The sequence below is a fragment of the Ranitomeya variabilis genome, chromosome 2 (assembly GCF_051348905.1).
Source record: "Ranitomeya variabilis isolate aRanVar5 chromosome 2, aRanVar5.hap1, whole genome shotgun sequence".
Taxonomy (NCBI): Eukaryota; Metazoa; Chordata; class Amphibia; order Anura; family Dendrobatidae; genus Ranitomeya; species Ranitomeya variabilis.
In genome coordinates, this window is record NC_135233.1 from 656,045,028 (window position 1) to 656,189,206 (window position 144,179).

Sequence of the window (144,179 nt, forward strand, 5' to 3'; positions counted from 1 at the left end):
TCCGCGGTAAAAACCGCAATGTGTGCACATGGCCTCATTGTTCCACTGCGGTTTCTGCATTACAAATACTGACCAAATACTGAACATGTGAACGAGACCTAATAGTTTAATTCACCAAAACCATTGCAGCGAAAAATGCCATTTAAATATCTGCAGCTTTTTTATTCTTTCATTGCTTTCTACGGGTGAAAACACACTGAAAGAAGTGACAAGCTACAGATTTAAAAAGCGCTACAGTTCAGAAATTCAGTCAGAAAAAAAAAAAGCGCCTGCAGGAGATTTTGGAAATCTCATATGTTTTGCTGGCACTTTAACCCCTTCACCCCCGGAGCTTTTTCCATTTTTTCGTTTTCGTTTTTCGCTCCCCTCCTTCCCAGAGCCATAACTTTTTTATTTTTCTGTCAATATGGCCATGTGAGGGCTTATTTTTTGCGGGACGAGATGTACTTTTGAAAGATATCATTGGTTTTACCATGCCATGTAACAGAAAACGGGAACAAAATTCCAAGTGTGATGAAATTGCAAAAAAAGTGCAATCACACACTTGTTTTTTGTTTGGCTTTTTTTGCTAGGTTCACCAAATGCTAAAACTAACCTGCCATTATGATTCCCCAGGTTATTACGAGTTCATAGACACCTAACATGTCTAGGTTATTTTTTATCTAAGTGGTGAAAAAAAATTCCAAAGTTTGCTAAAAAAAAAATAAAAAAAAACCCATAGCGTCTCCAATTTTTGTGATCTGGGGTCAGGTGAGGGCTTATTTTTTGCGTGCCGAGCTGGCGTTTTTAATTATACTATTTTGGTGTAGATATGTTCTTTTGATCGCCCATTATTGCATTTTAATGCAATGTCGCGGCGACCAAAGAAATGTAATTTTGGCGTTTTGATTTTTTCCTCGCTACGCCATTTAGCGGTCAGGTTAATCCTTTGTTTTTATTGATAGATCGAGCGATTCTGAACGCGGCAATACCAAATATGTGTATGTTTGATTTTTTTTTTATTGTTTTATTTTGATTGGGGCGAAAGGGGGGTGATTTGAACTTTTATATATTTTTTATTTTTTTATATTTTTAAACTTTTTTTTAAAATTTTGGCATGCTTCAATAGCCTCCATAGGAGGCTAGAAGCATGCACAACTCGATCGGCTCTGCTACATACAGTAGAGGTGAAGTACAGATCACCTCTATGTAGCAGAAATGCAGGTGTACTTTGAACGCCGACCACAGGGTGGCGCTCAAAGCAATCGGCCATCAACAACCATAGAGGTCTCAAGGAGACCTGTGGTTGTTATGGCAATGCACTGCTGACCCCCGATCATGTGACGGGGGTCAGCGGTGCGAGTTAAATGTCGCTTGATGGCGGCATTTAACTAGTTAATGGGCGCGGGCGGATCACGATTCCGCTCGCGCTCATTGCGCGCACATGTCAGCTGTACAAAACAGCTGACATGTCGCAGCTTTGAGGTGAGCGCATCGCCGGAGCCCACCTCAAAGCAGGGGATCTGCCAGCTGACGTACTATTCTGTCAACTAGCAGAAAGGGGTTAAAAGTAGCTTTTGGCCGTGTTCATATGCAGAATTTTTGCAGCTTTTTCTTCTGCAAATAAGAAGTTTACGGCATAAGCAAAAACTGATATTTTCAGAAATCTCCTGCACACCCTTTTATTTTCTCCTGACTGAATTTCACAACTGCAGCGTTTTTTAAATCTGCAGCATGTCACTTCTTTCAGCAATTTTATTTCACCTGCAGAAAGCAATGAAAAAGTTTAAAAAGAGCTGCAAATGTCACAACATTGTTTTTCGCTGCGTTTTTGGTGAATGAAACTAACTTTATTAAACATGTACTGTAGAAAAAATGCAAACTGTAAAAACAACAAAAGCTCTAAGGGTATGTGACCACAGTCAGTAAACGCTGCGGCTCAGCTGCTGTGTACTTGTACAGCGTCCAACCCGCAGCGGCCAGATGTTACAGCATAGTGGATGGGATTTCAAGAAATTCCATAACAACTATGCGTGCACCGGCACCAGCTCCGCACCCGCAGAAATGGACATGCAGCGCGTCTCTCCAGACCGCAGCATGTCAATTTATCTTGCGTAGATGCGAGTCTCTGCAAGAGAAATCTCACCCGTGCAATGTATAGGACGCGGTGATTCCGCACAGTCTAATGAACACATGCGGAATCACCTGTGTTCAAAAGATGGCAGCATTTTGGATGCAGCACATGTCCGCTGCGTTCAAAGGGCTGCCATTTCTGGATTGTCTGCATATACCCTAAAAAATGGGTGTTTTGAAAGCAGTGTTTTTACTGCTAAGAGAGCAGGCTTTGACTGCAAAAAAAAATAAAAATGCACCAAAAACGCTGATTCCTATGCACACTTATACTATATATGTGTATGGTTTACCCTTAATATTTCACATGGGAATTCATTTATTTCTAGATCATAAATACCCTAATTAAGCAGACAATATTCCTGTTTTATGTCATCCAGAGAGCAGTAACAGGAGGTCACCCTGTCAGATTACAAGCAGTGATTTAGTCAGAGTCCATGCTAGTAGCTGCTGTATGTGACTGTGAAACCTGATCCTACAGCAATCAGCACAGAGCTCCGGGACCACAGTCAAGGGTGGTTTGCAAGAGACACTCCGGGACTACAGAGCAATGCACAGCATTATTCACTGTTGTGCACCCTTTGGGCACTTCATAAAGGGGCAGCAGACGCAGGGGGCCCCCCTTTGTAGGTGGGGGCCCCAGGCGTGTGCCTGCCTCAAACGCCGGCCCTGCCTACGAGTGTGTGGTGCACTGCTTCTATTGTGCTCCATGCACGAGTATAGCATTCTAATTAATATTTTTTCACTAGCTAAATGTGAAACAGTGTGCTGTATCCCACCTTGTCATTCAGTGCTGTGGTGATATGAAACTGTCTGCAAACCTAAGGCATTTTAAAAAATATATAATTTTTTCTGTTGCTAAATGTGGAACGGCCTGCTGTATCCCACAGTGTCATTTTGTTGTGGTGACATGAACCTGTCTGCAGACCTAAGGTATATTAAATAAAAATTATAATTTTTCAGTTGCAAAAAGTTAGACAACCCCCCGTATCACACTTTGTCATTTGGCTGGGTTGAAATTAAGCTGTAAAGGCATGATCCAGAGGCCACAAAAAATCATCTGATCCTAATGTAATACAGTAGGGGACCTGACTTTAAAATAGTTTGTAGCATCTAGTGTGTTATAGAGCCTGATACAGAGGCCACAACAAAAATCTTCTGCTCCTAGTGTCATACAGTAAGGGACCTGACTTTAAAATAGTTTGTAGCAGGCGGTGTGGCCTGGATCTCTAACAGGGGGACATGTGTCCTTGCAGCTCTCACTTCCAGGCCCTGTAATCTGCTGACATTGCTTTCCATCTGTGACCAACAAACTCTCCTGGTGCCCCTAGACGCCCGGGGCGAAGTGTACCATCACCAGAAGGCCGCAGAACGGAGAGGTGAGAAAGATACTGAGATCTTCTTTAGCCCCTCCCCCTCCACTCTTGGTGCATGAGGCCAGCTCCATCTTGATAAGCTGCTGCTTGAAGCCTTAGGGTATGTGCACACGTCCGGATTTCTTGCAGAAATTTCCTGAAGAAAACCGGAAATTTTCTGCAAGAAATCCGCATTTTTTTTTTTTGCGTTTTTTTTAGCATTCTGCAAGCGTAATTAGCTTGCAGAATGCTAAAGTTTTCCAAGCGATCTGTAGCATCACTTGGAAAACTGACTGACAGGTTGGTCACACTTGTCAAACATACTGTTTGACAAGTGTGACCAACTTTTTACTATAGATGCAGCTTATGCAGCATCTATAGTAAAAGATAGAATGTTTAAAAATAATAAAAAAAATAAAAAAAATGGTTATACTCACCCAGACATCTCATCAGCGGCGTCCGTTCCTCTTCCTATAGCTGGTGTGTGCGCGCAGGACCTTCCATGACGTCGCGGTCATGTGAGCGGTCACGTGAGCGGTCACATGACCGCTCACGACCAATCACAAGACAGTGACGTCATCGGCAGGTCCTTCACCGCACAGCAGCTATAGGAACCGAAGCGGCAGCATGCAGCGGTGAGGCGGGAAGACATCGAGGGTGAGTATAGGACTATTTTTTATTTTAATTCTTTTTTTTTTACCAATTATATGGTGCCCAGTGCGTGGAGGAGAGTCTCCTCTCCTCCACCCTGGGTACCAACCGCACATAATCTGCTTACTTCCCGCATGGTGTGCACAGCCCCGTGCGGGAAGTAAGCAGATCAATGGACTCCTAGGTGTGCGGAATCCTCGCAATTCCGCATTTTTAATGAACATGTTGCTTTTTTTTCCGCGATGCGATTTTTTCGCGGAAAAAATCGCAACATTTGCACAAAAAATGCGGAATACACTGTAAATAATAGGAGGCATATGTTAGCATTTTTTTCGCGTTTTTATCACGTTTTTATAGCAAAAAAAACGCTAAAAATCCTGAACGTGTGCACATGGCCTTAGGGTATGTGTCCACGGGCCAGATTACATCCGGATTAGCTGTGGATTGAACACCTGCGTACAACCACAGCGTTCAACCCGCAGCGTCCAGATGTTACAGCATAGTGGAGGGTATTTTCTGAAATCCCGTCTCCACTATGCGTGCGAACATTCATCCGGCGGCCCTGCGTTTACGGACATGCGGCGCGTCTTTTTTAGAATGCAGCATGTCTGTTTACCTTGCGGCGACGCTCCGTCACCTCAAGGTAAATAACAGGGTCCTATGTATAGGGTGCGGAGTTTCCGGATGTGTGCAATGAACACATCTGGAATCACCACGCATACAGAAGGGGGCGGCGCTTTGGGCGGAGCGGGTTCTCTGCTCCGTCCAAAGTGCCGTCAATCTGGACAGTGGACACGCACCCTAAGGGTATGTTTCCATGGTCAGCGCCATCCGGGCACCCGCAGCACCTGAGACACCAGCAGGGCAGCGGGCAGCAGCGTCAGACACCCGCAGCAGGATCGCTGGACACCGGAGACACCCGTAGAGCACTAGACACCAGGAGCACTGCTGAACACCCCTTCATCCCAGCCTGCGGCCTGCAGCATCACCCCACTCCTGCCTCCTCCAGTAGCGACCTTGGGTCCCCGCTTCACCGCAGCCACCACCCCGGTAAGCAATAAGACGCATGGATTATAAGAAGCACCACTATTTTATTAAAAAAAGTTTTTATACTATTTTTCTCCTCAAAATTTGGGGTGCGTCTTATAATCTGGAGTGTCTTATAAAGCGAAAATTACGGTACTTGTCGCAGGCATGTGATCTGATTATACATACCTAAAAATTGCTTTTATGGACAAGTGGCGATCTTCATAAAAGGCACTTTCTAATGCTATAATGGTGAAATCTCATAAAGAGCACGTAAAAAAACACAGCTTCAGCCCTCTACCAAGACAAAAAGTGAAATGGAAAAATTCCTAAAACGGAAACCGCCAACAACCTGTACTCCATCTAAAGTGCCACAACCGAATCCTGTCATGGGTGAACAGATAGATGACTTGGATTCAAGTGATGATGACTCAGGCAGTGATTACACACAGATGCAATCTGGTCAGATCTCAAGATCCTTCCTCAGAAATTCATTGGCACAAGCGATGAAACCGTTGATCACTGAAATCACTGGCATGCGAGCTGATTTGCAACACATCGGCAACAGAGTAGAATCCCTTTAGTCAACCAGGCCACATTTGTGGATCACTCTAATAATATGAAAGAACAGCTTTCTTTCCACCGAGCCCAGCTGAACAATGCCCTCCTTGCTATAGAGGACCAAGAAAACAGGAGCCGCAGGAAAAATATCAGAATAAAAGGTATCCCTGAAAGCCTGTCATCTGATATACTTGAAAAAGTGTCCAAAGAAATATTCACACTGGTACTACTACAGGAGAGATGTGAACAAATCATTATAGAAAGGGTACATAGATCCCTCAAGCCCAAGCCAAAGACCTCAGACCCTCCTATGGATGTCATCTGCAGCCTATTGAATTTTTTAGATACCTTGCCTATTTTGACTGGCTCTTGTGACTGCAAAACCATCACCTACGAAGAGGCGTCTATTCAGCTTTACCAGGATCTTGCACCATCGACATTCACAAAACGTCGAAAAATAAGACCTCTTCTGGAAGTAGGTCCAACAAGATCTTATATAAGCTGTTATTTCCCTTCGGATTGATGATACATGGCGGGGGAAAACAAGTCATCGTTCGTGTTCCGGAGGATCTTTCAAAGGTGTGGGAGACCTTCAACATTTCCCCGGTGGAGGTGCCTTCCTGGTTGCCCTGAAGAGTGGTAACCAGTTAAAAAGCACGCTTCCCCCAAACAAGGGAAACATGGGTCCAGGAAGAGCTTCCTCCCTGAGACACAGTGCACACCCCTTGGATATATTTCTTTTTTGGCCCTGTGACAGGCCCTGACTTGACGAAGTCTGGGTGAGGTTTTGGTAAGGGCTACAAGATATCTACACCCCCCTTTTTTTTCTCCTAATGCAACCTTCATGCTCCCAATAGCAATCAAATTGGATGGCTTATTAAAATCCTACATACCCTCTGCTTATTTTCTGAAGGCCTACTTATTGTAGGGGAGACCTCAATATCCCACTTAATCCACAAGCAGATACCTCATCTGGCAAATCTTCTATCTCCCCAAAAAACTTAACAAAACTATACCTTAATTTGCAATCCCTTAATTTAATAGACCCATGGAGAACTCTGTACCCTTCGACCAAGGATTTCACCTTTTTGTCTCCCCCACACGCTAGCTATCACAGACTTGACTATCTCCTGACGCCATGCCCAAACCTTCAACTTGTTAAATCAGCAAATATCGATGTCATCTCAATTTTAGACCATGCCCCAATATTTTTCGAAATTATCACATCCCTGCCTCACCCCCTCCAGTCTTGGACCTTAAACGAAACGCTCTTAGATTTTACAGCCCACATTACTAAGCTTTCCAATTCTCTCAGTCTTTTTTTCCAAGAACACTCTCATTCGGGCCCATCACAGCCTATGGTATGGGAGGTTCATAAGGATGTTAGGAGAGGAGAATTTGTGGCATTGGCCTCACACTTAAAGAAGAAACGATCGAGATAAATTATTTCTATCCTTCATCAAATTAACTCATTTGAAACCCTGCATAAACGATCATTAGCAACCGAGGTACAAGAGGAACTAATTAAGCTTTGACAAGCCCTTAGAGATTTATTAAATATCCAGTCAGCCAAGATTTATATGAAAAGCCACCAGAAGTTTTATCTTCATGGCAATAAAGGCAGCAAACTTATGACCTCACTACTAAAGAAATGCAATGATAAAACCTTCATAAAGCAAATTAACGCCACTGATGGCTCAACAGCCATTGAGACTGACAATATTGCCAAAGAGTTTAACAATTTCTATGAACGGCTATATAATCTTGGCACATCAATTGATACTTTAGATCCAACTGCAGCTTCAGAAAAGATTTCCTCATTCCTTGACTCTTTACAATTACCTAAGCTCCCCCCAGAAGATCACTCCATACTAACAGCTCCTGTTACTGCTCAGGAGATACTAGAAACTTTATCGACTATCCCTAATGGAAAAGCCCCTGGCCCCGACAGACTTCCTATCTCATACTACAAAAAATTGATGACGCTGTTTAATTATTATTTAGCTGGACATCCTTTGCCTAAACAATCCTTAGAAGCCTTCATCTCTCTCCTCCCAAAAGACGGGAAAGATCCTAATCCTAATTCATTCTATCTTCGGCATTGAATCCTGCATATAGCTATATATGTTAGTCATCTTATTATGCATTTGTGTTTATAGATATTTAACTCACTTTTGCTTGTCCCTATGTAGAGAGATCACATAACTTTTTCAAAGGGGTTTATGATCCATGCAGACCTGGACATTTGTTTATCTGATCACTACATTTATTGTGTCCTGCTGTCTCAACTGAGTTAGATTGATTGGTAACAAGAGGGGGAGAAACACCCTTTTCCAAAAAAAAAAAAAAAAAATGAGATCTAAGAGCTAGCCTTCTATAAATGTGGACATAACTTGGGGATGCATTCATGCAGGGGTGCATTCGTGCACTATTATTCGTGTACTTTTTTTCAAAGTATATATTTTTTTCTAAGTATGACGCAGTTATAACATGGCAGTTAGACAGGGCAGGAGACAGGTAAGACAATCTAAACCTACTCCCTATTCACTTGAAACAGAACAAATACACATCATATGTATCTGTATAATCTATATCCTGGCTGCTGCATTCATTCACCGCCCTTGCATAAACTCTTTAAACTCCATCCATATCGGCCCCTCTGTCCTTGCCTCTCCTATGTATAGCACTCATGCTCTGTTCACATTGCTTAACAGCGCAGATCCATTCAGTCCCACCATCCAACACAAAAGACGCTCTCACAAATCACTTAACCATCTGCTCACTCTTTCTATCCTCCTTCTCCTAGTCGCTGGAGACATCTCTCCAAACCCCGGCCCCCCATGTTATAGCCAGTCAAACCTCCCAACTGCTACACCCAGAAACCCCTCTAACCTTATTAATATTCCATGCATGCCTTCTGTCTCTTTCAATTGTGCTCTTTGGAATTCTCGCTATGTGTGTAATAAACTCTCCTTCACCCATGATTACTTTCTTTCTAAGGCTCTTAATCTCCTGGCTCTTACTGAAACCTGGATCCAGCAGTCAGACACAACCGCTGCTGCTGCTCTCTCCTATGGTGGACTACACTTTTCTCATACCCCAAGATCAGACAACAGAGCAGGTGGAGGTGTTGGGCTGCTCCTTTCACCCAAATGTACCTTCCAAGTTATCCCCCAAGTACCCTCACTTGTATTCCCTTCCTTTGAGGTCCATGCTGTCAGACTCTACGTCCCCTTCTCCATGCGAGTGGCGGTGGTGTATCATCCTCCTGGCCCCTCTCATCAGTTCCTGGATCACTTTGCCACCTGGCTTCCACACTTTCTCTCCTGTGACACCCCCACCCTTATCATGGGTGATTTCAACATCCCCATTGCTTCTCCCCTTTCCCCGTCTGCTTCTCACCTTTTATCTCTAACCTCCTCTTTCGGCCTCTCGCAGCATACTAACTCTCCAACGCATGAAGATGGAAACTCCCTTGACTTGGTCTTCTCCCGACTTTGCTCAGTGGATGATTTCACAAACACCCCTCTCCCGCTCTCTGACCACAACCTTCTTTCATTCTCTATCAAGAACTGCCATCCCGCTCAGGTCACCCCCACTTTGCACACTTATAGAAACATACAGGCCATTAACACCCAGAAACTTATGAAGAACTTGCAGTCCTCATTGGCCCCAATCTCCTCCATCTCATGTCCTGATTCTGCTCTGAACCATTACAATGAAACCCTGCAAAGTGCCCTGGATGAAGCTGCTCCTCCTATACATAGAGCAACTCGACACAGACGGCGACAACCGTGGCACACGCTGCAAACACGCTTCCTGCAGCGATGCTCCAGGTGCGCCGAACGTCTGTGGAGAAAATCTAATCTACCTGAAGATTTCATCCATTATAAGTTCATGCTAAAAACATACAACTCTGCCCTTCACCTCTCCAAACAAACCTATTTCAACACCCTCATCACCTCACAGCAAATAACCCTAAACGTCTCTTCGACACTTTCCAGTCCCTACTCAACCCAAGAGAGCAGGCCCCAACCACAGATCTCCGCGCTGACGATCTGGCCAATTACTTCAAAGAAAAAATTGACCACATTCGACAGGAAATCATCTCCCAATCTCTTCATACCAGGCACTGTCCTCCCTCCCCCACTGCATCTAGTTCACTCTCTGACTTTGAACCAGTTACTGAAGAAGTAAGCAGGCTCCTTGCATCTTCTCGCCCGACCACTTGCACCAGTGACCCCATTCCATCACATCTCCTCCAGTCCCTTTCCCCGGCTGTCACCTCTCACATAACAAAAATATTCAACCTTTCCCTCACTTCCGGTATTTTTCCCTCCTCATTTAAGCATGCCATCATACATCCATTACTTTAAAAACCCTCCCTCGACCAAAACTGTGCCGCTAATTATAGACCTGTCTCTAATCTTCCCTTCATCTCTAAACTCCTGGAATGCCTGGTCCACTCCCGTCTTACCTGCTATCTCTCAGATAACTCTCTTCTCGACCCTCTTCAATCTGGCTTCCGCTCTTTACACTCTACTGAAACTGCCCTCACTAAAGTCTCTAATGACCTACTAACAGCTAAATCTAATGGTCACTACTCCATGCTAATTCTATTGGATCTTTCCGCAGCATTCGACACTGTGGATCATCAGCTCCTCCTCACTATGCTCCGCTCTATCGGCATCAAGGACACCGTTCTCTCTTGGTTCTCCTCCTATCTCTCTGACCGATCCTTCACTGTATGTTTTGCTGGTTCCTCCTCCTCTCACCTTCCCCTTACTGTTGGGGTTCCTCAAGGATCAGTCCTAGGCCCCCTCCTCTTCTCTTTGTATACTGCCCCTATTGGACAAACAAATCAGTAGATTTGGGTTCCAGTACCATCTCTATGCTGACGACACCCAATTATACACCTCTTATCCTGCTTTCACTCCGACCTTCTTAGAAAACACCAGTGATTGTCTTACCGCTGTCTCTAACATCATGTCCTCCCTCTATCTGAAACTGAACCTGTCAAAAACTGAACTCCTCCTGTTCTCTCCCTCTACTAACCTACCTTTGCCTGACATTGCCATCTCCGTGTGCGGTTCAATCATTACTCCAAAGCAACATGCCCGCTGCCTTGGGGTCATCCTTGATTCCGAGCTTTCATTCACCCCCCACATCCGATCACTGGCTCGCTCTTCTTATCTGCATCTCAAAAACATTTCTAGAATTCGCCCTTTCCTTACTTTCGACTCTGCAAAAACTCTTACTGTTTCTCTTATTCATTCCCGTCTGGACTATTGTAACTCTCTACTAATCGGCCTCCCTCTTACCAAACTCTCCTCGCTCCAATCTGTCCTGAATGCTGCTGCCAGAATCATATTCCTCACCAACCGTTACACCGATGCCTCTACCTTGTGCCAGTCATTACACTGGCTACCCATCCACTCCAGAATCCAGTACAAAACTACTACCCTCATCCACAAAGCACTCCAATGGCTCAGCACCACCCTACATCTCCTCTCTGGTCTCAGTCTACCACCCTACCCGTGCCCTCCGCTCCGCTAATGACCTCAGGTTAGCATCCTCAATAATCAGAACCTCCCACTCCCGTCTCCCAGACTTTACAAGTGCTGCGCCGATTCTTTGGAATGCACTACCTGGGTTAATACGATTAATCCCCAATCCCCACAGTTTTAAGCGTGCCCTAAAAACGCATTTGTTCAGACTGGCCTACCGCCTCAACGCATTAACCTAACTATCCCTGTGTGGCCTATTATAAAATAGAAAAAAAAACCAAAACACATAGTCAGGTTCCATGCATCGTGTTCTCATACACTTTATGCAGTTAATAGCACTCTGTGTCTGTACTGCTACATACTTAGGCTGTTAACTGGTTCATTCAGCTTTACATGAACACCCGAGCCTTACACTATGGCTGGTCCAAATAACTAAAGCAATTGTTACCATCCACCTCTCGTGTCTCCCCTTTTCCTCATAGTTTGTAAGCTTGCGAGCAGGGCCCTCATTCCTCCTGGTATCTATTTTGAACTGTGATTTCTGTTATGCTGTAATGTCTATTGTCTGTACAAGTCCCCTCTATAAGTTGTAAAGCGCTGCGGAATATGTTGGCGCTATATAAATAAAAATTATTATTATTATTATTATAATCTCTGTGCCAGTTACAGACCAATTTCTTTGCTTAATGCTGATACTAAGCTGTGGGCCAAAATTCTGGCTAGGATACTTGGCGATGTCCTCCCAAAGTTAATCCATACAGACCAGGCCGGGTTTGTGAGGGGCAGGGAGGGCAGGGACAATTCGGCGAAGATCATTCAATCTATAGATTTTGCCTCAACCAGGGGTATCCCGCTGGCCCTGTTGTCCACTGATGCCGAGAAGACGTTCGACAGGGTCAGCTGGAGATTTATGGAAAGGGTACTAGAGAAATTAGGTTTTACGCCTCAGTTTGTTTCTGCAATATTCTCCCTGTACTCCTAACCCACGGCTAGGGTGAGAGTTAATGGCACTCTGTCCCAGAGCTTTAGTATTAACAATGGTACTAGACAGGGGTGTCCATTGTCGCCCTCTTTATTCACCCTGACCATAGAGACACTCATTCAAAAGGTCAGACAAGAGGAATCCATCAAAGGTCTAAGGATTGGGAGCACAGAGATGAAAATGTTAGCTTTTGCAGACGATTTATTATATCTCACAACCAATTCGCTCTTAGCCTTTCCAACAATACTTAGCATATTAAATCAATTTGGCCATATATCCAATTTTAAAATCAATCCTACCAAATCTGAAGCCCTCAATATAACCATACTGAGTTCCCATATAGCCATCCTCCGCAAACATTCACCCTTTAACTGGCCCAAGCAATCATTAAAATACTTGGGAGTATTTATCACTAAAGACCCTAGACGTTTATACCAAGGTGGAAACATTAACAAAATCTTAAGATTTGCCTACCCTCTCCTGAATGGGGCGTATTAATGTATTGAAAGCCTATATACCACCCATAATTCTCAATACTATGAGCATGATCCCCATAAACATACCCCAAACCTTTTTTAAATCTTTATGGCTCTTAATAATCCGATTCATATGGAAACAGAAAAAAGATAAATTACCATTTAAATTTCTCTCATACCCGAATTCTTCGGGAGGCCTGGGAGTCCCGGACCCTCACATCTGTTGCAAAGCTATACTCTTGGGTAGATGGTTGAGAATAGATTTAATTGGGAGAAGGGAAGTCCAGATGATCTAGATTTGGCTTTATTCGGTGCTAAAGGGATACCATATCTAAGGTCCCGAGCAAAACCCCCTGAGGCCTTTAAATTACATGAAACTCTCACAACTACCCTCCAAAATAGACACCTAATGATTGATGAACTTCCGATTACTTCTTTCTATCTGCACTGTCGCCCATTGGCTCCATACCATATCTCCTTGATCCCAATTTTAATGATCCCTATAATCTTTGGTCCACACTACCTATGGAAAACTTAAACTGTTTCTATGATAACTATATTCTGAAGGATAACAACTGGCCTCGAAATGCCCTTGCTCAACCCAAAAACTTTCTCCAGCAACAACACATTAGATGGACACTTTGTCAATTTAGACAACAATACCCATCTAAATCTAGCTGGTCCTAGTTGGATATGCTGACTAAATTGCCACCTCCAAGACTAAAGATTATCTTCTGTCTATATTGCCATCTTATCACCCCTTCTTTCACACTTAAACCTTCCTTCATTTACTCCTGGGACTCGGAATTCAATATCAGTTTCTCTGAGGAACAAATTTCCAAAATCTTACTTAATGCACAAGGGTTCTCTAGGTGTATCCTACTCCAGGAAAACTCCTATAAAATTCTAACTAGATGGCATAAGACACTAGCCAAACTTTATCATATAGGCCTATCAGAAACTGGTGCTTGCTTGAGATGTCATACACATATGGGTCACCACACCCACATCTTTTGGGACTGCTCAGTGCTTAGTGGCTTTTGGTTGGATATTAATTGAGAACTTAAAAAATTACAGCTCCTTACTTCTGATCTACAGGCTTTAGAAGCTCTTTTGTCATGCCCGTCCAAAAGCTTTAAATCATTGAAGCATGGCCTTCTCCCTTTACTATTTTGTGCAGCAAAACACTTAATCGCTCTGCACTGGAAGGATGAGTCCCCTCCCACTTTCCAGGAAAGGAACCCAACCTAACCAATGTTTTTCAACTCCCCCCACTCCTTCCCTATCTTCTCCTTTTCCCCATGACCCCCCCTCCCCTTGCTTCCCAACCCACCCCCCTTTTTCTCTTATCGTCGGTTCAACTAAATGCTGATTTGTAATAGGTAACTATTTTGTAACTAGATGGTCGCCCGATTCTATTGCATCGGGTATTCTAGAATATGCATGTCCACGTAGTATAGTGCACAGCCCACGTAGTATATTGCCCAGCCACGTAGTATATTGCACAGCCCAAGTACTATATTGCATCGCCCACGTACTATATTGCCCAGCCACGTAGTATATAGCCCAGCCACGTAGTATATTGCCCAGTTACGTAGTATATTGCCCAGTGACGTAGTATACAGCACAGAGCCACGTAGTATATTGCCCAGCCACGTAGTATATTGCCCAGCTACGTAGTATATTGCTCAGCCACGTATATCACAGGTTAAAAAATAAAAAATAAACATATACTCACCTTCCGAGGGCCTTTTGTAGTTCTGTCACCTGCGGTGCAGGCGGCAGCTTCCGGTCCCAGGGTGTGATGACGTCGCGGTCACATGACCGTGATGTCATGGCAGGTCCTTCTCGCATACCATCCTTGCCACCGGAACCTGCCGCTTGCATGGAGCGGTCACCGGAGCGTTGCGAGGAGCGGGAAAGGCGGCGGAAGGTGAGTATATAATAATTTTTTATTTTTTTAAATTATTTTTAACATTAGATGTTTTTACTATTGACGCTGCATAGGCAGCATCAATAGTAAAAACTTGGTCACACAGGGTTAATAGCGGAGGTAATGGAGTGAGTTACCCGCGGCATAACGCGGTCCGTTACCGCTGGCATTAACCCTGTGTGAGCGGTGACTGCGGGGAGTATGGAGCGGGCGCCGGGCACTGACTGCAGGGGAGTAGGGAGGGACTAATTGGACTGTGGCCGTCGCTGATTGGTCCCGGCAGCCATGACAGGCAACTGGCGAGACCAATCAGCGCCTTGGATTCCATGACAGACAGAGGCCGCGACCAATGAATATCTGTGACAGACAGGCAGGACAGACAGATGGAAGTGACCCTTCGACAATTATATAGTAGACTGTTTGTACTATTTTCCCTGATACACCGTACTTAAAGAATTTAAAAAAAAAATAGTTTGTAGCATCTAGCGTGTTATAGAGGCCTGATCCATATGCCACAAAAAATTCTTCTGTTCCTAGTGTTATACAGTAGGAGTCCTGACTTTTAAATAGATTGTTGCATCTAGTGTGCTATATAGGCCGGATCCATAGGCCACAAGAAAAAATTCTTCTGTTCCTAGTGTCATACAGTAGGGGACTTGACTTTACAATATTTTAACGGGGGGGGGGGGGGATGAGGGAGGACACCAAAAAAAACAATCTTAAAGTCCATATGTAAAAATACAAATCTCTTTATTGGTCACATAAACAAGCATGGCTAGGCATGGGTAAAAAGTGGACAAACATACAGCCATGCAGTGCAGAGGGCAGGTGAGACCATGAGTACATATATTACTGTAGTTAAACAATCAAATATGTAGCTATTTTAGTCATCATAGGTACGATCCACTGTGTGGATTTGTCATGATTATATACCGTAGTATCAAGAAACAAGGGTATAGACTGCATATAAGTGTCAGGACAGCAACACAGAGCATACTAAGTAGGATAACAGATATTTAAGTAATACACTTTTAAATCTGAGATCTAGAAATATGTAACATGTGCTCTGGTCGCTTATTACCTGGCAGAGTTTAGCAGCAGGGTCTCTTATGGTCCACCCACCTGTCCCAATGCATGTTTCGGAACACTAATTCTTCAGGGGTAATACCTAGTGTCACCAAAGTCGGGTTTAAAAAGGTAAAAACCGGAAGTGAATTGAGAAAGGAATCCCGGAAGTGACGATGCGCTGCTATGGTAACCGCCAAGACTGTTGGCACATTCATCACACAGCTGCCGATGCCAGAAATATGTGGGGCCCCACGTGATCCGGTGCCTGGTGCATCGTGACTACGAAAGCCAGCAGAGGTGACAGGGCAGCACATGCGCGATGGCCGCAAATGTCGAGGTCATTTTGAATGCTGGCAAACTTAGAACTAGGTGGGCTGAAGAGCCAGCGTATAAATATAAATTTACGGAGCAGAATATCAAAATGGAACAGGAGTAATGGTAAGATATCAATAATACAAAACATGATATACACAATTTTAGATTTAAATTACAGAGAGGACAATGACATGACAATACTAATCAACTCAATAGGCAGACAGCTATATTGACAATTGCATGAATGATCACCAGATCAACGTTACATGTTAATATAGAGGATGCATGTACAGACCCATCCAATGGTTTGGATGGGCAAACACAACCTCTCACACGTGACAGCGCAGCATGAACTCATATACGCACAGAACTGTCACACATGACAAGATGTAATGTATCACAATGGTGCGGGAGGTCAAATATAGATATAGTGCAATAAAAGTATATTTTATATCTTTTTTATTTCTTGAGTCCTTTGAGAACATACTTAGGCAAGTGCCAGTGATACATTAAAATTGCACTACTATGTAAACCATAACAGTGACAACCACATCACAGAAAAAAACAGTACATAGGTGTATAAACAGGTATAACTATAACTAAATAAAAAATAGAATTATTCTTACCGTTAATTCGGTTTCTAGGAGCCTTCCACGACAGCCTCAGGAGGTTGTCTCCATACCCTAATGGGGGACAGGAAGCACAAGAGGTTAAAAAGCCCCTCCCACCTCCCATTAACCAGTGACTTACAACTGAACCCATAGCACCGGTTACCTTTTAGGTTCTCAGAAAAATATCCAAGAACATCGGGAGGGAATTAACGCTGTCGTGGAAGGCTTCTAGAAACCAAATTAAAGGTAAGAATAATTCTATTTTCTCTAGTTGCCTTCCACGACAGCCTCAGGAGGAATGCCAACCAATTCTGTATTTAGGGAGGGACCACAGCCTGGAGAACTTTCCGGCCAAAGGCTAGATCCCGGTTGGACCAGAAGTCCAATCTATAATGTTTAATGAATGTGTGTAGAGACGACCATGTTGCAGCCCTGCAAATCTGCTCCGTGGATGCACCAGCCCTTTCAGCCCAGGAGACGGAGGTAGATCTGGTGGAATGAGCCTTTAGACCTGCAGGTACCGCGACATTCTGAGCTAAATATGCTTCAGTTATGGCTTTCTTTATCCAGTTGGCAATAGTACTCTTCGCTACTTTTTTGCCTTTGTTTCGGCCAGATAAATGAACGAAGAGATTTTGGTCAATTCTGAAAGCTTTAGTTTATTCCAAATAGTGTAAAACTATACGACGTACATCCAAAGTATGGAATTGATGTTCTTCCGGATTTGTGGGATTGTGACAGAACGATGGAAGGACTATATCTCCTGTGATCGGTGAAACTCTGACACCACCTTTGTAAGAAAACATGGATCAGGTGGGAACACAATCGAATCATCCCTTATGCTGAGATAAGGTTCTCTGATTGAAAGGGCTTGTATTTCCCCCACTCGTCTTGCAGTGGATATGGCAACTAAGAAGGCGGTCTTGCAGGACAGCAGCTGCGAGGAACAAGAGGATAGTGGCTCAAATGGAGGAGCCGTAAGGCCCTTTAGGACTATGTTTAAGTCCCATGATGGCACAAAGATTTGTTGCTTTGGATGATGTCTTGATGCTGAGACAAAAAACCTTTTTATCCAACGATGACCTGCCAGGTCTTGATCAAAGACAGAACTCAAGGCTGATACTTGAACTTTTAATGTACTCTATTTTAACCCCAATTCCAGCCCTTTTTGTAAAAAGTCTAATATTTGTGAGATATTAGGGTGGAAAGGGTCAGGATTGCAAGGGTGACACCACGAGGAGAACCTTTTCCAAATTTTGCTATATATAGCGTTGGTGACAGGTTTCCTGGATTTTTGTAAAGTGGAGATCACCAATTCTGAGAGCCCTTTAGCTCTTAGCACCTGGGCTTCAATAGCCAGGCTGCCAGTTTGAATTTTTGGGGGTTCGGATGATGAAAGAGACCCTGCAGGAGAAGATCGTCTGACGTTTGTAGAAAGACTGGACCATCCACTTGTAATTTCCTGATGAGGTAGTACCAGCTCCTCTTCGGCCATGCTGGAGCTACCAGGATAGTCTGGACCTGATCGTCTCGGATCTTCTGAAGGGTCTTTGCAAGCAACGGTATTGGAGGAAATAGGTATGCTAACGGGAACCTCCATGTATGGGCAAAAGCGTATACTCCCTGAGAATGGTCTCTGGGGTTTAGAGAGAAATAAGTCTCGACCTGTGCATTCTGACTTGAAGTTAACAGATCTATGTCGGGAAGGCCCCATCTGTTCGTCAACATCCTGAAAACGTCTGTCTTCAGGCTCCATTCTCCTGGTTGTAAGTCGTGACGACTTAGGAGATCTGCTTGAACATTCACCGACCCTTTGAGGTGTATTGCTGATAATGAGAGGAGATGCTTTTCTGCCCAGCAAAAAATTCTGTTTGACAACTCTCAGGTAATTGAATTTTGGACTCCCTTGGGGTTTGAGATGCGCTACAGTCGTTATATTGTCCGAGTACACTCTGAAATGTTGACCTACAATTAGACTGTTGGCGGCTAGAAGGGCCCTCTCCACTGCCATCAATTCTCTGAGGTTGGAAGAACTGGAGCTTTCTTTGTGATTCCAGTGACCCTGGAATGGGACTTGTGACAACGGCACCCCAGCCCCTTCGACTGGCATCTGTTGTTACTGTCACCAGTGGAGACTGTACCCAGTCCACGCCCTTGAGAAGGTTTGTTTGGATCACCCACCAGGCTAAGGAGGCTTTTACCTTCCCTGGAGTGTATACTCTTCTGTTTAGAAAGTTTGGATTTCTATTCCAGTTTTCCAGAATGTGTGCCTGCAGAACTCTGGAATGGGCCTGAGCCCACTGGACTGATTGTATGCAGGCCGTCATCGACCCTAGAAGAGACATTGCTGTCTGCAGAGTAGGGGACCTTTGTTTTTTGAAATCTAGGACGTTGGATACCAATTTCTTCCGGTGATCTTCTGGTAAGAAAGACTTTTGGTTCCCGGAGTCCAACAGGACCCCCAAAAATTTTATCATCTTTGAAGGCAAAAGATGAGATTTCTTTAGATTGGGTATCCAACCCAAGAGTTGTAGGATGTTCAGAGTTCTGGCAACTCTCTGATTGAGAATTTCTGCAGAAGGACCAATGATTAGAAGGTCGTCCAAGTAGGGCACTATGGCGACACTTGGCTTCTGATGTGAGATACAGTTTCCGCCATGATTCTGGAGAAAACCCTGGGGGCCGAGGAGATCCCGAAGGGAAGAACATTGTATTGAAAATGTAGAATCTTGTGATTCAGCCGAACCGCAAATCTCAGATACTTCCTGCGAGAAGGATGTATCGGGATATGAAAATAGGCATCCTTGAGATCTATTGTTGCCATGTGAGAATGTGGAGCTATTAGAGGGATGGCAGATTTTACTGACTCCATTTTGAATTTGCGGTAAGTGATGTATTGATTGAGAGCTTTTAGGTTTATTATGATCCGGGCTTGTCCGGAGGGCTTCTTTACCATGAATATACGGGAATAATGCCCCCCTTCCCTGCTCGTTTACTGGGACCATAGAAATTGCTCTCGAAGCCATCAGGTCTTGTAATCCTGACATCAGCAATTTTTGAGCCTCCCGAGATGATGGGGAGGTGACTCTTAAGATCCTGGGAGGGGGGGCTTCGAACTCTATAAAAAGACCCTGCTGAATAACACTTAAGACCCAGGGGCTATTGGAGATATTCCGCCAATTGTGAATGAAGTTCGAGAGCCTCCCCCCTACTGGATCGGAGTCATTGTTTCTCTTGTTGTGACTGCTGGGGGATAAGGATATTTTTGGGTTTCCCCTTAGCATAGCTCCATCTACCGGTTTTTCCTTTGCCCTTAGCCTGGGAGGGCTGAGACTGGGAGGGCTGAAAAAAACGCTTCCTTGGGGGTCTCTGCTCAGGAAGAGTCTTTTTCCTGTCCGTGGCTTTTTCCAGGATATCATCTAATGAAGGCCCGAAAACAGTCTCCTTTAAAGGGAATGGAGCATAATTTTATTTTTGAAGTCACATCTGCACTCCACATCTTAACCCAGAGCGCTCTTCTGGCTGAATTTGTCTGGACCAAGGATCTGGCGGCTACACGGATAGATTCCATGGAGGTGTCTGCAAGAAAACCCGTTGCTCCATGTAAAATAGGCAAGGAGTCCAGTAAATCATCTCTCGGAGTTCCCTGAGAGATGTGGTTTTCTAATTCTTCCATCCAGCGGAAGAGAGACCTGGCCACACAGGTAGATGCAATATTAAACCTGAGAGCCGAAGTGGAGGTTTCCCAGGATTTCTTAAGTAGGCTTTCAATCTTCCTATCTAGAAGATCTTTTAACTGGGAGGAGTCTTCGAACGGCAGGGCAGTCTTTTTAGCCACCTGAACATCTATTTTTGGGATGTTCCATTTAATTGAATCCTCATCCAGAGGAAACCTGTGCTTAAAGTCTGATGGGGTGGTTAGCCGTTTCTCTGGAAGTTCCCACTCATTATTGATCATATCAATGATACTCTTATGTACAGGAAATCCAGTCTGTTTACCAGTGTGAATGCCAAATAACTCGTCCTGTATAGTTTGAGGAACGGGTTCCTCTTTAAGACCCATAGTATTTCTCACCGCAGACACCAACTCCTCAATATGCTCAGAAGAGAAAAGGTACTTTCTAATTTCAGGAGTTTTCTGAGGTAGGACGTCTTCCCATTTAACTGAGGATGACGTATATGAGCAGTCAGAATCTGAATCAGAGTATTCCTGGATTTTTCTTTTCTTGGGAAGCGATGGACCAGGTGAGGTTGTTGGTGGTGGCGGCGGCGGCGGGGGAGGGGCAAATGTGGCCATAGAGGTTTGAACCTCTTGCCTAACCAAGGAACGTATCTCTTCAATTAGTGAAGGATGTTCAGCCCGGATTATTTTGTCCGTACAGGGTTGGCACATTGTTTTCTCCCATTTTAAGAGTAATTTTTCATTACATGTAGCGCATTTGCGCTTAGAGTTGGATTTAGGCTTGTCTCCCTGAAATGAGAGAGGGAGCAGTATAAGAATGTATACTAAAAACCACCCTTAAATGGGACCCATCCCTGCCACACTTACTGGGGCCTGGGGAGCGCTGGGCTCTGCAGCTGCAGGGCAAGACGTATCCATCTGAGCAGGCTTACCTGAGAGACGTCTTCTGCAGCTTTATATAGAAAATAAAAGCTGCCACAGCGCCTGGCAATTAGCCATCCCCTCCCCCTCCGCAGTCCCAGACAGGCGTGCGAGGATGCAGCGTGCCCCACATGCCGTTCAGAGGTGCGGAATTCCGGAAGTACCAGCGCTCCTGTACAGGAGAGCCCGACCCGGAAGTGAAGCGCCAAAGCACCACGTGACTTCCGGGTCGCCGAACAGCGTGCACAGGAGGGGGAAACACCGGAGAGCTCAGGGAGGCCTCCGGGAGGGAATCGCTGGTCCGCTTTACCCCCGCAAGGGGACGCAGGAGGACCAGGACAGCGGTCCCAGAATCCAAGGAGACTGGAGCAGAAAGCGGAGGAGGAAGCCCAGGGCCCGACCACCACTGCCCGGCAAAAGTTTACAGGTACCACTGCCAGAGCCGGCCACGCAGCGTACCAGGAACCTCTCCATGCCCCATGGGGAACAGGAAAGACACTGGTTAATGGGAGGTGGGAGGGGCTTTTTAACCTCTTGTGCTTCCTGTCCCCCATTAGGGTATGGAGACAACCTCCTGAGGCTGTCGTGGAAGGCAACTAGAGAAATATATGATATAGTATCAACATGCAATGTGATGCACTAGAAGAAAATCGTAGCTGATAATGAGGACAACGGTTGGATATTTCATGCATAGAAGGACAGTCCAAAATAGATTCCTGGTCCGCTGTAAGAAAACGACCATATAATGGATTCATTATGTCAGGGTTTGGTACCTTCATGTCTGTGAAGGATCTGCACATATTTGCGAGGTCATTGTTGTTCAGGAGTAATTTTTTAATGATTATTTATACAAAATTGTTTCCCACAGAAGAGGAACAAGTTGCACTGAGAACGATGGAAGATTTGGCCATCGAACCATAGTACGAATGATGGAGGTAAGATACCTCGCTCTATTCGTCTGCGCTCCAGTAGGTTCCCTCCCCTTTCTTCATGTTACAACAGTGACCTTTTTGTCCAGGTGGAATTCCACTCTGCACATGTTGCAGTGACTGTGGCAGCAGCAACGAGCCCTGATGCAGTACGTCATGTCGTATAGCCAGGGCCAACGCAGTAGGGACGTGGTGCATATCGCGTTTACAGAGCGAGCACAGATTAAGAAAGTCTGCATTGTTTCAAAATGGCTAAGATGGTTAGCGCTGAGGACGCCTTCATCAGCATCACTATTCCGGTCATCTACATGCTGGAGCAGACTTTAAAGAACCTGCGGGAGGAGATCCCAGAAGAAGAGGAGGAAGTAGAGGAGTTTGCGGAAGGGATAACATTGTCTCTAAGTTCCAAACTGTCGTGCCAAGGGAAGGTGGATTACTCCGATCGAGGGGGCTGGTGATAAGACAAACTGTTATCAAAGGTGCAAGATCCGAGGAACAAATGATGGGCGAGCAACTGTCAGATGAAGAGGATAATCCTCCCCTCTGTGTTGTTCGTGGTTGGTGGGAGAGGATGGAGGAAACCAGCTTCATTGTTACCCAGCCACTAACACAGCATGGGCTTGGACCTCATGGTAGAGCTCGACATATGAGTACCTTCTTGCTGCACTATCTGCAACATCATCCCCATATACAACCCATGGCAAAAATTATGTAAATCACTGGCCTTGGAGGATGTTCATTCAGTTGTTTAATTTTGTAGAAAAAAAAGCAGATCACAGACATGGCACAAAACTAAAGTAATTTCAAATGGTAACTTTCTGGCTTTAAGAAACACTAATAGAAATCAAGAACAAAAAATGTGGTAGTCAGTAATGGTTTCTTTTTTTAACCAAGCATAGGGTAAAAATTATGGAGTCACTCAATTATGAGGGAAAAAAATTATGGAATCATGAAAAACAAACAAAAAAAACACTCCAACACATCACTAGTATTTTGTTGCACCACCTTTGGCTTTTATAACAGCTTGCAGTCTCTGAGGCATGGACTTAATGAGTGCCAAACAGTACTCTTCATCAATCTGGCTCTAACTTCCTCTGATTTCTGTTGCCAGATCAGCTTTGCAGGTTGGAGCCTTGTCATGGACCATTTTCTTCAACTTCCACCAAGGATTTTTAATTGGATTGAGATCCGGACTATTTGCAGGCCATGACATTGACCTTATGTCTTTTTTCAAGGAATGTTTACACAGTTTTTGCTCTATGGCAGTATCATCTTGAGAAAAGATTTCATCATCCCCAAACATCCTTTCAATTGATGGGATAAGAAAAGTGTCCAAAATATCAACATAAACTTTTGCATTTATTGAAGATGTAATGACAGCCATCTCCCCAGTGCCTTTAGGCTACTTTCACACTTGCGTCGGTATGGGGCCGTCGCTAAGCGTCGCACGTTGTGAAAATTCAGCACAACGTGGGCAGCGGATGCAGCTTTTCCCAGCATTCGCTGCCCATTCTAAAGTCCCGGGGAGGAGGGGGCGGTGTTCCGGCCGCGCATGCCCAGAAGGAAATGGCGGACCCGACGTACGAAAAAACGTGACGCATCCAGTGCACGACAGATGCGACGTATGGCCATACGTCGCAATCCGTCGGCAATACAAGTCTATGGGAAAAAAACGCACCCTGCGGGCACATTTGCAGGATGCGTTTTTTTCCCAAAACGACGCATTGCGATGGACGCCAAACGACGCAAGTGTGAAAGAGGCCTTACCTGACATGCAGCCCCATATCATCAATGACAGTGGAAATTTGCACGTTCTCTTCAGGCAGTCATCTTTATAAATCTCATTGGAACGGCACCAAACAAAACTTCCAGCATCATCACCTTGCCCAATGCAAATTCGTGATTCATCACTGAATATGACTTTCATCCAGTCATCCACAGTCCACTCACTGCAAGTTATTTACAATTCCAATGTGACTTCCTTTCAGTCATGGAGATTTCTTATCCATTCCTGTAAATTATGCTACCTATTGCTCCACAAGGAGAATTCGGTTGTAAGTTCTGACCAAATCTTTCTTCCACAAGATGGTCTCTGCTTTACACATCAATCCTATGTAGTCTTCCATAGTGTATTGTACAAAGTGACGAAAAAATAGCAGGAAACAGATTTCCTTGAATATACAAATGTCTTTATTAAGGATATTCACTGTATGATTTTGCTTGACACCATAAAATGATTAAGTGCATTGAAAAAGCAAAAATAAATCAGTTTGGTTATTTAGCTTTTAAGATTTTAGATAAACCGTTTCATGGTTTGCCATATCCAACTAATGGTGAAAAACTTACATTGGAATATGGGCTGTCATTGCATGTTCCTGAGGAATAGGGACACCCATTTATATTACAGGGTTGGCGATATGGCATTTTCCTCACACTGGAGAATGTCAATACCCTCAACAATGCAACATGACCAAATTGGTTTCTGAAAATCGATCATGAAATCAAATCATATTTGACCAAACTATTAATATATGAAACAAAAAAATACGCACGTGTGAAAAAAAAATCTGGATTCCAAATAACTGCAAATTAAGTTAAAGCTATTGTTTTAGACATCATACCAATACTATTTTCCAGTTTTAAAAATCCATGGCATAAAAAGCACTTGAACTTTAATCTATTTTAAATACCCTAACATTCCTCAAAAATCTGTACTCCAATAATGAAATCTGATATTTTGATTAAAACTTATAAATAGAACCTTTTCATAAATCAGATGCTTTATAATGAATATAAATCAAACATTTCTTAAAATATATATTTTAAAGAATTATATTTATGGTTAGGTAAGACTGTAACAGGCTCAAGTGACACAAATGTGTTGAGAAACCATCAACAGTTCTTGAAAAAATGTCCTTAAAATGAAAGTTTTTTTATGTTTTTCATTTTAAACTCTCATACAAGTGAGCAGACTGCAGAGAAGAAAATGCAGTATAAATAATGGCTTGGTTGTAGTGTTTAGAGGCCTCTGTCAACCATGGCCATTAGAAGAGTGTTTCCCCGTGTATTCCTTCTAGGTGTACAGCAGATCAGTCTCTCTTGAGGTGCTCCTACAATCACTTAAGAGGATTTAAAGCTGGCAGCTTAGAAATCAGTTGGATGCAGGAAATCCAATCGGAAAAATTGAATCCCGACAAATACTGGAGAATTCACATTCATGAGATATTTCCTGTTTCTTGGGGTGGCTCCTTTGTATCGGTGCTGTCGAGTATTAAAGGAACAAACAGATGGGAGTCCTTGAAATCACTGGCTTGCAGAAGCCACCTGTAAAATAAAATATCAATAATAATCAAAACATGTTATGAGCACGTTTATTTCATTAGAATGCCGTTTTCTCCCCTCTTTGCATTGTTGCAATTTGAGAGTCAGAACACTTTTTTTTTTTATTCACATAGCAGTATGACAGCTTGTTTTTATTGAAAGAATGAATTGTATATGTTAGTAGCACAATGTTCGAATTCATATATGTAATTTATCCATTAACTTTATAAAAATAAACTATTTATGGCATTCACTGTGCAGTACAAAAAAAACCAAAAACATTTTATTCTATGGTCATCATAACTGTAGCTATGCCAATTACATAAAATACACCTACTAGTACTTTTCATCATATACCAATGCTGGGAAAGTACAGGCAAGAGTAATTTGCTATGTGTGCCTTCTAATGCACACTATTACAAAAGTGCACAAATGCATTCATTCAGATGTGAAAACCTGACTTGTCGGATTTGGCCAGGCTCTAACAGATCAAGTAATCCCCAGGGTTCACTATAGATATAATACAGATAAAGGGCAGATTAGGGCACAAAAGTAAAAGAAAAATACTTATGAGAACATATCCTCAATAACTGCCTTAACACGTTTCCCCATGCGGTTCGTCAAGAGGTCGATATAAGGTAGCCCGCCTTTGATTAATACACAAGCCCACAACAGTTAGAAACACACTCTGTGCTAATAGGTGTAGAATGTAACAGACCTATATTGTCAACAAGCCCATATTGCACATCCACGTGCGTAAAAAAGCCCCTGGAGGCATCTCATACAAGATGACAGCGCTCCCAGCGCCATACCACTGAGCATGCGTGAAAAAAACTGTGCTGATGACTGGAAGATAGTAAATGAGTTTCACGCTGGAACGCACCACTGATGAGCCGCAACGGATATTATATGTATGCTTAGAAGTATGCCTGTGCCTTCCAATGCTGGAACGCACGCTAGTAGCGACAAGGTAATCCCAAAACTAGGACCTGCATTCTAAGGCTACGTTCACACGGTGCGGTTTTTGGTGCGGATCCGCAGCGGAATTGCAGCTGCGGATCCGCATCCTTTTTCCATGTAGGTTACAGTACAATGTAACCCAATGGAAAACAAAACCCGCTGTGCCGACGATCCTTTTTTCCCCAGGAAAATCCGCGCGGATTTGCCTGCGGAAAAAAGAAGTACCATGTCTATTCTTTCTGCGGATTCCGCTGCGGGTTTCCAGCAGCACCAATAGGAAACTGCAGTTGGAAACCCGCAGTGGAATCCGCAGTAGAAAAAGGACACAAATCCGCAGAAAAAAAAAGCACCGCGGTTTTCACTGCGGATTTTCCAAAAAAGGACATGAAAAATCCGCAGAGAAAAAAGGATCGTGTGAACGTAGCCTAATGCTGGAAAGCACAACCATATACAAACAGGTCTCGTAGTGGATAGGACAAAAAACTAAATAGATAAAGGTTTTTTTTATAATGATACACTTGCATTATTGCAATATATCTAAAAAGGAGAAAAGGGAGAGTGTGATACAGGGAAAAGAAATGGTGGGTAATATAAAGATCAGAATCATATACACGCTAAAGATTCGGATAGCAGCAATAATAAATATATGTGATACAGGATCCTTAAATTCAGGGTACCTAGTAGCAAGACGAGTATTGTTAAAAGGATAAAGTTCAGAAGTGTCATAAAAAGTAGGCAAAGGAAAGTTGTTCACTCAGGCCTTTTTTGAAGTCAGTGAATTCAATCTAAAAGATCTACGGTACTCACTCTCCTATGAATGCATTTATTGTGTTTTTCCCCTTAACCCCCTCGTATTGGGTTTTACTACCTCAATGGCACAAAAGGAGCTATATCTTTGGACTCACCATGGTGAACACTATTTAGGTCTGGCTAATGGGAGTGTTTTGACCAAGACGAATTTCACCCAATGCTTACCAACCATTCTTCTAAATTCCCTCTTAGTCTTACCTATATAATTGAGGGGAGAGGTGCATGTAGCCATGTAAAGTAGACAAGTGGTCTTGCAATTGGCAAAGTCTCTAAGGAAAAAGATTGTACCTGTGGAGGCACTAGAAAATGTCTTGTGTGGGTTCATCCATCTTCACACACAACAATCCCCACATCGCAAGAAATCAGACCTTTCTATCAAGCCAGGTCCCCATTGATGACTGTTTCTTACATAGCGTGTGTACCAGACGATCCTTGACCGAGTGCCCCAAACTGAATTTAATGGTCATAACTGGTGAGATAGCATCTTTAAGATCCCTTTAGTGGTTCTAGGCACCTGTAAATTTTAGGGATGGCATAAAATGTAGGTATTGTGTGAAAAGTGGATGAGAGAAAATTGTATTCTTTCGTGAAGATGAGATATTCATCCCGTGCCCTTATCATAATATCAAGGAGACACTCAATGTAATGGACTATGGGATTCCAACAATAGTATGTCATAAGTGTATCTCTTTGAAATCAGACATTGTCAGGTACTTCGGATAGTCCATAAGTACAAGGATACCACCTTTGTTGGAAGGTTTTAGGATTGTATCAAATATATCTACACTCGGCATATCACTTTGAGAGGGCATTTTTCTACTTTTGTTTTTGAGATTTGTAAATGTACCTAATCCTCTTTCTCCCCGAGTAATCCCAACAAGCCCTCCAAATTATTATCTCTGAAGCCTAATTTATGACATAGCTCCCTGTTATTATATTTGAATAACTTTCTCCGACCTCTGGAGCCCTGTCATTTGTCTATAGGGTCTACCTCTATTCTTGAATCTACCCCCCCCCCCCCAAGCCCCTTTAGTTTGAATGTCTCTATTGCAGAACGTTTATCAATCTAAATACCCACATGAAATGTATCATAATTAGTAGGATCTTTAGGTGTTGTCTAGTCTGTGGGGCAATGAATTTTGTGTTCAACAAATCACAATTTACATCAGTAAAGATACTGAACAAATCATATATCGTATTTGGATGAATGAATTATTCAAGTGTTCCCTAAAAAAAAATTTTGAGTGGTATATATGGTATTGGCAAACACCATGACAATTTGTTTTATGACAGGTAGGTAGCATATATTAGTGTCGTTTTAGATATCTTCAGAATAGGTTTATATGTGTAGGCTCACATGGCCAAGAACATTATTTCTGGCCATTGGATAATGCACCCTACATTTTCCCCTCTACAGACTCTCCCTGGTTTTCAGTTATTTCTGCCTTAGAAAGATAAGACTAGCTGCCACAAGGTCTTCAATATATAGTACACAGAAAATATGCAATAAAGCCTACTGAATATGATACAATTGTGCCATATAGTAACACACATCAGTGAACTAGTAGTACAAATAATGTCCAAAGGCATCTGAACCAGCACCCAATGGTCAAACTAAAGAATGTGAACTTAAAGATATATCACCAAATATCTAGTTTTATAAAAAAAAAATGTAATGATGTATAGGTGTTTACTTATTATACAGATATGGACTTTGAAAGCAGTCGGTATCTAAAAACCTTTGATTTATGTACTCATTTTTCAATAGAAGTGTGCTGCCATCTTTTGGATAGCATGGCTCATCAATGATCCGTTTGCCCCACGCATGCTTCTAAAGCGCAAGCAGAGAGACCAGAAGGGTGCTGTGGAGTGACGCAATGCCACTAGATCTGTCGGGAAATGGCAGCTACTTTTCACCAAAAGTCGTATTAGCAAATAATATACATTTCTTTTCTTGTGGTATTAACAGCCTTTTCAGTGATTTGTAAATTACTTATATTTATAATATGGCTTATGTTTTGCCAATAAACTATTAAAATAAAAAATGAGTGGAGTAATTTTTTTGTGATAAGTACTCAAAAATCATTTGCTTACTTTGGTTCTTTCAATGGGTAGAATATCTTGAGAAGTTCAAGCACAACTGCAGCTCCTATCACCCCAGCAATAAGGACCTGTGCAATATTCACCAGGATAGGATACAGCCGCGACCAGATAAGGCACAATTTGTCTCTTAGTTCATCTGCAAATTCGCACATTACCTAGAATGGAAAAAAAAAGTAAAGTAAGATTCCCAAACAATTTGGGTTTCAATCTTTGACTGCAACCTGTGGTATAATTCCTCTGGTAACTTGATTCTTCATGTCGACATCATTATGGAAATACTAAATGTATATCGTGCGTGTGTATATATATATATATATATATATATATATATATATATATATATATATATATATATATATATATATATATATATATATATATATATATATATATATATATATATATATATATATATATATATATATACACATACATACATACATATACACACACACACACACACACACAGTGCCTACAAGTAGTATTCAACCCCCTGCAGATTTAGCAGGTATACACATACACATTTGGAATTAACTCGGCATTGTGCCATTTGGACTGTAGATCAGCCTGGAAGTGTGAGATGCACTGCAGCAATAAAGAATGTTATTTCTTTGTTTATTTTTTTTTTTAAATTGTGAAAAGTTTTATCAGAGGGTCATTTATTATTCAACCCCTCAACCCCCCAGAATTCTGTTTGGTTCCCCTAAAGTATTAAGAAGTAGTTCAGCCACAAAGAACAATGAGCTTCACATGTTTGGATTAATTATCTCTTTTTCCAGCCTTTTCTGACTATTTAAGACCCTCCCCAAACTTGTGAACAGCACTCAAACATGGTCAACATGGGAAAGACAAAGGAGCATTCCAAGGCCATCAGAGACAAGATCGTGGAGGGTCACAAGGCTGGCAAGGGGTACAAAACCCTTTCCAAGGAGTTGGGCCTACCTGTCTCCACTGTTGGGAGCATCATCCGGAAGTGGAAGGCTTATGGAACTACTGTTAGCCTTCCACGGCCTGGACAGCCTTTGAAAGTTTCCTCCCGTGCCGAGGCCAGGCTTGTCCGAAGAGTCAAGGCTAACCCAAGGACAACAAGGAAAGAGCTCCGGGAAGATCTCATGGCAGTGGGGACATTGGTTTCAGTCAATACCATAAGTAACGTACTCCACCGCAATGGTCTCCGTTCCAGACGAGCCCGTAAGGTACCTTTACTTTCAAAGCGTCATGTCAAGGCTCATCTACAGTTTGCTCATGATCACTTGGAGGACTCTGAGACTGAATGGTTCAAGGTTCTCTGGTCTGATGAGACCAAGATCGAGATCTTTGGTGCCAACCACACACGTGACGTTTGGAGACTGGATGGCACTGCATACGACCCCAAGAATACCATCCCTACAGTCAAGCATGGTGGTGGCAGCATCATGCTGTGGGGCTGTTTCTCAGCCAAGGGGCCTGGCCATCTGGTCCGCATCCATGGGAAGATGGATAGCACGGCCTACCTGGAGATTTTGGCCAAGAACCTCCGCTCCTCCATCAAGGATCTTAAGATGGGTTATCATTTCATCTTCCAACAAGACAACGACCCAAAGCACACAGCCAAGAAAACCAAGGCCTGGTTCAAGAGGCAAAAAATCAAGGTGTTGCAGTGGCCTAGTCAGTCTCCTGACCTTAACCCAATTGAAAACTTGTGGAAGGAGATCAAGATTAAAGTCCACATGAGACCCAAAGAACCTAGATAACTAGGAGAAGATCTGCATGGAGGAGTGGGCCAAGATAACTCCAGAGACCTGTGCCGGCCTGATCAGGTCTTATAAAAGACGATTATTAGCTGTAATTGCAAACAAAGGTTATTCCACAAAATATTAAACCTAGGGGCTGAATAATAATTGACCCACACTTTTATGTTTAAAATTTATAAAAATTTAACTGAGCAACAAAACTTTTTGGTTTGTAAGATTTATGCATCTGTTAATAAATCCTGCTCTTGTTTGAAGTTTGAAGGCTCTAACTTATTTGCATCTTATTAAACCTGCTAAATCTGCAGGGGGTTGAATACTACTTTTAGGATAGATATATATATATATATATATATATATATATATATATATATATATATATATATACATACATATACATATACATACATATATATATATATATATATATATATATATATATACTCACCGGCCACTTTATTAGGTACACCTGTCCAACTTCTTGTTAACACTTAATTTCTAATCAGCCAATCACATGGCGGCAACTCAGTGCATTTAGGCATGTAGACATGGTCAAGACAATCTCCTGCAGTTCAAACCGAGCATCAGTATGGGGAAGAAAGGTGATTTGAGTGCCTTTGAACGTGGCATGGTTTTTGGTGCCAGAAGGGCTGGTCTGAGTATTTCAGAAACTGCTGATCTACTGGGATTTTCACGCACAACCATCTCTAGGGTTTACAGAGAATGGTCCGAAAAAGAAAAAAAATCCAGTGAGCGGCAGTTCTGTGGGCGGAAATGCCTTGTTGATGCCAGAGGTCAGAGGAGAATGGGCAGACTGGTTCGAGCTGATAGAAAGGCAACAGTGACTCAAATCGCCACCCGTTACAACCAAGGTAGGCCTAAGAGCATCTCTGAACGCACAGTGCGTCGAACTTTGAGGCAGATGGGCTACAGCAGCAGAAGACCACACCGGGTACCACTCCTTTCAGCTAAGAACAGAAAACTGAGGCTACAATTTGTACAAGCTCATCGAAATTGGACAGTAGAAGATTGGAAAAACGTTGCTTGGTCTGAGGAGTCTCGATTTCTGCTGCGACATTCGGATGGTAGGGTCAGAATTTGGCGTAAACAACATGAAAGCATGGATCCATCCTGCCTTGTATGGAGCATCTTTGGGATGTGCAGCCGACAAATCTGCGGCAACTGTGTGATGCCATCATGTCAATATGGACCAAAATCTCTGAGGAATGCTTCCAGCACCTTGTTGAATCTATGCCACGAAGAATTGAGGCAGTTCTGAAGGCAAAAGGGGGTCCAACCCGTTACTAGCATGGTGTACCTAATAAAGTGGCCGGTGAGTGTATATACATACATGTATATATATATATATATATATATATATATATATATATATATATATATATATATATATATATATATATATATATATATATATATATATATATATATATATATATATATATACATATACACACACACACACACACACACACACGGTTTATAGTTGATTTCTTTAGGCAAGCACGCCTCTGAGGTGCTGACCCTTTTACAAGGAATCTATACACCAATTACACAGGGAGTACAATTAAAATAAAAAGCCAACAAAATGGTATTAACGAAAGCTTCACCTCATTATGCAAAAACAAGCCCTCAAAAAGGCCGCATGCTACTGCGTGCATGGCTGCCAGCATCTACTTACAGCCAAAGCTAACAGACAATACTCTGTACTCATCCTTCTAGACCTGTCCTCTGCTTTCGACACAATTTACCACTGCCTACTACTACAGATCCTCTCCTCCTTTGACATCAAAGACCTCGCCTTATCCTGGATCTCCTCATACCTTTCTAACCGCACATTCAGTGTCTCCCTCACTACCTCCTCATCCCACCCTCTCTCTGTTGGATTCCCCCAAGGCTTTGTTCTAGAACCCCTATTCTTCTCAATCTATACACTTGGCCTGGTACAACTCAAAGTCCCATGGATTCCAGTACCACCTTTATGCTGATGACACTCAGATCTACATTTCTGGCCCAGACGTCACCTCTCTGTTGCCCAGAATCCCGAAGTGTCTATCAGCCATATCCTCATTCTTCTTCTCTCGCTTCCTCAATCTCAATGTGGACAAATCTGAAATCCTCATCTTTCCTCCATCTCATAGATCTTCCTTACCTGGCCTATCTATCGCAAATAATGACATCACGCTTTCCCCCGTACCATAAGTTCGCTGCCTCAAAGTAACCCTTGACTCTGTCCTGTCTTTCAAACTGCACATCCAAGCTCTTTCCACCTCCTGTCACCTCCAGCTCAAAAATATCTCCAGAATCTGTCCTTTCCTCAACCGTCAATCTACTAAAATGCTTGTGCATGCCCTCATCATTTTCGCCTTGACTACTGAAACATCCTTTTCTGTGGCCTCCCTCCCAACACCCTTGCACCTCTTCAGTCCATCCTTAACTCTGCTGCAGGACTAATTCATCTCTCTCCTCGCTACTCCTCCGCTTCCCCCCTCTGAAAATCTCATCACGGGCTCCCATTCCCTCAGCGTATCCAGTTCAAATTACTAATACTAACCTACAAAGCCATCCATAACCTGTCTCCCCCATATATCTCTGAACTAATCTCCCGATATCTTCCCTCACATAATCTCCAGTCCTCACAAGACCTCCTTCTTTCCTCCACCCTTATTTGCTCCTCACCCAACCGCCCCCAAGACTTCTCCCGAATTTCCCCTATCCTCTGGAATGCTTTGCCCCAGCACGTCCGAGTATCAACAACATTCGGATCCTTCAGACGGAACCTGAAACCAACCTCTTCAGGAAAGCCTACAGCCTGCACTGACCCCACTGCCTCCTCACCACTACCGAGCTACCGCCTCACCAACACTGGAGCTCCTGCAACCCTTAATCTATTGCCTTCTTAACCACCATCCTGTAGAATGTAAAGGTACCGTCACACTAAGCAACGTCGCCAGCGATCTGTGACGTTGCAGCGTCCTAGGGAGCGAGATCGCTGTATTTGACACGCAGCAGCGATCAGAATCCCGCTGTGAAATTGCTGGTCGCTGCTAGAAGGTCTGCACATTATTTGGTCGCTAGGTCGCCGTGTATCGCCGTGTTTGACGGCAAAAGCAACCATACCAGCGATATTTTACACTGGTAACCAGGGTAAACATCGGGTTACTAAGCGCAGGGCCGCGCTTAGTAACCCGATGTTTACCCTGGTTACCAGCGTAAAATGTAAAAAAAAACAAACAGTACATACTCACATGCTTCCCCCGGCGTCCGCTTCCCACACTGACTGAGCGCCGCAAATTGAAAGTGAAAGCACAGCACAGCGGTGACGTCACCGCTGTGCCCTGCTACTGCCGGCGCTCAGTCATTACAGGAAGCGGACGCCGGGGGACGCATGTAAGTATGTACTGTTTGTTTTTTTTACATTTTACGCTGGTAACCAGGGTAAACATCGGGTTACTAAGCGCGGCCCTGCGCTTAGCAACCCGATGTTTACCCTGGTTACCCGGGGACCTCGGCATCGTTGGTCGCTGGAGAGCTGTCTGTGTGACAGCTCTCCAGCGACCACACAGCGACGCTGCAGCGATCGGCATTGCTGTCGCTATCGCTGCAGCGTCGCTTAGTGTGACGGTACCCTAAGCCAGCAAGGGCAGGGTCCCCGCCCCTCTGTATCAGCCTTTAATTGTTAGTTTGCTTACTGTGAGTGATATCTTTAATTTGTATGCAACCCCTTCTTGTGTACAGCACCATGGAATCAATGGTGCTATATAAATAAATAATAATCTATGGACTTGTCTCCCATTGATTACATCTGGGCAATCACTTGTTGGTAATTGCAAAGGTAGCCGCCAGCAGCAGATCTTGATGATTTGTGTGCCAAAAGTGCATTTAGTGTGGCCGAACAGTCCTCAACCATTAATAACTTCAATGATAGCAATGAATGTGTGTAAGTGTGCGGATTTCTGTGTGTGATGCTCATTCTGCATACTGAACATTAAAATTGAACATTTATTTTTTATTTTTTCATAATTTGCATCAACACGTCTATCCAACCTGTGATTTTCATAATTACACAACTTTTCCTTCTTTTAGTTGTAACTTCAATGTTGAGTAGTATAACAAAATCCAACGTAGGCCAAAAAACACACTTATGCTCTACTGGATGAATGACAGGTTTATTTATATATAGAGCTAAAGTTTACTAGTACATAGCCAATCAGACACTGCAAAGTCGGTACATAGAGCAAGAGCAAGACATCTCATACATCATGTCACCGTCCTTCAGACGGAACCTGAAAACCCATCTCTTCAAGAAAGCCTACAGCCTGCAATTACCATTCTGCCGCCTCGCCATCGCCAGAGCAGCCGCCTCACCACCGCCAGAGCTGCTGTACCTCCGACCTTCTGTCTCTTCCCCACTATCCCATAGAATGTAAGTCCGCAAGGACAGGGTCCGCTCCCCTCTGTACCAGTCTGTCACTGTAAACTTGTTTACTGTAAACGATATCTATAACTCTGTATGTAACCCCTTCTCATGTACAGCACCATGGAATTAATGGTGCTATATAAATAAATAATAATAATGTCACCTTATAAGAAGAGGCTGGAATAACGGCTCTGATTGGAGTTTCTGGGAGTTTGCCAGGAAAAGGCTCCTCATCAACTGTAGTGTTCTGTCCAATGCTGTATTCTCTGGTCGTCTGTTGTGGAACACTATCCCCTGCTGTATCAGAAAGCAAAAGCCAATTGTAGTTTTCACCTTTAAAACTGAAATATTTCACCTGCTAATCAGTTACCATGCACAGACTTTTCCATTTTTGCTAACCGCTCACATTTACATATTTCAGATCATTCAACCAATTTTAATGAAGATAAGGACTTATTCAAAGGTTACATCTAACATATGAAAAAGTAAATCTCCCCACGCCCACTTCGCCCCCAAAACCTAGTAACTGGTGGCAGTATCAACAGCAATAAAATATTGTCGTTAACATGTGAAGGAACTTTGTTTGGCCGCTTCCAATGCAATGAGAACACAAGGTCACATGCTGACTAACAGGGTTTTCTGATAAAGCGCTCGTTCCATCAATTATGATGATTTGTTCAGGTCCTCCAGAAGCAAAGCAGCAGCACACCAAACTATCAATATGTTGCTATGATGTTTTTATGGTGGAATGCAGTATTAAGTGTACACCACATGTAATGGGACTCATGCCTTCCACTTTTGACTAAATAGTCCATAGAATATTATCCTAAAAGCCGTGGGAGAAGTTTATCTAAATGTTTTTTGGCAAGTATGAGACAAGCCTCTGTTTTTTTCCGGTCAGTAACGGCTTATAACCAACCTGTGAATGCTATATTCTTATATTTAACCATGCAAACAGTGGCATGTAAAAGAATGGGCATCCTTGGCCAAAATTACTGCTATTGTGAACAGTTACATAAGTTCAAGATGAAATGATCTCTAAAAAGGCTATAGTTAAAGAGGATATATTTCATTTGTATAGGCACAAAAAATATGCAAATGTTTGGGCACCCTTGGAGATTTATCTGCTCAAATAACTTTGACAAAGGTTTCAGATCTTAATTAGCCTGCTAGGGTTATGGCTTGCTCACCATCATTGTTAGGAAAGGCCAGGTGGTGTATATTTCCCAAAAAGAGCAGCCATGAGTTCTTCTAAGCATCTGCCTAGCACTCTGAAAATGAAAACGGTGCAGGCCCACAAAGCAAGAGAAGGCTATAAGAAGATGGCAAAGAGTTTTCAAGTTGTCCTTTCCTCGGTTCGAAATGTAATTAAGAAAATGGCAGTTAACAGAAATAGTAGAAGTCAAGATAAGATCTGGAAGACCAAGCAAAATTTCAGTGAGAACTGCTCATAGGATTGCTAGAGGCAATCAGAACCCTCGCTTGACTGCAAAAGACTCCGGGTACTTTGGTTTCCACCCACATTCCAAGGACATACCGATAGGGAATTTAGATTGTGAGCCCCATCAGGGACAGCGATGATAATGTCTGCATAGCCCTGTGGAATTAATGGCGCTATATAAGTGAGAAATAAAAAGCCGTCTACCAGGAAACTTTAAAGCACTTCATGCATTTTGGAGATGGAAATTTCATTCTGCAGCAAGACTTGGCTCCTTGTCCACACTGCCAAAGGTACCGTACTAGTTTAAAAAAACAACAGTATCACTGTGCTTGATTGACCAGCAAACTCGCCTGACCTCAGCCCCATAGAGAATCTATGCGGTATTGTCTCATCTTCCGCTTGACACCAGACCCAACTATGCAGAAAAGCTGAAGGCTGCTATAAAAAGCAACCTAGGCTTCCATAACACCTCAGCAGTGCCACAGGCTGATCGCCTCCATGCCACGCCGCATTGATGCAGTTATTGATGCAAAAGGAGCCCGACCAAGTATTGAGTGCATTAAATGAACATACATTTCAGCAAGCCAACATTTCGGATTTTAAAATCATTTTTCAAGCTGGTCTTATAAAAGTATTCTACTTTACTGAGATAATGACTTTTGGGTTTTCATTGGCTGTAAGCCATAATCATCAACATTAACAGAAATAAACACTTGAAATAGATCACTCTGTTTGTAATGACTCTATATAATATACGAGTTTCACTTTTTGTATTGAAGAACTGAAATAAAATAACTTTTTAATGATATTCCAATTTAGTGAGAAGCATTTGTATGTGTAACTTTAGGTCTTTTAGACAACATTTCATCTTCAACCTCTTAACGGATCACAGTAATAGTAATTTTGACCAGGGGTGAGCACATTTTACATGCCACTGTATTAAGGCCTGCAGTTTCTCGGAAGCTCCTGTGTTTTTGCTTTATATTTAACCTAATGAGTCAACAATTTTCTCTCGGTGGAATTCTGGTAAGCCAGATACTCCTGAGAAGGATCTCCAATGTTCCAAGTTTTCTCTCTTTATGGAAAACAGGTTTCACTGTAGTTTGCTGGAGTCCCAGAGCCATAGTAATGGCTTTCTAACCCCTTTTTAGAATAGTAGATTTCATGTATTTGAACCTCTTTAGAACGTGGCATCATGTGCAGATTTTGAGACTGTTTTCACATATGTCCTTGAGGCTGAACAGCATTTTTCCTTCCTTAAACTTCTTTTAGTAAGCTATGCATGACCTAAAAACCTGTTTAGATATACAAATAAAGCGAGAATCTAAGAAATCTTACCCGATTCCGGGATGTTTGGAAAGGTAAATAAGACATCATTGTCCCAAGGAATGGAGAAGAGCTGCGAATCCTCAAGTTTCAATGTTGAAGTTGAATACCAAAAAATTTCCATACGTCTATTAACTATCAATTCCATTTCCGCTACTTGACTTTCATTAACCTATTAACAATAGTGGACAATGATAATTATGTAGAGAAAAATCCTTTCTATTCAATGGACACTGACCACTTATTAAAAAGAACCTTATTTATAGAAGATTCTAGCATAGAAATTGCAGCGTTCTCAAGTGCATGTTATTACCAGGATACATTTCAGTATATGGTGAAGTTAAAAGATACTTTATATATATATATATATTAAACTTAATTAAATACGTAATATTAAACTCCTTAAGCTGGTTTCTTACATCTGACATTCACAGCCAAAGTAGGAACGGCAAGGTGCAGACTGGCTGCAGATCATAGTGAATATCAGACATTTAAAACCAGCCTTAGTGAAGAAACACAGACCAAAGCGTGCGCTTTTTTTTTTTTTTTTTTTTTAACCCCAGCTATAGAGTTACAATACATCCACATGCCTCATAAGCCAAAAGGAAAAAACTCAAGGTTTTGTTTTGGAACAGAGAAATTAAATGCACATGGAAAAGTGATCGCTTATAAAAGGAACACAAACTGAAGGAGAAGGGCTCATTGACTAATAAATCCTTCAGGTTTTCGCTGTTTTAATCGGAACAAACCGTGCTGCCTGCTGAACATATTCATTCATACACAAAAAAAAATAAAAAGCCCCAAATATAGTAAAATGGGGCCTTGCGCCTTCAGTTAGCACCTGCTTTGTAAAGGAACCTTTTCTCTATTCCTAAAACAAAACTTAAAACCAAGGTGTGAACACAGCTAGATTTTTCCATGTGCTGTCCATTTTTTCTTTCTGTTAAGACTTAAAGGGTTTGTCCAGTACTAGGACAACCCTTTCTTGATCAAAATGATCGGCCCAGATAAAACCTATACTCCCCTTCCGTGCCGGCGCCGTTCCTGTGGTGTTGGCACACGGTCTCCCGAGGCTCATGTGAGATTGGGTGCTGTTGTCAAGTCTCACAACAATCAGCGCTGACATCACTGTCCTCATCTCCTGTCAAACTGAGCAGGAAGAGGAAGTCTCAGATCAGCTGCAACCTGGACTTCCTCTTTATGTTCTATTTGACTGAAGGCGGGGCCAGCAACGTCAGCGTCACGTGTCACAACAACCGTGAACGTGAGCCCCGGGAGAGACGGAATGCTGACACAGCGGGAACGGTGCCAGCATGAGAGGAAAGTATAAGTTTATTATTTTATGGGGGTCAAGCAAAGGGTACGAGAAGAAGTTGTCCAAGTAGTGGACAACTTCTTTAAAGCAGGGCTGTGGAGTCTGCGTCCATTTTGGAGGTGTCGGAGCAAGTAAAAAATAGATTAAATCCTACTCCTAAAATTTATAATAAATTGAGCACAGTAGTTCAATGCTCTAAATGTTTTCATAATAATTTGGGAAATGAATAAAATGTATTATAAATGTCTGTCGGCTTTTAGCCGAGATAAATCTGTGCTGCACTTTATGTACATGCTCCGTAGCGAGGCCGTGCTGTGGAGTCGGAGTTGTGGAGACAGAGTTGGAGTCTGAGTCGGAAGTCAGGGAAATTGAGTAGTTGGAAGTTGGAGTCTTGGCTTACCGACTCCACAGCCCTTTAAAGAAGCACTCACATCAAAATTTTTATCCTTGATATATTGCAATCACCATATTATATAGTACTGTATACTTACAATTTTGCCCGTCTACCCAGTTTATTGTTCTCTTTTCCATTAGGTCTATGGCATCTCATGATTAAAAACAGACTAGCTGAATCCTTCTAAGCTCTAAACTGCAAAAGTCCTAGGCAGGGGGGTAAGAGAGGAGCAACTAAGTCAGGAGTTGAAGAGGGGAATTATTTTTACAGGGAAAAGAGAATTCCTGTTCTGCATAGAGGAGAAAAAATGCACTGGGTAGAACGGCAAAATGAGCAATGAGTACACCGTGCTATATAATATGATGATTGCAATATATTAAGAGGATAAAAACTGTGATGGGAGGAGGAGTGCTTCTTAACCTAAGGAAGACCCCAGTCAAGGGTCAGGCAAAATAATGCATAATGAACAATTTGCTATAGTGCAGCTGGAGCTGTACCTATAATCCCTGCACCCAAATAAGAGATAACATTTATCATTATATGAAAAGGAGCTCTAAACTCGCACACTGAAACAGTAATTAAAATGTGCAATACACAGTCTCTGTTACATCGATAATATATAGCTTGCAACGTGTCTGTATAATAGAGCTCACCAGACTACTATACATAAAGTATATACATAATGTGGTTTTCCAATCAACAAAGTTCATTTTAATCAATAGATCTTGGAATAAAAACATGTTCCGCAATTCCTCTGCTGAGAATCTTATAAATTTGCCCTTGTCTGCCCTTATTCATACACTCAGGTCAACTCTGACACGTGGTAAGGTTTTTAATATCAGACAGCGTAGGACTGTCCAGATAAGGGGCACTTTGTCACGGTGGGATGGCTTATATGCTATTTTAGATAAAAAATGCTATTACTAAGAACCCGGTGTTATTTAAATGCACTTTTGCTTTTTACTTACCGTAGTTACAGAAGGATTTTTGCTCATTTTGTTTCTTGTAGGTTCTGTACGCTTTACGGCCAGTGTGAACATGCGTTTATGTGCTACATGTATACCAACTTAATCAAAGCTCAATTTTTGTGTTTTATTCCATGTTCCTGTACGGTCAGACACAGCCATTACACAGTACAGTGCAGGGGCACATTTATAAGATTATCTCAGCACAGGAACATTTTATTTTTTAAGCACATCCAATTGTGGAAATTATTATTATTCCAAGATCTATTGATTAAAATCAACTGTAAAATTAAGTTTGTTAGTGTCTCCCCCTTCGATGTGGGCTACAGCGCTGAACCCACATCTTTCCCCACACGTCAGCTGTTTTGAACAGCTGACGTGTGCCCGGAACAGCTGTGGGTGGAATCGTGGCTATTAACCCTTTAAATGCCGCTGTCAAACTCTTGACAGCGGCATTTAACGCTCGCTTCCGGCCATTGAGCCGTAAATCTGCCCATCGGTAACCCCAGTCATGTGATCACAGGTCACCGATGGGTTGGCATGAAAACCAGAGGCCTCCTACGGCCCTCTATGGCTGTCATTGCCAGCATGCTATGAGCGCCACCCGATGGTCGACGCTAATAGCAAGTCGGCAATTCTGCTACATGCAGGTGATCTGATCATCGCCTGTATGCAGCGGAGCTGATCGGCTTATGACAGCTTTAAGTCTCCCATGGAGACTATTGAAGAATGAAAAAAGTTAAAAAAGTGTTTTTAAAAATATATTAAAAAAAGATGTAAACATACAAATCACCCCCCTTTCGCCCCATTCAAAATAAAATATATATAAAATAAAAAACAAAAAACTTTACAGATACACATATTTGGTATCGCCGCGATCAGAATCGCCCGATCAAAAAAAAAAAAAGGATTAACTTTCTAAACGGCGTAGTAAGGAAAAAAAATTAAACTTCAGAATTACGTTTTTCTGGTCGCCGCAACATTGCATTAAAATGCAATAACGTGCGATCAAGAGAACGTATCTGCACCAAAATGGTATCAATGAAAACGCCAGCTCGGCACACATAAAATAAGCCCTCACCCAACCCGAGATCACAAAAAACGGAGATGCTAAGGGTCTCGGAATATGACGCATTTTCTTTTTAAACAAACTTTGGATTTTTTTTTCAATCACTTAAAAAAAAAATATATACATGTGTGTCTGAACTAATAATGACCTGGAGAATCATAATGGCAGGTCAGTTTTAGCATTTGGTGAACATTGCAAAAAAAAAAAAAAATTAAAAATCCAAAAATACCGTTGTGGAATTGCAGGTTTTTTTTTTTGCAATTTCACCGCATTTGGAATTTTGGTTCCCGTTTTTGAGTACACAATATGGTAAAACCAATGGTGTCGTTCAAAAGTACAACTTGTTCCGCAAAAAACAAGCCCTCACATGGCCATATTGACGGAAAAATAATCTTATGGCTCTGGGTAGGAGGGGAGCAAAAAACTAACGCAAAAACGAAAAAGGGTTCTGTCTTGAAGGGGTTAAGAATTCACCTCGCAGGATAGTATAAAAAGGTATAGACTCTGGATTGATCATTTTATATTATTTACCCTAATTAGATACTAGTTAGTATTGAATGGGATTGGTATAGATCTGAATACAAGATAAAAGGCAGACTGAATTTTATCTTTTCACTGTGAATTTTGCCCCATAAACTCATTTATAAAATCTGAACACAGACCTTTCGGATGCACAGTACCTATACCCTCTTTTTTTCTATGAAGACTTCCACTTTTTCTCAATGGAATATAAGAAAACTAGTCTGAAAACCACTCCAAAGACCCAAAAATGACTAACCTACAGTCTTTTTATTGCAATACTGCCTTTATTTTATTGCTACTACAGTCTGCCCATACTATACCGCATTGTTGGGTCATGAACACGCATACAGGTTTGAAAAAGATCCAGTAAGTCTGAAATGTTTCCTTTTAATAACTATACCCTAATGAAGATTAAAAGAGAATTAAAGGGGTTGTCCCCTTTCACATAATTCCAGTCCTGAGGAGCAGTTTGTTTGGCCCAGGAGTGAGTCTGCGATGCTGCTCCCGGTATCTGATATGTCGACAGCCATTGTGAGCTTCATGGCTTTGAGTGGGATTTTCCGCCTACATGGGCAGAGGCACTGAGCTCATCGATTGGCTGTCATGCTGCAGCAAACACCAGATATTGGCAGCAGTGCTGGAGACTCAGCAGTCGCCCCAATTAGGGGGACTAAAGCGCTGCGTTTTTTCACAATACTCTGGACTAGGGTTGAGCGAAACGGATCGTTCATTTTCAAAAGTCGCCGACTTTTGGCAAAGTCGGGTTTCGTGACACCCGACCCGACTCCAGCGTCCAGCGTGGGATCGGCCACGTGGTCGGTGATCTTGGCGCCAAAGTCGCGTTTTGTATGACGCCTTCCCTGCCATTTTTTCAGGGAGGGGGGGGAGAGGGGGGGAGAGGGGGGGGAGAGGGGGAGAGAGGGGGAGAGAGGGGGAGAGGGGGAGAGGGGGAGAGGGGGGGAGAGGGGGAGAGGGGGGGAGAGGGGGGGAGAGGGGGGGAGAGGGGGGGAGAGGGGGGGAGAGGGGGGGAGAGGGGGGGGAGGGGGGGAGAGGGGGGGAGAGGGGGGGGAGGGGGGGAGAGGGGGGGAGAGGGGGGGGAGAGGGGGGGGAGAGGGGGGGAGAGGGGGGGGAGAGGGGGGGGAGAGGGGGGGAGAGGGGGGGAGAGGGGGGGAGAGAGGGGGGAGAGAGGGGGGGAGAGAGGGGGAGATATTAAAGGGCACCTGTCACCCCGTTTTTTCCGTATGAGATAAAAATACTGTTAAATAGGGCCTTAGCTGTGCATTACAACAGTGTATTTTGTGGACCCCGATTCCCCACCTATGCTGCCAATATACGTTACCAAAGTAGCCGTTTTCGCCTGTCAATCAGGCTGGTCTGGTCAAAAGGGCGTGGTGTCTTGCTTAGTTTTCCGTTGGTGGCGTCGTGGTGTGCGCATGTCCAAGGTCCCGAATCCACTGCACAGGGGAGTGAAAAGAGCGCGATGTGTGCTATTTCATTGGTGATCGGTGGGGGCGGCCATCTTCCTTTGGCCGCGCGTGTGCAGAAGCAGCGCTCTGCTGGCCGCGGCTTCAGGAAAATGGCCGTGGGATGCCGCGCGTGCGCAGATGGAGATCGCGGCGGCCATTTTCCTGAAGCCGAGATGCGAATTCTGCTTCAGGAAAATGACCGCCGCGATCTCCATCTGCGCACGTGCGGCATCCCACGGCCATTTTCCTGAAGCCGCGGGCAGCAGAGCGCTCCATCTGCGCACGCGCGGCCAAAGGAAGATGGCCGCCCCCACCGATCAACAGGGAAATAACGCACATCGCGCTGTTTTAACTCCCCTGTGCAGTGGATTCCGGACCTTGGGCATGCGCAAACCACTACGCCACCAACGGAAAACTAAGCAAGATCTGGGGGAAGACACCACGCCCTTTTGACCAGACCAGCCTGATTGACAGGCGAAAACGGCTACTTTGGTAACGTACTTTGGCAGCATAGGTGGGGAATAGGGGTCCACAAAATACACTGTTGTAATGCACAGCTCAGGCCCTATTTAACAGTATTTTTATCTCATACGGAAAAAACGGGGTGACAGGTGCGCTTTAAGTAAATGTAAAAAATAATCCACATTGACTTGCATTGGATTTCGTGTTCCGGTCCGAAACCCGACTTTACAGTAGAATTGGCCGATTTCACGCGATCTGACTTTCGAGAAGGTCGGGTTTCACAAAACCCAACTCGATCCTAAAAAAGCAAAAGTCGCTCAACCCTACTCTGGACTTGTGTATTGGCATTTTACAAAAAAGGACAACCCCTTTAGCATTTTTCACCTATTCATAGCATAGGTGGTAAGAGTCTGACTGCTGGGTGGTGAGGGCCACTACTGATGGGAACAACCAAACATGAGAACCAGAATCCTCTGTCTCCCTTACAAATGAAGGTGTTCACACCCCAATTCTGTGACAACCATTAACCCATCTGTGTCTGAAGGCATTTTGTGGAGTTATTGAAGAGTTCAATTAAAGTATGTTTAATATATTTGCGGTTTTTGTTCTATGCGTTTCGAAGTTACAAACACAGGTGGCTGTTTCCTGAAGAAGTGCTTGTAACCTCGAGACACGCAAATATATTTATTAAATATACACTTGCATTGACATCTTCAATAGCTCAGCAGGGCGGAGGATCTCCACAAATTTTCTTCCAACACATATCTGATGGTTATCCTGTGACAGTGTTCACTTGGTCAGACTGCCTGAACTCAGCTCCTATGTCAGCACTCACTCTGAGCAAATGAATGCTATCAATCAGAAGCTGGGGAGGTCTATAAAATACAAATTGAGGGGACGTAGCATGTCCTCATTTAAGGCCACAGTCCTCCTTAATGACTTGTACTACATCCCATCCCACTTCATCCCAAACCTCACCACAGTGTTCATCATAACCCTAACGCATCTCTTCAACCTATCACTAACAACTGGTGCTTTCCCCTCAAGCTTTAAACATGCTTTAATCACGCCTATCCTCAAAAAGCCCTCTCGCGACTCATCCTCTGCATCTAGCTATCACCCCATATCACTTCTCCCATATGCCTTAAAACTACTGGAACAACGCATCCATCTTGAACTGTCCTCCCACCTCTCTTCCTGCTCCCTATTCGACCGCTTTCAATCTGGTTTCTGGTCGCATCACTCCACTGAAACTGCCCTATCTAAAGTCACCCATGACTTATTAACTGCCAAAGCCAAGCGACACTACTCTGTCCTCCTCTTCCTCCTAGACCTGTCCTCTGCCTTTGACACAGTGGACCATTCCCTACTATTACAGACCCTCTCACCTCTTGGCATCACTGACTTGGCCCTATATTGGATTTCGTTGTACCTAACAGACCGGACATTCAGCGTCTCCCACTCACACACCACCTCCTCACCGCGCACCATCTGTTGGAGTCCCACAAGGTTCAGTCCTAGGGCCTCTGCTCTTCTCCATCTTTACCTTTGGCCTCGGACAGCTCATAGAGTCCCATGGCTTTCAGTATCATCTCTATGCCGACGACACACAGATCTACATCTCTGGCCCAGATATAACCTCCTTAATAACCAGAATCCCACAATGTCTCTCTGCTATATCATCCTTCTCATCTTTCCCCCATCTCACTCGACTCCCCCAACGGACCTATCCATTACAGTAAATGGCTGCCCACTCTCCCCAGTCACACAAGCTCGCTGCCTCAGGGTAATCCTTGATACTAATCTCTCCTTCAAACTACACATCCAAGCCCTTTCCACTTCCTGACGACATCAACTCAAAAATACTTCCCGAATCTGTACATTCCTAAACCAAGAATCTGCAAAAACCCTAGTCCATGCACTCATCATCTCCCGCCTTGACAACTGCAACCTCCTGCTCTCTGGCATCCCCACTAACACTTTCCCACCCCTACAATCTATTCTAAACTCTGCTGCCCGACTAATCCACCTGTGTCCCGCTATTCCCCAGCCTCTCCCCTCTGTCAATCCCTGCACTGGCTCCCCATTACCCAATGACTCCAGTTCAAAACCCTAACCATGACATACAAAAGCCATCTGCAGTCTGTGTCCTCCATACATCTGTGACCTTGTCTCCTGGTACTTATCTGCACGCAACCTCCGATCCTCACAAGATCTCCTTGTATACTCTCCTATTCCCAGAATCGCATGCAAGATTTTTCTCGTGCATCACCCCATACACATCAGACTCTCGCCTTCCGTGGAAACCTTCAAAAAGAACCTGAAGACCTACCTCTTCAAACAAGCCTACAACCTGCAGTAACCACTGATCGACCAAACCACTGCACGACCAGCTCTACCCTCACCTATTGTATCCTCACCCATCCCTTGTAGATTGAGAGCCCTCGCGGGCAGGGTCCTCTCTCCTCAGGTACCAGTCGTGACTTGTATCGACTAAGATTATTATACTTGTTTTTTATTATGTATACCCCTCACATGTAAAGCGCCATGAAATAAATAGCGCTATAATAATAATAATAATAATAATTTTTAGAAACACTCAATCCCAAGGATACAGTCTCACCACTTCTCATGATAAACGTTCTGTGAACATATTTGGCTTTAGGATGTGCTTACCTTATTACCACCAATAGCGATTACCTCCTGCTGAACGGTTATGTGTGTTCTACTGTAGTTCATAGGGGTGTGGAGGACAAGCAGACGCACGCTGACCAACCCATTATGTGTCATTTTCTGTGGCTCACCAGAGGGCTTGTAATCCTCTGCAACAAGAAAAAGATGCATTCTGATTAAATACTAAGGACAGGAAATGTTAGTGACTTAGGCTACTTTCACACTAGCGTCGTGCACTGCACGTCGCTAAGCGTCGTTTTGTAGAAAAAAACGCATCCTGCAAAAGTGCTTGCAGGATGCGGTTTTTCTCCAAAGACTAGCATTAGCGACGCAGTGCGACGCATTGCCACACGTCGCAACTGTCGTGCGACGGTTGCGTCGGTCCGTCGCCACCAAAAAAACATTGCATGTAACGTTTTTTGGTGCGTCGAGAGAGTCTTTTCCTACCGCGCATGCGTGGCCGGAACTCCGCCCCCTCCTCCCCGCACATCACAATGGGGCAGCGGATGCGTTGAAAAACAGCATCCTTTGCCCCCGTTGTGCGCCGCTTTCACTGCTTGCGTCGGTACGTCGCCTCAAAGACAAACTGACAGGTAACTCATAACGTAATGGATGCACAACAAGGTTTACTGTATTTTTCTTACTATAAAAATCATTATTTGGCAAGAAAAATAAAATCTTGCTAAAAATGTGGGAATAGTATTGTCCAGCGCAAACTTCCTCTCTGAACTGGTAAAAAAAATGTCCTTAATTGTGAGAGGTTAAAACATGGATACAGGGGAGCGGGTCATGCAGTAAACGATGGCTGTTTTGCGCCTGTGTAGTGCTTCAATGGATCCAAGTATCATACCAAGGCAAGTGCCACCTCCTCACCTTCCTTGCTGGATCCTGTAACTTGTGAAGCCTTTATCTCCTTATTGCACTTTATTTACTCATGGGAATATTGACCCTTTCATTTATTGATATTGCCCCTCTGCTTATTTACACCAGGCAAGTTTTAATCAGTAGGAAATATATTTTTCCTTATTTTTTGATATGTAAATCTTAGGTGTTTCTTAAAGTAAATTTAATGCATCCCATAAAACAGAAAAATATGGTAATTACAAGGGTTGATTGAATAGCTTAGGATAAGTGCTTATCTGAACAGCTACAGCGCATACCGAATAGCTGCATCGGTTACCTGGAGCGCTCCCGATAATCAGCCGTTTGGCGCTGAACTGTATGTGTCCCACCAGTGTGACAGTCAACACATACATGGAGAGCCTGTGTGTTGTGAGGCTGTGTGCACACGTCAGGATTTCTTGCAGAAATTTCCTGACAAAAAACGGACATTCCTGCCAGAAATTCACATGCATTTTTTGCACGATTTTTACGCGTTTTTCCCAATGCATTAAATAGTGTGAAAAAGGGAAATTAGACCTACCGGTAATTCGGTTTCCAGGTAGTCCCTCAGGACAGCACCATGGAGGACGTCCTTCCTTGACCTATAGCGGGACAGGATCACAGAGAAATTAAAAAGGACCATCCCACCTCCACCCTCCAGTGTTCTTTCAAAGTACCACCGAAGGATGGAAATAAATGGTCTAAACGTGCCCTTACAAACGTGTGTAACCACCATTAAACCGCTTCATCTTAATTTTGAGCCATGGTGACCCAAAGGACGAACGATCTGCCGGTAGATTAATCCCGAGCAATCGTAAAAAAAAACAGAAACATAAGGGAGGGAACTATGGGTGCTGTCCTGAGGGACTACCTGGAAACCGAATTACCGGTAGGTCTAATTTCCCTTTTTCCATTACGTCCCTCAGGACAGCACAATGGAGAATACCAAAGCAACCCAGGGTGGGTACAGAAGCCAAGGAATCAAAGTCCCAGGCAAAAACCAGACTAAATATATAAAGGATCTGAAAGATCAGAAAAACCATAGATATCTAAAGAGATCCGCAAAGAAAATCACCGTAGTGAGTGCCTGGTATACATCTATAATGGCCAATTTCAGTATGAATGTGGTAAATGAAATAAGCATCAGGAGCAGAGAGTGAGATACACCCATTGTACTCCAATACCAATAATGAACCACAGCAAGTTATTTATTGTTATAGATACTTCTAGATATCGCAGCCCCAGAATAGGGTTAGAGAACCTTATTGCCCAGCAAAATATGGTGACAGTCACAGCCACCACACAATGAGGACTGTACCGACCAATAATAAGCTGCATGTGCTTATAACAGGACTGTTCCTTCATTGGTCCTTCTGGGCTCAGGTTAAGCCTTGGTTACAGACCAGCTTACTGTACTATAAGGAGACCTGCAGAACAGAGGCCCTGGACTGCAGAAAGATCAAACCAGTAACAGTTAGTACATGGATAATGGCAGAGCATTGGGATGTACGCACATAACTCATCCAGGAGATCACGTCTATTCCAAATCCTTAGATGTCTAACCCCAAGAAGGGTTATATATTATTGAAACTAAGGAATACACCATCCGGCAGGTAATATCTCCTGCCATTACCAATGTCGGGCTTCTCATTAGAAGCGCTGAAAGAGAAACGTGGATCATCACTCCTGTTTTACTGATGTTAGACACAGGGTGCCCGGACTCAATCAATGACGGTGGTGGTGGTAGTGCTAGTAAAAATCTTCCGACACTTGAAATTATTCGAAACTGCATTTATACGAGTCATTATTCCAGACATTATAAGTATGTCAACTTATTTGTCCATATATGCATATTACGCACATACATATCCCAAGAGGCAATCTTCTCAGGAATCTTTATACACCCAGACTGCCATTGTGGGAGTAACCATATTCCATGGCTAGAGAAAAAGTAGGTTTCTTCCTCATCACAGAGGGAGATTATCTACTGTGAAGCAGTGAGACTATGGGGTCTTAACAGTAAGAGCCCTGGATACAGTTTCATTTATCTTAGGAGCCGTGACTGCTGTAGAGCCGCGAGTATGGGATCCTCTGCCACACGACACAGTGCTGCTGCTTCGCCACAAGGTACAAAAGGCAGTGCTGATGTCCCTGGTAAACAAAACGCAACAGACTTATGGGACAAGAATCTGTCTGATTGCCGAATGTGGAGTTTGGGAAGGATTAATAATAATAATAACAACTACAAAAAAACTTTTATTTATATAATAATTAAAGCAAAATAAAAACCACCCTGCTCCTGAGAGCTTACAATCTACAATGAGGTGGGGGAGATACAACGTACAGGTGTGTATCAACAATGTTTTATTTATAATGATGGTCCAGCCATCTTCAGGGGGTGGGGATAGATGGATATAGTGAATGGGCTACACACACACACACACACACACACACACACAAACATAAAATGACTGATTAGGGAACGTGAAAGGCCGCTCTGAACGAATGTGTTTTGAGAGTGCCCCTAAAACTATGCAAATTGTAGATGGTCCTAATATCTTAGGGCAAAGCATTCCGAGGCGGAAGGAATCCTTTCTTTCAACTCATGGGATTTTCTGCACCCAAGACAGTAGTATGTCCTTTTATAGGATGTACCAAAATAACGTATGTCATCTTTTAAAGCTAATTATGTAATAGAGTTGCCTTTAGCACTCAAAGTAGAACCTACCTGAGAGATCTGTTCCAAACAGAAGAAATGCAGATTTTACTAAGCCAATTCAAGCATATCTGTTTGCTTGACTAAGCCCTGTTGTAAAGAATGAAGTAACAGAACCTGGATCTGGGTCCAAAACACAAGGACTCCATATCCAGAGTTGAGGCCCAAGACAAAAATGTGAAGTGGTAGGCCCATGATACAATGTGCGGCCACACAACAAGGCACCAGACAGAAGGTCTGACCCAGTGGCTCACAGCCAGAGGCGAAAAAGGCACCAAGCCCGACACACTAATGATACCCCCTGAGGCAAAGGACACCGAAACCCTATGATGCAATATGATGCATATAGGAACTATGAAGCAACATAATGTCCAAAGGCACTATTAATTAATCTGATTCAATACGATGCAATATGATGCACATAGGAATAATGAAGCAGTATGATGCATCAAGTAACTATGAAGCGCTATGGTGCATATAGGAACAATGAAGCACTCTGATGCATATAGAGACTATGAAGCAATACGATGCATGAAGTAACTATGAAGCACTATGGTGCATAGAGGAACAATGAAGCACTCTGATGCATATAGGAGCTATGAAGTAAAATGCTGTAATATAATGCACAAAGGCAATATGAAGCGCTATGTTGCATATAGGAACCTTGAAGCATTATGATGCATAAAGGCAATATGAGCACTATGATGCATATAGGAACCATAAAGCAATATGATGCATAAAGGCAATATGAAGCACTATGATGCATATAGGAACAATGAAGCACTATGATGCATATAGGAACCATGAAGCAATATGATGCAATATGATACATGAAGTCACTATGAAGCGCTATGATGCATAAAGGAACCATGAAGCAATATGATGCACAAAGGCAATATGAAGCACTATGATGCATATAGGAACAATGAAGCACTATGATGCATATAGGAACCATGAAGCAATACGATGCAATATGATTCATGAAGCAACTTATGAAGCGCTATGATGCATATAGGAACTATGAAGCAATATGATGCACAAAACCAATATGAAACCGTATGCCGTATGATGCCACAGAGGCACTCAATATGATGCATAGAGGCACTATGATGCAGTATCATGTACAGAGGCACGCAATATGATGCATAAAGCAGTAAGATGCGGTATTATGCACGGAGGCACTCAATATGATGCATAGAGGAACTATGATGCAGTATTATGCATGGAGGCACTCAATATGATGCATAGAAGCAGTATGACTTACACTTTTAAGCAAAAGAGCCACCTATCAGAGTTCCAGATAAATCTCCACTCTGAACAGTACATCTCATTTGTCAGACTGACTCCACCCGAAGGGGCTAATTAATGAGCAGCAGCTGGAGGGCAGTCTTCATGGAGACAATGTGCTGAATTAACACCTTGTGTCCTCCTCTGGATGGAGTAGTTAAGCTGCAAAGAAAAGTGAAACACTTGCTTACTGAACCAGAAAATGGAAAGCATGCTTCCAAAAAGTCACTCTGAAGCCCAATCATAAGGCTCTGTACAGACAAGACCTGCAACTAACTGAAGTCCAGTCATGAGATGTAGCCTGGACATATGGCCCTACCATAGCCTAGAGGTCCAAGGCCTAGCTGCAAATGGGTTCCAGATACAGCTTTGGCACAAAGGCATGAGACTAGAGTCGGCCCAGAGGCCCAGGCCATCAATGCAACATTAAACCATGCACTCACCTGTGCTGGCTCCATACCTGCTAGAAGACAGGGGGAGCTGGTAACGCCGAGAGCCTACCGTGGAAGGAAGCGGCATCCCGTCAGAATGCTGCATTACTCAATGTGCCCCCTTCCGTGTTCCATCGTGGAATACACGCCGATCCTATGTGCCGGCGCCCCTTTCTGACGTCACCGGAAGCGCAATGGCCTTCTCCACCACAAGACTTTCGGAAGTAGCGGTGTTTTGCCAGTCGGGGTCCGAGCCGAGAGCCCCCACCGGGAGGAAGCGGCTCTACCCAGGAGCCCGTCCGCTCGACTGGTCTCTGGGGCTGAGGGACTCCCCACCGGGGAGTTTCCACTCTGGGCTACTTGACAGGGGGAAGGATTGGACCTGCCGCACGATCCCCCTAAGCCCATTGCACAGGCTGACTGTTGGCTGAGGAACCTCTCAAAGAGGAGTCGGCCACGGTCCGTCTGACCAGGAAAAGGGAAGGTTGAGACCCCCAAACTCTGAGTCCATCTGGTACAGCACTGATAGCTGATGGACCTCTACCCAGTGAGGTGTCGGCCATGGACCACTTGACAGGGGGAAGAGAAGAATCCACAAGCTATCTTCGCTCTAGGAGCAACCTCTCATACATCCGTCCCTGTAGGGACAGGAAAAACACTGGAGGGTGGAGGTGGGAGGGTCCTTTTAACCTCTCTATGATCCTGTCCCGCTATAGGTCAAGGAAGGACGTCCTCCATGGTGCTGTCCTGAGGGACGTAGTGGAAAAAAAATAAATAAATAAATAAATAAATTAAAAAAAAACAAAAAACAAAAAAATCGGCAAAATTAATGAAAATGCTGCTTTTTTTTACCGCGAAGCGTTTTTTTCGCGGAAAAAAACAAATCTTGTGCACAAAAATTGCAGAATGTATTCTAAATGATAAAAACGCATACATATGCATCCTATCGTGAAAAAGGCGAAAATTCCTGAACATGTGCACATACCCTGACTGTCACAGAGCAACGACACATGCAGCGGCGCCAAACAGCTGATAATCGGGAGGGCTTCAGGTATCCGGGTTCCCGATGCAGCCATTTGGTAAGCACTATAGCTATTCAGATAAGGACTTATCCGAACCTATCCTTAAAAGGAACAGGTCACCAACAAAAACGCTATTAACCTGCAAATATGTGGTTAGTCTGCAGGTTAATAAAGTTACTAACCTGCCCAGTGCCCACAATTAGCCAAGCGCTGTGGGGAGAAAATTAACTGTATTTTCCCTGGCTGTGTTCGGTTCAGTCACAGCTCTGAGTATACAGCGGCGGCTATAACCGCTCTTCCGGCCCTGACTGACAGCCGGCCGCAGTGTAGTGTTAGTCAGGGACGGGGGAAGCAGTTACAGTGGCAGCTTTGCATACTCAGAGCGGTGACTGAACCAGCGCTGGCATTGCCCCCATCACTGAAACAGAATGCTGCCAGGGAGAATTACCGTAAGTTTATTTTCTCCCCACAGCGTTCGGCTACATGTGGGCACCAGGCAGGTGAGTAACACTATTAACCTGCAGATTAACCCCATATGTGCAGGTTAATAGTGTTTTTTGCTGGTGACAGATTCACTTTAAAAGGGACTCTGTCAGCACATAATGACTGTTCCCACAAAGTACAGGCACTTGATGTTTCACTGTGGGGCCAATCATTTAAATACATCTTCCCACATGTTAGTTTTCCCATCTTCAAGTCCCCTCTTCTTTGATTGATATCTCTGGCTTCATAGAGCCAGAGAAGGATGGAGATAGATGGAAACCAAGCAGGTGGGAAGGTGTTTATAAATGACTAGATGGTGGCCCGATTCTAACGCATCGGGTATTCTAGACTATGTATGTAGTTTATTTATGAAGCTTTCAGAATAATGCAATTTATACACAGGATTCGGCCGGCCGGGCGTGACCAATTAGCGAAGCGTGGTTCAAATTATGCGCCAATTCGCGGCCGGACTGCGCCAGTCTGCGAACAATCAGTGAAGCCAGGGCCTGCTCCAGGTTTTTTTGAGGGCCCCGGGCGAAAGAGTCTCAGTGGGCCCCCCTCCTTAACACATACCTCAATTCATGATGCATAGATAGAGCAGAGAAATATGGCACAGCCAAGTAGCATACAGCCCACGTAGTATATAACACAGCCCATGTAGTAAATAGCACAGCCTACGTAGTATATTGCCCAGCCACGTGGTATATTGCCCAGCCACATAATATATTGCACAGCCACATAATATATTGCACAGCCACATAATATATTGCACAGCCACATAATATATTGCACAGCCACGTAGTATATTGCACAGCCACGTAGTATATTGCACAGCCACGTAGTATATTGCACAGCCACGTAGTATATTGCACAGCCACGTAGTATATTGCACAGCCACGTAGTATATTGCACAGCCACGTACAGGGTGGATTGATTTAAATCACGCCGATTTAAATCATGATTTAAATCACGATTTAAATCAAAAGATTTTTTTCTATTTAAATCGGATCGATTTAAATCATGATTTTAATCATGATTTAAATCACTGATTTAAATCAAAAGGTTTTTTTTCAATATAAATCACGATTAAAATGAGAAGTGAGAGCAGTGCGCATGTGCGCCCATAGTTACACGGACGAAACTAGGGGCAACGATCTAACGCCAGGGTGAGGGGGGGACCCCAAAGTAAGTAAAAATCTTTTTTGTTTTACTATATGGCAATAGGTAGGTGTTTAAAAGCAGCATGTCTTAATTGTATAAACTATTAATAGCCTCCACATTTTGTTCAAACTGCCCCTTTAATTCCACACTTCTAGCTTGGTTTCACTTTTGGTTTAGTTTCTTTTTCCATTCAGTTGACATGCCCAAACTTGTTGGATAGTCAGCATCCTACAGAAACCTCTGGAAGAGCATGGCATTGTGAATGTTACACATATACAGCCTTTATTCTACTGAGTTAAACAACTGAGCTTTATCTCATGATGGAAGAACCTTTGGATGGTAAAATATTTTCCTCAAAAAGCAGTTTATTGAAAAAAATCCGATTTAAATCAAAAAAATCCGATTTAAATCAAAAAAATCCGATTTTTTTGATTTTTTTAAAAAAACATTGATTTTTATCCACCCTGGCCACGTAGTATATGGCACAGAGACATAGTATATAACACAGACCATGTAGTATAGAGCACAGCGATGTAGTATATTGCCCAGCCACGTAATATATACCACAGAGACGTAGTATAAAACACAGCCCACGCAGTATATAACAGCCCACGCAGTATATAACAGCCCACGCAGTATATAACAGCCCACGCAGTATATAACAGCCCACGTAGTACAGTATATTGCCCAGCCACGTAATATATTGCACAGCCACGTAATATATTGCACAGCCCATGCAGTATATCAGGCATGTCAAACACGCGGCCCTTTACAGGCATATCTGCGGCCCGCACAAAAGTCTCAAACTTTGTCTAAACACAAATAGGCTGAGCCGCAGATGCTCAAAACTTCACGATCAGCACTTCCGGCTCTTCATTCATTGGCCCATATCCCTGCATATGACCTCCTTACGTGATCAGCTGCTGAGAGGCGCTGACCGCCGCTGGCACTTCCGCATCAGGGAAGCGCCAGCAGCGGCTGACGTCATTGAGCGTGTGACAGGCTGCTTCAGTTCATTCGTCGTCACTCACGGTCGTTGCGCCGCAGCGCCGGTGACTCGTCGTCACTGTCTCACTCGCTGACTGCTGTTACAATACGTGTGTGACATTAGCTGCTGTGTGCGGCCCTCGCAACAACCTCTTGTTACTCATGTGGCCCTCGGGGTACCCAGAGTTTGACATGCCTGCAGTATATAACACAGCAATGTGGGCACCGTATCCCTGTTAAAAAAAAAAAAAAAAAAAAAAAGAATTAAAATAAAAAATAGTTATATATTCACCTTCCGTCGGCCCCTGGATCCAGCCCAGGCATTTACCGATACTCCTCGTGACGCTCCGGTCCCAACAATGCATTGCGGTCTCGCGAGATGATGACGTAGCGGTCTCACAAGACCGCTACGTCATCATCTCGCGACACCGCAATGCATGGACAGGAGCGTCGCAAGGAGCAGCGGGAAAGGCGACGGAAGGTGAGAATATAATGATTTTTTATTTTATTATTTTTAACATTAGATCTTTTTACTATTGAGGCTGCATAGGCAGCCTCAATAGTAAAAAGTTGGTCACACAGGGTTAATAGCAGCGTTAACGGACTGTGTAATGCAGCCATTAACCCTGTGTGAGCACTGACTGGAGGGGGCACTGAGAGTAGGAAGGGGCGAATTCGTGGCCGGACTGCGCCCGTCGCTGATCGGTAGTGGCCGCAAGGCCACGACCAATCAGCGACACGTGATTTCCGTGACAGACAGACAGACGGAAGTGCCCCTTAGACGAATATATATATATATATATATATATATTTATTATATATATATATTATAGATTGGCCCTGCAGGGAAGGACCGGGCACCTGTACTGTGCTGGGACAATCATTTTGTGCTGACAAGACTCCCTTTAAGAAAAATTTTGAGTTGTAAGAGAGATTGTATAAAATAGTTTACAGTCACTGCCTACGACTTCTGCATTTTGCCTTTAATCCCTTCTTAAAACACTTGAAGTACATGTATTTCACACATCAGGTGCTGCTACATGGAGCAGGCTCAGATACCGAGCCTGCTACATATAGTCAGAACCTGACTTTAAGAGTATGTGCACAAGGTCAGTAATCGGCAGCACTCTGGACGCAGCACATGTCCGCTCTGTCCAAAGTGCTGCCGGCTTTTGAACGCAGGTGATTCCGCATGTGTTCATTGAACCGTGCAGATTCACCGCGTCTAATACAGAGACTGAGCATCTCCACAAGATAAATAGATATGCAGCGGTCTGGAAAGACGCGCTGCATGTATGTCTCCGCATGGAAGCTGGAGGATTCCGTGCACGCATAGTGAGCAGAGTATTTCTTGAAATCCCACCCACTATGCTGTAACAGCTGGACGCTGCGGATGTACACAGTGTCCAACCTGCAGCATTTACTGACCGTGTGCACATACTTAACAGCAATGAAAGCTAGGCCTGATGGCTGCTGTTTAATCCCTTAGATACTGCTGTCAGTTTGGACACCAAATTACGCCCCATATTCACAGGCCATCAATGCTGCATCCATCTTTGTACTCCAATGAAGGTCATCCATGGGCTAAAGTATTGCAATTTATAGTGTGAAAAACTTAGATCACAAAAAAGATATGAAAACACAAACTTCAAAAAGTTTAACCCCTTCCCACAAAAGCCTATTTTCACCTTCCTGACCAGGCCAAATTTTTTTTAGTTTTGAGCAGTGTCACTTTATGAGAACTCGAATGCTTCAACGGATAACACTGATTCTGATAAAAAAAAAGCAAACTGACATTTTCTTAAAAATTCGCAATTTTCAAAGTTTGAATTTTTATGCCTTTAAACCAGATTGAAAATCTTCCTTCAGGGAATTTGTCTGAATCACATATTTCAGAGATTCTGATGGGATCCCAGATTAAGTGTTCCTTGTAGAGTACGGGATCAATATGAACCAAGCCTTATACTGGTCTTTGGGAGGCCGATAAACAAATCAACAGCAGTTCAGGAATTTGTTAATAGAGTCATGCGAGGACTTGTTTATTTGGGGAAGGCACATGAACAAAGAACAACAATTCAGAAATTGTTTTTTGGAGTTGTTTCCCCCATGCCATTCCCAGTGTGTTAAAAGTGATAAAGATGACTTGATTACAAGTAGATTACAGAAATACCACATTCCTAATTTTTTATTTTTTTTTACACTTTGCTGCTTTTACACAAATAAATACTTAGAAAAAAATGTTTTTACCTTGCTATATTCCAAGAGCTATAGCTTTTTATTTTTCCACTAATGGAGCTGAATGGGGGTTTGTTTTTTTGCGACATTTTCAGAGATATAATTTCTATTTACATACTACTTTTTGATCGCGTTTTATTACATTTTTGTTTGGCTGTACGATGAAAAAAATATAATTTTTTCCTTTATATTTCTTTTACAGTGTTCACTTTAGGTGTTAAATAGTGTGACAATTTTACAAAAAGGGTCGTTCTCAACGTAAGGATAGCAAACATGTACTGTACTTTTTATTTAAAAATTTTTTTTTACATAAAAATGTGTATTTATGGGCGCACATAAATATCTGATGAATCCCCCACTGACTAAGAGCTGGTTAGGGTATAAATTGAAAAATTCTCTTTCCAAAGACCTGACTCTCCATTAACTGGGGTGGAAGTTACATCAGTTATTAATACATCAATAATAATACAAAAAAAAAAAAAAAAAGCATGGTCAAATATAGTTTACTGTATAAACAATGGCAATAGATCCGTTATCGGCCTCTGTATGGTGCTTTTTTGTGTACCTATTGAATTATATAGGCAGGTCTAATCTGAAATACAAAATCGGACTAGCACATAATGCAATTTTTTTTCTGCAGACAACTGATCAGTTTAGAAAATCATTCATGTGAACGTACCAATTCACTAATACTGATCCGTGTGCTGTGTTTTCACCATTGACAGTGCTAGGTCCGAAACTATTTACATGCGATCACTGCCTGGTTGCCCAGACCCACTGAACCATTATACCATAGATTAGCGAGTTCCAAGGATGAAATACATTTTGTTCTGTGATCTTTCCAGTTTACAAAACTCATACTGACGACATAGACAACTTACTGATGTCCATAGTGCAGGTTATTCGAGAAACGCCTCTGTTTACAGGAAAACCATTTAGATTTATTTTTCCGCTTCTACAGTCAATATTGGAGCTGACCTAAATGGGACAGAGAAACTATTACAGCCCAAAACATTATATATAAAGGAAGATGCCAGCTGCAATGAACAGACAGTGAAAGCGAAGCTATCCCATCACAGTCAAAGTCAAAACTTAAGACTGACACAAACTTTGGTTTTCACAAAGTTTGCTGTTTATGTGTGTTTTTTTTTAGATCTCAGTCAGATGTTTCTATGGTTATTGAAGTACAATTATAAGTGTTTCAGAAGTTTTTGGATATTGGTCGGACGCCTCTCACAGCCAAACCATATTTCACACATTGCACTGACGGGGGGCAACACCCCAAAACACAGTGTCTGCAAACTGAGATTCTGGTTTGGCCATTATCCTAAGTCATGTGAGAAGGCTCGTTAAAGGGTCGACATTGACTTGTAGGATTGCTAACTTCCAATAGGTGGCACTACAGTTCTAGTTCTCTTCCTCTCTGAACAGACAATTAGCATAAGTTTTTTATAAAATTTTATTAACAAATCCATCAAGTTTATGTTAAGACTCAATATTTACAGTATTGACACATACTTTTCAAGACTTCTGCAATCCAACCTGGATATCAGCATCTGGGCAGCACGGTGGCTCAGTGGTTAGCATTCTAGCCTTGCAACAAGTGGGGGGGTACCACCAAGGACAACATCTGTGGAGGGTTTGTATGGGTTTCCTACAGTTTTCTCCCACACGCCAAAGACATATTAATAGAAAATTTAGATTGCGAGCCCCAATTGGCACAATGATGATGATGTGTGTAAAGGGCAGCGGAATATGATGGCGTTTAAATAAGAAAAGTATAAAAAATAAAATTTGAGCCAAATCCTGACTGACGTCAGCACATTCTACCACAATTTCTGCCTTTGTTTGTCCATCCACTTTGAGTTTTAAGAAAAGTTTCTCAATACTATTGAGATTTTAAAAGATTCCAGGCCAAAGAATACTTTCATATTTTGTTCACCGATCCACTTCGTTATCATTTTTGCCTTGGGACATGGTCTCTATAATGTTGGAAAAGCATTGTTCAGCCCCAAATTACTTCTGGATCAATGGGAGAAGTTTCTTTCGGAAAATATTTAGATAACATTTTTTATTCATCACAGTGTTCTTGGGCAAAATTGTGTGCGGGTCCACTCTATAAATGAAAAGCAACCACAAACATGAATGGTCACAGAATGCTTTACTATTGGCATGACAAAGGGGGTCACGCTCACCCTTTGTTCTCCAGACAACAATACTTCCTGATGTTCTAAACAGTTTAAAAGGTAGCTCATTGAAGAAAATAACTTTACGCCAGTCCTCTGTAGCCCAACACCTGCAGAATGTCAGTCTGCCCTTGAAGTGTTTCCAGGCAATAAGTGGCATCTTTGCTGCCTTTCTTGACACCAGACCAGTGTAAGCCTTTTGCCTGACTGTGTGTGCACAACAACACCTGCCTGCTGCCATTCCAGAGCAAGCTCTGCACTAGTTGAATCTTCTTTAGGAGACAGTCTTGTCACTTGCTGTACTTTTTAGGGTACCCTAAAACCCCTAAATCAACCATTTATCAGAAAAATAACTTCAATCTTATAAGCAGCAATGCCCCTGCCTGTAAAGCCCATTTGATGGAAAGCAATGAGGACTGCACGTTTCCTTAGAGGTAACCATGGTTAACAGAAAAAAGACAATGACTTCAGCACTGGCCCCTTTTAAAAAGGTGTTGTCCACTACTCTAAGAACCCCCTCTAAGTCTATGTTTGCCCCCAGTAAAATAATGCTTATACTTATGACATTTATTAAGTAGGTTTAAAAGTCAACGCATTTCCATGTCCTGATGAAGAGGTCCTGTGTGACCTTGACTTTTAACCCTGCTTAAATATCATTACTTTATTATCTGCTACCAGCAGTGCATGAGTGATACCTCCAGGCTCCTTTCTGTACCTTTGGTCCACCTCCTGACGGGTATCTGTGCAGCAGCTGTCACATGTCCGCTATGTGTTGCCTTTAGCAACCTTACAAGGTCGCTTTATCCCTTTCCAGTTTTTCCTCATTAATTTTGTAGAATGAAAGATAAAACTTTCCATTGTACTGTGTTATCTTTCTATCTCCTCTTAAACTGCCAGCACTCCAAACAGGGAGTGACTGTAGTTTAGCAGAGGAAATTGGCAAGCGACAAGTCAGAATTCATGGATGTGTAAAAACATGGATTGACTGGTGAGATAAAAAGGGAGCGAGTTTCTGGCGAGTTTTTCTCCTTTTGGGTTTCTATGGGGAGTCACAGTTGCATTTTGTGTAGAATAACAGGGGTTTCATCAGTAAAACATACATTAAAAAACGCGGTTTCAAAATTACACCAAAAACACATGAAAAAAAACTTATGGAAAAATGGTAGCAAAAAAAGCAATAAATCAAAGAAACTGATGTTGGTGCAGATACCTGTAAACGAAACACAGCAGGAAAAAAAGCAGCATTATTGCATATGGGAACATGTCGGTAGTATAGAGAAAAAAAAAAAAAAAAACACTACTAGAGCATCCTATAGGTTGAACATAAATACAGCATTGTCTAAAAATACAGAAAAATGTATACAATTCTAACAAAACAAATGCATTATAAATGAAAAGACCAACTAAAGTTACCGTACTTAGCCCCCAGCAACACATGGCACGCGTGTCAAGCATCAGTGTGACTTGTATGGAGGCAAAAAACATAATAAAATTCAACAGAAATTAAGTATATTTTGAATTGCCATATCCAATAGATATCAATTTATAATGTGAATATTGCAATTTAAAAAAAAATAATGTCAGAAAGCCATGTTACTCCATTGTATCAATTAAAATTACAGCTTGGCCCACGAAACAAACAACGCCTTTTGGCAATTAGGTTGACATACATATAAAATCTCATGGTTCTCAAAATTTGGGAAAAAAAAAGTTTGTTTTTTAACTTTAAAGGGAACCTGTCACCCCCAAAATCGAAGGTGATCATGGGCTTATCTACAGCATTCTGGAATGCTGTAGATAAGCCCCCCGGATGTATCCTGAAAGATGAGAAAAAGAGGTTAGATTATACTCACCCAGGGGCGGTCCCGCTGCGGTTCGGGTCCGGGGCCTCCCATCTTCTTACGATGACGTCCTCTTCTTGTCTTCACGCTGCGGCTCCGGCGCACTTGGCCTGCCCTGTTGAGGGTAGAGCAAAGTACTGCAGTGCGCAGGTGCCGGGAAAGGTCAGAGAGGCCCAGGGCCTGCGCACTGCAGTACTTTGCTCTACCCTCAACAGGGCAGACCATGTATGCCGGAGCCGCAGCGTCTATGAAGACGGGAGGCCCCGGACCAGACCAGGACGCCCATCGGTTCGGACCGCAGCGGGACTGCCCCAGGTGAGTATAATCTAACCTTTTTTTCCTCATCTTTCAGGATACATCGGGGGCTTATCTACAGCATGACAGAATGCTGTAGATAAGCCCCTGATGCCGGTGGGCTTAGCTCACCTTCGATTTTGGGGGTGACAGGTTCCCTTTAAAACTATTAAAACACAAACTACCGTACATAAATTTAAACGGCTACAATCATACTGACCAGCAGAATGAAGTTACATGCCAGAGTGTAGGGTAAAATGAAAAACAATAAAAAAAAGGGCAGAATTTCTATTTAGTTGCAGCCCATACCATGCACTACACAGTAAATTAAAAGGCGCCACAAAAAAAAAAAAAAAAGACTTCATGTAACGAAAAGCCTTTACAAAGCTACGCCAAGGGAAAAAAAACAAAAAACGTGTTTTCAGAAGTTGGGTACAAAAAAACAAAAAATTACTTTGCTCAAGGGTGTGTGGCTAAACTTGTAAGATCCTATTCACATTTAGATTAACCAAATATGACCAAATAAGTGGACTTACCTGTTGTGTCACCATCTTCTGTCCATGCAACGTTGTCACATTCACAGTTAGTGTCTTCTACAAAAAAAAAAAATATATACATAATAATAATAATAAAAATCACAATTTTAAGGCGCTCACAGATTTTAGAATGACCACACTTCTCTCAGATGAGGAATTGGTCAGAGGTGGGCATTTACATACAGATATTATGTTAACTCCTTACCGACTTATGACGTTCAGATTGTCATATGCCAGGTCACTGACTTTGACGCGGCCTTCATAACTGAGCACCTATATTTACCGGCAGATGATGGTGGCGGAAATACTCAGCCACCACCTGCCTCTAACAGATGTGTCTGGAGTGAAGCTCTGCCCACGGCTGTTAACCTGTTAAGTGCCATTGTAAATCTGTGACAGCGGCATTTACATCTCCCGCAAAAACAAGCCCTCACACGATAAGGTTGATGAAAAAATAAAAAAAGTTATGGCTTAGAAAAAGGAGGAAAAAAACGAAACCGCAGAAACAGAAAATCACCCAATCAGGAAGGGGCAAAACAATATTCCAGGAATTGTAAAATACATAGATGCAACTTACAGCGCATGCTTGCTCGCCCCTTTTGATAACAATATTTTTATGGAGTTAATATTGAATCATTTAACGGTGACACTATATTGCTTACAGCTGTGCTCAAAAGTTTACATACTCTGGCCGAATTTTTGCTTTCTTGACCTTTTTTCAGAGAATATGAATGGTAATATCAAAACTTTTTCTCGGCTCATGTTTAGTGGTTGGGTGAAGCCATTTATTGTCAAACTACTGTGTTTTCTCTTTTTAAAATCATAATGACAACCCAAAACATCCAAATGACCGTGATCAAAAGTTCACATACCCCATTTCTTCATACTGTGTATTGCCCCCTGTAACATCAATGACAGCTTGAAGTCTTTTGTGGTAGTTGTGGATGAGGTTCTTTATTTTCTCAGATGGTAAAGCTGCCCACTCTTCTTGGCAAAAAGCCTCCAGTTCCTGTAAATTCCTGGGCTGTCTAGCATGAACTGCGCACTTGAGATCTCCCCAGAGGGGCTCAATGATTTTGAGGTCAGGAGACTGAGATGGCCACTCCAGAACCTTCACTTTGTTCTGCTGTAGCTAATGACAGGTCGACTTGGCCTTGTGTTTTGGATTTTTGTCATGTTGTAACGTTCAAGTACATCCCCGTGTGCAGTTTCCGGCCCGATTGCAAATTTGCCTCCAGTATTTGCTGATAAGGTGCTGCATTCATCTTTTCTTCAATTTTGACCAAGTTTCCTGGGCCTTTGTAGTTCACACATCCCCAAAACATCAGCGATGCTCCACGGCCTTTCAGGGCTTATCTATAGCATTCTACAATGCATTATAGAATGCTGTAGATAAGCCCTGAAAGGCGGTGGCCGCATCTTATATTAGCCAATACTGCTGACAGGTGTGCTTTAAATATAACAACGTTTATTTAAATATGTACAAACAGAACTAGGCATATAAAAAAATACATAGTACCGACAAAGTTGATAGTCTTCCCACCCACTAAAGACTATTTTGAGGACATTATGATCTTTATACCTGTGTACACCTATCAACTTTGTTGGTACTATGTATTTTGATGTATATGCCTAGTTCTTTTTGCACATATTTAAATAAACTTTATTATGTGTAATTGTGGACTACAACGCTCCATGTTTTTTGTGGAGCATTTCAAATGGGAGTGTCCTTATTAATGAACAATTTTGTCCCTTTTAATTAAACCTTAGGAATAGGGCCTTATTTATTGCTATACTATGTACTCTGTTCTATTGATTCTGTCTTTCCCAAATTCTTATGAAAAGATTTGCACATCCTGCACGGAACCCAATTTATTATATATTTTAGGAGTCGGTCCATTTTATACCGATTTCGCCAAAATGGACACAGACTTCATGGCCCTGGTTGAACAAAAGATCTTGTATTAAATCCCTTAATGACTGCCGATTCGCATTAAAAACAGCAGTTACTAAGGGGAATAAGTGTATAGTGCCCACCAGAGTCACAAAGTCTCTGTGGCTTCAGCTACTGGGGGGTAGCCAAGACCATGGAGAACACGGTCAGGGCCAGTTTTTAGAATCCACGATAAATTGTAGTGCTGCGGTAGCACACTTGTGCATTGATGAGGCAGTGACCCACCAAGTTCAAACACAAAACTCCTTTAATGTGTTACTTCACGGCATTAAATGTCCAATTCACACACAATTGCATGTGATATTAGTGTCTATTTCACAGCACTACATCTAACACTATCCTTTTGATCGCAGTCACTAAAAAACACACCAGTCTTCCTCTGACCAGTTACCTTGGGAGTCTACACCACTGTGTTAATGTCTCTCACTCACAGCATAACACAGTGCATGATATCCTCCGAATCGCAGCAGAGAACCATATCCTCCTGTTTGCAGACACTACACACGCCAGTCGTCCTTTGACCAATTGCCGTGGGCGTCTGCACTGCTGTGTACGTTGTTGGTGCCAGACCTTTCAGCTGCCTTGGCTGTTCGGCTCAGCTTGCTTGTGTCGCTTCACGCACACAGCTGAGTCTGCAGGGCCTCTGCTCTGCACTCTCGCCGAACACCAGACTAAGGGTATGTGCACACGCTGCGGAACCGCAGCGGGTCCGCAGCTGTTTCCCATAAGTTTACACTACAATGTAAACCTATGGGAATCGAAATCCTCAGTGCACATGCTGCGGAAAAAAATGCGCGAAAACGCAGCGGTTTATATTCCGCAGCATGTCAATTCTTTACACCTGCTCCAATAGGAAAACTGCAGGTGTAAACCCGCACTAGAAACCACGATAATTCCGCAGTAAAAACCGCAGCGGTTTTGCACTGCGGATTTATCAATTCCGCTGCGGAAAATTCCACAATGGAATCCGCAGCGTGGGCACAAGCCCTTACACTGACATTACACCTGACACACCCAAACCCTTTACTGCAAGGCTTTTAACAAAGAAACCTGTGGCCTTCAGCCACATGGAAAACACAGGCCTGGAATGAAATGGACTGCACAACTACCATCCTGCAGTCTTTTCCACAACACAACATCCCAGCGCAGGTTTCCCCTAAATCTGCCTTGGACACTAGCATGTCCAAGACTAACATTTTTATTATTTCTAGTCTGCATTGCAGCCACCACTATGCCCGTGACTGCCATGGCCTTCATACACTTCCGTGCACAACCTGGGGAGAACACACAGTGACCCCTACCTGTGACATCGGTTACTGTTTCACCATTGCAATCACAGCTACACCTGCGACTGCAATGACCCCTCATGGCCTTACTACGCCTCCGTGCGCATCCAGGGGAGAACAAACAGCGACCCCTGTGACACCAGTCACTGCCTTACAAAATAAAAGTAAAATCCGCATTAAACATCATTTCTCTCTCTCCTCTGACATTATTTAATATGTCAGAGGAGAGAGAAAGGACCCCACAGTACCAGTAACGCTATCCCCTAGCCTCCCTCCTCATCCCGATGTAAAATGGCAGGCACCCAGCAACATTAGGAACCATATTAATTTGGTTTCTGATGTCTGGCTACTGTGATAGGGTCTATCATAGTGATCAAACTCCCACATGTTTACCAAAGACCACAGCACTTGGAATATGCACCTCTCTACTACCCCTAAAGTTGTTCTGGGAGAAAAGAGAATTACACTATGCATAAAGAACGGTCCTGTCAGATTAAAAAAAAAAAATAATCACATTTCTAGATCAATTTCAATAAATCCTTCTCCAATCTCGTAATCACTCTATTGATCTCTTCCCAATCAGAATAATAATAGTGATAGATTAGGTCTACTAGTGTTAGACTAGATGTAGGGGTTTTTGTGTTAGGCAGGCATAAATTATAATAATGGCCCTCAGAATCTTCACTGCAGATCAAGCATACACTCTGCTTTGCTTTGCTCCAGCAGTTCCAGGAGTGAAATTGAATCTGCTTCTGACTCCTCTTCCTCAAAGGGATCCAATAGCCCAATGATAGCAAAGTCAGTTGCTACTGCTGAAGCATTAAAAGGTAGGACCAAGTTCTGCAGTCCCCCCTCCATTGTGGTATCCCGACAATTCCTTTTCCCCACAACTTCCCTACTAAGGCTATGTACCCACGTTCAGGAATATCTGGAGAAATTTCCTGAGCTAATCCGGACTCCTTTGCAGGAAATCCACTTGCGTTTTTTGCAGATTTTTCCGGAGGTTCCCAATGCAATAATATAGCGGCAAATCAGCTAAAAATCCACAAAATTACGGTAATGAACATGCTGCATTTTTTCGCGGGAAAAAAATGCAACATGGGCACAAAAATTGCGGCAATGCATTAAATTGATGGGATGCTTAATGTAAGGCTATGTGCACACGTTCAGGATTTTTAGCGTTTTTTCTGCCGTTTTCCACAGAAAAAAAAAAACGCTTACATAAGCATCCCATCATTTTTAATGCATTCCACATTTTTTCTGCACATGCTGCGTTTTTTCCCGCGGCGGAATTGCATTCCGGAAAAAAACACAACATGTTCATTCTTTGTGCAGAATCGCGGGGATTCCGCACACATAGGAATGCATTGATCTGCTTACTTCCCGCATGGGGCTATGCCAACCATGTGGGAAGTAAGCGGATCATGTGCGGTTGGTACCCAGGGTGCAGGAGAGGAGACTCTCCTCCAGGCCCTGGGAACCATATAATTGTTAAAAAAAGAATTAAAATAAAAAATTGTGATATTCTCACCTTCCGGCGTCCCCCGCAGCCTTCCTGCTCCTGGCAATGCTCCCGTTCCCAGTAATGCCTTGCGAAAATGATCTGTGATGGCGAGCTTTCGAGGAGCGGGAAGGCTGCGGGGGACGCCGGAAGGTGAGAATATCACGATTTTTTTTTCTTTCTTACATTATATCTTTTTACTTTTGATGCTGCATAGGCAGCATCAATAGTAAAAAGTTGGTCACACTTGTCAAACACTGTTTGACAAGTGTGACCAACCTGTCAATCAGTTTTCCAAGCATTGCTACAGATCGCTTGGAAAACGCTAGTGTTTAGTGGGAATACGCATGCCAATTCTGCATGCGATATACCCATGGCAGGGATGCAGAATTGCCACGGAATTTTCCACTGCAATTCTACAACGTGTGCACTTAGCCTAAGCGTTTTTTAAGCGTTTTTGCAGCGGAAAACTGCCGAAAAAAAGGTGAAAAATCCAGGACGTGTGCACATAACCTGAAAGAATAATTTTTGAATTCTTATACCCCAGAGAAAAATGTTGCAGTTGACAAGTCCCTTATAAGTTTCAAGAGCAGTCTGTCATTCCGCCAATTCATCCCCTCCAAATGAGCCAAATATGGTGTAAAATTATACAAAATATGTGAGCGCATAAAGAGGGTACGACTTGAACCTAATTTACAAAATTAGGGACCGCCAAATAAACCCAAACAGCCACCAAAAAATTGAGACCTCGGATAAAATTATCTGGGAGTTAACCATGACATGTTTACATCAAGGGTGCCACGTGAACACTGACAATCACACCAGTGTCGCTCTATATATCCTGCAAATACCCTTGTATTTTCTGTATTTGTAGTCAGAAAAAAACAAGTAGGCTTTCCATCACAGTTGGTGTTTAGAAGTTTGAAGAAGGGGATGTAATTCTCCCTGGCAAGTGACCAACTTCTGGCAGTGAAATAGAACAACAAGATAGACATGTACATGCCGATCACACTGAAGGCGTCAGACAGGGGTGCCACCACGGATGCACAAAAACCAGTCTGCACTACAGACCATTATAAATTTAAGGGTGACGTTGATGTGTCAGACAAGGTGCTGCAAATATACCTGGTGAAGTGGAAGACCAGGGACTTTTATAATAAGGTAGCAATCTACCTTACCCAGATTGCTACCTTTAACAGCTTCGTCCTCCATAAAAAGTGTCAATGAGTGCTTACTTCCCTTCAGTTCCAGCAGAAAATTGTTGAGTGTCTCCTAATTGACTCAACGGCATAGGAGGCATCCTTGAAGTCTGAGGATGTTTGGAGACTTATAGAGCGACCTTTTATTCGTCTTGTCCCTGCCACTCCCACACAAAACAGATGACTGGACGAGCATGATCATTTTATTGGAGGATCTCTAATAATGAGGCTGTTCCTTAGTTATACGCTATACTATAGGCTTTACTGCATGATTCTTGTCGAACCTCCTATACCAGACAATACTTTGAGAATTCTTTACGGGACTGGTTGCTTTGTGCACATCGCAGTTCCTACTTTGACGGGCAGGTAGCACTTTGCTTTGCACATTCATCCCTTATATAAGAATTGATGGAGCTAAAGAGACATTGTACAACTAGTCTCTTTGAAAGATAAACGTGTCATTCTAGCCCTGCTGGTGTTCTTTCATCTTTGGAACAACCTCAGGTTTGTCACATAGTTGGCTGCATTTTCCTTCACATTTTGCTCATCATTCCAGTACATTTTATTCTTCATGCGATAAAATACACAATTGCGGGACAATTTTTGTTCACAATACCAAACTATATAATCAAAATATGTGTTTTAGGGGCATGCTCTGCTCTGAGTAATAATTCCTAGAAGGATTTTCTTGTTAAAGGGAACCTGTCACCTCCAAGATAGAGGGTGAGCTAAGCTCACCGCCATCAGGGGCTTATCTACAGCATTCTGGAATGCTGTAGATAAGCCCCCGATGTAACCTGCAAGATGAGAAAAAGAGGTTAGATTATACTCACCCAGGGGCGGTCCCGGTCCCGATCCGGTTCAATGGGTGTCGCGGTCTGGGGCCTCCCATCTTCATAGGATGACGTCCTCTTCTTGTCTTCACACTGCAGCTCCGGCGCAGGCGTACTTTGTCTGCCTTGTTGAGGGCAGAGCAAAATACTGCAGTGCGCAGGCGCTGGGCCTCCCTGACCTTTCCCGGCGCCTGCGCACTACAGTACTTTGCTCTGCCCTCAACAGGGCAGACAAAGTACGCCTGCGCCAGAGATGCAGCGTGAAGACCAGAAGAGGACGTCATCCTATGAAGATGGGAGGCCCCGGACCGTGACGCCCACCGGATCGGACCACCCGCGTGAGTATAATCTAACCTCTTTTTCTCATCTTTTAGGATACATGGGGGGCTTATCTACAGCACTACAGAATGCTGTAGATAAGCCCCTGATGCCGGTGGGCTTAGCTCACCCTTGATTTTGGGGGTGACAGGTTCCCTTTAAGTAGCTCAATGTCTCTGTAAGCTTTGAATAGGTCCTGGAATTCCTTCAATTTTACCCAAATGACCAAACGCTGCGCCATCTATTCTAGGCACAGCCATGTGTCCAGTACTCACAATGGTGCTATATTGGATGTATTTCTAAACAATGGAAAACTAGAGGAATACAATTTTGAGGTGTGTTTCTCAGAATGTACAAAAAAAGATTCATAAAAATCACAGTGAAAAAAATGCAAATTGAACAATTTCAAGCTTGTTTTGCATCAGCATAAATAATGGTGGTATCAAACTACTCACTACCTCCTTAGATAAGTACTTTAGAGAGAATAATTTACAAAAAAGAACGTTATAGGGGTTTTCAAACTTTTTGAATCCATGTGGGGTATAGCCGCGCTCATTAGAAAGTGGTTAACAAATTGTACGGGTTCACTAATTCATCTTACCTGTTTCAAAAGTGAGAAATTTGGAGCTAAAGCAACACTTGTGAAAGAAATGTAAATTTTCAATATGAGGACCTAATGTTAAATTCTGTGTAATATGGGTACAAAATGCTCACTATACCCCCAAATAAAATACTTGAGGGGAATAGTTTCCAAAATGGGGTTACTTGTCTGGGTTTTCTGTTGCTTAGGCACCTTACGGGCTCTCCAAATGTGACATGTCGCCTGCAATCTCTTTCAGACAAATTTGTGTTCCAAAATTCAATAGTGCTCCTTGACTTCCAAGCCCCGCCATTTGTTAAAACAGAGGTTTCTGAACACACGTGGGGTATCAGCGTGTTCAGAAGAAAGTGGGTAACAAATTTTGAGCCCATTTTGTCGCTATATCCCTTGTAAAAGTGAAAAATGTGGAGATAATGCAACATTTTAGAGGTAAAATTTAAATTTTTTATTCACTCCACTTTCCATTAATTCCTGTGCAGAACCTGAAGGGTTAAAAACAAATCCTGACAACAGTTTTGAAGTATTTGAGGAGTGCAGTATTTAAAATAGTATTACATTTGGAGAGTTTCCAATATATGGGCCCTGCATAGTCCCCACGAAATCTGAATAGGTCCCTGAAGAGACAGGTTTTGTAAGTTTATTGAAAAGATGAGAAATTGATGCTAAAATTCTAACCTCTCTAATACCCTAACAAAATAAAATGACATCTGAAAAAAAAAAAAAAAAAAATGATGCAAATGTAAAGTAGACATATGTCAAATATTATTTATTAAATTATTTTGTACAGCATGACTAACTGGTTTAAGTATATAAAACTGAAATTTTGAAAACTGATTTTCAGGCAAAATTGTGATATTTTCACAAATAAAATGCAAAAAAACAAAAAAAAAACACAACCTAAATTTACCAATAACAAAGTACAATGTGTCATGAAAAAACAGTCTCAGAATTACTGGGATAGGTTGATGTTAACAGTTATTACCACAAAGTGACACTGGTCAGATTTCTGAAATTTGGTCTGGTCATTAAGGTCAAAATTAGTTTGGTCACAGAAGAACAACCTCAACGTCTTTATTGTTTAAAATTGCAAAGTGCTTGTAAAGGCAAGCAATGATGCTTTTTATCTCTCTTTTTCAAATTATCTCTTTTCAAGAATGCACGGATTTTTAACTATATAGCTCACTGCTCGTTGACAAAGCTAAGGCCGGCGTCACACTAGCGAATATTACGGACGTATGAGAGGTGCAGAAAATACGGATTGCATACGGTACAATGATTCTCTATGGCCCAGCTCCTATCTGCCGTATTTTACTGATCCGTATTATACGGTCTTGTACGGCCGTAGAAAATCGCAGCATGCTGCATTTGTCACCGTAACGCGCAAAAAAATCACCAATGAAAGTCTATGGGGGCGAGAAAAATACGGATTACACACGGACCAGCAGTGTGACTTGGGAGAAATACGCACCGGTGTTATAGAGAAAAGCCAGCAATTCATTGCAGTGTACAGTAAAATCACACTGACAATAGAATAGGTTGAATAAATGTGCACACATAGAATAGGTATATATAATAGTGAGACACATACATATACACATATATATTTTTCATACAGCGCTAGATATCATAAAAGCCGGTAATTCAATTGCCGGCTTTTGCCATCTCCTTCCCAAACCTGACATATGATATGAGACATGGTTTACATACAGTAAACCATCTCATATCCCTTTTTTTTTTGCATATTCCACACTACTAATGCTAGTAGTGTGTATGTGCAAAATTTGGGCACTGTAGCTATTAAATTAAAGGGTTAAATGGCGGAAAAAATTGGCGTGGGCTCCCGCGCAATTTTCTCCGCCAGAGTGGTAAAGCCAGTGACTGAGGGCAGATATTAATAGCCTAGAGAGGATCCATGGTTATTGGCCCCCCCTGACTAAAAACATCTGCCCCCAGCCACCCCAGAAAAGGCACATCTGGAAGATGCGCCTATTCTGGCACTTGGCCACTCTCTTCCCACTTCAGTGTAGCGGTGGGATATGGGGTAATGAAGGGTTAATGTCACCTTGCTATTGTAAGGTGACATTAAGCCAGATTAATAATGGAGGTGTCAATTATGACACCTATCCATTATTAATCCAATAGTACGAAATGGTTAAAAAAAACAAAAAAAAAAAAACACACACATTATTACAAAGTACTTTAATGAAATAAAGACACAGGGTGTAGTAATATTTTATTATTCTCTTAATCCACCTGAAGACCCTCGTTCTGTAAAAAAGGAAAAATAAAAAATCAACAATATCCCATACCTTCCGTCATTCTTGAACGTCCCACGATGTAAATCATCTGAAGGGGTTAAATCATTTTACACCCAGGAGCTCTGCTAAGGCAGCTGTGCTCCTGGTTGTAAAACCCCCGGGAATGAATGGAATGCAGGGGAATGACCTGTAGTTACCTTGAGTAGCGGTGATGCGCCCTCTGCTGGATGTCTGTTATGATCCGGTGACCTTGGAGCCGCATGAGAGACTTTCTCAGGAGTAGATGGAAAACTGTACTGACCGCAAACCCTAAACTAACACCGCAACTAGAAGTAGCCGTGGGATGTACCTAACACGTCCTAGACACCTCGACACAGCCGGAGGACTAAATACCCCTATAGATGGAAATGGGAATTCTATCTTGCCTCAGAGCAGAACCCCAAAGGATAGGCAGCCCCCCACAAATATTGACTGTGAGTTTAAGAGGAAAGACACACGCAGGCAGAAAAACAGGATTTAGCAAAAGAGGCACTTCTAGCTAAATAGAAAAGGATAGGACAGAATTCTAAGCGGTCAGTATTAAAATCCTAAAAATATCCACAGCAGATAATACAAATATTCTACATCTAACTAAAGACATAGAAAGTATATCTGCATCTCCTGAGAATCCAGCATGAATGAAAAATCCAAACAAAGTCTAAGGCTACGTTCACATTTGCGGTCAGCGCCGCAGCGTCGGGCGCCGCAGCGGCGCCGCATGCGTCATGCGCCCCTATACTTAACATGGGGGCGCATGGACATGCGTTGTGCTGCGTTTTGCGCCGCATGGCCGCAAGCGTTGGACGCAAGAAACGCTTCAAGTTGCATTTTTTTTGCGTCCAACTTGCGGGCAAAAACGACGCATGCGGCGCAAAACGCAGCGTTTTAGCGTGCGTTTTGCCGCGTTTTTGTTTGCGTTGTGCGCTGCGGCGCCGACGCTGCGGCGCACAACGCAAATGTGAACGTAGCCTAAGCTGGACAAAAACACAATGAATTGCACTGAATTGCAAAGCACACTGCATGTGTGCACAGAGACAAAAAAACAGACACTTATCTTAGCTGAATTGGCAGCAGGGCATGAGGAGCCAGAGAGAGATGCAATCCCTCCAATAACAATAGTAGACAACTGGCAAGGACTCCTGGATCCTGCAAACCTAAATACCTAGTAGAGCTGCAATCAGCAGAAACACCTGCCCTGGATTACAACCCCAAGACAACTGCACTACCACCAACAACCACCGGAGGGAGCCCAAGAGCAGAATTCACAACAGATGTCCTCATATGAACTCGAGCCTTGGAAAAGTTCTCACGCTCGAGTTCGTATGAGGACATCCAGCAGGGGGCGCATCACCGCAACTCAAGGTAACTACAGGACATTCCCCTGCATTACCTTCATTCACAACATTTTACAGACAGGAGTGACTGCATTAGCAAAGCTCCTGGCTGTAAAATGATGTAACCCCTTCAGATGGATTTACATCGTGGGACTGAATGAACGACGGAAGGTATGGGATATTGTTGATTTTTTATTTTACCTTTTTTACAGGACGAGGGTCTTCAGGTGGATTACCAGTATAATAAAATATTAAAACACCCTGTGTCTTTATTTCATTAAAATACTTTTAAATAATGTGTGTGTGTTTTATTAACCATTTCGTACTATTGAATTAATAATGGATAGGTGTCATAATTGACGCCTCTCCATTATTAATCTGGCTTAATGTCACCTTACAATAGCAAGGTGTCATTAACCCTCTATTACCCCATATCCCACCGCTACAGGGGAGTGGGAAGAGAGAGGCCAAGTGCCAGAATAGGCGCATCTTCCAGATGTGCCTTCTCTGGGGTGGCTGGGGGCAGATGTTTGTAGCCAGGGGGGGCCAATAACCATGGACCCGCTCTAGGCTATTAATATCTGCCCTCAGTCACCGGCTTTACCACTCTGGTGGAGGAAATTGCGCGGGAGCCCACACCAATTTTTTCCGCGATTTAACCCTTTATTTTACAAGCTACAGCGCCCAAATTTTGCACATACACACTACTAACATTAGTAGTGTGGAATATGCAAAAAAAAAAAGGGATATGAGATGGTTTACTGCATGTAAACCATGTCTCATATCCTGTCGGGTTTGTGAAGGAGAAATGAAAAGCCAGCAATTGAATTACCGGCTTTTCTGCAATCTAGAAATGAATATATATATATATATATATATATATATATATATATATATATATATATATATATATATATATATATATATATATATATATATATATATATATATATATATATATATATATATATATATATATATATATATATATATATATATATATATATATATATATATATATATATATATATATATATATATATAGTGTGTGTGTGTGTGTGTGTGTGTGTGTGTGTGTGTGTGTGTGTGTGTGTGTGTGTGTGTGTGTGTGTGTGTGTGTGTGTGTGTGTGTGTGTGTATATATATGCATATACACACACACTCTCTCTCTCTCTCTCTCTCTCTCTCTCTCTCTATATATATATATATATATATATATATATAGTTAGTGTGTGTGTGTGTGTGTGTGTGTGTGTGTGTGTGTGTGTGTGTGTGTGTGTGTGTGTGTGTGTGTGTGTGTGTGTGTGTGTGTGTGTGTGTGTGTGTGTGTGTGTGTGTATATATATATATATATGCATATACACACACACTCTCTCTCTCTCTCTCTCTCTCTCTCTCTATATATATATCTCTCCATCTATCTAGAGAGAGAGAGACTGTATATATGTTTTAACGAACATTTAAAGGGACTCTGTCACCTGAATTTGGAGGGAACAATTTTCAGCCATAGGGGCGGGTTTTTCGGGTGTTTGATTCACCCTTTCCTTACCCGCTGGCTACAATATTGGATTGAAGTTCATTCTCTGTCCTCCGTAGTACATGCCTGCACAAGGCAATCTTGCCTTGCGCAGGCGTGTACTATGGAGGACAGAGAATGAACTTCAATCCAATATTGCAGCCAGCATGTAGCCAGCGGGTAAGGAAAGGGTGAATCAAACACCCAAAAACCCCGCCCCTATGGCTGAAAATTGTTCCCTCAAAATTCAGGTGACAGAGTCCCTTTAAGCCCATGAATCCATTAGATGTCAGTTTTGCAAGCCTGCGAGAAAATCTCGCAGTACGGATGCCATACGGATTACATACGGAGGATGCCATGCGCAAAATACGCTGACACACCCTGACTATGGATGACATACGGATCACTATTTTGGGAACATTTCTGCGTATTACGGCTGTAAAAAATGGACCGTATTTACATACGCTGAGTGTGACGCCGGCCTAATGGCCGCCTTGACCATCTATTAGAGCGTCGCTTTCCTGGGCAAGCACCGCAAACTAGCAAGCTGTGTGAACACACATCCAGGCAGCTTCAGTGACCCCGTGCTCGGATTCTGCAGAAGCAAAGCTGCATCAGAGAGCACAGCTCAGATCAGTGGCACAACCGCTCTGTTGGTCTGAACTGCCATTCTCATCTGCTATCACTTTAGTACTCCAGAGAGAACACAATCACTCTATCCTCGTTTCCAACATTGCGGTGTCCTCTGATATCATACAAATCACTCTCTCCTGGCGTCTGACATTGCTGTCTCATCTGCTATCACTTCAGTACTCCATGGAGAACACAATCACTCTCTCCTCGTTTCTGACATTGCCGTCTCCTCTAATATCACACAAATCACTCTCTCCTGGCGTCTGACACTGCCGTCTCATCTGCTATCACTTCAGTACTCCAGACAGAACACAATCACTCTCTCCTCGTTTCCTACATTGCGGTGTTCTCTGATATCACACAAATTACTCTCTCCTGGCGTTTGACATTGCTGTCTCATCTGCTATCACTTCAATGGAGTAACGTAATGAGCAAGTAGACAGGTTCGTGGGCTGTCTCCTGCACTTGGACAGCATTCACATAATAGCGGTTTATCTTCAGGCAGCACTGTGTCAATTACGATAGGAGAGGGAGTAATAATTAGTATTATTACAAGTGGGAGGAATGTGGCACTAAGGCTTTTACCACCTTTATTTGCATACTACAATGAAAGTTATTTCGGAGGGGGCAACGGAGGATCAGATTTAAAGACTAACACAATGATTTGTATTGTTACAAGGCGATGTGGTTAGTATGAATTGGACAGACTCCCTTTAAGGAAATCTTCCAGAATTTCAGCATCCATGAATCACCAATACTAAAGGCTTACACACACACCGATAAATTCCAAAGTGTTTGGCAATATGAAGTTTAGCAATACACTATGACACCGCCATGTAATTGCACATAATTCTGTTATAGATCAGTTCTATTCCTGATGGATTCAGCGTCACCTTATGTCTTAAGTAATACGCACAGGAAATAAAAGATGTGTAAAGAATTGCTGAAGATGGGGGTTTCTTCCGACACCTACTGCATGTGCGTTTAGTAAATTCTGAAGGAGTTTCTCTTGTTACTGTGTTGTGCTGTTCTCCTATTATTCTTTCTGAATACTTAGAAAACAGTTGACAAGTGGGCGTTACCATTCAAGTTGTCAAAAGGGTGTGACCTTGGACATTTAGCACTGATTAGACAATGTCACACTGTGTAAAGAGACCTCCCAACCAGTAATACAACATCCAAGCTGGTTGGTGGTGGCACCCCTTTGACCCGTGCTGCTAAGTAGACACACAATTGCATACGTTACCCATAGGGTCCCATTATTTTAAAAAATTGTATCCTAATGATTTTTATTTTTTTGCGTGGACCATCTGTACAGGAAACTGCAGTCAGCTGACAGAAGGTAAACCGACGTACGCCAACCTGGTGTGTCTCCAAAACACAGAACAGGTGTCAGTTACAATTATAGTTTTCTTCTGTATGTTCCACTCTTGGCTTTGCCATTAAAGGGAACCTGTCACCTGAATTTGGCGGGCCCTTTTTTCGGTCCGATGGGCAGTGTTTTCGGGTCTTTTATTCTCCCCTTCCTTTCCCGCTGGCCGCAATATTGTCTTGAAGTTGATTCACTTTCCTCCGTAGAACATGCCTGCGCAAGGCAATCTTGCCTAGCGCACGCGCAGTATGCTTGCCCAACTGCGGGCAACGCCAAAAAGCATTAGTGCGCATGCGCCGGCGAACTATGTTCCGGAAGTATTTGGTTGTGTTCCGGGACATAGTGCGCCGGCGCATGCGCACTAATGCTTTTCGGCTTTGCCCGCAGTTGGGCAAAGCATACTGCACGTGCGCAAGGCAAGATTGCCTTGCGCAGGCGTGTTCTACGGAGGAAAGTGAATCAACTTCAAGACAATATTGCAGCCAGTGTGAAAGGAAGGGGTGAATAAAAGACCCGAAAACACCGCCTATCGGACCGAAAAAAGGGCCCGCCAAATTCAGGTGACAGGTTCCCTTTAAACACTGATGAAAAGTCACAGATGTCTGAATGATCCCTTAGACCTGATGTAGAAGCCATGTTTTCTATGGGGCCATTGACGCATCTGTTCATTGCTGTTAGTGGTCAGATGGTTTGCAGCCAGACTCTCACTTAGGCTTCACATGTTCGTGTTTGCAGTACGTGGCGTATGCATATTTTTCACGGCTACATGTACCCACTATAATCTACACTGCTGTGCACATAGCCATGCTTTTACACGAATCGTGTGTCTGAGCAAAACGTACGGGGACATGTCAGTCTTTTCCCGGCAGCACGGATGGCAATGGCCAATACAAGTCTATGGGTTTTCGAAAAAAAGTGTACAGTACTCGGATGGCATCTGTGTGCAGCTTAACATTGCAGAGTATAAGAGAAGATTTAGAATTTATGCATTTCTTTATTCATCCATGAAAAATATAGATGACACACTGATGGTAAAGATGGACACACTGCCCGTACACTGATGGTAAAGATGGACACACTGTCCGTACACTGATGGTAAAGATGGACACACTGTCCGTACACTGATGGTAAAGATGGACACACTGTCCGTACACTGATGGTAAAGATGGACACACTGTCCGTACACTGATGGTAAAGATGGACACACACTGTCCGTACACTGATGGTAAAGATGGACACACTGTCCGTACACTGATGGTAAAGATGGACACACTGTCCGTACACTGATGGTAAAGATGGACACACTGTCCGTACACTGATGGTAAAGATGGACACACTGTCCGTACACTGATGGTAAAGATGGACACACTGTCCGTACACTGATGGTAAAGATGGACACACACTGTCCGTACACCGATGGAAAGATGGACACACTGTCCGTACACCGATGGTAAAGATGGACACACAGACCATACACTGATGGTAAAGATGGACACACACTGTCCGTACACTGATGGTAAAGATGGACACACACTGTCCGTACACTGATGGTAAAGATGGACACACTGTCCGTACACTGATGGTAAAGATGGACACACACTGTCCGTACACTGATGGTAAAGATGGACACACACTGTCCGTACACTGATGGTAAAGATGGACACACACTGTCCGTACACTGATGGTAAAGATGGACACACTGTCCGTACACTGATGGTAAAGATGGACACACTGTCCGTACACCGATGGTAAAGATGGACACACAGACCATACACTGATGGTAAAGATGGACACACTGTCCGTACACTGATGGTAAAGATGGACACACACTGTCCGTACACTGATGGTAAAGATGGACACACTGTCCGTACACCGATGGTAAAGATGGACACACAGACCATACACTGATGGTAAAGATGGACACACTGTCCGTACACTGATGGTAAAGATGGACACACACTGTCCGTACACTGATGGTAAAGATGGACACACTGTCCGTACACTGATGGTAAAGATGGACACACACTGTCCGTACACCGATGGTAAAGATGGACACCCTGTCCGTACACTGATGGTAAAGATGGACACACTGTCCGTACACTGATGGTAAAGATGGACACACACTGTCCGTACACCGATGGTAAAGATGGACACCCTGTCCGTACACTGACGGTAAAGATGGACACCCTGTCCGTACACTGATGACACACTGATGGTACCGACACAGGTTTATCACGTACGTGTCGTACTGTATACAGAGGTGTGAAGAACGGCCGGCGTTTCTCATGGACCGGTTTCTAGGGCAGGTTTAAAAAACCTTCATCCATTTTTTGTGGAGCCCAAAAAGCCAGATGACACATAGAACACGAGCATGAATGACAAGCGGGGGGGGGGCCGCAAATTGGGATCACGTGGAGGAGGGGGAACATAACAATGTCCGTGTAACTTATGGCAGTTCTATGGGGCAGTATAGACGGAAAGCCCCTCCTAAATGTATCTGTGGGGAGGGCGCCACTAGTCACAGAGGTCCGTTACATACCAGCACAGCCTGGGCAGGACTGTGCTGACACATTGCCAATAACAACCTGCCGCCCCTTTACCTGCACACGTGTCTGGATGCCATACTCCTGAGCGCGGCCGGTCAGGGCTAGGAGAAGGGTCACCACGGGCAGGTAGAGGCACCAGGGCCCTGCACACGGCCCACACCGCACCATCTTCCCGAACATACGGGTGCTGAGGAGGCGTGGCCTAGAAAGGGAAATGCCAATCCCATTGCCCCGCCCTCTTCCTGCCATTGGACCACGACTTGTGAGACGGGACGGGCGCGTGTCGGTGACGTCACTGCAGCGCCTCCCAGTGTACTGTAGATTGTGCGCGACTCCAGTGCTGGTATGATGGCGGTCCTCCTGGAGACCACCCTGGGGGACATCGTCATAGACCTGTACACAGAGGAGCGGCCGCGAGGTAGATATATATGGGAGCTGTGCATGATCCGCCATCACTCCGCATACTGAGGTGGACGGTGTAATATTCTGGGCACTGTACACACAGGCAGGCTGCATTATTCCTCCTCTGTCATGGACATAGCACAGCTAGAAAACGCCTGGCCACAAAGGCAACTAAAAACAGCCCTGGTGGCCAGCTCTTCTCCATACCCTGCGTGCATCGGTCACCTGCCACCGACTGCATCGGCCACTGACTGCACTGGCCACTGACTGCACTGGCCACTGATTTCTGCTGCCACTGATCTTCTGCCACTGACTGCATCTGAGTCTCACTGCCACTAACTGCACCGGCCTCTGACTGCACCGGCCTCTGACTGCACCGGCCACCGACTGCACCGGCCACCGACTGCACCGGCCACCGACTGCACCGGCCACCGACTGCACCGGCCACCGACTGCACCGGCCACCGACTGCACCGGCCACTACTGACTGCACCGGCCACTACTGACTGCACCGGCCACTACTGACTGCACCGGCCACTACTGACTGCACCTGCCACTGACTGCACCTGTCGGGGAGACTGTACCAGCTTTAGTACATCTGCCACCCAGAAATTGACTTGGGGTAGTAAACTAGCATTAGATAAATGACATGATAAATATGGCGGCAAGTACCAGGGGCTGCCCAGATCTGGGGACATTTTTAGTTTAGTTAGTCCTAACTCTTTTTTTATTATTATTTTTCCTTCCACATAGCCATGTGAAGGCTTGTTTTTTGCAGAATGAGTTGTGCTTTTTAATGAAACCATTCATTTTATTATGTGACGTACTGTAAAATGGGAAAACAAATACTAGTGGCGAAATGGCAAAAAAAAAACACAGTTATGTATTTACAGCGTTCATTTTATGGTGAAATTGACCCCCGACAGTATAATTCTTCAGGTCTGTACGATTCCAGACATACCAAACATGCAGAGTTTTTGTTTTAAGTGGTGAAAAAAAATATACTTAAAACAATATTATTGTATGCATGAAAAAGCACAGTCCCCTAAGAGCACCAGCTAGGGGCTAGCAGACTCCAGGCCATCATGACAACACATCGGCACCCCACAAATATGTAATGGGAGCACAAAACGGCGCACCCCCCCGCCTCCACGCTGTAAGTTCCGCTGTCACAGATTGACAAGTTCACAGCAGAGCTCCACTCCTGGCTGTTAGTGGTTGTTACAGACAGTTGATTGCTGATTATCACAACCATCATCTGCCGGCAAAGATGCTGGTTCGATTTACAAGCCTTATTAAACAGGGAAACGGCATATGACGTATGTCATAAAAGCAGTTAAAAATTATTTTTCCAATTGGGTTTCTTTCAGAATTTTCACTGCTTGTCATCTATAGCCTTGGTACACTGTCTATTGCTGGCTGCAGAATGAGTTAAATCAGAATCTTTCAATGAGCCCATTATGACAGAATAATAATAAATAATAATTTTAATAAAACCCAATTGTAATATAATTTTTTAGCCCCAAATACATACATTTAGATTAAAAAAAAAAAAAAAAAATGTCCCAGTAGGTTTAGGTGCAACAGTGGTGGAAAACATCACTAACCTGATAATTTATTCTCCAATACTTGTCTGTCACTTTTATAAAAGATTAATACACTTTGAGACTTTAAAAAAAATAAATAAAAATAATGCACTTTTTGGGACCTCCCCAAAAATCTTTTGGCTTCTTTTCTACATCCTAAATGTATCACAGTACATAGCAGACTGCAGAACAAGTGAAAACTGTCAAGGCACTTTTCTGACAGCACAGCTGTAACTGTTGAACTTTGATTGTAATTCATCTTAGAAGATGGATCAGGACAGAAGAGATACCATTTCCAGCCTTACCATAGTTTTTGGCTCACTCCTCTATTAAAGGGTTGTCAGGACCCCGCTACTGCTTTGTTGTTTCCATGACTCCAATCCACTCCTAAGGAAGTTACAGAAAACAACCAGCTTGACTGTCCCCGCATTTTGACCACTTGAGGCCCACACATACAGACAGATATTCTTGCGTCGGCCATGAGTTGTGACATTCTGAAGTCTAGAACTGCAGTACATAGAGGCTGTAGAAAGGAAGCTGGCCAAAATTTTTAATGAAGCTCTATTACAAAAATACTTTATACATGCATTCAAATAAAAAAAAAAAATGCTGCATACTAGTTTCCCAATGTGAATGTACCTTTATTTATTGGATTTGCAAAGTCTTTTTGTTTTGTAATGTATATTCTTTTTCTTTTGTAGCTTGCTTAAATTTCCTGAAGCTCTGCAAGATAAAATACTACAACTACTGTCTCATCCACAATGTGCAAGTCAGTATTTCTATGAGTAATATCGTATATTTTGAGAAAAATTGCTGAGATTCATTTAGTAGCACTGACAAACAGCAGATCTTGCCCCCCATATGTAATTATAGAGTAGAGCGTGCCATGTTACCCAAGATAGGTTCTGAACTACACCAGATTGTAGCCAACATAGGCAAAAATAACATTCTTAAAAGATGACTGGTCACTTATTTACATACTGGACAACAAGCAAGTGACTGATCCTTTATATAAGGATCAATTAAATGCTGTGTCATAAGGTCTACAAAATGCTGAATCATTGGAATTTGTCTATGTAAGGTTAGGCGTGCTTTTTAAAGGGTTGTCCACTACTTTGATTATGATGAGCTATTCTTAGGATCGTAATCAGTATCAGATTGATGGGGGTCCAAAATTCAGAACCCTAAACCCATCACAGTACAGCTGTGTAGTGTCTACCGCAGCTTATCTCCTATTCACTTCACTTAGGAACTGAATTTTTTGTCCAGAAAAACAGCTTCCATTCCAGTCGTACATTTAGGACCATGTAACTCCCAAACACATGACCGGTTGACCATGTTATGAAACAGAAGCTGCTGTAGATTGCAGATTTGATCAGTATTGCCTATTACTATTCATAAGTAAAAACAAGGAAAAGAGCCTAAACAGAAGGGAAATAAAACCGAACAATTTGTTTTATCTATTTTTCTGTCATCCACTTCTGATGTTGGCTTTAAAATATTGATACAAAATACTGACCCAAATCTGCAGTGTGTGCATGAGGCTTCCACTTCTATGATTATCTGAGCATTTCTAATGCATGGTCATAGAGAGAGTGCCGGTAACGCAGTGATATTCAGCTGCAAGAACAAAAGAACTTCCCAAATAACATGTTGATTGAATATGGGATAGAATTGCCCAGTGTCATTGGGCCTTTGACATAGTACTGTATGATCTTCAAGCTGATGTCTTTTCTTTCTTAGAGAGATTTTATCATACAAACTGGTGACCCTCTGGGAACAGGCAGAGGAGGCCAGTCAATCTTTAGGTATGTACCAGTACTTAATTTTTAATGTTAAACTTGTATGTGCTCTTTACTGCTAAAATTCAGAATCACATTATAAGTGTTTAGATTAAAAAAAAATAAAGGTTTGTCAGAAGAATTTATTTCATATCTCCTCTTGAATTGTTCTTTCTATGTATATACAGTGACGGAAATAAGTATTTGATCCCTTGCTGATTTTGTAAGTTTGCCCACTGACAAAGACATGATCAGTCTATAATTTTAAGGGTAGGTTCATTTTAACATTGAGAGAGAGAATATCAAAAAGAAAATCCAGAAAATCACATTGTATAAATTGATTTGCTTTTTGCAGTGAGAAATAAGTATTTGATCCCTCTGGGAAGCAAGACTTAATACTTGGTGGCAAAACCCTTGTTGGCAAGCACAGCAGTCAGACATTTGTTGTAGTTGATGAAGAGGTTTGCGCAGATGTCAGGAGGAATTTTGGTCCACTCCTCTTTGCAGATCATCTCTAAGGGCTTGTTCACACTATCCTTTTTTGCCTGCGGATTTTTCAGGTCCTGATTCTGAAAACCCGCAGTGCAAACCCGCGGTGGTTTACCACTGCGGGTTTTTGTGCGTTTTCTCCTGCGGATTCCACTGCGGGTTTCCAACTGCACTTTCCTATTGGTTCTGTTGGAAAACAGGAGCGGAATCCGCAGAAAGAATAGACATGGTACTTCTTTTTTTCCGCAGAAAATCAGCGCGGATTTTCATGCCGAAAAAAGGATAGTGGGCACAGCGGTTTTTGTTTTCCATAGGGTAACATTGTACTGTACCCTGCATGGAAAAAGGATGCGGATCCGCAGCCTCAAAACCGCTGCGGATCCGCAGCAAAAACCGCAGCGTGTGAACATAGCCTAAATCATTAAGATTTTGAGGCTGTCGCTTGGCAACTCGGAGCTTCAACTCCCTCCATAAGTTTTCTATGGGATTAATGTCTGGATACTGGCTGGACCACTCCATGACCTTAATGTGCTTCTTTTTGAGCCACTCCTTTGTTGTTTTCGGTCATTGTCTTGCTGGAAAACCCAGCCACGACCCATTTTTATTGTCCTGGTGGAGGGAAGGAAATTGTCACTCAGGATTTTACAGTACATGGCTCCATCCATTCTCCTATTGATGCAGTGAAGTAGCCCTGTGCCCTTAGCAGAGAAACACCCCAAAACATAATGTTTCCACCTCCATGCTTGACAGTGGGGACAGTGTTCTTTGGCTCATAGACAGCATTTCTCTTCCTCCAAACACAGCGAGTTAAGTTAATGCCAAAGACCTCAATTTTTGTCTCATCTGACCACAGCACCTTCTTCCAATCACTCACAGAATCATCCAGGTGTTCATTGGCAAACTTCAGACGGGCCTGCACATGTGCCTTCTTGAGCAGGGAGACCTCGTAAGGCATTGCAGGATTTTAAACCTTTACGGCGTAATGTGTTACCAATGGTTTTCTTGGTGACTGTGGTCCCAGCTGCCTTGAAATCATTAACAAGTTCCCCCCGTGTAGTTCTAGGCTGATATTTCACCTTCCTTATGATCAAGGATACCCCACCAGGTGAGATTTTGCATGGTGCCCCAGATCGATGTCGATTGACAGTCATTTTGTATTTCTTCCATTTCCTTACTATTGCACTACTATCAGTTGTCTCCTTCTCATCCAGCATCTTACTTATGGTTTTGTAGCCCATTCTAGCTTTGTGCAAGTCTATGATCTTGTCCCTAACATCCTGATAAAGCTCTTTGGTCTTGCCCATGTTGTAGAGGTTAGAGTCTGACTGATTACTTGAGTCTGTGGACAGGAGTTTTTTTTTATAAAGGTGACTATATAAGACAGCTGTCTTTAAAGGGAACCTACCACCCCGTTTTTTAAAAATTAGATAAAAATAGTGTGAAATAGGGGCAGAGCTGGGCTTTACATTAGGGCCTTTTCGGTGCCTTTACACCCCCGTTAGGCTGCCCAAATACCTTTGTGAAGTGGCCGTTTTCTGCTGTCACTCAAGTGGGTCAGGTCGGATGGGCGTGGTCACAGCGCTGTTTGTCCCCCAGGATCCTGCTCATCATTACGTTGGTGGCGTAGTGGTGTGCGCATGTCCAAAGAAGATCCACTGCCCAGGAGATGAATAACGGCGCGGTCTTCGCTATTCAGCCGTTTACCGGTGGGCGCGGCCATCTTTCCTGTGGCCGCGCCTGCGCAGATGGAGCGCTCTGCTGCCCGGGACTTCAGGAAAATGGCCGCGGCATTCCGCGCGTGCGCAGATGGAGATCACGGCGGCCATTTTCCTGAAGTCCCGGGCAGCAGAGCGCTCCATCTGCGCAGGCGCGGCCACAGGAAAGATGGCCGCGCCCACCGGTAAACGGCTGAATAGCGAAGACCGCGCCGTTATTCATCTCCTGGGCAGTGGATCTTCTTTGGACATGCGCACACCACTACGCCACCAACGTAATGATGAGCAGGATCCTGGGGGACAAACAACGCTGTGACCACGCCCATCCGACCTGACCCACTTGAGTGACAGCAGAAAACGGCCACTTCACAAAGGTATTTGGGCAGCCTAACGGGGGTGTAAAGGCACCGAAAAGGCCCTAATGTAAAGCCCAGCTCTGCCCCTATTTCACACTATTTTTATCTAATTTTTAAAAAACGGGGTGGTAGGTTCCCTTTAATGCAGGTAACGAGTTGATTAGGAGCCTAACTGGTCTGTAGGAGCCAGAACTCTTAATGGTTGGTAGGGGATCAAATACTTATTTCTCACTGCAAAATGCAAATGTATTTATATAATTTATACAATATGATTTTCTGGATTTTATTTTTGATATTTTATCTCTCAATGTTAAAATTAACTTGCCCTTAAAATTATAGACTGTTCATGTATTTGTCAGTGGGCAACTTACAAAATCGGCAAGGGATCAAATACTTATTTCCTTCACTGTAGTCTAGCTGGCTTTTTTTTTTTTTACTCTTAGTTTAGGCCCATTGTACGCAACTTATCATTTGCGTTTTATTTTTTAAGTCCCTTTTTTTACTTGTGGTATTCATTGACGTTCTTTGTGTCAAATACTTCAAAGTGGCCCACGTGTTTTATGAATTTTGAGCAAAAACAAAAAAGGTCCATTTTTTTCTTTTACCTTATTTTAAAGCAAAAAATTCACCTGTTATTTAAAAAATATCCATAAAATGATCAAAAAATTTAGAATTGCATAAAAAGGATTGGAGTACATTTACGCAAAAATGTTACGGCTATTTTAAAAGTCGGAATTGATGAATCAGTTGACAGCATCTAGAAATCCCTAACCCTGTCCACTATGGCAAATATTAAAAACAAAAAACATTCACATACATTAAATTAAATGTAAACTAAATCTTTAAATTCTAGACAAAAAGGCACAATAATGAATCCGTCCCATAGAGTATTTGCTTGATATGTAGGATTGTTTTGGTGTCGTACATTAGTGTGGGGAGTTATTTTCCTTATTATCTGACTGCTTACCTGTTATTTCAGTAAGTTGTATGGAGACCAGGCATGTTATTTTGAACCTGAAAAAGTGCCAAGAATAAAACACAAGAAGGTGGGAACTGTGTCGATGGTGAACAATGGCAATGATCAACATGGATCACAGGTTAGAAGGGAGATCCTATATAACGTAACTTCATTATATCCAATTGACTGATAAAGGAGAAGGTATAGAACTTAGTACAACTCAAACAATTGGAGCATTTCTGCGAGAAACAACCTGGCTGCAATCGTGCAGTGAGGCTCTGATTCATGTTGTTCATGGTTTCGGCATAATGAATCAACTGACATGTTCCCTTTAATGCAATTGATCATAACAATGGATTATACTAAATGTAGAGGTACTCATGTCCAAGTCTGAAGTTCAGAGAATTCTGGTACATTTCAATATTTTATAAGACTAGGGATAAGAGAAAAAGGGAGTTTTCACTTGCCTGTACTTAACGTATGTAAGCCCCAAAGCAGATTCTTCCCTTTTATTTAATGGTATTTGATCTTGTTTAGCTCCAAATGGGTTGGTGTGAACAGAGTTCTTAAGCCTTGTTCCCACCCATTCTGGGGCCATATACTTTCTGCTTAAAATAGGCCTAAAAAAATGCAGGAAATATTTTACTTAGAGCAGGGCTGCAAAACCTTTTCTGGGCCACATTGTCTTGTTGAATGACTTCCAAGGGCTACAGTAAAACCTAAAGGGGATATGTCAGTAGCTAGATCTTAAGCTTCTATATGGGCATGTTGATAATTGATTATTAAAATAAATCTTTGGCACATTAGGAGCAGTAATGCTTCAATAGGGTCATTTTATTGCAGATGGTATTCTATTACTATGTTTCAGACTATTATGCAATGTTGTACCTAAACAGAGAATAAATTCATTAGATTATAATAATATGAGAAATGACAACCATGAACAGAAAAATGACAATGAAAAATAAAAATTAAATCAATTAACTAAATTTAAATAAAATTTAAAAATGTCCTCTCTTTTTAGGTACGACGTTGTATATGATGCATCTGACATTATAATATAGATTGATCTACCTTTCATGCCCATTTGTGATACAACCATATATATTATCCATGGCATCAATTCAAGATGAGAATTTTCGGGAATGATCTCCTTGCTGCTATCTCTAATTGACTGTATATACTTTTATTCTGTTCATTTCAATTTTTTGTCTGCGCTCATATACTTACACGGCCGAAACGTTATAATAGAATACATCTACGTTTTAGAGATAAGATTACCTTATTGAAGCATTACTGCTCCTAGTGTGCCGAAGACTTTATCATTATGATGCTATTTTCTTCTCGGTACCTACTTCATTAGCAGAGAGCTAGCTTATCAATTAATTTATATGGGCATTTCGGTCATGGTATCTGCGGTCTGATGTCTAATTCCCCGTAACTTGACTTCCCCTTCAATTTATAATAAACTCTGGATGTACAGCCTTATGCAGATCTGTGTCTGGTCCATAGATCTTAACAGCTCATTTACATACAAGAAAAACATAGATTTCTCTAGTCACCTTCCACGACGGCATATGGAGGTTGTCTCTTTGCCCTGATGGGGAACAGGAAACACAAGAGAGGTTAAAAGCACCTCCCACCTCCCATTCACCAGTGTCTTTCCTGTTCCCCATGGGACAGGGAGAGGTTCCATATGCTGTAGTGGCCGGTGACTACAGTCATTTCACAGGTCTTACCTGTATTTCAGCCGGGCAGCTGGGGTCGCCTTGTGCCTCTCCGTGGGCTGCTCCCGTCGTCCTGCTTGCCAGGTACCTCGGGACCCTTCCCGGCCTTCCTGCGCCCCCGTGAGGGTAAAGCAGGCCGGGATCCCCAGCCGGGATCCTCTCCATAGCTTCCCGGCTTCCTCCCTCCATGCTGCTTGGTCGGCGTTCCGGAAGTGACGTCGGCGGTCGCGCGCGCGTCACTTCCGGTTTTCATATCACCCTGAAGCCGGCTCTTCCGGGTTTCACCGGCGGCGGTGTCGGCACAATGGCGTCCCACACGTGGATCCCGGAGGAGGAGGAGGGGAAATTCTACCGCTGGAGGCAGGTGCTAGGAGAGTACTCCATAAAAGCCTGCTGAACCACCACTGAGGTAAGACTATAATCTCTTCAGTATGGATGGTTCTTTGTGTCCTGCACCTGCAGAGCCCAGCACTGCCCCTGCTACTGTGAGTATGCAGGGTCTGGATCCGGGAGGTAGTTTTTTATCTTAGGGGTAGCTCCTCATTCTTCTCTCCCCCTCTGTTTCAGGGAGAAAAGTCTGCCCCTAGAGCTGCTATTAGGAAGAAGTGTCCGGTCTGTTCTGCAAAGCTCCCTCCTACCTGGGATAAAAAACTCTGCCAGCCATGCACGGACAGGATAGTTAAAGCAGAGCAACCATCTCTGCTAGATGAGATACGCTCTCTCGTTAAACAGGAGGTACAATCTTCCTTAGCAGCCTTCACTCCTCCACCCCCACCTCCGCCACCACATTCCCCAGCTAAGAAGAGGAAGATTCAGGTCGTAGAATCGGATCCGGATTCTGACCACTCTTTTTCTTCATCTGCTGGCTGGGAAGATCCAGCATCCCCTAGGGCTGAGGTCAGGAAATACCTCTTCTCCTCGGATTATATTGAGGACCTGGTGTCTGCTGTTCGTAACACCATGGGGCTCGAAGAGGAACCTGTACCACAATCCATACAGGATCATATGTTTGGTGGGCTTAAATCGGAGAAAAAGGCAGGGTTCCCCGTTCATGCAAATGTGATTAATATGATTGAGCAAGAGTGGGATCTCCCTGAGAAACGTCTTAATATATCTTCCGAGATGAAACATAGATTTCCTCTAGAAGGCGACCTTGTTAAACTTGACATTCCCAAGGTGGATGTGCAGGTGGCCAGAGTTGCCAAAAGAACAGCACTCCCCTTTGAGGATGCGTCGCAGTTAAAAGACCCTATGGACAGGAAGATTGAGAGTCTCCTAAAGAAATCCTGGGAGTCATCTTCTTCTGTTCTCAAGGCTAATATTGCCTCTACATGTGTTGCAAGAACCCTTTCCTGCTGGCTGGAGAAATTAGAATCGCACATTTCTCAGGGTACCTCCAGAAGTGAGATGTTGGATTCCCTCCCTATCTTACATAAGGCTACTGGGTTTCTGGCGGATGCCTCTCTAGAATCCGTTAGAATTGCTGCCAGATCTTTGGTGCTCTCTAACTCTGCCAGAAGAGCCCTCTGGCTTAAATTATGGAGTGGTGACGTCACATCTAAGGCCAAGTTATGTGCCATCCCTTTTAAGGGAGACTATGTGTTTGGTCCAGCTTTAGACGACATTTTGGATAAAGCGACCGACAAGAAAAAAGCGCTCCCGGAGCAAAAACAACCAAGAAAACGGTTTTTTCGTGCCCCACTGTCTCAACCCTCCCAGCCGAGGGGTAAAGGCAAGACCGGCAGGTGGAGCTATGCTAAAGGCAGAGGGAAAAATATCTTCGTCCCGCAACAACAGCAGCAGCAGCAACAGTCATTTCAGCAAGATAAACAATGACTCCGACCCGGTGGGGGGAAGACTCTCAAATTATGTGGATCAGTGGCAAAACATCACCAGCTCCCACTGGGTCCTCAATGTTATCAAGGAGGGCCTATTGATAGAGTTAACTTCTCCCCCCCCCTCAGGGTCTAAAGATTACCACCTCCTCAATGAGGAATCACAAACTACTAACATTGGGTCTCAGAGACCTTTTAAGATCAAATGTGATCTCCCCAGTCCCACAATCAGAATGGGGTCAGGGACATTACTCCCGCTTATTCATGGTACCAAAACCATCAGGGGAAGTACGTATCATCATAAATCTAAAAGGTCTGAATCAACATGTAAAATATCGAAGATTCAAGATGGAGTCTGTAAAATCAGCCATTCCCTTAATACATCAGCACGCCTTTATGGCGACAATCGACCTGAAAGATGCGTATTTTCATATCCCTATTCACCCGAGACATATAAAATATCTCAGGTTTGCGATTCAGGGGAATCATCAGGTGGAGCACTATCAGTTCAGAGTCCTCCCCTTCGGCATCTCATCAGCTCCGAGAGTGTTCTCCAAAGTGATGGCGGAAGCCGTGTCATTCATTCGGAGACAAGGGGTTTGTATAGTGCCTTATCTGGACGATCTGCTGATAGTAGCTCCCACCAAAGTGACCCTGGTATCTCACGTATCAACCACATTAGAGATATTGAAGTCTCTGGGTTGGATACCGAACATAAAAAAATCCCAGCTTCAACCCTCAAGAACCAGAAGGTTTTTAGGAGTAATTCTGGACTCGGAAAAACAAATGTCCTTCCTTCCAGAAGACCACAGACTACCATTGGTAGTAAAGGTCAAGAAATACAAGGAGACGAGATCTCCCACGCTCCGGGAAGGAATGTCACTCTTAGGCTCCATGACAGCATGTATACAGTCGGTGGCTTGGGCTCAAGCCCACTCAAGAATTCTCCAAACTCATTTGCTAAGCAATTGGGATGGTCGTCCTGGCTCTTTAAACAAGAGGTTTCACACTCCAGGTCGAGTAAAAGCATCACTAACGTGGTGGATGAAGTCCGAAAATCTTCGCAGGGGTGTGAGTTGGATTCAATTCCCGTTAACCACGATCAAGACAGATGCCAGCAAGAGAGGCTGGGGAGCCATGATAAATCATGTTCCTTATCAGGGTCTTTGGGACCCGTCAACCAGAGAGAGATCGTCAAACTTCCGAGAACTCAAGGCTGTGGAAGAAGCTCTCCTTACAACAAATCATCAACTCTCTGGACAACATGTCCAGATATACTCGGACAACATGACCACGGTGGCTCACATCAGGCATCAGGGCAGTACAAGATTCACCAGTCTGAAAAATATCTCTGCACGAATCTTTGCCTGGGCCGAGAAACACCTACTGTCTCTGACGGCAACTCACCTAAAAGGTACTGCCAATTTTCAGGCAGATTATTTGAGCCGACAGGATATTCACCCAGGCGAATGGAGTCTGGATCGGCAAACTTTCAACTTACTGGTAAACAGATGGGGTCTCCCGGAGGTCGACCTCTTTGCTTCTCACCAGAACGCGAAAGTAGAAATATTTTTTTCCCTGGATACAAGAGGAAATCCCAGAGCAATAGATGCCTTGGTTCAAGATTGGCAATTTCATCTGGCATATGCTTTTCCACCCATACCGATCCTGGCAAAAGTGCTACGGAAGATTCGGATAGAAAAGACTCCAACTATTTTGATCGCTCCATTTTGGCCCAAGAGAAGTTGGTTCAACATGATTATTCAACTTCAGGTGGACGGACCGTTAATGTTGCCATCGAAGGCCAATCTCCTTTCCCAGGGCCCAGTGCTTCACTCGGATCCTCAGAGGTGGAATTTAGCGGCGTGGTTTCTGAAGCCAATGTGCTGAGAGCAAAAGGGCTATCTAACCCGGTTATAGCTACTCTTCAAAAATCCAGAAAACCGGTAACAAATGCTATTTATAATAAAATCTGGAAAAAATTTTCATCTTTTTGTCTGCCTAACCCTCCAGACCCTCTTAAGCCAGATATATCTAAAATATTGGACTTTTTACAAAGAGGCCTAGAAATTGGTCTGAGACCCAGTACTCTGAAGGTCCAGGTCTCGGCACTTAGTTCCATCTTTGACCAAGATCTAGCAGGGCATCGCTGGATTAAAAGGTTCATGACCTCAGCAAACAGAATGAACCCTAGGAAACAAGTTATAGTTCCTCCATGGGACCTTAATATTGTGCTTCAAGGCCTTACAGGTCCACCGTTCGAACCTTTGTCTACCTGTTCCCCACAGAATCTTGCCTACAAGACTATTTTCTTGGTAGCTATTACTTCAGCTAGAAGAGTGGGTGAATTACAGGCCTTATCAATAAGAGAACCTTATCTACTGGTTAGAGAGGACTCAATAGTTCTCCGTCTTGATCCTTCTTTCCTCCCAAAAGTGGTCTCTGAATTTCATCGTTCTCAAGAGATAGTGTTACCAACTTTTTGTAGTAATCCTGCAAACTCTGAGGAAAGAAAATTTAATACTCTTGATGTTAGACGTATCCTGCTACATTATTTAGATCAAACCAGTGCTCTTAGAGTCGATCACAACCTTTTTGTCCACTCTTCAGGACAAAATAAGGGGAAGAAAGTAGCCAAGAGTACCATCGCTTCTTGGATTAAAAAAGCCATAACAGAAGCTTACCTGGCTCAAAATAAACTACCTCCAGTAGGAATCAAGGCCCATTCAACTAGATCTACGTCGGTCTCCTGGGCAGAGAGAGCAGGTGCGACTCCAGAGCAGATCTGCAGGGCAGCTACGTGGTCGTCTCTCCATACCTTCTCCAAACATTATAGGTTGGATGTATTATCCAACAGAGATTTAGTCTTCGGCCGCAAAGTTCTTCAGGCCGTTGTCCCTCCCTAGTGCCAATTAGTTGGTATTCCTCCATATGCCGTCGTGGAAGGTGACTAGAGAAAATAGAATTATTCTTACCGTTAATTCGGTTTCTAGGAACCTTCCACGACGGCACTAATTTCCCACCCTCTATATTTCCTGGATTAATTCTGGGACTCAGAAGGTAACCGGTGCTTTGGTTTCAGTTATAAGTCACTGGTGAATGGGAGGTGGGAGGTGCTTTTAACCTCTCTTGTGTTTCCTGTTCCCCATCAGGGCAAAGAGACAACCTCCATATGCCGTCGTGGAAGGTTCCTAGAAACCGAATTAACGGTAAGAATAATTCTATTTTCTCTGGAATAAGACATCAGATCGCAGATATCAAGGTATCGTTTTATTCAGCTTCCTATGAGCTGCTTACCCATATGGACGGCATAAGAGGGTTGATCCTACTGACAGATTCCCTTTAAAGGGTTATACTTTTTGAGAGGTTTATAGCATGTCAAAAGTATATGCCATAAATAGTTAATTGTTTTTAAAGTTGAAAGAAGTCACAGGTCCATTGTGCTCAACCTATAACATAACATGTTGATTCAGAGGAAGTCAAAAACCCCGTGAGGCAAATGTTAATTATCCCATATTAGGAGAAAAATTCCTTTCCGACTCCACATGCGGCAATCAGACTGGTTCCCTGAATCAGCGTCCCATCAGGTGTCAGAGAGTTTCATTAGCTAACTGCAGTTATTTAGGAGATGCAGACTCCCTTCCAGGACTCTGGAGAATGGGGGTAGTCTTCTTCCCTAATTAATACTGTAAAGCTGAGGAGACCCTGCACACATGGAACTCTCAAATGAAGATTATGCGTTTGATTAGTAAAGACATGATTGCATACGCCAGTCTGATGGACATGCAGGAGGCAGGCATCTCTCCAACTCAAATATGCTTTTCAGGAGTGCTAAACGGGGGTCAGAGGACTCTAGACTTTTGATATTTGGGTGATCTACACAGTGCTATACTCATTTATGATCAGCCCTTCTCCTGAGCAGTGTGATACTCCTCTTCCCTCTGACATGGAAACTACTGTATACAGAACATTGGGGGCACAGTGGGATGAATGTGACTGCTGCCCCCCAGTTGTGCACCTGTGCAAGCACATATATTGCTCTGTACCGCCATATTTTTAAACATGCTTCATATTTAAAGGTGTTCTATGAAATAGAACCCTTGTGTGTACACGCGTACACCTGATACAGTGAGTTGGTCTTCTTAGTTCCTTTGTGATTGTTTATCAGTGTGAAAATTTGTAACGAATAATAAACCAGCATCTCTGTTTTTCTTTACAGTTCCTTGTTACTACAGGAGAAAATTTGGACTATCTAGATGGGGTACATACAGTGTTTGGGGAAGTAACAGAAGGAATGGATGTGCTAAAGAAGATCAATGAGACCTTTGTGGATAAAGACTTCGTTCCTTTTCAAGACATCCGGTATTTTGAACAAATACAGTTTTTCCACATAGTCAATAAAATGTAAAAGTAAGACGTTGTATTACTTTGAATTTGAGTCCCTCACCGACTTAAGATGTACAGTTACACTACCGTTCAAACGTTTAGGGTCACCCAGACAATTTTGTGTTTTCCATGAAAACTCATACTTTTATTAATCAAATGAGCTGCCAAATGAATTGAAAATCTAGTCCAGACATTGACAAGATTCGAAAAAAAGATTTTTATTTGAAATAATAATTTTCTCCTTCAAACTTTGCTTTCGTCAAATAATGCTCCCTTTGCAGCAATTACAGCATTGCAGACCTTTGGCATTCTAGCAGTTAATTTGCTGAGGTAATCTGGAGAAATTTCACCCCATGCTTCCAGAAGCCCCTCCCACAAGTTGGTTTGGCTTGATGGGCACTTTTTGCGCACCATACGGTCAAGCTGCTCCCACAACAGCTCAGTGGGGTTGAGATCTGGTGACTGTGCTGGCCACTCCATTACAGATAGAATACCAGCTGCCTGCTTCTTCCCTAAATAGTTCTTGCATAATTTGGAGGTGTGCTTTGGGTCATTGTCCTGTTGTTGCATGAAATTGGCTCCAATCAAGCGCTGTCCACAGGGTATGGCATGGCGTTGCAAAATGGAGTGATATCCTTCCTTATTCAAAATCCCTTTTACCTTGTACAAATCTCTCACTTTACCAGCACCAAAGCAACCCCAGACCATCACATTACCTCCACCATGCTTGACAGATGGCGTCAGGCACTCTTCCAGCATCTTTTAAGTTGTTCTGCATCTCACAAATGTTCTTCTGTCTGATCCAAACACCTCAAACTTGGATTCGTCTGTCCATAACACATTGTTCCAATCTTCCTCTGTCCAATGTCTGTGTTCTTTTGCCCATGTTAATCTTTTCCTTTTATTAGCCAGTCTCAGATATGGCTTTTTCTTTGCCACTCTGCCCTGGAGGTCAGCATCCCGGAGTCGCCTCTTCACTGTAGACGTTGACACTGGCATTTTGCGTGTACTATTTAATGAAGCTGCCAGTTGAGGATCTGTGAGGCATCGATTTCTCAAACTACAGACTCTAATGTATTTGTCTTGTGGCTCAGTTGTTTAGCTGGGCCTTCCACTTCTTTCTACTCTGGTTAGAGCCTGTTTGCGCTCTCCTCTGAAGGGAGTAGTACACACCGTTGTAGGAAATCTTCAGTTTCTTGGCAATTTCTCGCATTGAATAGCCTTAATTTCTAAGAACAAGAATAGACTGTCGGGTTTCATATGAAAATTCTTTTTTTCTGGCCATTTTGAGAGTTTAATGGAACCAACAAATGTAATGCTCAAGATTCTCAACTAGCTCAAAGGAGGGTCTGGTTTATAGGTTCTCTAATCAGCCAAACTGTTTTCAGCTGTGCTAGCATACTTGCACAAGGGTTTTCAAGGGTATTCTAACCATCCATTAGCCTTCTTACACAGTTGGCAAACACAAAGTACCATAAGAACACTGGAGTGATGGTTGTTGGAAATGGGCCTCTATACACCTATGAAGATATTGCATTACAAACCAGACATTTTCAGCTAGAATAGTCATTTACCACATTAACAATGTATAGAGTGTATTTCTGAATCATTTAATGTTAGCTTCATTGGAAAAAAACTGTGCTTTTCTTTAAAAAATAAGGACATTTTTAAGTGACCCTAAACTTTTGAACGGTAGTGTATGTCATGTACCGGCTCCCCAAACTCTCTCAGTTCCTGAGTCCGCATCTTTCCCTGCAGAAGATGGCTGTGACATTCAGCCATTATTTCCCTCTAATAGCCATGCATAGACCTTCTGGCTGGTGTTTGTAGGAGACGGTGATATATGCGATATACCACACAACTATAGTATTCCTTCATTTAGTACAAACGATCAGATGGTTAAAGTCCCCTAAGGAAACTAATAAAGTGAAAACAGAAAAAGAATTAATATAAAAAGTAAAAGTTCAAATCATCCCTCTCCCCTCCTAATAAAAATAGCGAAATAAAAATATATACATGTGGAATCACTACATCTGTAAAAGTCCTATCTATCAAGATATAAAATTAATGAACAGCTTAATGAGAAAAAAATACATAAATCTATACTTCAGAATTATGTTTGCTTTTCAACAAGTTTCCAATTTTTTTTTTTCACCACTGGAAAAATAAAAAACCTATGCATGATTTGGTATCTCTGTGATTGCACTGACCTGGAGAATCATATTTTTATCGTATAGTAAACACTTTAAATAAAAAAAAATAAAAAATCAATTGTGTAATTACACCTCTTTGCAGTTTATGCATTTGGAATTTATTCCCGCTTTCTTATACATCACATGATAAAATAATGGTGTCATTCAACAGTACGACTGTTTTTCACAACAACAAAAAGCCATCATATGGCTATGTTGATGGGAAAGTAAAAAGTTATGGTTCTTGTAAGAAGGAAAGGAAAAAACAAAAAACGCAAAAATGTGATATAGCCATGTTGAGTACAGGTTAAAGATAATATAATGTATGTATAAAAACAATACTCACCTTACTGATCATTGCTGCTGCCCAGGTCTGGTAAATGTGCTTTTTTTTCTGTCTGGGAAGGATATATTTCTCATTCACCAATCCCTGACCACACCAGTGACAATAGAATCTTGGCCAACAATAGGAGAGGAAATAAGGTGAGTCCGAAGATTAAATCAGGATTGTAAAATTTGTTTAAAGGGAAGCATTATATTTTATCAAATAACACTTTTTAGTTGAATAATAAAAAATTCTTCTATCTGGAGAACCTTCATTGCGAGAGGGTAAAAATCCATCTCGGCCACGTATTAGATACACAAATACAATTATACAAGGTGCGGATTAGCGGGAGCTATTCAGTTGCATTTATATGTATTGATAGAATAAACCATACTGTGATTCTGGATGACCCATTTGATGACCCGCCAGACCTCCCCATTCCAGATCGTTCCCCAGAACCTACAAAAGAGCAGTTAGATGTGAGTATTGCAGTGGAGAACTTCATCCTTTTATATCTTTTTTTTTTTTTTTTTTTTGTCTCCTTTATGATAATGTTGTAATAATCATCACTTTATTATAATCCCAGAGTGGACGTATAGGCGCTGATGAAGAAATTGACGACAGTAAAGGAAAGTCAAATGAGGAGATTGAAGAACAACTGGCTGATAACGAAGCTAAGACCAGAGCTGTGCTTTTAGAAATGGTATGAATATATTATTGGAAAATTTACCATTCAGTGCCTTCAGTTTATTTTGTGAGTCCGTATGATTACACTGAGGCATATTTATCAATACTGTCTAATTTTTAGACAGAGCTGATTTAGACTAGGCAGTCTTACCTGTCATTTCAGGTAACTTTTCAATATAAGCTGTCATATTTGTCTACATGAGGAATTATACATGCAATTATGAGTTATTAACTTGTTTTCAACAGTTTTCCTCTGCATATTCTCTTCCTAATTTTCCATTCTATCTGAATTAATGAGTGGAGACTCACAGATATGATTTCTCCAGTACACAGAAGCAGTGGGATTCCTCCTCTTTTTCTGTGTAGCACAAGAGGGGGATACTGTGCTACAGTACTGAGCTGTGTGGCTGTGAATCCAGCACAGTATTAAGATAGACTTGTGCTGGAGCTTGAAGCAAATCTTTTATGTGTATTTCACTTTCAGTACTCCTTCTCCTCTTCCCTTCTCGATAGAGTATAACAGGAGTTGTAACCTAATACATCACTATTTGTCGTCCGTCTTGCGTTGAGTAAGGCAGATTTGAGCTGTTGTTCAGAGTGGATGGTGAGTTCGAGGAAGAGGGGAAGAAGTGATTCATAAGTGGAGAAAGAAGCGTAATCTCCAACTGATAAAGCAGTGAACTGGAGTCAGGGTTTCTTTCTCTACCATAGTGGTTGATGCTGTTCATACATATGGAGCATGTTAGACTTTTTTGCCAAGTGACAGCAAAGACAAGGGGCATAAAGTTTGTAAAATGCATAATAAATATGGTGCTAAATGTTTTTGTGTTGCCATATTCTTACAGCCCTGTCTCTAGGGCTATGTAAGCAATTATTTTTAAGCACAAGAAGATGTCGTTTTCGTCAGTGCCATTTTGCTCTACTTGTAACTTTCTTATTACCGTACTCATTACTATGTTTTTTGAGAGGTGTACTGAACAAAATAATTTATATAAATATGAACACTACATCTTTCAATATACCGTATTTTCCGGCGTATAAGACGACTGGGCGTATAAGACGACCCCCCAACTTTACCAGTTAAAATATAAAATCTTCTTAAAAGTCGGGGGTCTTCTTATACACCCTATGTCGTCTTATAGGGCCGGTGAATATGTGCCTTTTGGGGGGGGGGGGGGAGTGATCCTGATGACGAGGGGGCGTCTCACAGGAAAGTGAGTATCCCCCATTACCTTATCGTAGCGGTGCAGCGTGGGGGTCTCAGTGCTGGGAGTGGCAGCGGCGGCTGCTGTGCTCTGGTGCGGCGGCTCCTCTTCTGTGTGGGGCCTCTGTGCTGTGGGGTGGCGGTGGCATATCTTTATCCAGTTGGGGCTCCTCCGGCATCTCCTTAGCCCTGGAGGCCCCGCCGCAACTCCATCGGTGCAATGCAGCGGCCATTTTCCCGGAGGCAGCTCAATAGGTGCGATGCGGTGGCCTCCGGGAAAATGGCCGCTGCTCAGATTCAGATCTCGTCCCGAAATCTCGGGACACGAGATCTGAATCTGAGCAGCGGCCATTTTCCCGGAGGCCACCACATTGCACCGATGGAGTTGCGGCGGGGCCTCCAGGGCTAAGGAGATGCCGGAGGAGCCCCAACTGGATAAAGATACGCCGCTGCCGCCGCCACCCCACAACACAGAAGAGGAGCCGCCGCACCAGAACACAGCAGCTGCCGCCGCTCCCAGCACTGACACCCCCACGCTGCACCGCTAGGATAAGGTAATGGGGATTACTCACTTTCCTGTGAGACGCCCCCTCGTCATCAGGATCACTCCCCCTCCCCACCCACCATATACACCGGCGTACAAGTCGATTCCCGGCGTATAAGACGACCCCCGACTTTTAAGAAGATTTTCGGGGGTTAAAAAGTCGTCTTATACGCCGGAAAATACGGTAATTGAAATGTCAACTTAATTCTCTGCATCTATACTATGATAAAACAATTTTTTCATATCTTGCTACTTTTCGCAAAAAAAGACCCCAACAACTTTTTTTTTTTACCATTTGTTTGAGACCCATAACTGTTGTTTTTCTGCAAGCAAAGCTTTGTGACTGATAGTTTTTGCTGTACATACCGCTTTGATATCACTATGATTTCTTTTTATTTCATTTACATTTTTTAGTTGGAGGGATGAACCAAAAATAGCAATTCTGGTGGGTTATTCTAAATATAGTGGTAACATTTTATATTATGGGTTTTAGTTTAGCTGTTTCATAGCAATAAAACACTTGACACAATTAAAGCATTTGTCATTTTTATAGTCATGGTTAAATGAGAACAGACAATGCAATAAATCACTGAGAATAGCGAGTCCCTGTATAACAGGGTAATCACATCTGTGATGGCTCCATTTCACCAGAACACTATCAAATGGTTTGTAGTGGATATAACTAACTTTTTAATTTTTTTTATTTATTTTTTAAAGTTTAGAGAGGTTTTTTCAGGCTTAGTTTTTGCATTACAACCTACAGTTTGTATTGGTACCGTAAATATGACGTTTTGATCACATTTTCTTTCATCTTTTGTGAGGGGAGATGAACAGAAACAGCAATTCTAGCATTGTTTTCATTTATATTTTAGATAGTTTTACAATATTGGTTGTATAGATTTATGATATAGATCATTAGAGTTACAGCAGTGAAAAATGTGGTTTTCTTTTGTGATGTTTTCACCTTTCATTAGATTCCAATATGTCTTCTTTTTTTTTTTACCTGTCTAAACAGATTTGCATGGCGCCTGTTGGGTGCAAGTGTGTGGAGTGGGCTTGTTATAGAGCCGGTATCTCTCTGTGACAGCAATCGTAGTTAAAGGGTTTTTCTGAGCACATAAAAAAAGTCCCTATACCCCCTTAACTTTTTTATTTTAGTTTTTTGTTTTACTCCCCTTAAGCCCACTCTAGTCATTCTTGTGGTTTTATTTTTTACATCCTGTACTTCATACTAACTATCCCTCTGTTCCTCCCGACTACATTTTTCAAAGAAACTGTGCTGTATCGTGCCTACCCACTCCAAATACAAACCACCATCCTGCTGTCTGAAGATAGATAAATTGCTGTACATTTTTTCTCATTTTTAACATTCCTTCCCCTTCACCTAGTAGTCACTATCCCGAGGCACTCTCACAGGCAATAATGTTACAGGTGCTGACACTAGCAACACACAGGGTCAGTGTATTGTGGGGGAGCAATGAGCTATGTAATAATTAATTCTAATGTATGCATTCTGCAACTCCTAGCTCCATATTTTCTAGCTAAAACGGCAAGTTGAAAAGATGACTTATTCTGTGTGGAGCCTGCAATGTGTGTGTTCTCTCCCTGCTCTCCCTCCCTGTGCACATCTCCAGTCACTCACAACTCGCTGAGGGTTGCAGGTCTCGCTCCTCATGACATCACTGTTCAGAGCACAGACAGGAAATCTGCCCTTTGTGTTTGGAATGGACTATGGTAGGGAAAGGGCTCAAGACGAGTAGGTTTCTTGACAGCAAGTAAATTTCTTCATTTTTGGTAAATTATGTTAAATCATTTTTATACCCTTTGTCAGTGGCGTTTAAGCTAGCTCTGACCGCATCCATTACCGTTGGGTACCAGCTCTGTAATACAACTGGCACCTGCTGTAGATGGAGCAAGTTTAGCTGCTGAGCCTGCTCCATTTAGTGATGGCGCATGGCTGGCGTTTAGGGGTCAAGGCATGATGCTAGTGTTAAGATGGCCTTACCTCCTTGTCCAACAACTGGATGTGACTTTTTATAGAGTTGATGATGCCAGATAGGATATTTACACTATTATACTTTCAAGATAGGACTATAAACCTTGCATTAGTTAGAGAATACCATTTTTTTTTCCTTTTAAGGTTGGCGATATACCAGATGCAGATATAAAGCCTCCTGAAAATGTTCTGTTTGTATGTAAATTGAACCCTGTTACAACTGATGAAGATTTGGAGATCATCTTTTCAAGATTTGGTACTATTAAGAGGTATACTCTGAACACCTCATCTAAAATAATAGGTTACCGTAACTTTCATAGGTGCAAAGAAAATATTTGAGATTACTATTGAAAGTATGCTTTTATGATAGAGAAATAAATGCATAATTGTGACTTATTCTCCTAGGTAGGCAGAATAGCTCTAAAGGAAGGGAAGAGAATTTGTTTTCCATATACTAGTTTCCCTTTTTTACAAACTGGTAATTGTGATTACTGTAATAATGTTATAGTAGTATGTAAGGGAGTTGTAAATGCTTATATAATTGTATAATGGTTTCTATATTACCAGCCACAATGCCTATACTACATATAATACAGGGTAAATGACAACAATTGACTGATTTTTATCACGTTTGGTGTTTCGGACCACCAAGAAGAAACAAGTGCGGCTTGTGAGGCAAATATATGGAATGTGCTCATTGTACAGTGCCTGCAGAAAAAATCTTTACACTTGTGCAGCAAAAAAAACTTTTGCATATAAAATCCACATCATGATTTCACTTCTGAAAAGTGCACACAATGGGGGAGATAATCAAAAACTGTCTGAATCCATGCCTAAACGACTGCAGATAGTGATAAAATGTAAGCGTAACATGACAAAAATGCTAATTGTAACTAAATATCCGCAATAAAACACTTGCATGTTAAGATTTTGTGGTTTCGTTGAACTTTGTAAAGATTTTTGTTTGCCGGCACTTGTAGATTCTGACTCGAGGCAGCAAAAGTACAAAGGAACACTTATGGGAAAACGGCTTAAAAAAAACACGTGTGAAACAAACCAGAACGTGTTAAACTTTAGATTCCTCAAGGTAGCCCCCCTTTTGCTTTATACTCTCAAGCACCTTCATCAGGACTGGTTAAGTTTTTAAAAATGAAAAAAAAACAAAACAGTAAAGTATTAATGTTTGAATAAAAAAACAAACAAAAAAATAATATAAATATATATAATAATTTTTTTATTTTTTTTTAATGGTGTAAAATATGAAAAATATTTTAAAAGTTTTGAAATCTTTAACATGTAAACACTGGGGGAACAACAGTTGCTTGTCATGAAAACCTAAGTATAATGCTAGCCCACAGTTATGCCTGCGGTAAATGTGGGTGGGATCTTCTCACATGTGTCTGTCACTCCTCTCCTTCCCTTCTGGGTGTCTGCAGTAGGATGGGGGAGGCTAAAGATTAGGAACACGGTGCAGAGCCATTTTGTTGCTAACTGCAGTGTGATGCTGAGATGTGGAGCATCACAAAAGATCGCTGGCAGGGACAGTTCTAACTTTCCTGCTAAGTGAAACGACAATTGAAATGGCGCCCCTTCACTACAGTGCGGTATAAATTTGCATGGACGAAATTCCTCCTTTTATTTGAAGGGTTTTGTTAACTGCTTTCATTGTATGATTAAATGACTTGTCATCATGATTTCTCTGATCGCCCATGACGGCACCACGGAGAGAGGGGATCCGCCCACCAAGGACAGGAAACCTACGGATAAAAAGGCGGTACCACTCTCCCGCATCAGTTGGTTTCCTGTCCTTGATGGGAGACCTATGGACTTACCAGATCGACGTGGGAATTCCGGGGCCATCTAGTCCGGTTCAGGCAGCTGGGGTCCCTCTGCCTCGGCTAAGGTGGTGACCCGAAGCGCCACCGCGAAGGGCTAGTGGGCCTCTAGGGTGTGCGGGGGAGGTGACAAGGAGTTCGCGGTCACCTCCCCAGGTAAGATGCAGCAGGCAACATCCAGTGGGGTCCCTCTGTGGTTGCGGGAGGTGCGGCGGCCCTCCCCCCAAAAAAGCTGGCGTCAGTCTGCACACTGCACCGCCATCGGGCATGCAGAGCCGCACACTAAGGACTGCATAGGACCGGAGGCGCCGGTCAGCAGCGCCATATATGCACTCCCGGCGCCATCTTGCAAGTTCGGCGCATGCCCGGGATTAAGCTGGTCTCGCGAGGCGCCGGCGAAGCGCTCGTACCGCTTCTGCGCAGGCGCCGCTTGGATCCGACGGCGCAGGCGCCGGCGTTCGGCGCTCCTCGCCATCAGCCGGGCGCTACTGCGCAGGCGCCGGCGTTCGGCGTCAGCCGGGCGCTACTGCGCAGGCGCCGGCGTTCGATCAGCCGGGCGCTACTGCGCAGGCGCGGATAATAAAAAAAAAAAAAAAAAAAGCGGCGCGAAGGCTTTAAATGGGGAAAGCTACTTCCTCCTAGCGGCTCCGCAAATTTATCAGCAGAAGCCTCAAAAAAAGCTGCTTGCAACTACATCAGAGTGTTGTCAAAGCAGTGACCGCAGACCAGCAGCAATATGAGCGACCCGGCATCTCCCTTGCCAGAATCATCTCCACCTATAGCAGCGCCACAGCAGCAGCAGCAGCAAAAAAGGCGACAGCAGCGCCAGGACACCAGCAACGAACGCCAGAGGTCCCAACGCAGTAAGGGGTCCAGTACGGCGTCGGGGAAAAAGCCAGAGGCGGAGAATCCCCAATCGGTATTTATGGGTCCTGGAGGTGGTAAGTGGATCTTCGTGAAAGTCAGAGACAGTAAGGTTATTATTTGTCTCTTTTAGGGGAGGAAGAGCGTAGGCAAAACAAAGCATAGAATTTGTGCCATCTGCAGAGAAGATCTTCCACCTGCCTGGGAGAAGACGCTGTGTAATACTTGCATACAGCAGACAGTATCTGAAAGTCTGCCAGGGTTTGCAACCGACTTAAAAAACCTGATTAAAGAGCAAGTAGAAGACACCCTTAGATCCCTAAAAAAGGGGAAAAAACGGAGAAAGACCAAGGATAGGTCTCCATCTCCGGTCTCAAAATCTGACAGCGACAGTGCAAGCTCAGTATCCTCCGACTCCTCCTCCTCCTCATCGGCATCATCCACTTCTTCCTCGGGGGGGCACAATTGTTTCCCTCTAGAGGACACCGATGGCCTTATAAAGGCGGTGAGAAGTACTATGGGATTAGTAGACTCCCACCCCAAAAAATCGGTACAGGACATCATGTTCGGGGGCCTAGAACAAAAAAAGAGGAGAGTTTTTCCACTTAATGATGCAATTGCAGCTTTAATCAAAAAAGAATGGAAAAAGCCCATGAAAAAGTCTCTCTTAACTCCCAAAAGGAAATACCCTTTTGAGGACGAATCCTGCTCCTTTTGGGAAAAAGCCCCCAAATTAGATGTGGCTATAGCCAAAGCGTCAAAAAAATTCGCACTCCCGTTTGAAGACATGGGGGTACTAAAAGACCCTATGGACAAGAAGGCGGACGCCTTCCTCAAAGGCTCTTGGGAGGCAGCAGGGGGGGGCTTAAAACCTGCAGTAGCAGCGGCGTGTACATCTCGCTCCCTAATGATTTGGCTAAACCAACTAGAGGGTCAATTAAAAGGGAAGACTTCCCGAGACTCCATACTGAATACTTTACCAGTGATGAGAGGAGCCGCGGCTTTCCTGGCTGACGCCTCGGCCGACTCAATCAGACTAGCCGCTAGGTCAGCAGCACTAGCTAATGCAGCCAGGCGCGCCCTCTGGCTTAAGAACTGGCCAGGCGACCTCCAAACTAAGACAAGACTGTGTACCATCCCCTGTGAAGGAGAATTCTTGTTTGGCTCCACTTTAGATGACATTTTAGAAAAAGCTGGGGACAAGAAAAAGTCCTTTCCTCCCTTGGGCCTCCCCTCTTACCGGAAGCCCTTTCGGAGCAAGAGGTTTTTCCGAAAGAACCCGGGGAGAGGCCAGGGGAAATGGGAGGATAAGAGGAACAAAAACAAGGGGTTTATCTTTAATAAAAACCCCAATGATAACAAGAAACCTCCGCAATGAAGGTTCGCCCCAGGTGGGAGGGAGGCTGTCTCGCTTTCTCCCAGCCTGGAAAAAGATTACCTCCAGTCAATGGATACTGAACATTATAGAATCAGGACTGAGGTTAACATTCAAGAGATACCCTCGTCCCTCTTTTACGATGACATCTACAAGGTCTTCAGCAGAGGAACAGCTGGCACTAGAAAGAGAAGTCATGGGGTTAGTAGAAAAGAGAGTTCTACTGGAGGTCCCCCCTCAAGAAAGAGGACAAGGATACTATTCCCCTCTATTTCTGAGAAGAAAACCAGACGGGTCTTTCAGAACCATCATAAATCTGAAAAGTCTAAACAACTACTTAGAGGTCCAGGCATTCAAAATGGAAACGATAAAGTCATCTATCAAGATGCTGTTTCCTCAATGCTTCATGGTGGTCCTAGACCTAAAGGACGCATATTATCACGTCCCAATACACAAGGATCACCAAAGATTCCTCAGGATGGCGGTTCACATCAGAGGAGTCCTAAGCCACTTCCAGTTCTCAGCTCTGCCTTTTGGTCTAGCCATAGCACCGAGGATTTTCACAAAACTGATTGCGGAGGTAATGGCCCACCTCAGAGAAGAAAATACCTTGATCGTACCATATCTGGACGATTTTCTGGTAATAGGCTCCTCCCCGCAGCACTGCGAGCAACAACTGGCAATTGTGATTCATTCCCTAAAAGAACTAGGCTGGCTAATAAACATAGAAAAATCCAGACTAATACCTTCTCAAGTTCAGGAGTACCTAGGTCTCACCCTAGACTCCATAGAAATGGAATGTCGGCTACCAGAGAACAAAATACAAAAACTAAAAAGTTTGGTATCGAGGGTTCAGTCTCTCCCCTCCATAACACTCCGTCAGGGTATGTCCCTCCTAGGCTCCATGACCTCTTGCATCCCCGCAGTCCAGTGGGCCCAATTACATTCGAGAGACCTCCAATGGCAGATATTGTCGGAACAAACCCGTCTAGGAGAGCATTTAGACGGGCGGTTAATTCTATCTCCTCGTACCAGCCACTCTCTGACATGGTGGAAATCGCAGGAAAATCTTTCCCAGGGGGTCCCGTGGGTAATTCAGATCTCAAAAGTCCTGACTACGGACGCAAGCCCTTCAGGGTGGGGAGCTCATTTAGACGATCTGGTAGCCCAGGGCACCTGGTCTCCGTCCCTAGCAGACAAATCCTCCAATATGAAGGAACTACTGGCAGTCAAATTTGCCCTTCAGAAATTCTTGAAAGTCCTTCACTCTCATCACGTAAGAGTGATGTCGGACAACCGGGTGGTAGTATCTTACCTCAATCACCAGGGGGGCACCCGTTCCAAAAATCTAATGGAAGTGACCAACTCAATCCTGCAAATAGCCGAGAGCAACCTCCTATCCATAACAAGTCTACACATAAAAGGGGAAGACAACTACAAAGCGGACTTCCTCAGTCGGTCCAGCCTAAAACAGGGAGAATGGGAACTAAATCAGGCAATATTTACCCAGATCACAGAGAAATGGGGTGTTCCCAAAATAGATCTCTTTGCGAGTCACCTAAACAAAAAAGTAACCTCCTTTTGCTCCCTATCTCCCCTGGGGAACCCAGTAGTTGTGGACGCTTTTCTGATGTCTTGGAGCCATCATCTGCTCTATGCCTTTCCTCCTCTCATTCTGATTCCAGCAGTGCTGAGGAAGATTCGGGAGGACGGGGCGCTGGTTATCTTAATTGCCCCGTTCTGGCCGAAGAGACCTTGGTTCTCATGGATGAGAAAGATGTCAATGTCCGACCCCTGGGTATTACCAGACCTTCAGGATCTATTGTCACAGGGCCCAGTCTGCCATCCAAGGGTCAAGAACTTGCACTTGACAGCTTGGCTCTTGAAAGGAAGCTGCTAAAAGACAGGGGGTTCTCCCCAGGGCTAATCTCAACCTTATTACAAAGTAGGAAGCCAGTTACAACGAAACGATATGGCAAGATATGGAAAAAGTTTTTGTCTTCATCAGGCGAAAAAGTAGGGAAAGAAATTCCCCTTAATTCCATACTAGAATTCCTACAAAATGGGTTGGAGATGGGGCTGGCCACTAGTACCCTGAAAGTTCACGTGGCAGCATTGGGGGCCCTATTCAATTTTGATTTAGCTTCAAATAGGTGGGTCGCTAGATTCATAAAAGCAGCAGGAAGATCAAGGCCTCTTCCGACAAAAATCGTTCCTCAATGGGACTTAAACTTAGTCCTTAAAGCCCTGACCAACCCACCATTCGAACCATTACACGAAGCTTCATTAAAAAACCTATCTCTCAAAACCGCTCTGTTAGTCGCCCTCACTTCTGCCCGTAGGGTCAGCGACTTACAGGCTCTTTCGGCTAACCCTCCTTACACACAATTTCTAGAGGATAGGGTCATTTTAAAAACAGACCTAGCATATCTCCCGAAAGTGGCTTCAAAGTTTCACAGGTCTCAAGAGATTTCTCTCCCTTCCTTCTGTCCCAACCCTGTAAATAGGAAGGAACAAACATTACATACACTAGATGTACGAAGATGTCTCTTACGTTACCTAGAAGTCACTAAGGAGAGTAGGGAGGATGCCTCTCTGTTTGTGTGTTTCCAGGGTCCCCGGAAGGGGAAAAAAGCATCGAAAGCCACCATAGCAAGATGGATTACGGATGCCATCAGTCTTTCGTATTCGGCAAGTGGGATGTCCGTTCCCGGGGAGGTTAAGGCTCACTCAACAAGGGCAGTGGCATCTTCCTGGGCGGAGAAGGCCGGAGTTCCTATAGACCAGATATGTAGAGCTGCTACCTGGTCCTCACCATCTACATTCTATAGGCACTATAGATTGGACCTAAACTCCTCTTCAGACCTTACCTTCGGTAAAAGGGTTCTGGAAGCGGTGGTCCCTCCCTGAATGTACTATCTATGCAATTCTCTCCGTGGTGCCGTCATGGGCGATCAGAGAAAAATATAGTTCTTACCGATAACGGTATTTCTCTGAGCCCATGACGGCACCCGTACATTCCCTCCCTTCACCTATGGGTGCTCACATTAAATAGTGCCACGATTTATTCATAGTTTACTAATAGTTTTTAAGTCACGCGGTATCTCGTTATGCTAAACAAGTTAAAGTTAACAAATGTTTTAGTAGTCTCCCATCATTTTCTATGTAAAACAACTGATGCGGGAGAGTGGTACCGCCTTTTTATCCGTAGGTTTCCTGTCCTTGGTGGGCGGATCCCCTCTCTCCGTGGTGCCGTCATGGGCTCAGAGAAATACCGTTATCGGTAAGAACTATATTTTTTCCAGGTCTTATGATTATAGCGATACCAAAGTTGAATTGTGTTTTTAAAATATGATTTTTTTAAATCAGAATAAAAAAAAAAATGGTTTGTGTCACCATTTTCGGCGATGCATTGGTTTTGTTAGTCATGAAAACCATCAATTCCCATGATGAAACTGGCACTCATGAGGACCATGCTAGGAAAGGGAGACCAAGAATTACCTTTGCTGCGGTGGACAAGTTCGTTAGTTAAAGTAACACGCTTGAGAAACAAATCAAAAGTACGTCAGATAACAACCCTCCTAAATAATTCCCAAACATCAAATAGCAGATACAGCTCAATCTCAGCTGGCGTTTATGGTCTGATTGCGTCGAAGAAGCCGCTACTGAGAACCGCAAGCAAGAAGAAGAGACTTGTTTAGATTTGGACTAAGCAACACAAAGACTGCACATTAGATCAGTGGAAATCTCTACTTTGGTATGATGATTTAAAATGTTGAGATTTTGGTACCATCCGATATATTTTTGCGAGACACAGAAAAGGTAAACGGATGGTTTCTTCATATAATGGCCACCATGAAGCATGGAGAAGGAGGTGTGATGCTGTGAGTGTGCTTTGCTGGTGACACTGTGGGTAGTTAATTCTAAATTCAAGGCACATTTACCCAGGATGCACATTTATGCCATCCCTTCTGGTTTGCACTTGGCAAGACCATCATTTGTGTTGTAGTAGTACAATGACCCAAAACAAACTTCTAGGCTTTGTAAGGAATGACCAACTACAATCCAATTGATATGGCTTGGGATCAGTTGGACTGCGGAGTAGTTAAAGCAGCCAACAAGTGCTCATCACCTCTTGGATCTCCTTCAAGACACACAGAAAGCCATTTCAGGTGTCTTCCTGATGAAGCTACTTAGAGAATGCCATGGGGGTGTAAAGCAGTCATTAGCATAAAAGGGGATTTGGTGGGATGGAATTTAACGCAAATTCTAGTTTGTTTCATAGGTGTTTCGTTACTCCTTGGTTCAGTTTGTGTCCGTTTGTGGTTTTGTTGTATTCGGTCTGAATCTACAATGTGCACATTCCAATATGAACAAGGAAAGGCATTGCATGAACAGGGGTATTTAAACTTCTGACCAGTACTGTAATGGAGAAAAAAAGAGAAATTAGCAATATGGATATAAAACTAGCTGATATATGGCTTTTGTTTCCTACGTTAGCTGTGAAATAATACGGGACTGGAAGACTGGGGAATCGCTGTGTTACGCGTTTATTGAGTTTGAAAAGGTATAATTTTTATATTGCGCATTATAGAGTCTAATGGTAATGTGGATATATAAAGACAAAATGATATCTTATTAATTCTCAGGAAGAAGACTGTGAGAAGGCCTATTTCAAAATGGATAATGTACTTATTGATGACAGGCGCATTCATGTGGATTTCAGTCAGTCTGTTGCTAAAGTAAAATGGAAAGGAAAAGGTACTGTGCTAAGATTTATAATAGATTTTGTTTTGTTGGAACCATATGAGTATGTGTATGATTGCATGGGTGCTGAAGCAAGAACCGCATTTTGTGGATTAGAAGACGCACCCCAAATTTTGAGGAGAAAAATAGGAAAAAAAAATATTTTGTTAATAAAATGGTGGTGCTTCTTATAATCCATGCGTCTTATTGCTTACCGGGGGTGGTGGCTGTGGTGAAGCGGGGTCCGTGCTGGAGGAGGCAAGAGTGGAGCATTGCTGCGGGCTGGGATGAGGGGGTGTTCAGATGTGCGGCGCACCGCTGCGGCTTTCGATGCTTGGGGGCTCTGCTGACAGTTTGTGAAAGCCCATTGCCACCGCACTTATATGGTTTACTATGTGGTGGACTTCGGGAAAATGGCTGCCGGGGCTGTGCATGAGCAGATGGAGATCTTGGCACAAATATCTCTGGAGATGAGATCTCGGCGCTCATCACCGCTCTAGCTACTCACTGAGAACCTGCCAATATGTAAATTTTACATAGGTTAAATGCTATCGTTCTGAATCGAGCATAGTTTGTCTTTAGTTCCTGATATATGGCCTCTTATTCCCTGTATACAAATCTAGTCTTTTTTAGCCATGTGTGCATGGTCTACAAGAAGACTACCATAGAGAGGAGTAGAAGAGTTGGATTGCACTACATACAGGGAAGGGAATACCATATCTCAGGAATAGTAACCTCAGCTCCATAAGGTTTTAAGAGCAAAAGCTATTTTTCTGCAATGGAAGTAGAGTCTGTTTTTCTAGCATGCTTTGGGTTAATTGTGAGAAAAGTGCAATTCTAATGTGTGATGTTTTAAAGCAAGTGGGAAGTTAGTTAAATAGCTTACCTTTTATCAGGCTTTACAACCTGGCTAATGATATTAAAGACAATTTGTCAGCAGGGTTTTGCTATGTAATCTGAAGACCACAGGAGAGAGGCTGACACACAGAATTCAGAGTCACTGTCAAAGTGCAAGCTGCTGTTTACTAACTGTGAGGAATTTATCATGAATCCCTTAGTGACATAGCCAATTTGGTACTTAACCCCCTAACGACCGCCGATAAGCCTTTTAACGACGGCAGTTAAGGACACTTATGCCTCAGCGCCGTTTTATTAACGCCACGGAGAAATAAGGGTATAGCGGCCCCAGCGTCAGAATTTCTCTGGGGTCTCCGCTATCGACCCCAGTGTTGCGATCGCCATTATTAATGTTATAACAGCAACTGCAAAAAAAGTCCAATTTCCCATTTAATTTCTCTTGCCTCTGAAGTGATCGTACATCAGAGGAGAGAGAAATAGGGTCCCACGATTCCCCATTGCTGCCATTAAAAGGTGTATAGGCAGTCGTTGAGGGGTTAAGAGAATAACATTGCTGGACTATACTAGACCAGCAACACCCCCCCTCCCTCTGTGATAAGCAGCTGACTGTCTATGGACTTTGCACATACAGAGCCTGGTGTGGGCGGGCGCAGCTTTCTCAGCTCTGCTTCATTCTAAATCTAAAAGCTTTGTGTCAGAAGGGCTGCGCCCAGTACTCTAAGATGTGGTAGCAAAAAACCTGCTGACAGATTCCATTTAACCAAGCAGAAACTGCATGTGTCTGATCCCTAAGGAGCTGAATGTAATTCAGATGATTTGATTTTTCAGGTGGAAAATATACCAAAGATGATTTCAAAGAATATGAGAAGGGTGCTGGGAAATCTTCCAAGCTTGCCTTGAAAGACCAAGCTAAACCCAAACAAGAGTATCCTTCAACAATTCAAATGTTTCAGTCCATTGAAAAAATGAATCTTGATTTAAAACTATATTTTCAATAAATTTTGCAGAAAACAATAGAGCAGGCAAATATAAGGAACTCTGTAATATATCTGATCTGAGAAATCTATTTTCTCCACTTATGAGACATCTCTTCCCCCTTTACGCTGCCTCCTGAATTCGTCATCCACTCAACATGGTTAAAACAAGAAAAGTCGGAGTTCCAGTACAGTCTATTGTATGTGCTATATGGCGAGGGGCAAGGAGTATAGTGAGAACACAAGGAAAAGGAGACATGTAAATACTGTGCTGTTTTCTGCAAGTGTTTTATTTAGCCCCAGAGCTGTAATTTACATGTACACTTTTCTGTACTTTTGTATAATTTTCTGTGTGCTTTTGACTGTGTGCTAACAGAGGAATGAAAAGAAGTACCGTATTTTCCGGCGTATAAGACGAATTTTTAACCCCTAAAAATTGTCCCAAAAGTCGGGGGTCGTCTTATACGCCAGGTACGGCATGTGCAGGGAGCGACCCTGGATGTTCCCAGGGTCTGAAGGAGAGGAAACTCTCCTTCAGGCCCTGGGATCCATATTCATGTAAAAAATAAAGAATAAAAATAAAAAATATGTATATACTCACCCCTCCGAGAAGCCTGGCTGTCACCGCTGCAAGCGTCTGCCTCCGTTCCTAAGAATTGCAGAGCGTGAAGTACCTTCGATGACGTCACGGTCAGGTGACCGGTCACATGAGCGGTCACGGACCAATCACAGGACTGCGACATCATCGAGGGTCCTTCATGCTCTGCAATTCTTAGGAACGGAGGCAGACGCTTGCAGCAGTGACAGCCAGGCTTCTCGGAGGGGTGAGTATATCCATATTTTTTATTTTTATTCTTTATTTTTAACATGAATATGGATCCCAGGGCCTGAAGGAGAGTCTCCTCTCCTTCAGACCCTGGGAACCACACGCCGTATAAGATGACTGGGCGTATAAGATGACCCCCGTCTTATACAGCGGGCATATCCCAAATTCCATATTTTATATGGAAAAGTTGGGGGTCGTCTTATACGCCCAGTCGTCTGATACACCAGAAAATACGGTAATCCATCTGTGTGTTGAACTGGGTATTGTAGAGATCATAGCAGTTAGACTCCTTCCACCAGCTAAGAGTCAATTGTAAGTTATGTGCAAAAGAGATCAGATCGGCATATCCATAAAATAAAACGTAAAACTTTATTTCTGAAAGGGTAAAATTTCCACGTTCAGATGATAAATGACGAACACGCTGACTTTTCTGGCATTGATGTCTCCCTTAGTCATAGAGTATAGCAAAGTATCATTGGAAGACATATTTAAGAGAGTCCACTAACCATATGGCAAAAAAAACCATTTTTTCCCCATGAACCCACTTAAAACTTGTACGTGTAAATGGGGTCTAAACCTGCCCATCAACAAAATGCTCAGTTTTGCTCAGCGCTTACAGTTATGTAACTGATCAAATAAGCAAACAGTTTCCTTATCAGTACAATTCTTAACTATCTTAGCAGCAAATACGAGCTGGTATTGGATGACGATGTAGAAGACACCAGCAGTACTCAGCGACATCCTTCTAAGCACAAAAAAGATAAGAAGCGCTACTACTCGGATGATGATGAAGATGACCGAAAGATGAAAAAGTCAAAGGTATTATTACATGTATTCTGATTATACATTGATACACCATCACTGATTTTTCGCACTCAGCAATTCTCTCATTCATCCGATGTGCGGAAATCTACAACAAAGCCACATTCAAATGAATAAAACCGTTTTGGGTTACCAGCTTAACAGGCGGGCAAGCATGCTGATGTAGGACTGCATTTATCCCTCATGGGTGGGGTGGGAGGTTGATAACAGAATATATGTTTAAATGATATGCAATGCCATTATAAAAATGAAAGTCCCTCTAAAATGTTTCATAATTAGTATGTTGGTATAACATAATTAGAAGGGAACTAATTATTTAAAATAATTGAATTTCTGTTTAAAATATATTTTTCTGAGAATTATATAATTAATGGGGGATTTTTTCTTAGTCTACCTACAAATTTTCTTTTTACTTGAGTTAAAATAAGGCTTTAACAAAAAGTTATAATGTAATGAAATATCACATTTATAGGAGCTGCCTGTTTATTGAATAAAAACCATAATAGACCAACCAGAATGTTGGAGTGAATTGTTACAAATGTTATAAATAGTTCACTATTCTTGCTTGTCCACCACTCCATTCGGAAAGAGCTCTACCGAACCCTGTTCTTGGGATTGACAGGGGTAAGACCCTCAGCGATCAATAGGTTGTCCTGTATTCTAGCAATAACCTATCCTTGGTACAACCCCTTTAATTCTAGTTCTAAATGGATGGTATTGGCATTTTTTACCTAGAATAGTTTTCTAATCTTTAATCCGATTATTCTGACAAGGAGGCCCATCACAGGAGACACGAAGATGACTACTGTAGAGAAAAGAGGAGAGTTGAAAAGAAGGATCACAGAAGAAGCCGCAGTTTGTCACGGGAGCGTAGTAGCTACCAGAGCTCCAAAGATAAGTCAAGAGAAGAAGCAAGAGAAAGAGACCGAGAGAGGAGAAGAGATAGAAGTCCAAAGCACTATAAAGAAAGATCTAAATATCGAGAAAGAGATTAAAAAGCAAGGAAGAGATTTCCCTGTGTCAAAGTATACATTTTTAACAATAAAAATCTTAATTTTTTTTTCCAAGTTTTCTTACTACTGCCTCTTTTACAGTGTTGGCGTTTTTCCACGTTAGTACTACATACATTATTCATGATTGGCAAGAAAAAGTATTTTATTTGAGCACTATTAACTATATTTTGGGAAATGTAAGAATTTTTTTTAATTGTGGCCCCCAAAAAATTGAAAAGTTAAAGGTTTGGTTCGAAACTGACGTTTATTTTAATCCAAAATTTCTGTCTATTTAACGTCATAATTCAAGACCTCACTGCTGAAGCCTCTGCTGCCACTCTCTAAAGAAGTGTCATCAGTGAGGTTCGTTTCAGGGGCTAGTCCCTGCTCTACTGAGTACCCGTCAGTTGTAGTGATGAGCGAATATACTCGTTGCTCGGATTTTCCCAAGCACGCTCCTGGTGGTCTCCGAGTATTTGTGACTGCTCTGAGATTTTTAGTTTTCCTTGCCACAGCTGCTTGATTTGCAGCTACTAGACAGCTTGATTACATGTGGGGATTCCCTACCAACCAGGAAACCCCCACATGTACTCAGGCTGGCTAGCAGCTGTAAATCATGCAGCTGAGGAAAGGAAAACTAAATCTCCGAGCAGTCACAAATACTCGGAGACCACCCGAGCAACGAGTATATTCGCTCATCACTAGTCAGTTGTCGATTCTGACTTATGCTTGTCACAGTGCAATAATCCCTCTAAGCCCTTCACTCTCGGGCTGTTTTTTTTGTTTTTTCCTTCCCTTCCAAGAGCCATAACTTTTTTTTATTTTTCTGTCAATTATGAGGGCTTCCTTTTTTGCAGGACGAATTGTACATAACACCATTCATTTTACAAAATGGTGTACTGGAAAACGGGGGAAAAAATTCAAGTGTGGTGAAATTGCAAAAAATAAGTGGTATTCCACAATACGTTTTTTAATTTTTTTATTTGTTTCATTTAGCATGTTCACTATATGGTAAAACTGACTTTACAGTATGATGATTCCCCAGGTCAGTGCAAGTGCGCGGATACCAATCATGTATAGTTTATTTTTTCTTTAAATGGTAAAGAAAAAATTTCCAAAATTTGTATGAAAAACATTTTTTTGGTTTTCTTGTCATTTTCCAAAACCTTAGCGTTTCAATTTTTCGGTATCTGAGGCTGGGTGATATGGCTCGTTTTTCGCACCCTGAACAGACTTTTTTTATTTATCTCATTTTGAGGTAGATGCAATGTTTTGATCACCTTTTATTGCAGTGTTGCTGCAACCAAAAAAAAAAAAAAAACTTCACTGTCATTTCAATTTTTGTTCTCGTTACACTGTTTACTGATCAGATTAAATTATTTTATATTTTGACATATTGGACATTTCAGTGATGCAACAGGGGCGTGATTTGAACTTTTGTTGGTTGTTGTTTTTTTTTTTAATATTTTAAAAACTACTTTTTTTTACTATATTTAATAGTCTCCTTATGAGGCTTGAAGCTGTGATCATTCAATCGCCTGTTCTGTAAATAGCACTGCTCAGTACAGCAGAAATTATGATCATAATGATTATGTAAGGATTATTACATAATCCATCCAATTCTCACGTAAGAGAGAATCTACAGTCGTGTGACCGTAGCCTAATGCATAGTGACGGTATGCTCCCTTGGCAGCTCTTATGAGAAGTACCAAGCCGGCAAGAGAGCGCACTGTCAGTAATAACAAGGTATGTCAGGACAATTCCTGTATTTATTAGACACTTTTTTTAAATTTTAGCACTGTCTGACAACCATTTGATAATGGGTTAATATAGCCCAAATATCTCGACATATGATATAGAGAGAGTGGAGGAGGATCAAGCAGTTTGAATTTAACTCATCTGAGCCTTTTTCTCTCAGGGAGATGACATTTTTGGCCTCACTGACACAGTAGTGATTTCTCTTCTGTAAAAACAGACTGCTATTCATCAGCTTTTTAGATCAGTGAATTTTCCTTGATTGAAAAGAAAATTGCAAAGCTTTTGACTAATTATTGCACTGTTCAGTATACAAATCAAATGGACTGTAAACTAATGCCATCTGTAGAATGTCCATGATTTTTATGGACCCATAGATTTAAACAGATAATTTGAATTCATTACTCCAATCAGGTTTTTAGATTTTTTTTTGTGGACACATGGTCCTCAAAAAATGTGGAAATGTGAAGAGCTCATTGGACTTTTAACGGGTACGAGTTCTATCAGTGAAAAACACGTTTGTTTCTGTATGAGACTTTTGGCTTTCAGAGTTTAAAAATCCCACTTTAACTTTTCCGCAAACACACATGTTCACATTATTATCAGAACTCAAAAGACCAAAAAGTCCATACAGATCTTAAAGATAAAATGTACTACATATTTACAAGTGTTTGTGCTCTCAAACATGTTAAAGCAACTGAATGCGATATTGGTACTTAGATAAAAGATACACTGGCAACCTCACTCCAAACTAATCTGCAGTACCAGATCAAACTGACACCTGTGCAACATTATCTTGAATAAAATGAAACCTATAAAATACAGCTGTTTGGATACCAGAATTTACTAGCCCAGAATATTAAAAGGTGTACCAAGGGTATTTAGATTTATTTACTCATTTACATATAGCGGCATTAATTCCACAGAGCTTTTACAAACATAATCATTGCTGTCCCCATTGGAGCTGACAACCTAAGTTTCCTATCAGTATGTCTTTGGAGTGTGGGAGGAAACCGCAAACATGGGGAGAACATACAGACTTCTTACAGATGTTTACCATGGTGCTAACCGATGAGCCAACATGTTGAAAGGACATGGATATGTGGATATAACTTGCCAAACGAGTTGTCCTAGTTAATACAAAGCATCCTCTTCAGGAGTTATTGGATGACTTGATAAGTCCTGGGAATAATGAATGCCCTGTATACTGATTCAACCAAAGTCAAATGAGTCTCCTGTGTCTGTGGCCTTATTTAAAAGCCATTGTAAATCCACTGGCATAAAACTCATGGGTCATCACAACCATGGACCAGATCTCGACAAAATGTTCACACTCCTTATGTATGAACTGCGAAAAATGTACTGCCACAACTTTCTCCACATCCCATGTGCCTCTTCAGATACCCTCTACATCAGTCATAGTATAATACAGTAAGAGGCCAACCATATGGTCACATCTTTAATAGACCCTTTCAATGTATTATTTAGTGTGGTTCAATATCCCCTGCTTCAAGCACTGTGACTAAACGATCTCTAAGATGCAGCACAACCAAAGCACCCGTTTAGATGGCTCTATGAGATCGTCAAGGGCAAAGCTAATAATTATCAACATAGGTACATTTACATGCAATACTAATATTTCAGCAAAAAAAAAAGAAAAATAGAAACACTGATCTTTACTGCTCTGTGTCAGGCTGTGCACACGTTGCAGAATTGCCACGGAAATTTCCGCGGCAATAATGCAACTCCCTGCCGCTGGAAATATGCATGCAGAATTGGCATGCATATTCCCGCTAAACACTAGCGTTTTGCAAGCATAATTAGCTTGCAGAATGCTGGCATTTTCCAAGTGTTCTGTAGCATCGCTCGGAAAACTGATTAACAGGTTGGTCACACTTGTCAAACATAGTGTTTGACAAGTGTGACCAACTTTTTACTATTGATGCTGCCTATGTAGCATCAATAGTAAAAAGATAGAATGTTACAACTAATAGAAATAAATAGCATAGCCCCATCCGGGAAGTAAGCGGATCAATGCAATCCTATGTGTACAGAATCCCCGCGATTCCGCACAAAGAATGAACATGCTGCATTTTTTTCCAGAATGCGATTCCGCCGCAGGAAAAAAAAAAACGCAGCATGTGCACAAAAAATGCGGAATGCATTAACCCCTTTCTGACATCAGACGTACTATCCCGTCGAGGTGGGGTGGGCCTGTATGACCACCAACAGGATAGTACGTTCAGCGCGATCGGCCGGGCTCACGGGGGGAGCGTGGCCGGGTGTCAGCTGACTATCGCAGCTGACATCCGGCACTATGTGCCAGAAGCGGTCACGGACCGCCCCCGGCACATTAACCCTCGGCACACTGCGATCAAACATGATCGCAGTGTTCCGGCGGTATAGGGAAGCATCGCGCAGGGAGGGGACTCCCTGCGGGCTTCCCTGAGCCCCCCGGAGCAACGTGATATGATCGCGTTGCTCCGAGCATCTCTTACCTCCTATCCCTGCAGACCCCGGATCCAAAATGGCCGCGGGGCTGCATCCGGGTCCTGCAGGGACTACTTCCGGGTCCAGAGAAGGCGCTGGTAAGCCTGCAGCGCTGTAAGTCAGATCGCTGATCTGACAGTACTGTGCAAACTGTCAGATCAGCGATCTGTGATGTCCTTCCCTGGGACAAAGTAAAAAAAAAAATTCCACATGTGTAAAAAAAAAAAAAAAAAAATTCCTAAATAAAGAAAATATATATATATTATTCCCATAAATACATTTCTTTATCTAAATAAAAAAAAAAACAATAAAAGTACACATATTTAGTATCGCCGCGTCCGTAATGACCCAACCTATAAAACTGTCCCACTAATTAACCCCTTAAGTGAACACCGTAAGAAAAAGAAAAAAGAGGCAAAAAACGCTTTATTATCATACCGCCGAACAAAAAGTGGAATAACATGCGATCAAAAAGACGGATATAAATAACCATGGTACCGCTGAAAACGTCATCTTGTCCCGCAAAAAAACGAGCCACCATACAGCATCATAAGCAAAAAAATAAAAAAGTTATAGTCCTCAGAATAAAGCGATGCCAAAATAATTATTTTTTCTATAAAATAGCTTTTATCGTATAAAAGCGCCAAAACATAAAAAATTATATAAATGAGATATCGCTGTAATCGTACTTACCCAAAGAATAAAACTGCTTTATCAATTTTACCAAACGTGGAACGGTATAAACGCCTCCCTCAAAAGAAATTCATGAATAGCTGGTTTCTGGTCATTCTGCCTCACAAAAATCGGAATAAAAAGCGATCAAAAACTCACGTGTCCGAAAATGTTACCAATAAAAACGTCAACTCGTCCCGCAAAAAACAAGACGTCACATGACTCTGTGGACCAAAATCTGGAAAAATGATAGGTCTCAAAATGTGGAGACGCAAAAACTTTTTTGCTATAAAAAGCGTCTTTTAGTATGTGACAGCTGCCAATCATAAAAATCCGCTATAAAAAACGCTATAAAAGTAAATCAAACCCCCCTTCATCACCCCCTTAGTTAGGGAAAAATAAATTAAAAAAATGTATTTCCATATTCCCATTAGGGGTTGGGGCTAGGGTTGGAGCTAAATTTAGGGTTAGGGTTGGGGCTAAAGTTAGGGTTAGGGTTGGGGCTAAAGTTAGGGTTGTGTTGTGAATTTGCTTTTTGCTCCCTCTAGTGGTTACTAGTTTTTTGACTCTGGTTTTTCTGTCATTCCTTTTATCCGCACCTGGGTCGTTAGTTAGGGGTGTTGCTATATAAGCTCCCTGGACCTTCAGTTCAATGCCTGGCAACGTAGTTATCAGAGCTAGTCTGCTGTGCTCTTGTCTACTGATCCTGGTTCCAGTAATATCAGCTAAGTCTGCTTTTTGCTTTTTGCTATTTGTTTTGGTTTTGTATTTTTGTCCAGCTTGTTCCAAATCTATATCCTGACCTTTGCTGGAAGCTCTAGGGGGCTGGTGTTCTCCCCCCGGACCGTTAGACGGTTCGGGGGTTCTTGAATTTCCAGTGTGGATTTTGATAGGGTTTTTGTTGACCATATAAGTTACCTTTCTTTATTCTGCTATCAGTAAGCGGGCCTCTCTGTGCTAAACCTGGTTCATTTCTGTGTTTGTCATTTCCTCTTACCTCACCGTTATTATTTGTGGGGGGCTTCTATCCAGCTTTGGGGTCCCCTTCTCTGGAGGCAAGAAAGGTCTTTGTTTTCCTCTACTAGGGGTAGCTAGATTCTCCGGCTGGCGCGTGTCATCTAGAATCAACGTAGGAATGATCCCCGGCTACTTCTAGTGTTGGCGTTAGGAGTAGATATATGGTCAACCCAGTTACCACTGCCCTATGAGCTGGATTTTTGTATTCTGCAGACTTCCACGTTCCTCTGAGACCCTCGCCATTGGGGTCATAACAGGGTTGGGGCTAAAGTTAGGGTTAGGGTTTGGATTACATTTACGGTTGGGATTAGTGTTGGGGTCAGGGTTAAGGGTGTGGTTAGGGTTACCGTTGGGATTACGTTTAGGGGTGTGTTTGGATTAGGGTTTCAGGTAGAATTGGGGAGTTTCCACTGTTCAGGCACATCAGGGGCTCTCCAAAAGCGACATGGCGTCCGATCTCAATTCCAGCCAATTCTGCGTTGAAAAAGTAAAACAGTGCTCCTTCCCTTCCGAGCTCTCCCGTGCGCCCAAACAGGGGTTTACCCCAACATATGGGGTATCAGCGTACTCGGGACAAATTGGACAACAATTTTTGGGGTCTAAGTTCTCTTGTTATCCTTGGGAAAATAAAAATTTGGGGGCTAAAAATCATTTTTGTGGGAAAAAAAGATTTTTATTTTCACGGCTCTGCATTGTAAACTGTAGTGAAACACTTGGGGGTTCAAATCTCACAACACATCTAGATAAGTTCCTTGGGAGGTCTAGTTTCCAATATGGGGTCACTTGTGGGGGGTTTGTACTGTTTGGGTACATCAGGGGCTCTGCAAATGCAACGTGACACCTGCAGACCAATCCATCTAAGTCTGCATTCCAAATGGCGCTCCTTCCCTTCCGAGCTCTGCCATGCGCCCAAACAGTGGTTCCCCCCACATATGGAGTATCAGCGTACTCAGGACAAATTGGACAACAACTATTGGGGTCCAATTTATCCTGTTACCCTCGTGAAAATACAAAACTGGGGGCTAAAAAATCATTTTTGTGAAAAAAAAATATATATATTTTCACGGCTCTGCATTATAAACTGTAGTGAAACACTTGGGGGTTTAAAGCTCTCAAAACACATCTAGATAAGTTACTTAGGGGGTCTACTTTCCAAAATGGTGTCACTTGGGGGGGTTTAATGTTTAGGCACATCAGGGGCTCTCCAAACGCGACATGGTGTCCCATCTCAATTTCAGTCAATTTTGCATTGAAAAGCAAAATGGCGCTCCTTCCCTTCCGAGCTCTGCCATGCGCCCAAACAGTGCTTTACACCCACATATGGGGTATCAGCGTACTCAGGACAAATTGCACAACAACTTTTGTGGTCTAATTTCTTCTCTTACCCTTGGGAAAATAAAAAATTGGGGGCGAAAAGATCATTTTTGTGAAAAAATATGATTTTTTATTTTTACGGCTCTGCATTATAAACTTCTGTGAAGCACTTGGTGGGTCAAAGTGCTCACCACACATCTAGATAAGTTCCTTAGGGGGTCTACCTTCAAAAATGGTGTCACTTGTGGGGGGTTTCAATGTTTAGGCACATCAGGGGCTCTCCAAACGCAACATGGCGTCCCATCTCAATTCCAGTCAATTTCCTTCCGAGCTCTTCCATGCGCCCAAACAGTGGTTTACCCCCACATATGGGGTATCAGTGTACTCAGGACAAATTGTACAACTTATGGGGTCCATTTTCTCCTGTTACTCTTGGTAAAATAAAACAAATTGGAGCTGAAATAAATTTTGTGTGAAAAAAGTTAAATGTTCATTTTTATTTAAAAATTCCAAAAAGTCCTGTGAAACACCTGAAGGGTTAATAAACTTCTTGAATGTGGTTTTGAGCACCTTGAGGGGTGCAGTTTTTAGAATGGTGTCACACTTGGGTATTTTCTATCATATAGACCTCTCAAAATGACTTCAAATGAGATGTGGTCCCTAAAAAAAAAAATGGTGTTGTAAAAATTAGAAATTTCTGGTCAACTTTTAACCCTTATAACTCCCTAACAAAAAAAAAATTTGGTTCCAAAATTGTGCTGATGTAAAGTAGACATGTGGGAAATGTTACATATTAAGTATTTTGCGTGACATATCTCTGTGATTTAAGGGCATAAAAATTCAAAGTTGGAAAATTGCGAAATTTTCAAAATCTTCGCCAAATTTCCATTTGTTTCACAAATAAACGCAGGTAATATCAAAGAAATTTTACCACTCTCATGAAGTATAATATGTCACGAGAAAACAATATCAGAATCACCGGGATCCGTCGAAGCGTTCCAAAGTTATAACCTCATAAAGGGACAGTGGTCAGAATTGTAAAAATTGGCCCGGTCATTAACGTGCAAACCACCCTTGGGAGTAAATGGGTTAAAAATGATGGGGTGCTTATGTAAGCGTTTTTTAGCGTTTTTTTTTTAGAAAACGGCAGAAAAAAACGCTAAAAAAAGCTAAAAATCCTAGATTAAATAATTATAAGATTTAATAATAGATAAAAATTGAGCTATCTGACCTCCAGAAGGCACTAAACCTTGTTAAGGTTTACAAGCTTACTTTCACACTCCAAAAACGTATTGACAAAGAAGAGCGTTCCTTATCATGTATGCTGTTGGGTGTAATATGAATAAATACATTTACACATGCTGTTAAATAATTTATTTTATAGCAAATTAATAATTATGTTACAAAATAATATAGGAAGAATGTTAATATGTGAGAAATATGGAATATATTTATGAAATTATTTTCATTGGTTATTGAAGCAAAAATGTACAAATGTACAAAATTATACAATATTAGTACCAGCTGTTAGTTGCCGATGAACTGCGGGCCAGAAAATAGCTGTGTCTTGAGAAAATCAGATAGAGATAATGATCTGCTGAAAAAGGGTAATTCTATGTACAGACCAGTTTATATCTTTCCAAGTGGAACAAGTTGCTAGAATAGAAAGATGCCAGATAAACATTTTCAAGCTTCCAAATGAACCAGATAGCTGTGCTTTCAACAGAAGAGATAAATGGGATATTTTGTTGTGTTTGGGTGGACTAGTAGTAATATTCAGCAAAATTCACAGCTTAACGAGAATCTGTCAGCAGGCTTCCACGCCCCAAATTATTTATATGACCATGCAGCTATTTAAAAGCCCAGCAATACCTTTACATCTCCATTACTGATAAATTGGTGTTTGAATTGATATGCAAATGAAGCTCGAGCTATGGTAGAACGGAGGCCTTTGACTCCAGCTCTATTCCTCGCCCAGCACCACCACCTCCTGGTTGACTGACGTCCTTTTTGCTGCATGAATTCAAATAGATTAAAAACTTATCAGAAGGAGGTGGTGCTGAGCGGAAAATAGAGCTGGAGTGACAGAGACTTCAGATCTACCTTAGCTCTTCAGTCTCATTTGAATCAAGTCAAATGCAGATTTCTCGGTAAAGGACAAACTGGCCTTGTAAAATGTTTCAGGACTTGTCTTTAAAAGAGCTGCATGCCCATATAAAAAGTTTGGGTGGGAGAAATCCTGCAGACATTGCCTTTAATAATCCTAAATGGTGATGTGCCATAGTATTGGAGTCCGAATTGCAGTTATTCGAAAAGTGTAGATTATTTTCAGGCAAAATCTACAAATCAAAAGTTTTAGGTATGGGGTTGGAAAAAATGATGCAAAGAATTGAAGTGTTAATAACAAAATGAAAAGTGAATAAATTAGGAGTGCTCAGCTTGAGAGGTTGTGCCAGGCAAGCACAACTCCACAAATAGTTAAAACACAATGCAGCCTATGGCTTGCATCCATGGCTGATCTTGCCAAAGAACAAAGCCAAGTAGTAACAATAATGTTTGTTGGGTAATTCCCAAGTAAAGCTTCAAGAAATAAATAGCATAGCCCCATTCGGGAAGTAAGCGGATGAATGCATTCCTATGTGTGCAGAATCCTCACAAAGAATGAACATGCTGCATTTTTTTCCGGAATGCGATTCCGCCGCAGGAAAAAAAACGCAGCATGTGCACAAAAAATGCAGAATGCATTAAAAATCATGGGGTGCTTATGTAAGCGTTTTTTACGACAAAAAACACTAAAAAAAAGCTAAAAATCCTGAACGTGTACACGTAGCCTTAATGTATCTTTAGACTTTTTGAAATTGAAATAGATTAAAGCGCAAGATGATTAAAAACTTTTTTTTTATCAAATTCTCAGTACACAACGCATTTATGGGCTCAAGGGCCAATTTTTCAAGTGGCAGAGATAGACATAAATTTCTGTCACTTGAAAAGGGGCCTTTAAGCCCAGAAACGCATTGTATACTGAGATTTTGATAAAGTGCTTTTTAATCACTTTGTGCCAGGTCTGTTTTAGAGTTTAGTTGGGAATTACCCAACAACCGTTTGGATTCATGTAATTTCAGAATCTGTGAGCAGGGTCTATATATACAATTGTTAGGGTATGTGTCCACGTTCAGGATTGCATCAGGATTTGGTCAGGATTTTTCACCAGTATTTGTAAGCCAAAACCAGGAGTGGAACAATCAGAGGAAAAGTATAATAGAAACATATGCACCACTTCTGTATTTATCACCCACTCCTGGTTTTGGCTTACAAATACTGATGAAAAATCCTGACCAAATCCTGATGCAATCCTGAACGTGGACACATACCCTTATAGACCTTGAACTGCTTGTCACCCAAGGTGGCATCAATGACAAGCTCCTGGCGCTAAAACAATCAGTGCAAGTAAACAAAACCAAGGTGCTTGATAAGACAGGAAACACTGAAATCTGTTAACATCTCCAGCATGAGATCTTCAGGTTACAGAGCAAAAACCTGCTGACAGATTCCCATTGAATAAAGTACATTTGAGTTATAAAATTGGATTTGTTAAAAAAAAATGTTTCTATACTGAGATAAATCTTATAAATGTGCTCCTGCTATGCACGGTCTTAAAACTGCTCCAGTTCATGTTCGGCACATACTACATCTCCTGGCCAGGAGATAAATAAAATAAAATTAACCATTGATAAGCTGGAGCTTACTCACCCTATAGTAGGACACATAGCAGCAGAGAATGACCTTCCGTACTAAGAACTGTGGTAAATTGCGACTTAAAATAAATCCTAAGTAATGTCTGCTCTCCTGAAGCTCTTGAAGAGGTCTGCTGGAAAGGACTTATTCTGACAATGTTATCATTTGAACCCTAGGTAAAAGAAGTCTTGAAACCGTCTGTTTAGGGTCAGTGCACATATTGCAGATTTGTTGTGTTTTTGTCACACATTTGTCACAAAGCTTGAAGGGTTTCCTTATGGCAGCAAAGTGAAAGTGAATCCTGAAGTCTCATGCAGATATTGCTTGTTTTTTATTTGCGTATTTGGTGCAGATATAAATTTGCAGGAAAATGTTCACCAAAAACGCATGTAAAAAAAAGTAGCAGATCTTAGGGGCGAGGATGGTACAATTCATTATAACCCCTCTGAAATGTCAAATATTTTTTATAACTTTTATCAAAAATTATATAATCTCCAGGAGATTCTCCCCTCAAATCCAAATCTATCGGGTCACTTTATTGAAAAATTACTTATCTAACATTAATTTACCAGTCCTCCCTATAGAAGCAACAAGTGCTTTTAACAAGCCAGTCACTCAGGAAGAGATATCAGACATCTTGAAGGACTTCACCTTGGGTAAATCTCCAGGGCCTGATGTGTTGAATTATCTGGAACGCCCGTCAGGGCCGTGGGGCACTCTGTACCGATCCGGTACTTAGGGATGTGTCACGGTGGCGGCGACCCGGTCCGTGGCCCTGGGCGCCCATGTTAAATGGATAGTCTTTAAAGGCGTTTTTGAAATCAATGTTTCGTGATGCCACCTGTGGTATTCGGTCAGGGGTGACCGACACTGCTTAATGGGGTCCTCTGGGGTAATGTTATGGCAGCCGGATGGTATAACTTCCCATAGGTGAAGTAGGTCCCCAGGGCTCCCGGTGAATAGATGGAGGATGATGAGTGGTGCAGGAAAGTACGAAAGACAGTTGTGCAGTCTTTTTACCTCTTTTACTGATGGTAGCAGGTAGCCACAGTCCAGGGCACCAGATCACAGGTACAGGCAGGGTCCGGCCGGCTTGGAAACAAGTTCAGAGTCCAGCTTTATCAAGTGGAGTTAAAAGCCTTCCTTCTAGTGCTTTAGTGTAGTCATAGTCCCTTACTGCTTATGGCTTTGTAGCAAGGTCCTCTCAGTTCTCTCTGTCCTTTGTTGAAGTGGGACACAAACCCGTATGACAGGTGACTCGAGCATTTTTACAGGGTTTCTATCATGAACCCGGGCTCTATGTCACTGTGTCTCCTGGGTGTTAGGACAGACAGGTTACATGTAGTCTAGCTGTCCTACCAGTTTCTGCCGTGCCTCTTAGCGTACGACACAACCTCGGTGTTCTGGTTACCGGTATCTGCGCTCTGTCAGGGAGGTAACCCAGTCTCAACTATTCTCCCTTGTTACTCTCCTGTGCTTCGCTCTCCTGTACGTTAGCTAAAGGCTGTTCTTCCCTCTGTATCTCGCTATCCAGGGGCTACAGCACCTCAGGCTGTACGGCCCCTCACTCGTTCTTCTGTCTCAGACTGCTCCAGTCTCCTGTCAGGCACCAACTGACAAACTCTTCCCATCTGCCTAGCAACTGCCCAGCAACTGACTCCTCCCGACCAAAGAAAGCAGCCCCCCTGATTTTGGGTCTAGAGCTCCCCCTTCTGGCATGAAGTCAGAATGGTGTTGTATGTGCTAATTACCTGTTAAAGGGATCTTTCCTTGCTTCCAAGCATGACATCACTCTCCCTTTGAGGTAAGCAATGCCACTGTAACAACCAGGACCCTGGGGTGTTACATATCTATATTACAAAAATTTTGACGAGGAACTAATTTGTTATATGACTAGGATGTTCAATTCTTTCATGGAAGGCTCACCCATTCCAAATACTTACATTTGATTCTCGTTCCTAAATTAGGTAAGGACTCTACTGATTGCTCTATCTACCGACCAGTAACCTTATTAGGTTAAATTCATATTTGAGAATATTTACGTGTATGTTGACTAACAGACTTAACTACTGGCTACCTCAACTCATAAGTAAGAACTAGAAAATTTGATGGCTGCATCTAATAAAGGTACACAAACCATCATTTTGAACTTAGATGCAGAAAAAGCTTTTGATCTCCTTAACTGGTCCTTTTAGTTTGAAACAATGAGGACATTTGGTATTTCAAGTTCTTCTCTTACAGCCTTAAAAGCACTGTATAGATCCCATTCTGCCTCAATAAAACTTCCTTTCAATATCTCCCCTACCTTCCACATCATGAATGACACAAGAAAGGCGTGTCCCCCTCTCTCCTCTTTTATTATTATTATTATTATTTATTTATAAGAATGCAATGAACAATGACCATGCTGATAAAGAGACTAAAGACAAAGTCCTGAATGGAATGAAGGATTATTTTTATATTTTTTATATAGCGCATTGATTCCATGGTGCTGTACATGAGAAAGGGTTACATACAAATTACAGATATCACAGTAAACAAACTAAAAATGACAGACTGATACAGAGGGGAGAGGACCCTGCCCTTGCGAGCTTACATTCTACAGGATGGTGGGGAAGGAGACAGTAGGTTGTATATGTAATGTGTATTGAGCCTCTGGCAAGAATGATAAAACAGAACCCGTATATTTCAGAGGTGGAAGCCAAAGATACGATATTTAAGATACCTCTATTTGCAGACAATGTTTTCTTGACCCTCACTAAGCTCCACACAACACTCCTTAACCTCATGGACACTCTAAAGGAATATGGACACTTATCGGGGTACAAGATACACACTTCCAAAATGGAAAAACTGAGGCCATTAAATATCTAGAGGTTAAATTATTCTCATCTCATCTTTAGAGAATTGAAGAGGCTACTGAATAAGTAGATGCCACTCTCACTAATCGGCTGCATAGCCTTTGTTAAAATATCCTCCTCAAGTTAATTTATTATTTTGAGACCCTCCCCGTCAGGTTTCCTCTAGGTGATCTTAAGTCACTACAAGCTGCTATAATGCGATTCATCTGGAATGATAAATGACATACAGTTTTTAACCCCTTAAGCCCCAAGGGTGGTTTGCACGTTAATGACGGGCCAATTTTTACAATTCTGACCACTGTCCTTTTATGAGGTTATAACTCTGGAATGCTTCAACGGATCCTGATGATTCTGACACTGTTTTCTCGTGACATATTGTACTTCATGATAGTGGTAAAATTTATTTGATATTACTTGCGTTTATTTGTGAAAAAAAGGAAATTTTGAAAATTTTGAAATTTTCCAACTTTGAATTTTTATGCCCTTAAATCACAGAGATGTGTCACACAAAATACTTAATAATTAACATTTCCCACATATCTACTTTACATCAGCACAATTTTGGAATCAATTTTTTTTTTGTTAGGGAGTTATAAGGGTTAAAAGTTGACCAGCAATTTCTCATTTTTACAACACCATTTTTTTTTTAGGGACCACATCACATTTGAAGTCATTTTGAGGGGTCTATATGATAGAAAATAACCAAGTGTGACACCATTCTAAAAACTGCACCCCTCAAGGTGCTCAAAACCGCATTCAAGAAGTTTATTAACCCTTCAGGTGTTTCACAGGAATTTTTAGAATGTTTAAAAAAAATGAACATTTAACTTTTTTTCACAAAAAAATTACTTCAGCTCCAGTTTGTGTTATATTACCAAGGGTAACAGGAGAAAATGGAACCCAAAAGTTGTTGTACAATTTGTCCTGAGTATGGCGATACCCCACATGTGGGGGTAAACTACTGTTTGGGCGCATGGTAGAGCTCGGAAGGGAAGGAGCGCGATTTGACTTTTCAATGCAAAATTAACTGGAATTGAGATGGGATGCCATGTTGCGTTTGGAGAGCCACTGATGTGCCTAAACATTGAAACCCCCCACAAGTGACACCATTTTGGAAATAAGACCCCCTAAGGAACTTATCTAGATGTGTTGTGAGTGCTTTGAACCCCCAAGTGTTTCACTACAGTTTATGACGCAGAGCTGTGAAAATAAAAATTCTTTTTTTCCACAAAAAATATTTTTTAGCCCTCAGTTTTGTATTTTCGCAAGGGTAACAGGAGAAATTGGACCCCAAAAGTTGCTGTCCAATTTGTCCTGAGTACGCTGATACCCCATATGTGGGGGGAACCACCGTTTGGGCTCATGGCAGAGCTCGGAAAGGAAGGAGCACCGTTTGGAATGCAGACTTAGATGGAATGGTCTGCAGGCGTCACATTGCGTTTGCAGAGCCACAAATGTACCTAAACAGTAGACACTCCCCACAAGTGACCCCATATTGGAAAGTAGACCCCCCAAGGAACTTATCTAGATGTGTTGTAAGAATTTTGAACCCCCAAGTGTTTCACTACAGTTTATAACGCAGAGCCGTGAAAATAAAAAATCATTTTTTTCCCACAAAAATGTTTTTTAGCCCCCCAAATTTTTATTTTCCCAAGGGTAACAAGAGAAATTGGACCCCAAAAGTTGTTGTCCAATTTGTCCTGAGTACGCTGACAGATATGTTGGTGTAAACCCCTGTTTGGGCACACGGGAGAACTCGGAAGGGAAGGAGTACTGTTTTACTTTTTCAACACAGAATTGGCTGGAATTGAGATCAGACGCCATGTCGCATTTGGAGAGCCCTGATGTGCCTAAACAGTGGAAACCCCCAATTCTAACTGAAAATCTAACCCAAACACACCCCTTATCCCAACCACACCCCTAACCCCAACACACCCCTAACCCTAATCCCAACCCTAACCATATCCCTAACTCCAACACACCTCTAACCCTAATCCCAACCATAACCCTAACCACACCCCTATCCCTAATCCCAACTGTAAATGTAATCCAAACCCTAAATTTAGCCCCAACCCTAACTGTAGCCCTAACCCTAACTTTAGCCCCAACCCTAACCCTAACTTTAGCCCTAACCCTAACTTTAGCCCCAGCCCTAACTGTAGCCCTAACACTAGCCCCAACCCTAACCCTAGCCCTAATGGGAAAATGGAAATAAATACATTTTTTTAATTTTATTATTTTTCCCTAACTAAGGGGGTGATGAAGGGGGATTTGATTTACTATTTATAGTGGGTATTTTAGCGGAATTTTATGATTGGCAACTGTCACACACTAAAAGACGCTGTTTATTGCAAAAAATAGTTTTTGCGTCTCCACATTTTGAGAGCTATAATTTTTCCATATTTTGGTCCACTGAGTCATGTGAGGTCTTGCTTTTTCCGGGACGAGTTGACGTTTTTATTGGTATCATTTTCGGGCACGTGACATTTTTTGATTGCTTTTTATTCCAATTTTTGTGAGGCAGCATGATCAAAAACCAGCTATTCATCAATTTCTTTTTTTTTTTTTGGGGGGGGGTTTATACCGTTCCACGTTTGGTAAAATTGATAGAGCAGTTTTATTCTTCGGGTCAGAACGATTACAGCGATACGTCATTTTTATCATTTTTTTATGTTTTGGTGCTTTTATACGATAAAAACTACTTTATAGAAAAAATAATTATTTTGCATCGCTTTATTCTGAGGACTGTAACTTTTTTATTTTTTCGCTGATGATGCTGTATGGTGGCTTGTTTTTTGCGGGACAAGATGACGTTTTCAGTAGTAACATGGTTATTTATATCCGTCTTTTTGATTGCGTGTTATTCCACTTTTTGTTTGGCAGTATGATAATAAAGCGCTGTTTTTTGCCTCTTTTTTTACGTTGCGTTCACTGAAGGGGTAAACTAGTGGGACAGTTTTATAGGTAGGGTCGTTACGGACGCGGCGATACTAAATATGTGTACTTTTATTGTTTTTTTTATTATTTAGATTAACAATATAGAAACAATATACACTCACCGGCCACTTTATTAGGTACACCTGTCCAACTTCTTGTTAACACTTAATTTCTAATCAGCCAATCACATGGCGGCAACTCAGTGCATTTAGGCATGTAGACATGGTCAAGACAATCTCCTGCAGTTCAAACCGAGCATTAGTATGGGGAAGAAAGGTGATTTGAGTGCCTTTGAACGTGGCATGGTTGTTGGTGCCAGAAGGGCTGGTCTGAGTATTTCAGAAACTGCTGATCTACTGGGATTTTCACGCACAACCATCTCTAGGGTTTACAGAGAATGGTCCGAAAAAGAAAAAAAATCCAGTGAGCGGCAGTTCTGTGGGCGGAAATGCCTTGTTGATGCCAGAGGTCAGAGGAGAATGGGCAGACTGGTTCGAGCTGATAGAAAGGCAACAGTGACTCAAATCGCCACCCGTTACAACCAAGGTAGGCCTAAGAGCATCTCTGAATGCACAGTGCGTCGAACTTTGAGACAGATGGGCTACAGCAGCAGAAGACCACACCGGGTACCACTCCTTTCAGCTAAGAACAGGAAACTGAGGCTACAATTTGTACAAGCTCATCGAAATTGGACAGTAGAAGATTGGAAAAACGTTGCTTGGTCTGATGAGTCTCGATTTCTGCTGCGACATTCGGATGGTAGGGTCAGAATTTGGCGTAAACAACATGAAAGCATGGATCCATCCTGCCTTGTATGGAGCATCTTTGGGATGTGCAGCCGACAAATCTGCAGCAACTGTGTGATGCCATCATGTCAATATGGACCAAAATCTCTGAGGAATGCTTCCAGCACCTTGTTGAATCTATGCCACGAAGAATTGAGGCAGTTCTGAATGCAAAAGGGGGTCCAACCCATTACTAGCATGGTGTACCTAATAAAGTGGCCGGTGAGTGTATTTTTTGTTATTTAGGATTTTTTTTTTACACATCTAAATATTTTTTTTTTACTTTATAACGTTGTCCCAGGGGGGACATCACACTATAGGGTCAGATCACTGATCTGACACTTTGCACAGCAATGTGTCAGATCAGCGATCTGACAAGCAGGGCTGCAGGCTTACCAGCGCCTGCTCTGAGCAGGTGCTTGTAAGCCACGTCCCTGTAGGACCCAGAAGTAGCCCCGCAGCCATTTTGGATCCGGGGCCTGCAGGAAGGAGACGCTCGGTACAAGGTGAGCACATCACCTTGTACCGAGGGTCTCAGGGAAGCACACAGGGAGCCCCCTCTCTGCGCAATACTTCCCTATGCCCCCGGAACGTTGCGATCATGTTTGATTGCAGTGTTTCAGGGGTTAATGTGCAGGGAGTGGTCTGTGACCGGATGTCAGCTGACACCTGGCCGCGAGCGGTCGCGCTCCCTCCATGAGCGCGGCCGATTGCATATGATGTACTATCCCGTCACTGGGAATTAAGTCCCAGGTCACCTCGACGGGATAGTACGTCATATGGGATTAAGGGGTTAAACAGACTCTCCCTTCTCACAGATCACAGGGGGGTTTATCGGTTCCAGATATCATTAAATACTAGTAGGCAGCTTACCTGAGAAGGATTCCTTCGTGGGCTTCATTATTCATTATGAGCTTATAATAAATAGACTGAAATAGGAAAGTTATTGCTGGCCCCTATTCACCCGACTCCCTTTTTTGGACAACTAAGTCTATTAGGATAACATTTCTCCTACTGGGTCCTATGTCGTTCACAAGAGATGTTTGGCTTTCATGTGCAAAGAGTTTTTGGCTTGGCCTCTCCTAGTTCCCCAATGATATCCTTTATTTATCAACCTCTGATCCCAAATAGTTTGGAACCATCAATGTTCCATCCATGGATTTCAGATATGCAGACTTGGTTGATGGGGACACTTTGGAAATTCTCCCATTTGATTTTATTAAAACTAAATTCCCCATAACTAATCAAGAATTCTTCCAATGTATGCAGATTAAAGGGACTCTGTCACCTAAATTTGGAGGGAACAATTTTCAGTCATATGGGCGGGGTTTTCGGGTGTTTGATTCACCCTTTACTTACCCGCTGGCTGCATGCTGGCTGCAATATTGGATTGAAGTTCATTCTCTGTCCTCCATAGTATATGCCTGCGTAAGGCAAGATTGCCTTGTGCAGGAATGTACTACCGAGGACAGAGAATGAACTTCAATCCAATATTGCAGCCAGCATGCAGCCAGCGGGTAAGTAAAGGGTGAATCAAACACCCGAAAACCCCGCCCATATGACTGAAAATTGTTCCCTCCAAATTCAGGTGACAGAGTCCCTTTAAATATCTGGCGTTTTCATCATTTGGCTCAATGACTGTCTCCCAGCCTTCCCTGTTTGAGAGGCTGTGTAGAAGGGGGCCGTCTACTAAGGGGTTGATATCTGATATTTATGGGATTGTAAACTCCCCTCAGGTAGATCCTCCAAGAAAACACTCCTATATGATTAAGTGGGAGTCTCTCCTTTGGGAGCGAGCTATCCCCCCAATGTTGGCAGCGTGTTTGGGACAAAGTGGCCAAATCTTCCAAATGTACTCTATATAAAAAGAACCAATATAAGATTTTGATGTTTTGGTATCATACCCCAGAACTTCTTCATAAGTTGAGTCCCCAGTTCCCAAATACGTGCTAGTGCTGTGGTTCAGCAGTTACTTCTCAATATCACACTTTTTGGTCCTGCCTTGGGGAGGTGGGATTCTGGGATTTAGTAAAAGTTTTAATACAAAAGTTTATCTTAATGGAAGTATGGCTGAATCCTGCAATCTATTAGCTAAATGTTTCCCCTAGGGGGATGGGGATACATATATTAACTGCGGCCAGGTGTTTGTTCGCTCTCCAATGGAAAAAATCCACTCCTCCCACTTACCAGAATGTATTAAACAGAATTGCGGATATTCTCAGAATGGAATATATACACCGTTAATGAATGCGAGGATTGGCAGACTTGATGTTATCTGGGCCCCCTGGGATTATTTCTGGGCTCAAAATAACTAAAATCTTCTGGATTATGACACCCTCATTCCCTAACCTTTATTGTGTGTGTCCTGTCTTTTGTTTGTCTATGGTTATATAAGGTATCAGAACTGAAATAAATAAATGGTTGGGATTTTCTCTATTATAGCATCAGGTGCAAGTATTTTATAAAGAGTTATTGGTACCTCAGTTGATTGCTTTACTGTACATTAGGTTTTGGTACTGCTTGAGGGATATGTTTCTCACCAGTTAAACTATATTGTATTCCATCCTCATTGCCATTTTTACCTAAGCTTCATAATGGATTTTCTTTGTGATAATATTGAATATTAAAATTTTATAAAATGTAATAAAAATTACTTTTATGAAAAAAAAATTGGCAACAATGCACCTATTTAATGCAGTGTTTTTCCTACCAAGAGATGCAGAAATGGTGCAGAAATGTCTGCACTAAATACATAATATGTGTGCATACCCTAAAAAGGGACTTATCATTCTCTGATCTATTAAATTGAGACTTAGTCCTAAGAAATTTATACTTTTCCGCTGAACCTATGGAAGAGATCCTGCATAAAAATTAGTCTCTAAAGGTGGATCCGTTCTTAAGTTTCATCCTTGACAGGTTGTTAATAGGGCTACTGCCAAATTTATCTTCAACATTCTTGTCATTTGGATTAGGCCCATCTCCATTCTGGGTTTGTCTTGAATATTCCTCTTTTCTATCTATCCTGTTGTTTTGACATCTATTATCTTGGCAATCAGTATAATTGAAAATATATAAGTTTTATCTCCTTAAGAAACGAAAGCTAAAAATGTATCATGATCTTAGATGTTTGGATTGAATAGGCAATGAGGCTTAGTCACAGCTCTGATTTATCTAAGGGTAAGTTCACACAGGGCGTTTTTGCTGCTTTTTTCTCTGCAGCAAAACCTGATCTTCTTGGCAGGTAAGAAGCTGCGCCAAATCGCAGGTTTAGGTGCGTTTTTTGGTGCATTTTTATTGGTTTTTTTTCCTTTGTGCATGCCAATAAAGTTGAGTGCACACAGAGAAAAAAAAACTTCCTGTAGATAGATAGAATGAATAGATAGATTGATAGAATAGGTAGAATGGATAGATAGATTACCTGTGGTAACCTCTTCACTGGCATTTTCCCACATTCCAGAGGTTACCTCAGGTCCGGCTGTGAGGGAGCGCAGGTGCGGTGACCTCACCCCCGATCACTGAAGCAAGCGTCAGCAGCATCTCATTCCCCAGTAGTTTACAGCCGGGAGCGTCCGCATTAGCAGCGCTCCCAGTTGTAAACTTTATCTCCCCCAGATTAAGGATTACTGCGTGGGACACTCGTTATATTGGACTTCGTCGGAACAGGGAGTATTTGTGTTTGTTTATTATTTTTATTTTTAGTTCAGGAGATCGATGGCTTTGCTTGGAATGGCAGATTAATAAAGATGGCAAAACTGTGTGGTGTTTTATTTAATTAAAAGACTTTTCTGCATGTGTGTTTATTTAACCCTTTAATTACTATAGGATTAGTAATGGATAGGTGTCTTATTGATGCCTCTCCACTAAGCCGACTTAATGCCACCTTACAATAGGAAGGTGACATTAACCCCTCACTGCCCCGCTTGCCACCACTACAGGGCAAGTGGGAAGAGTCAGGCAATGCACCAGAATTGGCTCATCTAAATAGATGCGCCTTTTCTGGGCAGCTGCGGGCTGCTGTTTTTAGGGTGGGGGGGTCCTATATCAATGGCCCCTTACCAGACTGAGAATACCAGCCCCCAGCTCTGAGCTTTAGCAAGGCTGGTTGTGAAAAATGGGGGGGGGGGGGCACGCCATTTTTTAAAAATTATTTAAATTAAAAAAAAAAAGCATGAGGACCCCTCTATTCTTGATAATGAAGCTGACAGATGGGGGTTGCAGCCCCCAGCTGTGAGTTTTGTCTGGCTCGTTATTAAAAATAGGGGAAAACCCACGCTGCTTTTTTTTTAATTATTTATGGCGCAGGAGCGACAGATGAAAACTCCCATCCGCCGCTCCCGCTCTCACTGTAATTAGCGGCTGTAGGTGTCAGATGATGGGACCAGTAGTCCCATCAGCTGACACCAGTGATCGGAGGTGAAGTTTACACCTCCGATCACACCTGAGCACTCCCACGGTCTTCTGACAGCGTGGGAAGCGCGGCTCTCTGACCAGCGGGGACGATTTCCCCGCCGATCAGAAGCGGTGTTATCCGGCTGTCATGCATACGACAGCGTGTCAAACACAGTAATGTTGGACCCCCCCATTCAAGTGAATGGGGATGGGGTCCGCTCTGCTGGATGACAGGCTGCATGAACGCACCATTCAGCCTGCCATCTAGATGTAACAGAGCCGAGTGTGAGGTCACATCCTGCTGTCCTTGACTTTTCTGCAGCAAATACCCTGCAAGAAAAGTCAACCTGCGTATTTGCAGCGTTTTTTCACCATTCAAATCAATGGGTGGAAAACGCAGCAAAAATGCTGAAAGAAGTGACATGCTCTATGTAAAAAAAACCGCAGCAAAGCACAAAATACTGATCACACAAAAAAACAATGTGTGTGCATGAGATTTATGAAATCTCATAGACTTTGCTGGTACTGTAAAAAGCAGCTGAAAATTAGCATATAAAAAAACGAAACAAAAAAACGCCCTGTGTGAATTCTTCTAGAGCCCACTCTGGTATAGTGTCCTCCTCTTGGTTGAACTAAAGACTCACATATACATTAGGAATTATTCATATAAAAGCAGGAAACCCCTTTATGTTCAAAAGAACTGCTAGAAAATTCATATAATAATGAATTTGAACATGATAGGATAGACTCCTATACTGATACAGTATTCCACAAGCTAATATTTCCCATATTGGAAATCTTGAAACCTTGTACTGTGGTCTTTTAAATAATAAACAACTAATTTGATATGTTGCATATTTAATAGTTAAGAAAAGTGCTATATCTGCTTTACTCTTTTAAAGATCATTTGAAAGCATTGTAGTCATGCCATAGACTACCAACAGAGGGTGCTAGCATACAGGCTGACAGTGAAATTGGCTGCTTCTCAAATCTACAGTCATGGCCAAACGTTTTGAAATTGTCATAAATTTTGGGTTTCAGTTTGCCGATTCAGTGTTTTCAGATCTTTTAATCAGATGTTTCTATAATAGTTACTAAAACACAATTCTAGGCATTTCAAAATTTCTGTTTAAACTTTTATTGACAAATACATCAAAGGCTCAATAATTACAGTGCAGACCTTTAATTTTTCAAGACTTCTAGAAGTTGCTCTGACATGCTGCATATCAACTTCCTGGCCAAATTCTGACTGATGACTACGCATTCTTGAATAATCGGTGTTTCTTGGAGCTTAGCACGATTTTTATATTTTTGTTTGTACATCTGCTTTTTGAGAATTGGCCGCAGGTTCTCAATAGGATTGAGATTTGGAGAGTTTCCTGGTCATGGATCAAATATTGTAATGTTTTGTTCTCCAAGCCACTTAGCTGTCATTTTTGGCTTGAGACATGGTCTTAATTATGCTGGAAAATCTATTGTTTATCACCAAATTTCTCCTGGATTGTTAGGAGAAGTTACTAATGGAGGATGTTTAGAAGCCATTATTTGTTCATGGCAGTGTTCTTAGGTAAAACTGTAAGTGAGCCCACTCTCACAATGGATAAGAAGTAACCACACATGACTGGTCTCAGGATGCATCACTGTTGGCATGACACTGGACTCATGGTAATGCACTACTTTTTTCTTCAATCATTCTTCCAAATGTCTCAGTCTGAAATTGGACTTCATCCACAAAATAACTTTAGCTCAGTCCCCTGCAGTCCAAATCCTATACCTCAGAGTGTCAGTCTGTTTATCTTGGCGAGAAAAGGCTTCTTTGCTGCCCTTATTGACACCAGGCCAGTCTTCAAAGAGAACCTGTCATGGTATGGGCATAATGGCACTGTCATACTGATTTAATACATACATTCAATGCACAAATCCGCAGTCTGGATGTTTTAAATTCATCATTAGATGTTTTTGTTCTCCGAGGATCGAGGCGGGAATGTGGGTAGGTTCTTTGGCTCTGACGCAGACCCTCCGCTGCCTCTATTGTCCTTATTCTCTTCCTAATCTACATTTTGAGGGAGATCAATCAGTGCAAGTGCCACTTGCGGGTACGACGGCGCAGGCACAAAAATTAAAATAAGGAAGAAACTAAAGACACCAGAGGCAATTGAAGGGGCTGTGGCAGAGCCGATCCCCACAGCAAAACTTCTAATGATTTAAAATCAGCCAGGCTGTGGTTTTCTTCTCTGTATGCATGCATTAAATCATCATTAGGGCATACTATTAGTTTGTTGTGCATAACCCTGACGGCAGGTTCTCAGCTCAGACCTTGATCTGCGCATGCGCCAATTTCAGCACCATTTTATTGAGGGCCTGGAGACCAGACAAGAAATCTCACACTGTGCCCCGCCACCCGCCCAATGATGGCAGCACAAAATTTCAACTCAGTGACCTGTAGAAACACAGGAAGCAGCCGGAGGGGTCAGGGCAGAAGAAGATCCAACCTTCCCATGCCTGCTTCAATGCACAGAAGACATCAGAAGAAAACTTAAAACCATGATTAAAAAAGATCCACTAATTGGAGTCCTTCAACAAAGGTATCAATTTAATCAGTGTAACAGTGCCATTATGGCCATACCTTTACTTTATAATGATAAATACTATAAAGTTATCTTTAAGCTAAATTTCATGTCAAGGAATGTTTGCAGTTCATCTGATCACTCTTCATAACAGCCTAGAGTTAATGCAAATTGCCACTACAAAACCTGAAGCAGCACACCAAAATTTACCGTATATAAGTCTCAAAACTTTAGGCCACAAATGTTGTGTATAAAATTTGTGTCAGTAGGCACTTTCATCAGGAGTGTTTCTCCAGGCTTAAAACATCAGGGACACATGCCACCCAACATACTGTAGAATTCACACAGGATGTTGTCACAGAGAACTATATAGAAATGTATTTATTCTGTTCAATAGATAGCACTACCACATGTTGTCCTTACACACAACTACCCACTTTACGCCATATAAGTAAAGTTAAAAAAGCAAAAAATTATAAATAATGTATGAAGTGATTCTTTCACAATTTTTTCATCAAAAAGATTTAGACCAAAGCTTGAAAATAAATGATATTACTATTGGTTGTAAATATTTAAGGGCGCAATTTTACAATTTCTTTTCTTTGTGCACAAACCAAATTTTAAAGTCAGTTCAAACAACGTAAAAATTCAGCTGGCTGAGCTTCTTAGCAGAAGAGATGAAAGGGTGATTCCAGCACATCCACCAGGTAAATTAAAATCTAAATGTATTAGCACAGTTTAAAAATATTTAAAACAAGAAGGAAAACCCTGCAATCATTACGCGTTTCTGGCACGCTTCAGCGCCCTTAGTGGTGCACCAGAAACGCATAAGTCCTATGTTTTTCACAGCGCTTCAAGCTCCTACCCATTCCCCCTTACCTACTGTATGAGCTTCTTAGCGGCTTGTGGATAAATACTTACAGTGATTGTGGTGCCTGGCAAACCATTACTTTGCTGCATTTTAAATGCGCTATACGGTGTTGTAGGGGACTGGGCCCCTATACCAACCATACTAGCACTGCACCTGATACTGGTACAGTACCTGAGAAAATAACTTCTAGTTCATACACAATGAGCAGGTGCACCTTGGTGCGGCCAAGAGTTATGGCTCCTCACTTCCATATTTGCTACCTTTCCTGGCATCTGATTGTTAGTGCTCCCCTCCCAGAGCAAACACTGCCTGAATGTTGCCAATGTGTGTGTGATTGTGTGCACACACAGTGGCCCGGGCATATTCTGCCCCATGTAACCTTTATTCTAATGCCGCTTACTGCACTTACGGGTGTATTATTTTCTAAGAAGACCTCAGGATAACCCCTTTATAAGCAATTAAAAAACACAGATGTGTATTACCACCAACCCCTGTTGAAAATAATGGACGGCTTGTTGAACTACACCAAAATCAGAATGTGTGCACAGGTAACAACGGTCAAGGCAACTATAATGGTGTGCAAATGAACAATATCGTGTAAAGAGCAATCAATACAGCAATACAGGTAAATGATTATGGGGCAATCCTATTATTACCCATTACAATTTACAAATATATAAAGAGACAGAAGAGAGATCTTTCTAATAGTCTTTTTACACCTAGGTCTGCAGTGTTGACGAGAGCTTCCTCCATGTCTAAAGGAAATAAGGTGTAATAATAATCATCACATGCAGATTCTTTACAGTAAGAGCAGTGAGACTATTAAACTCTACCACATGATGTTGTAATGGTCAATTTACTACAAAAGTACAAGGATGGTCTGGATGTCTTACTTGAAAAATATATTATAGGTTATGGGTACTAAATTTGAGACCTTGATCCAGGGAACTATGTGGAATTGGGAGGGAATTTTTCCCGAATATGGAGCTATTAGAACCTACCTCATGGGATTTTTGCTTCCCTTTAGAACAACATGTTAGGTTATAGGTTAAAATCAATGGACGTGTGTCTGCCTTCAACATTAAAACAATGATTAGAGTGAATAGCGTACAATAGTTGAAATTAATAAAAGTGCAAGTGCAACTGAGCAAACATTTGATAATGCTGCAAGTTACCTAGCTAAATTGGGTCAGTAAAAAACATATTTTCAAATCAAGTACCTACCATATGTCGTAAGGGCAAATACAGATTACAGAAGCTACTAATATGGAATCTGAACCAAAGTGGAAAGCAACTAAAAGGTCCCTGGAGAGATGAGGTCTCGGCTACCTAGGGCCCTCTAAATCACTCTTCACTTGGGTTCAGATGCCTCATTATTAGTTGGCTCGTACACAAGGGTTACAATTTAGACTCAAAACTTTTCCGTACAAATTTTTTGTTACACCAAACCTACTTGTTGAACATGTTTAAAATTGTGTCTAATACACATAATAAATATGGTGAAAACTACAGTTCTCGCGAAAATATTTATTCTCCCTTGGCAGTTTTTTGTGTTTTGCTAATTCACAAGATCGAATTTCACTGTTTTTTGCTGAAGGTTTGCACCAGTTCATGTAAAGACTAATGCCTACGAGTGTGACCATTTGTCCAAAAAGGACAAAATAACTGAAAACTTCAGTGTACATAACTATTCACCCCACTAAAGTCAGTACTTTATCCAAAGCTGCAAGTCACTTTGGATAAGTCTCTATGAGCTTTCTATATCTGGTCACTGGGAATTTTGCCCATTCCTCAAGGGAAAACTGCTCTAGCTCCTTCAAGTTAGATGGATTTCTCTGGTGAAAAGCAATCTTTAAGACTGACCGCAGATTCTTAATTGGATAAGGTCTGTGCTTTGACTAAGCCACTCCAAAAGATTTACACGTTTCTCCTTAAACCACTCGAGTGTTGCTTTTGCAGTATGCTTTGGGTCATTGTCTTGTTGGAAGGTGAACCTCTGTCCCAGTCTCAAATCACTGACAGACTGAAACAAGTTTTGTTCAAGAATATCCCTGTATTTCGCACTATCCATCTTTCCCTCAGACTATTTTCCCTGTTCCTGCTGCCAAAAAACATCCCCACAGCATGATGCTGCCGCCACCATGTTTCTCTGTGGGGACAGTATTCTTGGGGTGATGAGCTGTTTTGGCCAAAAAGTTAAATTTTGGTCTCATTTTACCACAACACATTCCTTCACACATTTGGGGTGTCTCCCACATGTCTTTTAGAAATCTCAAAATAAGCCTAACAGTGTTTTTGTTTAAGTAAAGGCTTTTTTTCTGTCCAGTTTCACATAAAGGCCACCTCTATGGAGTGTACAGCTTACTGTGGTCGTATGGACAGATACCCAGTCTCTGCTTGAGAACTCTGCAGGTCCATCAGGATTACGTTTCATCTCTGTGCTGCCTCTGGTTAATGCCCTCCTTGCCCAGGCTGAGAGTTTTGGTGGGCAGCCCTCTCTTAGCAGGTTTGTTGTGGTACCATGTTCTTTCCATTTGATGATAATGGATTTGATGGTGCAAGCCATGGTATGTATGACAGTTGTTTGTTGCAAATTAAGATTTCTGACTTCTTATTAGGTCAAAATGATGATAATTTTTTTAAAGTCTATAACAAATTATGGCGTACATATTTTTCAAATTATCTCGGTATGTAATAGGAAAAAAATGAATGGGTGCTTTTCAGTTACAAAATAAAAAAC

General features: G+C 42.5%; 2 protein-coding genes across 3 annotated transcripts; one reads left to right on the forward strand and one right to left on the reverse strand.

Annotated features, from left to right (window-relative positions):
- Positions 1–24,293: 24,293 nt before the first annotated feature.
- Positions 24,294–80,964, reverse strand: GINM1 (glycosylated integral membrane protein 1). The gene is made up of 8 exons (XM_077289184.1): positions 80,627–80,964; positions 63,183–63,239; positions 59,207–59,303; positions 47,125–47,270; positions 38,268–38,427; positions 35,652–35,785; positions 29,312–29,475; positions 24,294–25,450 (listed from the first exon to the last, which is right to left on the reverse strand). The coding sequence occupies exons 1-8, from the start codon at positions 80,819–80,821 to the stop codon at positions 25,342–25,344; spliced, it is 1,062 nt and encodes a 353-aa protein (XP_077145299.1). The 5' UTR covers positions 80,822–80,964; the 3' UTR covers positions 24,294–25,341.
- On the forward strand, positions 80,857–116,119 carry PPIL4 (peptidylprolyl isomerase like 4). Of its 2 annotated transcripts, none has more exons than XM_077289182.1 (13): positions 80,857–80,990; positions 83,261–83,328; positions 84,303–84,367; positions 87,880–87,997; positions 95,640–95,782; positions 98,706–98,802; positions 98,910–99,026; positions 102,899–103,023; positions 111,329–111,395; positions 111,478–111,589; positions 113,261–113,357; positions 114,913–115,051; positions 115,828–116,119. In XM_077289182.1, the coding sequence occupies exons 1-13, from the start codon at positions 80,918–80,920 to the stop codon at positions 116,047–116,049; spliced, it is 1,443 nt and encodes a 480-aa protein (XP_077145297.1). In that variant the 5' UTR covers positions 80,857–80,917; the 3' UTR covers positions 116,050–116,119. The 2 variants fall into 2 exon arrangements, with proteins under 2 accessions (XP_077145297.1, XP_077145298.1); XM_077289183.1 differs by having other exon boundaries at positions 114,916–115,051.
- The last annotated feature ends 28,060 nt before the right edge of the window (positions 116,120–144,179 follow it).

Excerpts from the sequence above, each read along its gene's own strand:
- GINM1 (XM_077289184.1), bottom strand. The coding sequence starts at position 80,821 with ATGGCAGGAAGAGGGCGGGGCAATGGGATTGGCATTTCCCTTTCTAGG. Across the intron at positions 63,240-80,626 it reads GCATCCAGACACGTGTGCAG|AAGACACTAACTGTGAATGT; the intron begins GTAAAGGGGCGG and ends TTTTTTTTGTAG. Across the intron at positions 35,786-38,267 it reads TCCAAACATCCCGGAATCGG|CAGGGGATAGTGTTCCACAA; the intron begins GTAAGATTTCTT and ends TTTCTGATACAG.
- PPIL4 (XM_077289182.1), top strand. The coding sequence starts at position 80,918 with ATGATGGCGGTCCTCCTGGAGACCACCCTGGGGGACATCGTCATAGAC. Across the intron at positions 95,783-98,705 it reads GTTCCTTTTCAAGACATCCG|AATAAACCATACTGTGATTC; the intron begins GTATTTTGAACA and ends ATGTATTGATAG. Across the intron at positions 99,027-102,898 it reads GAGCTGTGCTTTTAGAAATG|GTTGGCGATATACCAGATGC; the intron begins GTATGAATATAT and ends TTTCCTTTTAAG.